This window comes from Ranitomeya variabilis, chromosome 5 (genome assembly GCF_051348905.1).
Source record: "Ranitomeya variabilis isolate aRanVar5 chromosome 5, aRanVar5.hap1, whole genome shotgun sequence".
NCBI lineage: Eukaryota > Metazoa > Chordata > Amphibia > Anura > Dendrobatidae > Ranitomeya > Ranitomeya variabilis.
Window position 1 is genome coordinate 665,700,331 of NC_135236.1, and position 144,179 is coordinate 665,844,509.

At 41.2% G+C, this 144,179-nt stretch overlaps 2 long non-coding RNA genes across 4 annotated transcripts in view; one reads left to right on the forward strand and one right to left on the reverse strand.

Annotated features, from left to right (window-relative positions):
• Positions 1-33,624: 33,624 nt before the first annotated feature.
• On the reverse strand, positions 33,625-100,658 carry LOC143776849 (uncharacterized). The gene is made up of 3 exons (XR_013215928.1): positions 100,282-100,658; positions 45,090-45,139; positions 33,625-33,823 (listed from the first exon to the last, which is right to left on the reverse strand). It is a non-coding gene; the product is annotated as an uncharacterized LOC143776849 (long non-coding RNA).
• Positions 100,659-142,224: 41,566 nt separating this feature from the next.
• LOC143776850 (uncharacterized) overlaps positions 142,225-144,179 on the forward strand; it is a 94,553-nt gene continuing 92,598 nt past the window's right edge. For 2 of the 3 annotated variants that reach the window (XR_013215929.1, XR_013215930.1), the window contains exons 1-2: positions 142,225-143,561; positions 143,648-143,740. This is a non-coding gene — a long non-coding RNA (uncharacterized LOC143776850). The remainder of the gene's footprint in view (positions 143,562-143,647; positions 143,741-144,179) is intronic. The other variant, XR_013215931.1, reaches the window with a different exon arrangement.

Genomic DNA, 144,179 nt, shown 5'->3' on the forward strand with positions numbered 1-144,179 from the left:
CAAACGGCAGGTCTTGTGGGGTGTTTCCGGTATACGGCAGGTCTTGTGGGGTGTTCCTGGTATACGGCAGATTTTGTGAGACGTTCTATGGATATGGGAGGTCTTGTGTGGTGTTCCCGATATATTTGGCAAGTCATGTGGGGTGTCCCCAGTATATGGTAGGTCTTGTTGGATGGTCCCTGTACACAGCTGGTCTTATGTGATCTTCCTCTTATACGGCAGCTCTTATGAGGTGTTCCCACTAAATGGCATGCCTGGTGGAGTATTCTCCGTATATACTATGTCTTGTGGGGTGTCCCTGGTTTACGGCAGGTCTTGTGACGTGTTTACGGTATATGAAGGTCTTTGTGGGGTGTTCTCTGTATAAGGGAGGTCTTGTGGGTTGTTCCTGGTATATTGTAGGTCTTTTTGGGGTGTTGCCAGTTTATAGAAGGTCTTGTGGGGTGTTCCCGGTTTATAGCAGGTCTTTGTGGAGTGTTCCCAGTTTATAGCAGGTCTTTGTGGAGTGTTCCCAGTTTATAGCAGGTCTTTGTGGAGTGTTCCCAGTTTATAGCAGGTCTTTGTGGAGTGTTCCCAGTTTACAGCAGGTCTTGTGGGGTGTTCCCAGTTTACAGCAGGTCTTGTGGGGTATTCTCAGTGTATAGTCGATGGCATCTACCAATAGTGTTTCATAGACGGTCAGTGAACCCTTCATGAGTACCCCAGGCCCATTAACACTTCAAAGCTGAAGAGCTACTGTAGGATAAACTGCTGAAGAAGTTCCTACTGGCCATGGTGGGAAGGTGCCAGAACCGGCCGTGTACTGCGGCTCGATATGTGAAGAGATGGCACAGGACACAATATTACCCAGGTGGCTTTAATGCTTTGCCTAGTTGATTGTCTGTGTTGGTTTATATTGAAAATGTTCTTGGTGTCTTCTTCACATTTTTTTTTCTGCTTTTAACACAAATATATCAAAAATAAAATGCCACATATGAACACATCACCATTAAAAAAACATAGAGGCAGATGATGAACAATTACACCATAAGCGGGTTATCCCCTCCCCTCCATGCACACTTTACAGAGCCCACAACACTCCCCCATCCAAGCGCTGGGACCCACCATTCCTTTAGAGAAGATGGTGTATATCTCCTTACTCAGAGCTTATTGTTATTGTTGTTGTTGTTTCATTGTGCTGCCGTCCCTTTAAATGCTGTGAATCCATTTTTCTGCTAGGAGTAAAAGTGTTGCACGATGTAATGGTGTCACTCGGGGTCTCAAATGCTGTGGTTTGTATTCCTTACAGGGGGGAATGTGTCATAACCACAGTAATTAGAAAACATCCCCTGGTTTTGTTCTAATGGTTAAGTGCAACAATTTGCACAAAGTGGATCTGCAGATTGTCGACGAGGAATAATGGCAAAGTAATAAGGTCGTCGACTGCGGGTAATGTGAGCTACACGGTGATACTGCTTCTTAAGACATCCTTCTAAAAACCGTTGTATGTATGCAGCTCTTTATGTGTTTCCATGGTAACAGACTACAAAGAAACATAGTGTAGTCTGATCTCATAGTGATTTGTTACTCCATTTGCCTGTCTATAGACGTGTTATCTGTAATAGTACAGGAGGAGGAGGTGAGCTGTGACATCACCTATTGTGAATGGTGGATCCTGTGTTATCTACTGTATATAGAGGTGTTATCAGTCATTGTACAGGAGGAGGAGGTGAGCTGTGACATCACCTATTGTGAATGGTGGATCCTGTGTTATCTACTGTATATAGAGGTGTTATCAGTCATTGTACAGGAGGGGGAGGTGAGCTGTGACATCACCTATTGTGAATGGTTGAATCCTGTGTGATCGCCTGTATATAGAGGTGTTGTCAGTCATTGTACAGGAGGAGGAGGTGATCTGTGACATCACCTATTGTGAATGGTGGAATCCTGTGTGATCGCCTGTATATAAAGGTGTTATCAGTCATTGTACAGGAGGGGGAGGTGAGCTGTGTCATCACCTATTGTGAATGGTGGATCCTGTGTTATCTACTGTATATAGAGGTGCTATCAGTCATTGTACAGGAGGAGGAGGTGAGCTGTGACATCAGCTATTGTGAATGGTGGATCCTGTGTTATCTACTGTATATAGAGGTGTTATCAGTCATTGTACAGGAGGAGGAGGTGAGCTGTGACATCACCTATTGTGAATGGTGGATCCTGTGTTATCTACTGTATATAGAGGTGTTATCAGTCATTGTACAGGAGGGGGAGGTGAGCTGTGACATCACCTATTGTGAATTGTGGATCCTGTGTTATCTACTGTATATAGAGGTGTTATCAGTCATTGTACAGGAGGGGGAGGTGAGCTGTGACATCACCTATTGTGAATGGTGGATCCTGTGTTATCTACTGTATATAGAGGTGTTATCAGTCATTGTACAGGAGGAGGTGAGCTGTGATATCACCTATTGTGAATGGTGGAATCCTGTGTGATCGCCTGTATATAGAGGTGTTATCAGTCATTGTACAGGAGGGGGAGGGGAGCTGTGACATCACCTATTGTGAATGGTGGATCCTGTGTTATCTACTGTATATAGAGGTGTGTTGTGAATTTGGATTCTGGGCTCCCCCGGTGGCCGCTTGTGGAATTGGACTTGTCATCCTCTTTCCTGTTTCACCTGGTTCCATCAGTAGTGGGTGTCGCTATTTAAGCTCATTTCTCTGGTGGTTTCTTGCCGGTCAACAATGTTATCTGATGCCTCTCAGTGCTTGTTCCTGCTTCTAGACTACTACTAGATAAGTTGGACTTTTGTCCATGTTTTGTTTTGCCTATTTGTTCCAGTTCACAGCTGAAGTTTTGTTACTGTGTCTGGAAAGCTCTCGTTGATCAGGGATTGCTACTCTGGCGTTATGAGTTAATGCCAGAGTTTAAGGTAATCTCTGGATGGTGTTTTGTTAGTGTTTTTCTGCTGACCATGAAAGTATACTATCTGTCTTCTGCTATCTAGTAAGCGGACCTCAAATTTGCTAAGACTATTTTCCTGCTGCGTTTGTTGTTTCATCTGAACTCACCGTCATTATATGTGGGGGGCTACTGTCTTCTTTGGAATATTTCTCTAGAGGTGAGCCAGGTCTTATATTTCCCTCTGCTAGCTATTTAGGTCTTAGGCCAGAGCTGGGCATCTAGCGATAAATAGGAAATGCTACCTGGCTATTTCTAGTTGCGCGGCAGGCTTAGTTCATGGTCAGTATAGTTCCATCTTCCGAGAGCTTGTCCCTCTATAGGCTTGCTATGATCTCTGCCTGCAGAGATCATGACAGTAGCGATAAATAGGAAATGCTACCTGGCTATTTCTAGTTGCGCGGCAGGCTTAGTTCATGGTCAGTATAGTTCCATCTTCCGAGAGCTTGTCCCTCTATAGGCTTGCTATGATCTCTGCCTGCAGAGATCATGACAGTTTGACCGGCCAATAAAGTGTTAAAGACCCAGGTTGAGAAAGGAGAGTTATAAGAAGTCTGCTGGAATTTTTTTTTTTTTTTTTTTTTCCTCCAGTCTGCCTTGCTGCAGTCTTTTTTCTCTCTCTCCTCCTAATCTCTGTATGGCTCTGTGTGCACCTGACAATAATGGATCTCCAGAGTGTAACTGCGGGTTTGAATAATCTCATCACGAAAGTACAAAATTTACAAGATTTTGTGGTACATGCTCCGGTATCTGAGCTGAGAATATTGTTTCTGACAGAGGTACCCAATTTGTGTCTAGATTTTGGCGGGCATTCTGTGCTAGGATGGGCATAGATTTGTCTTTTTCATCTGCTTTTCACCCTCAGACTAATGGCCAGACCGAGCGGACTAATCAGACCCTGGAGACATATCTGAGGTGTTTTGTCTCTGCTGACCAGGATGATTGGGTTGCTTTTTTGCCATTGGCAGAGTTCGCCCTCAATAATCGGGCCAGCTCTTCCACCTTGGTGTCCCCGTTTTTCTGTAATTCGGGGTTTCACCCTCGATTTTCCTCCGGTCAGGTGGAATCCTCGGATTGTCCTGGAGTGGATGCGGTGGTGGAGAGATTGCATCACATCTGGGGGCAGGTTATGGACAATTTGAAGTTGTCCCAGGAGAAGACTCAGCGTTTTGCCAACCGTCATCGTCGTGTTGGTTCTCGGCTTTGTGTTGGAGATTTGGTGTGGTTGTCTTCTCGTTTTGTCCCTATGAGGGTTTCTTCTCCTAAGTTTAAGCCTCGGTTCATCGGCCCTTATAGAATATTGGAGATTCTTAATCCTGTTTCTTTCCGTTTGGACCTCCCTGCGTCCTTTTCCATTCATAACGTTTTTCATCGGTCGTTATTGCGCAGGTATGAGGTACCTGTGGTACCTTCAGTTGAGCCTCCTGCTCCGGTGTTGGTTGAGGGTGAGTTGGAGTACGTTGTGGAGAAAATTTTGGACTCTCGTGTTTCCAGACGGAGACTCCAGTATCTGGTCAACTGGAAGGGTTACGGCCAGGAGGATAATTCTTGGGTCAATGCATCTGATGTTCATGCTTCTGATCTTGTTCGTGCCTTCCATAGGGCTCATCCTGGTCGCCCTGGTGGATCTGGTGAGGGTTCGGTGCCCCCTCCTTGAGGGGGGGGTACTGTTGTGAATTTGGATTCTGGGCTCCCCCGGTGGCCGCTTGTGGAATTGGACTTGTCATCCTCTTTCCTGTTTCACCTGGTTCCATCAGTAGTGGGTGTCGCTATTTAAGCTCATTTCTCTGGTGGTTTCTTGCCGGTCAACAATGTTATCTGATGCCTCTCAGTGCTTGTTCCTGCTTCTAGACTACTACTAGATAAGTTGGACTTTTGTCCATGTTTTGTTTTGCCTATTTGTTCCAGTTCACAGCTGAAGTTTTGTTACTGTGTCTGGAAAGCTCTCGTTGATCAGGGATTGCTACTCTGGCGTTATGAGTTAATGCCAGAGTTTAAGGTAATCTCTGGATGGTGTTTTGTTAGTGTTTTTCTGCTGACCATGAAAGTATACTATCTGTCTTCTGCTATCTAGTAAGCGGACCTCAAATTTGCTAAGACTATTTTCCTGCTGCGTTTGTTGTTTCATCTGAACTCACCGTCATTATATGTGGGGGGCTACTGTCTTCTTTGGAATATTTCTCTAGAGGTGAGCCAGGTCTTATATTTCCCTCTGCTAGCTATTTAGGTCTTAGGCCAGAGCTGGGCATCTAGCGATAAATAGGAAATGCTACCTGGCTATTTCTAGTTGCGCGGCAGGCTTAGTTCATGGTCAGTATAGTTCCATCTTCCGAGAGCTTGTCCCTCTATAGGCTTGCTATGATCTCTGCCTGCAGAGATCATGACAGAGGTGCTATCAGTCATTGTACAGGAGGGGGAGGTGAGCTGTGACATCAGCTATTGTGAATGGTGGATCCTGTGTTATCTACTGTATATAGAGGTGTTATCAGTCATTGTACAGGAGGAGGAGGTGAGCTGTGACATCACCTATTGTGAATGGTGGATCCTGTGTTATCTACTGTATATAGAGGTGTTATCAGTCATTGTACAGGAGGGGGAGGTGAGCTGTGACATCACCTATTGTGAATTGTGGATCCTGTGTTATCTACTGTATATAGAGGTGTTATCAGTCATTGTACAGGAGGAGGAGGTGAGCTGTGACATCAGCTATTGTGAATGGTGGATCCCGTGTTATCTACTGTATATAGAGGTGTTATCAATCATTGTACAGGAGGAGGAGGTGAGCTGTGACATCACCTATTGTGAACAGTGGATCCTGCGTTATCTACTGTATATAGAGGTGTTATCAGTCATTGTACAGGAGGAGGTGAGCTGTGACATCACCTATTGTGAATGGTGGATCCTGCGTTATCTACTGTATATAGAGATGTTATCAGTCATTGTACAAGAGGAGGAGGTGAGCTGTGATATCATCTATTGTGAATGGTGGATCCTATGTTATCTACTGTACATAGCGGTGTTATCAGTCATTGTACAGGAGGAGGTGAGCTGTGACATCATCTATTGTGAATGGTGGATCCTGTGCTATCTACTGTATATAGGGGTGTTAGCAGTCATTGTACAGGAGGAGGAGGTGAGCTGTGACATCACCTAATGTGAATGGTGGATCCTGTGTTATCTACTGTATATAGAGGTGTTATCAGTCATTGTACAGGAGGAGGTGAGCTGTGACAGCACCTATTGTGAATGGTGGATCCTGCGTTATCTACTGTATATAGAGATGTTATCAGTCATTGTACAGGAAGAGGAGGTGAGCTGTGACATCACCTATTGTGAATGGTGGATCCTGTGTTATCTACTGTATATAGAGGTGTTATCAGTCATTGTACAGGAGGAGGAGGTGAGCTGTGACATCAGCTATTGTGAATGGTGGATCCTGTGTTATCTACTGTATATAGAGGTGTTATCAGTCATTGTACAGGAGGAGGAGGTGAGCTGTGACATCACCTATTGTGAATGGTGGATCCTGTGCTATCTACTGTATATAGAGGTGTTATCAGTCATTGTACAGGAGGAGGAGGTGAGCTGTGACATCACCTATTGTGAATGGTGGATCCTGTGCTATCTACTGTATATAGAGGTGTTATCAGTCATTGTACAGGAGGAGGAGGTGAGCTGTGATAACAAGTTGTCATGAGCAGGACAATCCCTTTCTGTAATACTTGTTCAAAAATTTCCCTAAAAGTAAGCTGGTTACATGTTGTCATTGTTGGACCCTTAGCAATCACCTAAGAGGAACCTCATGAAAAGTATTCATTTTCCCTGCGGTCCCTCTAGAGGAGAGCCGAAGTATTGCATGCCGCGTTTATGAACTACATGGTTATGGTGAGTCCTCCAGCCCTCTCTGAGCACAGTGGCCTCCATGTTGACTTAGTATCCTCTTCCAGGGTATTTGGAAATGGATTTGTTTTAGCTCTTAACAATGTCCACCTCCAATTATCTTAAGAATCTCTGAATGGGTTAATTTCTCTATATTTAGAGGACTAATTAAAAGTTCCCTTTGGCAAGTGAATTAAGGATATTACCACTTAAAGAATCAATCCGAATATCGAAATACCAATTATGAGCTAATAGGTGTCAGGAGGAGGGAAAAAAATGTGATATTTTCATCCAGGATATGTTGTCACTGCCGTGGTTGTAAATTAATATGGCCTTATGGACATACAGTGCCGGCGCTGGCATAGCCCCGCGGGAAATTACATCACAACCACTGGCCTCATGGCTACCTGCCAAATGCCTGGTTTTTCTCCTAGAACCCATATAGTGACTAAAGAATATTCCTCAAAGTTCTGGAATATATGTCTTCTTCAGCTCCGCTTCTGTAGATCCAACTTCTCGGAGACAAGAGCCATGTTGTGTGAGCTTTACGGCTGCAAGGTGATGCCTGATTTTTCCATGCGGCTTGCAGAAAACACGAACTGACATGGTTATTACATGTTCATGAATGGACCCTCTTTATTTAAGATGTTTCCACACCGGCACTCGCGGAAGAAAAAAAAAAAGGAGAAGGAAAACAACTTCAGAAGTCGTGTCTGCTGTGTAGTGTTTCCAATTGATGTGTCAGCAGGTCCTTTTATTTAACGCCAACCTAATTGGTTAAATTAAGACACAGAAGACTCACATGCAACCAGCAAATTACGATATTCGTCAGGAGGGCTTAGGTTTTTTTTTTGTTCCCCGGGTTTTGTTTATATAGACATCACATCGTTCATTAAAATTTTACCAAAATATCAAGTTTCGGAAAAGAACAGGATTGGAACTGGGGAGTATCTGACAATGTTAGCAGAATTGCGATCAGTAAAACTTAGTAAAGTGGGAGACGACGGCTTGAGAAAGAAAATTTTTGTAAAATTTTGGTAAAATTTTGTAAACGATTCAAATTGTTTAAAGGTCCACAAAAGAGATTGGCAAATTTCGACATAATGGTCAAAAAGAGCATCAAAATGCCTGGAACCTAAACTGTCCACAAAAGCCTTTGAGTAGACATCCATTCATGTGCCTCTAGATTGGGGTGTTGATGGGCCACAGGAAAGTTTTTGTTTCCCTTCGTTGTGTCTTGTTTTAGAGATTTGTGAGGAAGAGAATTGTACATTGTAAAATCAAAGACCATTGCAATTTGATGATTCAATTTTCACGACTTTCTGCCGACGCTCATAGAAGAAGGCCTTTTGAGGAACCCCTTGTTTTGATGTCTTAAACCTTTAGTTTCTTACAAGCTTACTAACATATGGAGTGCAAAATTGAGGACACTAAAAGGCAACCTGTTAAAAGTTTTTACCCAAACCATTAATATGATTCTGTAGCCCTTAAAAAGATGAGACATTCGATCCCTTTATGACCCCAAAGCACTAGTCCAAAAGTGAATAATTTTGTGTCTGGAAATGTGTTAGGGAGTGACGGTGCACTTACATCTTCTCAGCCTAATCCTGTGTCTTACCTAGCAGCACCATACACTGACTGATCGAGAGGTCAGTGGCTGTTTTTCAGAGCAAACAACCCATCAATCAGCCAGTGGAGAGTGCTACTAGCCAGGAAATACGGTGTGACGCTGAGAAGCTGTAAGTGCACCGTCACTCCACAATGCACTTTTAGGCACAACTTCAGAACGTGATTTATCGCTTCTGGAACAGCCCATTGAATTCATAAAGAAATCTTTTAAAGGGCTGCATTGTAATATAAATTGATTCTTTTGGGAACGAGAGGGGGTGTAAAGTTTCTAACAGTTTCCATTTTAAGCCCTTCTGAAACTTCCCTCAAAAAGGCAACATGGTTTGGCTAATTCGTTTTGTCATCCAGATTCTGGGACTGTCTAGGCAAAATTGGAACTGTTGGCAAGTATGGTCTTTAATTTTGGCAATTGAAATAATAAAGATCACTAGCCCAAAGTATTTTTTGCAACTGACCCCTTTTGCCAAATTTTGGTACCTTTCCGACAAACTTTTTCAGTACCTAGGCATCATTCCACACCTTGTTTGGGTGGAGTGCTGGCCATAAACATGAGATAGCTGTTGGCCAAATTTATGCTTGATCGATGGACCACTATCTCTCTTGAGTCTTGTCTGAAATTTCATTTTTCTTGCCAGAGGTGTCTTTCCTTTCTCCCCTGAAAACAAAAGGATTGAGCATTGAAAGTCCAACTTCCCGATCATTCTTTCCTACGACATCATCTGTCGGGGAACGTTGGGAAGCCTCCAATCCTGTTAAAATCGGCAGTTTTGGCCAACTTTTTCCTACTGTGTATGGGAGCTTACACTTGGTAATAGACCAGCATTGGAGGGATACACCGGGCATAGGCACTTATTGGCCACCATAGGCAGGTAATGGTCACCATCATTGATGGCTGGGTAAGAGGAATGCAAAGTACACGGACAGTAGCAAGTGGCCAGTTTATTTTTTTTATATATTTTTTTAGTTTTTCTCATTTATGAACATAATGGCTCAGTCCTGACTTAACTGCAGATCAATGGAACAATATTTTCCAACATGGCATGATGCTTTAACACTGGTTCGGAGAAATTGCTATCTGTTAAGGGGGTCATCGTTCAGCCATCCTGACTGTAGCATTTGCAGTTATTTTTGGCCAGTTGTACAATGTAAGAAATAGAAGTTTTGGGTGTGTGCGGTACAAAGAAAACTAACTAGGGAAAGGGTGTTACAGAGAAAATGTGATATTGCATCATCATAGTGTGAAAAATGACTGTATTTATGAGTAGGCTTTATTGGTTATGTCTCAGCTGCTCGTTAAATGTGTAGGTTTTAACAAGTTAATGTCCGTGAACCATTGATATTTTCCATGTGGTTTTGGGCTTCACTTTAAATAGGCATCTGAGATAAGATGACGATCAAGCAGGAACAGGTTATAGGCCCGTCGAAAAGCATCAGTGCCGATATCTCAACTGGACGTGGACCAATAACGTGAAAAGCAAAGGAAGGGAAAGGAAAGGAATCAAAGGGAAGAAAGGCAAAGAAGGGAAAGGAAGGGAAAGGAAAGGGAAAGAAAGGAAGGGAAAGGAATCGAAGGGAAAGGAAAGGGAAAGAAAGGAAGGGAAGGGAAAGGAATCAAAAGGAAATGAAGGGAAAGGCAAGGGAGAGAAAGGAAAGGAAGGGAAGGAAACAGGAAGGGGAAGGAAAATAAGGAAACAGAAAGGAAAATAAAGGAAAGGAAAGAGGAAAGGAATCGAAGGGAAGGGAAAGAAGGGAAAGGAAGGGAAGGGAAATGAATTGAAAGGAAATGAAGGGAAAGGCAAGGGAGAGAAAGGAAAGGAAGAAAAGGAAACAGGAAGGGGAAGGAAAATAAGGAAACAGAAAGGAAAATAAAGGAAAGGAAAGAGGAAAGGAATCGAAGGGAAGGGAAAGAAGGGAAAGGAAGGGAAGGGAAATGAATTGAAAGGAAATGAAGGGAAAGGCAAGGGAGAGAAAGGAAAGGAAGAAAAGAAAACATAAAGGAAGGAAAAGGAAAATAAGAAAACAGAAATGAAAATAAAGGAAAAGAAAAAAAAGGAAGTGAAAGGAAAGAGGAAAGGAAAGGATGGGAAGGGCAAGGAAGGGAAGGGAAAGGAGATGAAGGGAAAGGAATCGCAGGGGAAGAAAAGGAAAGGGAGAAACGGGAAGGGAAAGGGAGGGAAAGGAAAGAAATGAAGGGAAGGGAAGGGAAAGGAAGAGATAGGAAAGGAAAGGAAGGGAACATAAAGGAAAATAAGGGAAAGGAAAATAAAGGAAAGGAAAGAAGAGAAAGGAAAGGTAGGGATGGGATGGGAAAGAAAGAGAAGGAAAAGGAGAAGGGAAAGGAAGGGAAAAGGAGAAGAAAAGAGAGGAGAGGAAAGACGAGGAAAGGTTCACATTGGCACTGCCAACCCATTTTCCTCCTTAGGCACCCAAATCTGTATATATGCAAAACTGACAAAAAAAACAACACTTTATTTTATTTACTTTATTGTATTCACTTTATTTTAGTTTGCCAAAAAATAAGAATTTAATTTTTGTTTTACTTATTCTCAATTTTTAATGAAATAAAATTTACAATAAAATGTATCTAGCTGTTAGAAAATTTCACAATACAAAACTGCATGCATTATTTAAAAAAAGATCTCTTGGACCTGATAAAACTAGTTTAGTTACTTTGAAAATCCATGTCAGAAGGGCTGTATAATCCTCAAATTAAAATGAGCTAAGTCCAGTTAGGGCAAAAGCTGGACTAAAAAAATGCTAATTTTAATACCAGGCAGGGAAAACAACCAAAAATCAGTTTATTAGGCCAACAATGTAAAAGAAAGATTTTATAACTTGATTTGAAAATTAACATTTCTTTTTTTTAATTTTTTAGCACAATTTATTCTTAAAGAAAGTATTAAATAAAATACTTTAAAAATTATATAAAACTAAAAATCATTTTCCAGCACAAAAATGAAGAAAAAGGAGGCCATTAGTTGACAATTAAAAAAAAACCTTTTAATGCTGTTTTTATTATTATTTTATGCACAATTTATTTTTTAAAAATACCCCAAAAATTATAAAAAATAAAATAATAGTCCTAAACGTCCAGATATAAAGAATTTTTTTTTTCTAAACCCCAAAAATAGAAGGGCCTTTGACTGTTGCTTAAAAGTGTTTGTCCTTTGAGAACTAAGATGTTCTTGTTGTTAAGAGGTTAAAAAAAATGGCTTCTCTTGAGGCCGAGCTGCACCTTGAATTGCTATCTGCCGACACATCGGGTCACTTGAGGACAGAGCTAATATGAAGGCGTTTTTTTTTTTTTTTTTCCCCAGCAAGGTCAATAATGTTGCCTGGCACTGTGTTAATTGATTTTCTTTGAATATGTGAGTGAAGACATAAGTTTGTTACAGACTTCGAGCCTCCGCTCACTGCTGTCCTGTAGGACTGAAGACATACACCCGAGAACATGATTAAGTCGGCCCTACGCCAAGACTTATACAATCGGGCGTTATCGTTCACTGAATTGTCATTATTTTATACCCATCCGAAATTTAACTGTACAAAATCTTAAAGTAGACTCATCAAAGCCAAAAGATTGCATCAAAAATGAGAAAAAAAAATCAAAAAGAGCCGAAAAATTATCCAAAATCTTTATTAAATTAAAGGGACTTTGTCACCAGATTTTTGCCAACTAATCTGAGAGCAACATTATGTAGAGGCAGAAACGCTGAATCCAGTGATGTATCACTTACTGGGCTGCCTGCTGTAGTTTTTGATCAAATTACTGTTTTATCAGCAGGAAATTATCATTAGTAGACCTGCTGTATGAAGTCAAGCCACGCCCCCCACCACTGATAGGCTGCTTTCTGTCTATGCAAAGGGTAAACCGCAAGCTGCCAATCGGTGGTGTGGGGGGCGGAGTTATAATGAGCTCAGCATTCAGATAACTGCTACATCTGCAGCCGATAAAAGTGTGATCTTATCAAAACTACAGCAAGCAACCCAGTAAGTGACATATCGCTGGAATCAGGGTCTCTGCCCCTACATTATGCAGTTGTCAGATTGCATAGCAAAAAAATATTGACAGATTCCCTTTAAATGAACAGTTCGGCCAAAGAAGAGGGCACTATCTATTTTTACTAAGACTTCAACATCCCATCCAAAAAATCAGGTGGGTACTTGTTCTTATTGAGGAGATCCAGCTGGTTTATGCAGATTTACATACAGGCAATGCTCTGTGGGTAAAAAAATCCAGTAGAAGACAACCCGATAGGGAGGGGAATGCGAAGCCAATCACTTGCGTCAAGGGTCTATTTCTCATAGGTTATTGTTGATAAGTTTTGTATGTGTGGAAAAAGTGGAACCCTAAGAATTATTTTCTCTGGTGGACCCAAGGAATCCCAAATTTTACACCTTAGTAAAAGCATAATAGCCCCTGGCATCTTTCTTGATGTGCATACCATTTTTTTTTTGCTAAGTAACTTGTTTCACTCTTTTTGAGCTTATGGAATGGACAGTTCCTCCTCTTCACCATTCAGCCAGCACTATAGGTGCTGGACTGTTCTTCCCCTCACTTCTCAGCATCTTTTGTTTTATGGCTTACTTGCACCAAACTGAAAACTCGCCTCTCTCTTTTGTTGCTAAATGTTTGATCGCATGAGTGACCAACTGCAGCAAAGTCTTAAAAGGAGTCGTAAGGCAAATGATCACTGCCCCCATAGGGAGTGAATGAAATAACGGTCGAATATGCTCCCAATGGGCCCCTAAGATTTTATCAACTGTCTTGATGCACATACCAGTCTAAACGATTTTACGATTTTCTTACTCTGTAATTTTCCATCCATTCTTTTTGAGTGAACAATGCCTTCTCAGCATCCTGCCAGCACTATAGGTGCTGGAACTTCCTTTTCCCTCAGTTCTCAGCATCCATTATGTACGTCGTTGTCCTGTGCATTGATGCACTAAACTAAAAGCTCACCTGTCTCTTTGGTTGATGAACGTTTGATGTGGGGAGTCTGTCTTACCGCTCATGAGAAGGAAGGGGGCTGCTTTCATTGACAGGGAGTGGTCACAAATGCCCATCTACATAGGAGCCTCCATTTTTGGGATCGATGAGGTTCCCTCTGGACCGATCTCCAACAATCCTACGTTTATTACTTAAATGTCATCTGTGGGATAAACCCTGTAATGTAACTCATGACTTATGTGGATTAATCTATTCCTTGTGTTACTCAAGGATCATTATCTTCTGGCCGCCCCTTTGAGGAAATTGAAATCGTTCAGCTCCTTATCTAATGGGTCGTCACTCACCATATAGAAATAAAAACATAAACAACTTTATACGTCCTTGAACAAAAACAATAAATCTCCCTACGAGCTGCCAATTTAGAATTGTTAGAATAATTAGCGCTTTCTTATAATTTCACGCGTAACCTGTGAAATGCGCGTATGATTAGTGTGCGGTGATTTCGCCATTGTTTTTCGGCATCATTTTTTTTGTGAATGTGTCCTTATCTGGTGTATGCACATTGCGGTAGTGGAGCAGCAGTAATTAAACGCTATCAATGGCTGCAGGCATGCCTGACTTCCCAGTGAACCATACAGACACACTATGTACATTGAGTAAATATACAGTACCCTACCCAACTCTGTACATTGAATTTGCTCAGATTCACAGCCAGCTACTTTTTTTTTCACCTTGCATGTCGTCGATCGGTGCTAATTTAATCAGATATTGATGACCTTCATGGCCTTATTTTGCTTCCTACTCTCCTAAAAATCCACAAATGATATGCTGTGGTGCTGTTTCAATGTCTAGTTCATGCTCCTTTAGAAGCTGCTTTTAACTGCTGCTCATAAAAAAAATCTGTACTCTATATTGACTACTGAGTCTTTTTCTGTCTGAACCTCGCTACCCCTAATTATCGCCAGTGTTCAGACTGGGAAATACTGAACACAGGTTGTTTTAATATATGCAGAACAGCAGTTGAAAGCAGCTTTTAAAGGAGCATGGACTGGATATTGAAACATCACTGTGGCATAGAATTAGGAAGAAAAAGAAGCAAAATAATGTAATGAACAGATTGAACGTGACGCCATTACCGACCTGGAAAATAACAAGTACCAGAGATATACGACGTCTCCTTAGCTCTTTTACCCTAGTGAAAAAACAAGGCTGTTCAGTATGTAATTTATTCAAGAGGGCTCTGTAGTCCAAGTGTTTGTTCTTGAGAGAAGGATGTAAAGGAGGTCTGGAAGAGTTCAGGTCTTCCTGTGTGCGGATAGTGTCTTCTAGGGCAGATGGAGCAGCGAAAGAAGTGATATTGGTGCCAGCTGGGCGCCATTACACAGAAGACTGAACTCGTGGATGAGATGAAAGAACTAATGTTCCTCCGAGCAGGCTAAAGTTCTAAAACCAATGTAAGCCAATACAATGCAAGGATGTAAAAGTTCCAACCCATGGGGGTCCTGGCCTGGAGTGCCCAAAAACGGAATGAATTTGGTGTAAACTCCAACTCCATTTTTGGCACGGTAACTGTCTTTAAAGGAGTTTTTTCAAATTTGGAAGTTATCTCAAATGCATTGGATAGACGATAATTTCCCGATTTCTGAGGATCCCACCACCAGGACCCCCACTGATCGCTGAAGAGCTCCATGAGAATAGAGTGGGGGTCAATCATATGCACTGCCTCTCCGTTCATCAGTATCGAAGTGCTGAAGACTAGCGCTCACCAATCTCTGGTGGTCTCAATAAGCATGAAAAGAAAGGTAGTGCTCATGATCGACCGGAGCAGAAGCCTCTTCAGAGCCCCAGATCTTCATTCATACAGGCGTCTTCAGAGCCCCGGATCTTCAATCATACAGGCGTCTTCAGAGCCCCGGATCTTTATTCATACAGGTCACACAGGTGTCTTCAGAGCCCCAGATCTTCATTCATACAGATATCTTCAGAGGCCTAGATCGTCATTCATACAGGCGTCTTCGGAACCTCGGATCTTTATTAATACAGGTGTCTTCAGATTCCCAGATCTTCATTCATACGGGTCACACAGGCATCTTCAGAGCCCCAGATCTTCATTCATACAGATATCTTCAGAGGCCTAGATCGTCATTCATACAGGCGTCTTCGGAACCTCGGATCTTCATTCATACAGGTGTCTTCAGAGCCCCAGATCTTCATTCATACGGGTCACACAGGCATCTTCAGAGCCCCAGATCTTCATTCATACAGATATCTTCAGAGGCCTAGATCGTCATTCATACAGGCGTCTTCGGAACCTCGGATCTTCATTCATACAGGTGTCTTCAGAGCCCCAGATCTTCATTCATACGGGTCACACAGGCATCTTCAGAGCCCCAGATCTTCATTCATACAGATATCTTCAGAGGCCTAGATCGTCATTCATACAGGTGTCTTCAGAGCCCCAGATCTTCATTCATACAGGTCACACAGGCGTCTTCAGAGCCCCAGATCTTCATTCATATAGGCTTCTTCAGAGCCACAGTTCTCAGGATTTTTGAGAGTCCCATCGATCGTGAAGTTATCCCATCCCATGTGATTTCTTAATTTTTTTACCAAAAAGTCAAGACAGATCTATTAGATTCATCAGAAGAGAGAGAAAAGCTATATGATGCATCTACAAAATTGAATGAATTATCATAACTACTACTACAAAAATATAAAAACGTTTAAAACCATAGAAAAAGGTCTTACATAGTCTGTATAACAACCAACCAGAAAGTAACAAACACCCAAAAATGTGGTCACTAAAATAATAGACGCACCTATGGATGGAAATGATAAAAAGTGCAAATTTATGCCATATTTTATAACAAAATAAACAGTGCATAAATTGATACAAGGTGCAAGTACACCACCAAAAAGCTATATAAAAAGACAATACTATTACTTTGTGAACCGATTATTGAATGCCCACAAATGAGTGGAAAAAGATAATTTTTTAGGAATAATTTTCAATCGTTTCGCTGTGTATTGACAGCTTCCTCAGGGGTTATTTTACGCAGTTTGTGTATTATTATATAACTATACAATCAAAACCAATAATAAATATAAGGAAAAAGGGCACTTACAAGTAATTGATGATTGGCGTGTATAAGTGGCGCCATTCGATACGGCTACGTGAACACTAAGCCTTTGACAATCTAAGAAGTTACTCAAAACAGTGGTGAAACCATAGTGAAAACATCCAATGTCTAAAATCAGAAAACTAAAAAAAAATAATAATTGCAAAATACAAAAAAAAACAAACAGTTTTTATTACAAAGTTTTAAATTGTCTATTCAATGACAGCTTTATGTATGAGAAGAGGTTCTCAGCCACTTCAAAGCCGGCCCATGTCTCCAGATGTAGCAAACCAATCTATTTTTCCATTGTTGGCTCCATAGAGTATATGTAATACTCATATTCAGCGTTTCCCATAATGGTTCCAAAGGAAACTCTTTAAAAAAAAACAAAAAAAAACGAAGGGCAGATGTTATTTTTTCCATGTGCAATAAGTGATACAGATGGACTTGGTAATTTGGTTTTCTTCTCACGGTTCCCTGCTAGGAGGCACATTTCCTACTGATCATCATGTTTAACCCAAGAATGGAGGTTTTGGTTTTCTTTAACGTAGGACAAAAAAATGTAATTGTGACAATTTTGATGAAATGCTGAAAGAAATGGGATATCTCCAAGAAAAAGGGGAGACGCTTGAGACTCCCGAAGGAGGTTTCAAGTCTCCCAACACCTCTCAGTTCTGGCAATGTGGCAAATGGTCTCTTCAGAGAGGAAGAGGACTTGAACTCTAGTGCCGCCTATTGGAAGTAGTAATCCTAAAAGTCAAAATCAACCCTTTAACGAGCCTCGTCACATGTCTTTGAATAAAAGCCAAGAAAGATACTAGATCTAGTTGCAGACACGTGTTTCGGGGTGTTTGCCCCTCAGCAGTGCAAAGCAAAAGATCTGATTTGGCTGAATGAGAGGCTTCTGGAAGGCATGAAAAAGGCTCCAAATTTGGACAAAGACTCCAAACATCCAACCAATGTCATTAAGAACGATCTTCAGCCTAAAGAAGAACGAGGAGCCCTGGAAGTAACGATCTGGCCCCCGATGATCCCTGATCTCACCTCATCGAGTCTATCTGGGATCGCATGAAGGGGCGGAAGGATTTGCTCAAGTGAAAGATCTGGGGTTGGTTCTCCAAGATGTTAGGAACATCTTCCTGAAAAGTTCCTTCAAAAACTTTGTACAAGTCACAAGTAGTTAGAAGAAGTGATGAAGGCAAAGGGCGGTCACCAAATACTGATGTGGTGTATTTTTATTTTTCTTCATTCACTTTCCATTTTGTTAATTGAAAAAAAAAAAAAAAACAATTAACACTTCTATTTTTGAATTTGCATTTTGGACAATTTTTTCACTGTACTTGAATATACCATCGAAACTTGATTAAAACAATAGGTCACTTTCTGGTTAAAAATACCTAACCCCTACGGGTTTACATAGAAATCGTGGGGCCCCATACTTAGAACTTTTTTTGAATTTTTTATTTTTTTTTCATCACTTAAATAAAAAACAAACAAACTATACATTGTATGGTATCTGCGTACTCGTACTGACCTGGGGAATGATATTGTCACATAAGTTTAACCATATAGTGGAAATGGTAAGTAAAAAAAACTCAAAACAATATTGTGGAACTGGTCTTTTCTTTACAATTGCAATGTACTTGTATTTTTTTTATACTGTTTTAAAGTACGCTATGTGGTAAAATGAATGTGGTCATTCAAAAGTACAACTCGTCCCGCCAAAAAAAATAAGTCCTCATACGACTATAAGGATGGGAAAATAAAAGAGTTAGAAAATAAAAAAGCAAAAAAAAAAAAAAAAGGAAAATTGCCCTGGGGTGAAGGGGTTAAAATCCTTGAAAAAGTGAAACTCATATATTATACAGAGTCATTGCACACAGAGTGATCTATTTCCAGTGTTTATTTCTGTTAATGTTGATGATTATGGCTTACAGCCAATGGAAACTCAAAAGTCATTATCTCAGTAAATTAGAATAATTAACAAAAATCCCCTGTAAAGGCTTCCTAAGTGTTTAAAAAGGTCACCTAGTCTGTTTCAGTAGCTCCACAATCATGGGGAAGACTCCTGACTTGACAGATGTCCAGAAGGCGTCACTGACACACTCCACAAGGAGGGTAAGCCACAAAGGTCATTGCTAAAGAAGCCGGCTGTTCACAGAGTGCTGTATCCAAGCATATTAATGGAAAGTTGAGTGGAAAGAAAAAGTGTGGTAGAAAAAGGTGCACAAGCAACCGGGGTAAACGCAGCCTTAAAAGGATTATTAAGAAAAGGCCATTCAACAATTTTGGGGAGATTCACAAGGAGTGGACTGCTGCTGGAGTCATTGCTTCAAGAGCCACCACGCACAGACGTATCTAGGACATGGGCTACAAGTGTCACATTCCTTGAATCCAGCCACTCATGACCGATGGTCAACACCAGAAGCGTCTTACCTGGGGCAAGGAGAAAAAGAACTGGACTGTTGTCAGTGGTCCAAGGGGTTTTCAGATGAAAGTACATTTTGCATTTCCTTTGGAAATCAAGGTCCCAGAGTCTGGAGGAAGTGGAGAGGCCACAATCCAAGCTGTTGGAGGTCTAGTGTGAAGTTTCCACAATCAGTGATGGTTTTTGGGGAGCCATGTCATCTGCTGGTGTAGGTCCACTGTGTTTTATCAAGACCAAAGTCAATGCAGCCATCTGCCAGGAAATTTTAGAGCACTTCATGTTTCCCTCTGCCGACAAGCTTTTTGGAGATGGAAATGTCATTCTCCAGCAGGACTTGGCCCCTGTCCACACTGCCAAAAGTACCAATACCTGGTGTACAAACAACAGTATCACTGGGCTTGATTGGCAGCAAACTCGCCTGACCTTAACCCATAGAGAATCTATGGAGTATTGTCAAGAGGAAGATGAGAGACACCAGACCCAACAATGCAGACGAGCTGAAGGCTGCTATCAAAGCAACCTGGGCTTCCATAGCCCCTCAGCAGTGCCACAGGCTGATCGCCTCCATGTCACGCCGCATTGATGCAAAAGGAACCTCGACCATGTATTGAGTGCATTTACTGAACATACATTTCAGTAGGCCAACATTTTCGATTTTAAAATCATTTTTCAAGTGGTATTGAAGAACGGAAATAAATTAACTTTTTGATGATATTGTAATTTTGTAGCACTTGTAGCACTACAAACAATATAATGCCCCCAACATAGTCCTCCAAATAGTATAATGGCCCCCACATAGCCCTCCAAACAGTATAATGAACTCCACATAGCCCTACAAATAGTATAATGTCCCCCACATATCCATCCAAACAGTATACTGACCCCCACATAGCCCACAACACAGTATGATGGCCCTCTACATGGTATAATCGCCCCCACAAAGTATAATGGGCCCCCAAACAGTATTATGGCTCTCACATAACCCTCTAAACTTTATAATTTATAATGGACCCCACATGGTCCTTCGAACAATATAATGCACCCCACATAGTATAATGGGTCCCACAAACCCCTCCAAACAGTATAATGGCCCCCACATAGCCTTTCAAACAGTGTAATGCCCCCCACATAGCCCTCCAAACAGTATAGTGTTCCCCTCATAGCCCTCCAAAGAATATAATGCCCCCCACATAGCCCTCCAAACAGTTTAATGGCCCCTCCAAACAGTATAATGGCCCGCACATAGCTTTCCAAACAATATAGTGGCCCCCACATAGCTCTCCAAACCGTATAATGGCCCCCACAAACCACTCCAAATAGTATAATGGCCCCCACATAGCCCTCCAAACAGTATAATGCCCCCACATAGCCCTCCAAACATTATAATGGCCCCCACATAGCCCTCCAAACAATATAATGGCTCACACATAGCCCTTCAGACAGTATAATGGCCTCCACATAGCCCTTCAAACAGTATAATAGCCCCCACATAGCCCTACAAACAGTATAATGGCCCCCACATAGCCCTCCAAACAATATAATGGCCCCCACATAGCCCTTTAAATAGTATAATGGCCCCCTACATAGCCTTTCAAACAACACGATCACTCCAATGAGGATAATGAATTATCGATTTAAAAAAAAAAACAACTCACCACTCCCCATTCCCCCGCTTATTTGGTCACCGCTGCACGTGTTCTGAACCCCCGCACAGTGGGGTAATGTAATAACATCATCGCACCCGCTGCACTGAGACATCAGATCTCAGACGCACAGGTAGAATGATGGAGGAGGGAGCTGATGGCTCCTGATCTTTAATTGCTTTTAACTGTATGAAAGCGTAATGATGGGCCCCCGACTAACGAGTCCCATAGCGGTTGTGTGGTCTGCCGCCATTAGCAGTACGCCACTGCTAATCCCAATATTTAGACCTGAAAGAGTCCTTGTGGATGACGTCTTTGAAAAAGAGTCCACAATGTGAAATACTAAAGTCATACATAAAACATTTTTTTTGATGGTAACTGACAGCTGCTCCACCGCCAGTTCATCAGGTTTTGTGTCAGTGTCAGAGTCCTGCTTGCTCGGCCACTTCCTTTATATAAGTGCTTCCTTCCTGCTCTTCCTCAGTCAATTTTAAGAGACCAGTGTGCAGGCCGAGAATGCTGAATATTCTGGATTATTATGAGTCTTTCTAGTAAAGTGGTTTAGTGGTCTTAGGACTTGTGTGACATTGCAAAAAAAAATCTGTGCACAGAATCCAATCATAAATTCTATGTCATCTCCCAAGTTCACAGGGGGGTATAAAAAATTTCAGCTCGAAAACTCCGGCGATTTTTTTTTTCTCATTTGTCATATGTATGTCATTGGCAGTTATTAAAAATTTTACGAGAACAGATACAGATTCCTACGTTAAGGAAATAGAAAATGGACAATCAGCCTCCTCCAATCATGTGTCACGCTCACGACCGCTGTAGCCGATAACAAGCTGCAGCGGTCACATGTGAGAAGAAGTCATAGCTGTAGGCCAAGACTTCTCCATGCTCAATTACCATGAACATGTGCTCTCAATGATGAGAAGAGCATAACCTGCTGCAAGACAAGGATTGGACATGTTGAAATCCAACAACCCAATCCTTCATATTTACCAACATTAGTTTCGGCAGAAAAATGTTTATGTCCAGCCCATGCTAGCTCCATCCAGAATTTCTTTTTTTTTTCATTTTTTTCCCTTCCCTTCTTTCAAGAGCCATAACTTTATTCTCGATTCGCTTATGACGCTCAGTCTGTGGCTGGGCTTCACAGAAGACCGAACAGGGCAGTTACAGGGGCCTTCAGGAGATCCCTGATGGCCATGTATACCCATCAGAGACGATGGAAGCTGGTGACCACTCGAGCCGGCACTGATGTAATTTTGATAGCGACTGACAACCACAGTTAGGGCTTCTAGGTATTAAGACAGACCCCAATGGTGTCGAACACAGACTTAAAAGGTACAAATTGAGGTCAAGGAGAGAGGCAATAATGTCATGTTTGGACTCTGTTTGCCTCATCGAAGTCATCTTTCAAATGGAGGCCCCAGACTGGGGGCACAGACGTGGCCTAATTCCGTTGGATCCAATTCCCTTGACATTAGAGCTCTAGATTTGGCATGTGTGGTGTGAAAAGTTCCCAGAATATTTGCCAAACATTGAGCTAAAAGAGTCTTATTGGCCTAATTTTTGTTTTGGTACCTTTGGTTACACTGTTCTGTGCAGTGGCACCCCGCAAAAGACCTTTTTTCTTGGCATAGAAGTAGGTCACTTACCACCTTACCGCTAAGGCTCACATTCAGAAGGATATGATGGGAGTATCGCCCGATGTTGACTGACGCTTTCAACGATGGGTACACAGATTAGATATATGATTATTAGTTCTGAGCGAGTGTGCTTGTTACTCGAGTTTCTCCGAGCATGCTCGGGTGGTCTCCGAGTATTTCGGCGTGCTTGGAGATTTAGTTTATGTCGACGCAGCTGCATGATTTGCGGCTGCTAGACAGCTTGAATACATGTGGGGATTCCGTAACAAACAGACAGTCCCTGCATGTGTTCAGGTTGTCTGACAGCCGCAAATCACGCAGCTGCTTCGACATAAACTAAATCTGGGAGCACGCCGAAATACTCGGAGACCACCCGAGCATGTTCGGGAAATCTCAAGTAACGAGTATACTTGCTCATCACTAATGGTCATCTTTCATGCCAAATATTGAAAGACAATCGGTAGAAAATCTAATCTGTAACGTTTATGAGCAATATTTTAGTCTCGGCGTTTCGTATAAAGTTTTAGTTGCAGCCAATGGTGTGCTGTAATAATGTGTTCTTATTACCCTTCCAAGGTAGTATTTTTGTAAAAAAACAATAAAAAATAGTTTGTATTTGGATTATTGGTATCTTTTTTTATCTCAAGTGATATTCTTTATTGGCCAATAATGGCTAAAGACGATAACTTTCTGTGGTTTACAAGGTGGTTTGCCAACCCTGACTTGTCCTCATTTTCCCTCTCTCGAAGGTCCTTGGTGGTTCTTTGACTAACAAAAGTGTCAAGTGTTGACAGCTGAGTTCTTTACACAAACCCCCCCCAAAATTGGTGTGACTGAAACAATCGGCCCCTTCTGCTTGTGCCTGACCCTCAGTCTTGCCACTCTTTGTCCGCTCCTCCATGCTCCCAATGCCCAGCCGTTAAACTTATTTGCTCAGGAATTCTTGTGGGTCTCTGTCTGCCAGGGCTTTTTTCTTTGTCTCCTGTACATGTATAAACTATAAAAGCAGGTTTACAATGCCAGAGCGAGCTCTTTCAATATCATGTAATGAATAGATCGTCGCCTTTTACCTTCTCCATGAATTCATTCCAAGCACACACTTCAGCCCCCTTTCTGCTAATGAAAACGCAATGCTTTTCAGTCAGTGCTATTTTAATATTTTAATACACCAGCGGCTGAAGATATTTTGTCAGCTTCTCGAAACCTGAGCCTCTTTCAGAAAACATGATTAGCCGGGCTCCTCTAATGCAAGCTTATCATCTGAGGTCCACTGTCGTTCAGCTGGCTGTTGTTGGCCTCCCTCCAAACCATGAACACAGCTGTGGCCGAGGCTCGGAAAATGAAAATGCTAAATTTTGCTTGACACGTATGGAACTATCAACGCCCACCAACGGCAGCCATTACCTCCGGAAATCTGGTCTTCCTTGCACTCATTTAACCCTTTAAAAATTGTACATCCTTAGATATTTGCCCCTTTCAGTTCTTATTTATTGACTATGGTGGCATGAACAGTTGACCAACGTTTGTAGTTGGGTGTCAGCTTATGACTATGACTCCCAAGTTGAGTTCAATGGAAAGTTGGAAGATAGCACCGGCCACTTGACCAACCCATGGCTTTTCCTTGCTTCTTCTCATTCTGGACAGTTCCAGCGTATGCTCAGTTACAGGAGAACCTAAAGTTAGTATATGGCAATGGCTGGGCTTGCGCAGAACAGAAAAAAAAGCAAAGGGAGACCAGGGATGTGGTCATATAGGTAAATAATGTGATAAACGCTATTGTACTTCCTATGAGCTCAAGGATCTTCACTGTTCCTTGCTTTTGTGCCACAATAGTGGGCAGCATAGGGTCTTCCAGTGAAGACCTGGAATAAAGACCACCCCATACCCGTTAGGTAAAAAATTGGCCAAAACCATAGATATAGGCTGGATATCCTTTCAATCTAAACTGAGTGGCAACCATTCAACTATCCCTTGACAGATAATACTAGAAGAGAGAAGGATTGGCATGTTGGCTCAGTGGTGCCAAGGGTTCCTGTGTATGGAGGAGAAGGAAGACTTGGGAAACTTGGGATAATGAGAAAGACAATGGGGTCCTCAGGCAATAGGTGAAGTAACACACTTTACACCACAACATGTTCAAGATACCAGCTGAATGGTGGCTAATCTGGGCCGTAAATATGCTCCCTTGACTGGGTGCACATATTTTTTCAATGAGGAAAGGGACAGTGTCCTTCAGGAGTAAAGAATCTACCACGCTGGTTTCAACACCCAACTGCATGACCCTTTTTATCTCTACAATAAGGTGTGGTAACGGGAGACCACAATCACATTGGATAGTTTCTTAATCTCACCGAATTTGATGTGTTTGACAGATGTCGGTCAAATGTGCATGGCCTGTTTTACTCTACATAAGGCCTCATGCGCATGGCAGAAACATTCAAAGGAAGACTGTATGAAGACATATGCAGTCCCTGTGGATTTTTATTATGGAGCTGTGGGAATATGGCCATATGGTCACCCATGTACATCACTTCTCGGAGACTCAAAGAAGCATGCAAGGATACAGCGTCTTGCATAGTCTCCTACTAGTTTTTCTCTTCTTTTTGACTAAAAAGACCAAACGACAACACGATAAGACATCCATGTTCATGCTTCTCATCTGTCATAAAAGAGGGAAACTAGGTAAACCTTGGCACTGGGAACAAAGTTTCTCTTGAGGCTAAGTCTTTAAAAAACGATCATAGAACATGAAAAAGAGTGAAAGTCGTAGGTTGTGTTGGGGGAGTATAAACGACCACGTTCTTGTCTTCCAGACATCTTTTCCTTGTTCTTGGTACAATGAGTACATTGCGGTATGAGAATTTGATCAAATCAAGTGTAAAGAAATAGGTTGTTGAGGCACAAAAATCACAATTGACGACTGTGGATTTGCTATTATTTCACATTGTCGACGCATCTTTAAGACATGACTGATCATAATGCATGTAGTATAAAGTATATAACGGACCACAGTATGTGTATAGTCGAAAGGCGTTTTTTATATTTCAGATTTCCATAAGTAATAATCTATGGGATCTATGGCAGCCTTCATTGTTTGTTTTCGTTCTCAAACCGTTTCCTGTCTGTGTGGAATGGGAAAAAATTGTCTCCAAATACTAATCAGACACTGACAAAATAAATAGCAGCTGTACTCAAAGAAGTCCTGGGTGAAATCATCGGTAGGAGCCAGAAATCTGCGCTGAGCTTGGACAGTTTGCCATGGGACAAAATCATAGAATCATATCTGTCTGACGGCTTTGGTTGGACTTTGATCCAGCAGAGAGCAGCTGCCCAGTCACAATAGGGAAGATGGGCCAAAAGCTGACTTCATCGACTCCTCGACAATACTGTAATTTTGCATAAACATTCAGGTACATTTCTATGTAACTAGAAAAGAGAATATTAACCCAGACCCATCATAGTTTTCACACACATCATAATAATTTCTCCGAACAAAAAAGACAGTATATCTAGAACCAATCATTCATACGTGAGAGTTGTTGACTGAACCCTTTTTGGCCCATACTATTTTATCGAAATCCACCATAATTATTCGCTCATGGCTTGGTCAAACATGACTATTTATTTCAAGAGGAGAAGGAAATAATCTTCTGCCAGACCCTTCTTCTATGGAAGAAAAAGAATTGAGTATGTTGAAATACAGTATGCCTGAGCCTTCATTTGCCATCCGAACACAATTGAGGGACCAAAAAACATGACATTGTTGACCATACCCACCAAAATTAGTGTCTTATCTGACTTAAAACTTAAATGTGGCCAGCTTTAGTCTTCAATGTCTTGGTGTTGATGGCCTATACTTGGGAATATCAGATCGGTGGAGATCTGACTCATAGTACTGCAACTCATTGAATGATTGATGGGACCATGGCACTTGGGCAACTACCGCTTCTCCTTCATTGTGTACCAGGCACAGCTCCATACTTGAAATATTGCAGCTTAGTCCCACTAACTTGAAATATGGCCATCTACAGAGATAAGCATTGGGTGAAACCTTGTTGGCCACAGTTATTATTTCCAACTCCTACGCAGGTATACATGCTCAGCTTTGGCCGAATATGAAAAGAGGAGAATAAGAGAGTGTTTTGGCTTTATCTAATATTTTTAGGAAAAAAGAATTAAGCATGTTGAACTTCAATATGCCTGATTCTTCTCAACATCTACCATCAGGAGATGGGACCTAAGACGCATGGGGTTATTGACCATTCCCATCAAAATTAATGGCTAAGGATGACTTGTTAGTTGACTATGATATTGATGGCCTATCCTGGAAATATTCCAACAATCTTAGGTCAGTGGAGGACCTTAACTCAACAAATGTTTGGTGGTGCCATGGCAATAGGGCTTTTACTTTTACCAAGCTCAGCTCCATTGACTTCAAATACAGCCGTTCACATGAGATAAGTATTGGCCGAAACTTGTTGGCCAACAGTTATTTCTCACCATACGTATTCTCAAATATGAAAAGAGGAGAATAAAAAAGACTGTTCTAGTGGTACCTTATCTTCTTCAGTAACAAATAATTGGGCATGCTAGAATTCATTATGCCTAATTCTTTTTAACCTCTAAATCTGCCATCAGGAGATAATTGGAGGCCTACTACATATGAGATTATTGAAAGTGCCAAACAAAATTAATGGCTAAGGATGACTTACTTATCAGCTATGATATTGGTGGCCTTTCCTTGAAATAGGACAACTATCTCAGATCAGTGGAGGTCCAACTCCCAGTACCTGAGATGATTGATGAGGCCATAGCACTTGGGCTTCTCCTTTACTGTTTACCAGGCAAAGCTCCGTTTACTTGAAACTTGGCCATTTACATGAGATACGTATTGGCTAAAACCTTGTTGGCCAACAGTTATGTCATCCAACTCCTCCATAGGTATGCATGCTCGATTTTGGCCCAACTTGAAGAGAGGGGAATAAGAAAGATCAATCTGGCAGTATCTTATCTTCTTCGGGAACAAATACGGTAATTGGGCATGTTGAAATTCAATATACCTACCGTATTTTTCGGAATATAAGACGCACTTTTTTCCCCCCCAAAAAAGGGGGGAAAATGGGGGGTGCGTCTTATATTCGCAATGCAGGCTTACCGTGGCGGCAGAGGTGCGGTGGCAGAGGTGCGGCGGCAGAGATGTGGCGGCAGAGGTGTGGAGATGAGGAGGCGCAGTGAGCGGGGTCCCTTTCCCCGGTGAGGTGATGCAGCAGCCCGGTAATGCAGCAGAGCCGGGTGAATCCTGTTGTTATCGGTGCGCGCGGCCATCTTCCTGAGGCCGCGCGTGCGCAGATGGAGGTCTCTGCTGCCCGGGGCTTCAGGAAAATGGCCCCGGGATGCCGCGCGTGCGCAGATGGGGATCGCAGCGGCCATTTTCCTGAAGCCGAGTTCGCATCTCGGCTTCAGGAAAATGGCCGCCGCGATCCCCATCGCGGCTATTTTCCTGAAGCCCCGGGCAGCAGAGACCTCCATCTGCGCACGCGCGGCCTCAGGAAGATGGCCGCGCGCACCGATAACAACAGGATTCACCCGGCTCTGCTGCATTACCGGGCTGCTGCATCACCTCACCGGGGAAAGGGACCCCGCTCACTGCGCCTCCATCTCCACACCTCTGCTGCCACACCTCTACCGCCGCACCTCTGCCACCGCACCTCTGCCGCCACGGTAACAACAGGATTCACCCGGCTCTGCTGCATTACCGGGCTGCTGCATCACCTCACCGGGGAAAGGGACCCCTCTCACGCCATACCTCTCACTGTGCCTCCTCATCCCAGCACCTCTGTCGGTAACCACGCTGCCACCCTCCCATGGACACCAGGCCGTGGCGTCGCCCACCTAAGCAGGAAGGGACCCTGCTCAGGTGCACGCCGTACCGCCTCACCCCACCTCTGCCGACACCATGCCTCCTGTGACCCTGCTCTGCCACCGCCAGCCCTCAGGTAAGATACTGTAAATTCGGACAATAAGACGGACCCCCATCTTATGAAAAATCTTTTTTTCTGCAATTTTCACCCCAAATTTGGGGTGCGTCTTATGGTCCGGTGCGTCTTATAGTCCGAAAAATACGGTAATCCTTCTCTTACCCCAACATCTCCCATCAGGGGATAGTTTGAAGTCTAATACACATGAGGTTGTTGATGATGACTTGTTTATCTACTATGATATTGGTGGCCTATCCCTGAAACAGGACAACAATCTCGGATCAGTGAAGGTCCGACTCCCAGAACCTCAACTCATCAGATGATTGATGAGGCCATAGCACTTAGGCTTCTCCTTTATTCTTTACTAGGCACAGCTCCATTCACTTAAAGACGGACGTTCACACAAGATAAGTATTTGCCAAAACTGGTTGGCCAACAGTTATTTTTTCCAACACGCATGCCCAAACATGTAAAAAGGTGAATAAGAATGACCATTCTGTCAGTAACTTATCTTCTTCTGGGAACAAATAAATGGGTATATTGAAGTTCAATATGCCTGATCCTTCTTTTACTCCAAAAACTACTATCAGATGATTGGGGATGGAATACACATGAGGTTGTTGATAGTGCCAAACAAAATTAATGACCAAGGATGACTTCGCGTAAGAGATTGGTGGCCTATTCTTCGGATAACGTTTTGGAAGAAGCATGACTCCAGTCCATATTGGTTGTATTGATTTCGCATCTCGGCAACACGAAAATGTTTTACGACCCATAGACAAAGCATGGGACATCTTATGGAGGCACTGTGCCGAATCAGACTTTTACTAACAAAATGTAAAGATGGAGTTGTCTCCATGAGAGTACCTCTCTACATGATTGCTATTTATTATCTTTGCTAGTCATTTGCAATAATATTTTTACAAGGAAGGTGGCAGGACAGGTCTTTTTGACCCACATAATTTATTATAAAAATTGTCGGTAATCATCGGCACTCACCGGAAATCACCGGCACTCACTGATAATCATTGCGAGTATCAATCAATGTTTTGTTCATTCTATCTACATTTTTTTACCCTTTCACCACAGATTCTGGGGGCTAGATTTTATAATTCTTTGTGTGGCGGCCAGCTGGAATAGCTCACTTACGTCAGTAGGACATAGTTGTTAGAAAAGACAATGTTTGGTAGAAGGATGTCAGATCACTGTGGATGTATGGCCAGCAGCCAGATTTCGGCTGAATGTTTTATTAACGTGAGTTTAACAATCATATCTGAAAAGAGAAGGGCACTTACAGGACATGCAAGCAAAAACAATTGCACAGGCTTCCCTGTGTGTAAAATCCGACACCGTTGATATTAACACTGCGCAAAATAGGAGAATAAAAATTTCTGACAGAGATTAATCATTGGCAGAAATAAGTATTACAAAATGTCTAGCGAGATGAGGCTGAAAACAGCAGTTAGCTTCTATTACTTTTCTAAAGCAATATAACTAACAATAAAGTGAAAGTTCACCTTCCCACATCATATAATTAATCCACCTACAAAGGATAGTAAGTATTTTGTGCTAATCCTGAGTTATAGGTGGAATTATACCCCAGAGCTGCGCTCACTATTCTGCTGGTGCAGTCACTGTGTACATACATTACATTACTGATCCTGAGTTACATCCTGTATTATACCCCAGAGCTGCACTCACTATTCTGCTGGTGCAGTCACTGTGTACATACATTACATTACTGATCCTGAGTTACATCCTGTATTATACCCCAGAGCTGCACTCACTATTCTGCTGGTGCAGTCACTGTGTACATACATTACATTACTGATCCTGAGTTACATCCTGTATTATACTCCAGAGCTGCACTCACTATTCTGCTGGTGTAGTCACTGTGTACATACATTACATTACTGATCCTGAGTTACATCCTGTATTATACTCCAGAGCTGCACTCACTATTCTGCTGGTGCAGTCACTGTGTACATACATTACATTACTGATCCTGAGTTACATCCTGTATTATACTCCAGAGCTGCACTCACTATTCTGCTGGCTGGTGTAGTCACTGTGTACATACATTACATTACTGATCCTGAGTTACATGTATTATTCTCCAGAGCTGCACTCACTATTCTGCTGGTGCAGTCACTGTGTACATACATTACATTACTGATCCTGAGTTACATCCTGTATTATACCCCAGAGCTGCACTCACTATTCTGCTGGTGCAGTCACTGTGTACATACATTACATTACTGATCCTGAGTTACATCCTGTATTATACCCCAGAGCTGCACTCACTATTCTGCTGGTGCAGTCACTGCGTACATACATTACATTACTGATCCTGAGTTACCTCCTGTATTATACCCCAGAGCTGCACTCACTATTCTGCTGGTGCAGTCACTGCGTACATACATTACATTATTGATCCTGAGTTACATCCTGTATTATACTCCAGAGCTGCACTCGCTATTCTGCTGGTGAAGTCACTGCGTACATACATTACTGTGACAGTAAAATTTTGGAACTGTGACCCCTGAATGATTGTCCTCGGGACCTCAGACTTTTTAATAGGGTACTATGGCTTAAAGGGATCATAAAGCATTTTTGGGGGCAGGAGATGCCTCCTATTCCGCTCTCGGCAGAGGCTCCTGATGGTAATTTACTTTTTTCGGGAAGGATATTTTGACAGCTGCAAGTTCCATCTACTCGCCAAGAAAACGACAAATGCAAAGGTCAGGTGAGCTGTGAGCACAGAGCGGCACAGCCACGTTCTGCGGCTCGTTATGCAGCGTCTGCGGAGCCGTGGAATGATGGCGACATGTATGTACCGTATAGTCCTACGGTGTCATCCGGAAATGATCTATTCTTTAAATCAAGGATTTTATGTTCAACTTTAATTGTTTCCAAATTTTTACTAATGTGTTATTTTATTTTATTTTCTACCTTCTATTAAAAAATCTTTAAAAAATGTGTTTAAAGGGAATTGTATTGGGAAATGATCCATTGTTTAATTCAGGTACTTTTTTATGATGTGTTTTTTTAACTATCTTTAAAAAAAAATTAGATTTTCACACTGGAACGCAGGACTAATATTAGCCTCCCGCTTTCTGTTCTTTCCATGAACCACGTGGACATTATCAGCCATAGACCGACTAAGACCCTATTTGTTTGTGTAGAAGTATAATCTGAGCATGCTCTAATCTGGGCAAAGGTCCTTGTGAAATGTTACAACACCTATTGTGAATGGTGGGACCTTTGTTATCTACTGTGTATAGAGGTGTTATCAGTCATTGTACAGGGGGAGGAGGTGAGCTGTGACATCACCTATTGTGAATGGTGGATCCTGTGTTATCTACTGTATATAGAGGTGTTATCAGTCATTGTACAGGAGGAGGAGGTGAGCTGTGACATCACCTATTGTGAATGGTGGATCCTGTGTTATCTACTGTATATAGAGGTGTTATCAGTCATTGTACAGGAGGAGGAGGTGAGCTGTGACATCACCTATTGTGAATGGTGGATCCTGTGTTATCTACTGTATATAGAGGTGTTATCAGTCATTGTACAGGAGGAGAAGGTGAGCTGTGACATCACCTATTGTGAATGGTGGATCCTGGGTTATCTACTGTATATAGAGGTGTTATCAGTCATTGTACAGGAGGAGGTGAGCTGTGACATCACCTATTGTGAATGGTGGATCCTGTGTTATCTACTGTATATAGAGGTGTTATCAGTCATTGTACAGGAGGAGAAGGTGAGCTGTGACATCACCTATTGTGAATGGTGGATCCTGGGTTATCTACTGTATATAGAGGTGTTATCAGTCATTGTACAGGAGGAGGTGAGCTGTGACATCACCTATTGTGAATGGTGGATCCTGTGTTATCTACTGTATATAGAGGTGTTATCAGTCATTGTACAGGAGGAGAAGGTGAGCTGTGACATCACCTATTGTGAATGGTGGATCCTGGGTTATCTACTGTATATATAGGTGTTATCAGTCATTGTACAGGAGGAGGAGGTGAGCTGTGACATCACCTATTGTGAATGGTGGATCCTGTGTTATCTACTGTATATAGAGATGTTATCAGTCATTGTACAGGAGGAGGTGAGCTGTGACATCACCTATTGTGAATAGTGGATCCTGTGTTATCTACTGTATATAGAGGTGTTATCAGTCATTGTACAGCAGGAGGAGGTGAGCTGTGACATCACCTATTGTGAATGGTGGGTCCTGTGTTATCTACTGTATATATAGGTGTTATCAGTCATTGTACAGGAGGAGGAGGTGAGCTGTGATATCATCTATTGTGAATGGTGGATCCTGTGTTATCTACTGTATATAGAGGTGTTATCAGTCATTGTACAGGAGGAGGAGGTGAGCTGTGACATCACCTATTGTGAATGGTGGGTCCTGTGTTATCTACTGTATATAGAGATGTTATCAGTCATTGTACAGGAGGAGGAGGTGAGCTGTGACATCACCTATTGTGAATGGTGGATTCTCTGTTATCTACTGTATATAGAGGTGTTATCAGTCATTGTACAGGAGGAGGAGGAGGTGAGCTGTGACATCACCTATTGTGAATGGTGGATCCTGTGTTATCTACTGTATATAGAGGTGTTATCAGTCATTGTACAGGAGGAGGAGGTGAGCTGTGACATCACCTATTGTGAATGGTGGATCCTGTGTTATCTACTGTATATAGAGGTGTTATCAGTCATTGTACAGGAGGAGGAGGTGAGCTGTGACATCACCTATTGTGAAAAGTGGATCCTGTGTTATCTACTGTATATAGAGGTGTTATCAGTCTTTGTACAGGAGGAGGAGGTGAGCTGTGACATCACCTATTGTGAATGCTGGATCCTGTGTTATTTTCTGTATATTGAGGTGGTATCAGTAGAGAGGGGCGAACCCAAATTCAAAAGATGTTAAATGCCTAACACTGACTTTCCTCGGAAGTCCGTTTCAATGTTCAGAGTTTCGGTGAAAGTTCGTGAGAGAGAGAAAGATTTCCAGCAAAGTCCAGATCCCCATTGTTTTCAATGGGGTTCAGATTCTGGTTCAGGTTTGGGTACAGTTCCGGTACCCACACCGAACTTTGGAATAAAGTTCGGGTCGGGTACCAGAACCCAAACTTCCACGAGTGTGCTCATTTATATTTACCAGTCATTGAACGGGAGGAGGAAAAGGTGAGCTGTGACATCCATTACCTAATGTGAATGGTGTTATACTGTCTGTGATGATAATGAGACTGCTGAAAAGTCATTTGTAGAAAAAATGAAATGTGAGTATGATATAAAGCATGGTGGTCAGTATGGAAATTGTAATAGTTTTTAATTTCTTTTTACATAGAAAATAGATTTGGAGATATCAGAAATGTTGTGAATTATTATTAGTCTTATTTATACACATTCTAATATGGTTTTATACATTAGATATGTATTACAAAGTCTTTCTTTGGGTAAAAAGCGTTCTTGATCCCAACCTTGGCTCCCATTATACCGCCATTATCACAATATTTTCTTGCCTTTTTCGATTCTCTCCGAGATTCTTCTCCTCCTGTATCCACATCCTCGGCTCCTGTATTGTCCTCAAGGTTGAAAAACAAAAAAATAGATAATGCTTTGTTCTAGAGGATAAAATACAAAGAATAAGAGCTTTGGGCTTTTTGGTCACACAAACCGATAAAAAAAAATATTGTAAATATTGTATGTATCACCGAGATTAAAACTGTAAAGATAAAAGAAATTTTTCAAAATTTTTCACATTTTTGGGGACTGATATATTACAAGGACAGATCAGTGACTTCGATGCATAACATGTAATACCTCCTCTTGCCTGCTGGAGTGCTGTAGGAAAAATGAACACTTCTTTCTCAGTTTCCCCATATTGATTACATCTGATCATTGACGATCAAAGAACGAAAATTGGTAGTCTAATGAGAAGAACGTCTAAGGAACCAAACTCTGATCAAAGGACTTGATACAAAATGTACGTCATCAACCTTCAGTGATGGAGATGATCTCCAGCAATAGTGGTCTGATGCATGGGCAATCAATGCCTGAATAAAGCGGGCGGGGGCGCTTCAGATCCCTATTCATGTGATCAGTGGAGGTCAAAGCAGTGGACCTGTAATAACTTGATCAGTTAGGACAACCTCTTTAAAAGAAATCTGTCAAGAGATTGGTTTTTTTTTGTTTTGGAATGTTAGGGGCAGAGACCCTGATTCCAATGATATGTCAGTTACTAGGCTGTGTGTTACTGTTACAACACAATCAGTGTTTTAACAACTGGAGATTATCACTACAGGACAAGGTGTCTCGTGCATCCTAGTCAACTGCTCTGTGTAACCCCGCCCCCTACCATTGATTGGTAGCTTTCTGCCTATGCAGAGTATACACAGAAGGCTGCCAATCAGTGATGTGGGCGGAGTTATACATAGCTCAGCATTCTAAGATTTGCAGCAGAGAAAACAGTGATTGTATCAAAATGACGGCAGGCAGCCCAGTAGGTGTTACATCGCTGGAATCAGGGTATCTGTCCCTACATCATGCTGCTCTCAGCTTACATACACGATAAAACCTGCTGACAGATTCCCTTTAAAGGACTGTAATTATGGCCGTATTATGCCAAGGGGACTTGTCGAAACCAACCTTCTCGACGTGTCAGTCTTCATCTGGAGCGGTCTCTCAGATTTAGGAGATTCCTGTACCAACATGTTTTGTTTTTGTTTTTGCAGAATACAAGGTATTGTGTGATTTTTCTCGCCCTCCCCCATTCGTATCCTTTGATGGACACATTTTCCAAGTTTTCCAAGACAGATCAGATACAGACTTTGCCTGTCGAGTGCGGCTCATTTTTTATTTCTTCCTCTCTTGATATTGCCCCTTTGGGATCTTAACCAATTTGTGCCATCCTACTCCGGGAGGCTTTTGTCAATTGTATTTTCAGCGTAAAGCCGAGGTTCCTCGTCTCACGCGCCGTCTTATTATTACACTGGGGACACGCGGAGTGTCATCTAGACATGGTTAGCCCAAGGTCCTTCCGTGAGGCTCATGGATCCCCTTCATTAACAAGTGCCGGTGTCTTATCAACTGTGTCACATTTTCATTTTATCTGATGGCCCCTGAACTGAAGCATTTCACAAGACAAACGTCTGACTTATTACCACGTTCTTCAAAATGAATCTCTATTTGGGATGTAGGAGGAAGTCTACTACAGCTTTCCTCCAAATACAGCACCACACCCGTCCTCAGGATCTGCCTGGTACTGCAGCTCAGTGCTTTCAAAGAAAAACAGCCATGCTTGTTCTAAATCTGGACAATCCCTTTACAAACAAAAGTTTATGATCAGTACAGGATCAGTAATGTAATGTATGTACACAGTGACTGCACCAGCAGAATAGTGAGTGCAGCTCTGGGGTATAATACAGGATGTAACTCAGGATCAGTAATGTAATGTATGTACACAGTGACTGCACCAGCAGAATAGTGAGTGCAGCTCTGGGGTATAATACAGGATGTAACTCAGGATCAGTAATGTAATGTATGTACACAGTGATTGCACCAGCAGAATAGTGAGTGCAGCTCTGGAAAATAGTACAGGATGTAACTCAGGATCAGTAATGTAATGTATGTACACAGTGACTGCACCAGCAGAATAGTGAGTGCAGCTCTGGGGTATAATACAGGATGTAACTCAGGATCAGTAATGTATGTACACAGTGACTGCACAAGCAGAATAGTGAGTGCAGCTCTGGGGTATAATACAGGATGTAACTCAGGATCAGTAATGTATGTACACAGTGACTGCACAAGCAGAATAGTGAGCGCAGCTCTGGGGTATAATACAGGATGTAACTCAGGATCAGTAATGTAATGTATGTACACAGTGACTGCACCAGCAGAATAGTGAGTGCAGCTCTGGAAAATAGTACAGGATGTAACTCAGGATCAGTAATGTAATGTATGCACACAGTGACTGCACCAGCAGAATAGTGAGTGCAGGTCGGGGGTATAATACAGGATATAACTCAGGATCAGTAATATAATGTATGTACGCAGTGACTGCACCAGCAGAATAGTGAGTGCAGCTCTGGAGTATAATACAGGAGGTAACTCAGGATCAGCAATGTAATGTATGTACACAGTGACTGCACCAGCAGAATAGTGAGTGCAGCTCTGGAGTATAATACAGGAGGGAACTCAGGATCAGCAATGTAATGTATGTACACAGTGACTGCACCAGCAGAATAGTGAGTGCAGCTCTGGGGTATAATACAGGATGTAACTCAGGATCAGTGATGTATTTACAATATACTCAGCCTTTTAAGTACATTTATTTTAATATTTTTACTGTCAAATTATATTAAATCGTGGATGAACACTGTAATTACTCTTTCTTTAATATTGCAGGGAGTATTCGTTAGGAAACTGGCCTAGATAGGAACATCTACATAAAAAGGTAAATGGAATATTTAGTTTTATTCTATTAGTAGTTGTGAAGCAGTAAGATGAAGGCGCCCTGTCCTGGGTAATAGAAATGATATCGGACATTATGGATGGAGCCTTATTATGGTATATTAGCGTCCATTCTATCAGGGTGTGACCCACCTGTGGGATGAGCCTCTGGTACGGTTAGGAGGTCCTGAATCTCTGATTTGGGGATGCATTGGAGCAATCGCTTGCTACTAGATCTATTCGTTATGAGTTGATTCACAATTATCTGTTATTTTCTTTTGGCGATATGTCCTGTGGGTACAATGATAATTTATGAATGTTCGGTATATATGAAGAGCTGGACCTTAAAGCCATGAAGATCCATGAGACCTAAGTCCGAGCCTGCAGTCATTAGCCGATGACCTCGCCCCAATGCGCTAACTATACTTACATAATGATCAACTCTCCCGGAGTCTTCCGGGAAAAGGTGGGACCTCCTGGACTCCAAGGAGAGATGACGAACCTAACAGACATGCTGAGGCCTTCAATAAACGACTGGAAACCAGCACTTGCTGAGGGCTTCTTGTGTGTGGTGCTGGGATGCCGAGATGGAGCAGCCTACAGTTTCCCGTTTATGGGCATGAAAATGGGGCTTAGAGGGGGTCTGGCAAGTTAAAAAAAGGCATGGCTATGGGTAGAGACTACCGAATGACCAGTGTTTTCCGGGTCATACTGTCATGGTGGGTTCACCCATGGCTAAGGGTGCATCTGGGTACCACCAGAGCTCTTCCTGGTGGTATGTGAATATGGCCTCACAAAATTTTTGTAAGATGACCAAGCCTTGTCAGTAGACATGAGCAAATGTTTAGAAACTCCAATTTGCAAGCTTCTCAATTTTTTTTCAACTCATTGCAAATCGAAACCACTGTGAAGTCTCCAATCGCCCAGTAAAGATGTGTAGAATACAGGTCTCTTAGGAATGTATCCAACCCCTTCCACATTCTTTAACATAAACACAAAGTGACCTAAATGTATATGGCTCTGGTTAAACCGAGGGCAAAAGGTCTTCACTGCTATGTATTTTATGGCATTATCTACCTATCTGTATGGCTATGCTGTGATTTGAAATGCCCTCTCACTATCCAGATTCACCACAAAATGACTGCTGCATTCCCTGCTTGGTCTTTTACACTGGCTACAGTATTTCTTCTTGATTGGCTGTGCTATACCATGTGATGCGATTGCTGTTAGGCATTATGGGGAAGACTGTCTTAACATGTTCAAGATCAAGTGATCCTTTTTTAGCTGATACAATATTTTAGCTGATATAATGCTGCTGCATTCCCTGCATGGGCTTTTATTCTGGTTGCGCTATTTTTTTCTTGATTGGTTGTGCTATTCCATGTGATGTGATTGCTGTAAGGCATTTTGGGGAAGCCTGTCTGACCATGTTTGAGATCCCATGATCCTTTTTAAGCTCATACAATATTTTAGTTGATGTAATGCTGCTCCATTCCCTGCCTGGGCTTTTATACTGGCTATGATATTTCTCCTTGATTGGCTGTGCTATTCCATGTGATGTGATAGCGGTAAAACATTAGGGGGAAGCCTGCCTGACCATGTTTGAGATCCCATGATCCTTTTTTAGCTCATACAATATTTTAGTTGATGTAATGCTGCTCCATTCCCTGCCTGGGCTTTTATGCTGGCTATGATATTTCTCCTTGATTGGCTGTGCTATTCCATGTGATGTGATAGCGGTAAAACATTAGGGGGAAGCCTGCCTGACCATGTTTGAGATCCCATGATCTTTTTTAGCTCATACAATATTTTAGTTGATGTAATGCTGCTCCATTCCCTACCTGGGCTTTTATACTGGCTATGATATTTCTCCTTGATTGGCTGTGCTATTCCATGTCATGTGATAGCCGTAAAACATTAAAGGGAAGCCTGCCTGACCATGTTTGAGATCCCATGATCCTTTTTTAGCTGATACAATATTTTAGTTGATGTTTTGCTGCTCCATTCCCTGCCTGGGCTTTTATACTGGCTATGATATTTCTCCTTGATTGGCTGTGCTATTCCATGTGATGTGATAGCGGTAAAACATTAGGGGGAAGCCTGCCTGACCATGTTTGATATCACGCAATCTTTTTTTAGCTGATACAGTATTTTAGCTGATACATTGCTGCTACATTTCCAGCCTGGGCTTTTATACTGGCTACAATATTTCTTCTTGATTAGCTGTGCTATACCATGTGTTGTGATCGCTGTAAAGCATTTTGGGGACACCTGCCTGGCCTTGTTTAAGACCACATGATCCTTTTTTTTTTTTACTGATACAATATGTAAAATAGTGGTGGTCACTTTAGACGATTCTCACAAACCAAAAAAAAAGTAAATTTCTAAAACTTCTGCACAAATTCTGTTTGCATCAGATCAATTTCGCTCATCTCTACTTGTAACCTGTTCATGAATAATTACAATTTAGAACAAAAAACGCCATGGTCCCCGGACCCTGTTCCTAACCCTACGGAAGCAGCAGCATATGGCCCCACCGCGCACTTCTGCCGGTCCCCACCATCCTAAAGCCGATTTCCGTGCCAGTGTTCTCTTCCAAAGCTACATTTTTAATACCGCTCTCGGTGGCGTCTCTCAGAAAGGAAATATCAAATCAACCTCATTAATGCGCCCATTCTAGCGTGATCCAGTGTGCACTGGCGGCATTGTGTTTGCCAGTTTCATTAATTAAGCAAATGCCAGCGTCATTTGCATATGCAAATGAGAGACCCGTTCTATTACTTTTCTAAATATTCCATTCACCGACGACACCTCTCGAATATCTCCTCGGACTCGGTGTGACTATGTTAGCCTGACACTGTCTTCGAGGTGACGAGTATAATAGTTCTTTTGTGTCAAGTGATCCTCTCTTCTTCTTTTTTTTTCCCAGGCTGCGTGCATGGCATGGGTGGGACAGTGGCTTATTGTCTCTCCGCTAGACACAACTTGGTCTGAATACCACTTAGTGGTATGTGAAGCAAGTCAGGATCATTTGCATTTATTTCAGTCGCATCGGGTTTATAGGTCAAGGGAGGCAGTCTGCAGAAACTCCGTGTGCCGCTGCCCCCATTATTGAGGCTGTCAACAATTCCGCCATGAATACATGCAAGCGGTGGAGCCTGCCGTCCGGGTCTTCGTGCAATTACATACGTAACGATGTATCAGTGCAAACTTGGGTTTTTTTTTTAGCTCATTGTGCAAATATTCAACATGAAGGTGAATTCAAGGTCAAAGATTTTGTTCAAGGATCAATGGTCTCCGGCATGGGGTCTTCTAAGGGAACAATAGCCGGGAAGCAGTAGGGTTCTCAACGGGTTAAGTCGTGAATGACGGATGGTCGATGTTAATGGAGCTGAGCTGGATTACCCTCTGTGCCACGAGGAATCTGGTACCAGCTGGGATTAAAATGGAGGGTATGATAGCATGCCAACTCATGTCCCTCCGGTCCCCTGCTACCTCTACCCCATCATCTCGGCTCTGCGTCCCTCCAGAGAGCTTTGCCTGCTTTGTTTTATTTTCGCTAAATTCCCTATAATAAATGGCTCCGATTTATCAAATTAGCTACGTAGGTTTCCTAGTGTAAGCATATTAAAAAAAAAAAAAAAAAAAAAATGGAGTCACGGTTTAATATCATATTTACAAAGCACCTGTCTCTCCTGTTCCGACACGTGTTCCGGTTCTTCCAATCTGCCTTTGTTTCTCAGCCATAAAAAATCTAACGAAGGAAAGACTGGTGCATCCCTTGTACGCTGTTGTTTGTATAATAATACAGTAGAGAATTTTGCATAAACCTTGTGCTCCGCGTTTGCTGCCGCCTAATTAATAAAAATAGAGTTTTATTGCGGCGTCCTGCTTCTGCAAGTCCTTTTTGTGCGGTCCTCGGATCTCTGCATTTATAGGATTGATTTACTCATCAAATATATTATTAATGGCCTATACACATGTGTGATCGGTGGTCGAGACGAGAGTGGGGATCCCCAAAATCCTTGCTTGAATGGAACAGTAGTGGGCATGCGAAACCACCTCTCCCATGGTGATCACACATGTACAATCCATCCCTCCATTGACACAGAGAACTTTGTGACTTCTGCTCTTGTTGATCAGTAAAGGTCCCAGTGGTCTGATCCCAACCGATCGTACATTTATATCTTGGGTATAGTGGATAGGCCATAAATATATTTAGGGTATTGAGGCTTGTCTGTACAATATATTTAGATGGCATGCGAAAACGCCTCTCCCACGGTGGTCGCACGTGGACAATCCACCCCTCCATAGACACAGAGAACTTTGTGATCCTTGTTCTTGTTGATCGGTAAAGGTCCCAGTGGTCGGATCTCCACCGATCCCTTATTTATCGTGGATAGGTCAGAAATATATTTAGGGCATTGAGGCTTGTCTGTACAGTATATTTAGATGGCATGCGAAATCGCTGCTCCCACGGTGGTCGCACGTGCACAATCCACCCCTCCATAGACACAGAGAACTTTGTGATCCTTGTTCTTGTTGATCGGTAAAGGTCCCAGTGGTCGGATCTCCACCGATCCCTTAATTATCGTGGATAGGTCAGAAATATGTTTAGGGTATTGAGGCTTGTCTGTACAATACATTTAGAGGTCATGCGAAGCCACCACTCTCACAATAGTCACACATGCACAATCCACCCCTCCACAGACACAGACAACTTTGTGACCCCTGTTCTTGTTGATCGGTAAAGGTCCCAGTGGTTGGACCACCACTGATCATACATTTATCACTTATTTATCATAGATAGGATATAAATATATTTAGGGCATTGACACTTGTCTGCACAATACATTTATAGGGCATGCGAAATCGCTGCTCCCACGACGGTCACACATGCACAATCCACCCCTCCATTAACATAGAGAAGTTTGTGACACTTGTTCTCATTGATCAATGAAGATCCCAGTGGTCGCACCTCCACCGATCATACATTTATCACCTATCTATTGTTGATTGGCCATATATTTATGTAGGCTTGTCTGGGCAATACATAGGCTGCACAGTGGGCATAGTGGTAATTAAGACATTTTAGCTCTTATCCTTTGTAAAAACAGATGAATGTTGTGTTCCTGGAAGTGTGATCCTCTTGGTCTAGGACATCGGATATGAAAAGGGGTTGTACAAACCAGAAACCCCCCTTAACTAACAGAATAATGGTACATTACCATCTAGTCTTCTTTTGCATCAAATGTATATTTCACTACCTTATTTTGCTGCCTTCTTTCCTTGCTGTTTTAATTGTCTACTTCATATTCCTTTAGAAGATACTTTAAACTGCTGCTCTTGCAAAAATCCATACTATATATATATATACATATATATATATATATATATATATATATATATATATATATATATATAAACACTCTCTCTGTTTGAGCGTCTCTGCACCCATCCCCCATGTTTTACAGACAGTGAGATTGTTTGTAAATACTGTTGGAGTATGGATTCTGGCTTAGAGCAGCAGTTCAAAGCAGCTTCTAAAGGAACATGCATTGGTGAGCCTAAACAGCAAATTTCAGCATGTTGTTTGGGAGGAGGATGCTAACAAAGCTACATATTGTGTTTATACATTAAAAAAGCTTGTTAGTTCCATCTATTGGTGACTGCAGCCAGTTAGAAATCATTTATCGGCACGTGATTTGGAGCTCAGTAAGATAAATGTAATCCTATTTGCAATGAAGATTTTCACTGAGTATTACTGGAGATCATAGGGTAAGGATGGCGTTAAAGTATAGATGACATTTGTATAGGATATCAGCTTGGTCTCTCCTTGTGCCCCTGCTGCTTTCACCCCTTTGTGAAGCCCACCCATCACAGCATATAGTATGCAGATTGTGCAGTAAGTGCATCCAAGTGTTCACTATGAACGTTTCCTGAGATAATGGAGGCCTGCTGCTTTGCATATATGTCTGCCGAATGTTCCCCCTTAATGCTCATGCCTACTGCCAAAGTGTTTCTCATAGCACGGGAGCGATCTTGTATGCAGACCACGTTGGGATGCGCTTACACGTACACAAATGTGCTATATACAACAGGAGCCTTACAGACATTAGTATCCACATTGTAGAGCATAAGTGGACATTCCATACAGAGATGTTTAATGATCCGAAAGGAAATGGATTCTGCAATGTCCTAAAGATGATGGGCGTACTGGCAAAACATGTATGGAGGTGAGGGGTGCAAAGGTGATGGGTGCGATGGTTAGGGATGCAATGGTGAGGGGTGCAAAAGGGAGGTGTGCGAAGGTGAGGGGTGCGATGGTTAAGGGTGCGAAGGTGAGGGGTACGATGGTTAGGGGTGCGATGGTTAGGGGTGCAAAGGTGAGGAGTGCGAAGGTGAGGGGTGAGAAGGTAATGGGTGCGAAGGTAAGGGGTGTGATTGTGAGGGGTGTGATGGTGAAGGGTGCGATGGTTAGGGATGCAAAGGTGAGGGGTGCGAAGGTTAGGGGTGCGATGGTTAGGGGTGCAAAGGTGATGGGTGTGATGGTTAGGGATGCAATGGTGAGGGGTGCAAAAGGGAGGTGTGCGAAGGTGAGGGGTGCGATGGTTAAGGGTGCGAAGGTGAGGGGTACGATGGTTAGGGGTGCGATGGTTAGGGGTGCAAAGGTGAGGAGTGCGAAGGTGAGGGGTGAGAAGGTAAGGGGTGCGAAGGTAAGGGGTGTGATTGTGAGGGGTGTGATGGTGAAGGGTGCGATGGTTAGGGATGCAAAGGTGAGGGGTGCGAAGGTTAGGGGTGCGATGGTTAGGGGTGCAAAGGTGAGGAGTGCAAAGGTGAGGGGTGAGAAGGTAAGGGGTGCGAAGGTAAGGGGTGTGATTGTGAGGGGTGTGATGGTGAAGGGTGCGATGGTTAGGGATGCAAAGGTGAGGGGTGCGAAGGTTAGGGGTGCGATGGTTAGGGGTGCAAAGGTGATGGGTGTGATGGTTAGGGATGCAATGGTGAGGGGTGCAAAAGGGAGGTGTGCGAAGGTGAGGGGTGCGATGGTTAAGGGTGCGAAGGTGAGGGGTACGATGGTTAGGGGTGCGATGGTTAGGGGTGCAAAGGTGAGGAGTGCGAAGGTGAGGGGTGAGAAGGTAAGGGGTGCGAAGGTAAGGGGTGTGATTGTGAGGGGTGTGATGGTGAAGGGTGCGATGGTTAGGGATGCAAAGGTGAGGGGTGCGAAGGTTAGGGGTGCGATGGTTAGGGGTGCAAAGGTGAGGAGTGCGAAGGTGAGGGGTGAGAAGGTAAGGGGTGCGAAGGTAAGGGGTGTGATTGTGAGGGGTGTGATGGTGAAGGGTGCGATGGTTAGGGATGCAAAGGTGAGGGGTGCGAAGGTTAGGGGTGCGATGGTTAGGGGTGCAAAGGTGAGGAGTGTGAAGGTAAGGGGTGCAATTGTGAGGGGTGTGATGCTGAAGGGTGCGATGGTTAGGGATGCAAAGGTGATGGGTGCAAAGGTGAGGGGTGAGAAGGTAAGGGGTGTGAAGGTAAGGGGTGTGATTGTGAGGGGTGTGATGGTGAAGGGTGCGATGGTTAGGGATGCAAAGGTGAGGGGTGCGAAGGTTAGGGGTGCGATGGTGAAGGATGCGATGGTGAGGGGTGCGAAGATGAGGGGTGTGATGGTGAAAGATGCGTTGGTGAGGGATGTGATGGAGAGGGGTGTGAAGGTGAGGGGTGCGAAGGTGATGGGCACTATGGTGAGGGATGCGATGATGAGGGGTGCAAAGGATAGGGGTGCAATGGTTAGGGATGCAAAGGTGAGGGGTCCGAAGGTAAGGGGTGCGATACTGATGGGTGTGATGGTGAGGAGTGCGATGGTTTGGGATGCAAAGGCGAGGGGTGCGAAGGTTAGGGGTGCTTTGGTGAAGGATGTGATGTTGAGGGGTGCGAAGGTTAGGAGTGCGGTGGTGAGGGGCGCAATGGTGAAGGATGCGAAGGTATGGGGTGCGATTGTGAGGGGTACGATTGTAGTTCTGTATCAGATCAGGATATAAATGGTTATAAGCTGGAATAATATGCAGAGCTTTATGGAAGAAAAACTAATATCTATCAATACTATATTTTTATCTATTATCTATTTATTTATCTATATTTATTTATTAATCTATCTATTATCTATTTATCTATCTATTAGCTGTCTATCTGTCTAATATGTATCTATTTATTTTCTATCTACCATCTATCTATCAATAATCTATGTATTATCTATCTGTCATAGAGAAAAATAAAAATCTATAATACATCCCCGGAGAGGGGACATATCCCCTCACATTGAACATATGGGATTAATTGTGGCTGGGAAAAAAGAAAGTAATTACAACTAGAGAAGTGAGAAAGAGAGTTAACACTTTAACTTACATTGAAGTAGGCAGCTCTTGCAGTGGACGGGTAATTACAGCAGAGAAATGCTATGAGAAAAAGACAACAAGTCTGAGATTAGTTTACACAGAGGCATGGGAAAACACTTCCCCAGGAAAGAGCTTCCTCTGATCAAATAACTATTCTGAAACTTTTTGCATCCAGTGTTCAGATATGAATATTAGGATTCTGCATTGATCTGATATTTATGGGAGATATATTTTCGACATAGTAGTGAAGGATCAAAAATCATGCATTCACTCAAATCACTAGAGGGCCATCAAAAGCCCTTCAAATTAATACTCGTCTATCCATGTAATGTTTCATCTCTATAAAAAGATAAAATCATGATAGGAAACATGACAACAATATCTACTGCCTGGGACCTCCAGGGCCGAAGTTGGGGATCTCATGGAAATTTGAAGGACCTAGCACATCCCACAACTAGCTCTCATGCGAGCTCATCAAGGGCAGTTATGTGGGCGTAATATTGAGCTAATAAAAATGAAAGTGGAAGACATAAGTTCACTGTCATAGTGTTCCATTTTACAAATCAGAGTGCTTCCTTCCGCTAAGCTCTGAGCCATTCCCGTGACTTCAGGTTTAGCAATTTCTTTCGTTATTCCTTTTTATTTCATGTCACATTGAATATACCGAATTGTTTTATTCCCATTTTGTATCATCTTGTATATTTTTTTGTATAAACAATGCCTATCTTTCTGGATTAAATATATCAAATTTAATAGCTCTGTTCTTTTTGTTCTGTAAACCGCACCTCTGAAAGCCTTACGCTACTTGTCCAGTCGGCTTGTATAAACGATTGGTGGTGGCAGCTATTATTGGTTCCTTTTATTTGTTAATGTGCAGTTGGTGGTGACCATATCTGAGTACATATATATACATCCCACGTGTTGGAATCGGAGGTGTATATACCATACGCTCACTGTGAGTCCCGCAATAACCAACTCAGTAGTGGAAACAGCCGCAACCTCATCAATCACTCGTCAGTCAATTGCATAATTGTCCTGATGACTGGAGGCAGTGGAGTTACATCCCTTGATAAATTGGTAACAGTGGTGGGATCTGTGGGACCTCTCCGTTGGTAACAGTGGTGGGATTTGCGTGAACTCTCCGGTGGTAACAGTGGTGGGATCTGCATAATCTCTCCGTTGGTAACAGTGGTGGGATCTGCGTGATCTCTGTATTGGTAACAGTGGTGGGATTTGCGTGATCTCTCCGGTGGTAACAGTGGCGGGATCTGCGGGATCTCTCCATTGGTAACAGTGGTGGGATTTGCGTGAACTCTCCGGTGGTAACAGTGGTGGGATCTGCATAATCTCTCCGTTGGTAACAGTGGTGGGATCTGCGTGATCTCTGTATTGGTAACAGTGGTGGGATTTGTGTGACTTCTCCGGTGGTAACAGTGGTGGATCTGCATGATCTCTCCGGTGGTAACAGTGGTGGGATCTGCATGACCTATCCGGTGGTAACAGTGGTGGGATCTGCGTGATCTCTCTGGTGGTAACAGTGGTGGGATTTGCGTGAACCCAACCCCTTCTCCAGCTGTTATCCTTGACATCTATCTATCGATTGATTGATCGATCGATCGTCGATCTATCTACCTGTCTGTCTAGCTCTCTTATCCACCTTTTTGTGTGTTTTTCATCACCCCACCATTCGTCCTTCTTTACCCTGTATATTTTGAGCAGTAAGTCTGATCACATCGGGTCTGTACATCATGTTATGGGTTAAATTTCCGGCCCAGTGTTATTCTCAGGCCTTTTACCGAGTTGTCACAAGCAGCCTGTGCATTCTGCGAAATGAGCACTAATTTGAGAGGATCATTTGGAAGTCAGAGTCATGCCCTGAATTTCAATGTATAAACATGGAGAGCCGTGCCAACCTGGCACCGGGCCACGTATTCAAGAGTAAACATGAGTCTCCCGGGCGGCTTCAGATGGAGGCATCAATACGAAATCTAGTCACCGTCTGACTGGCTCACAACAGCAGCGTCCCCCCACCGCACCGCACAGACACCGCCGCAGCCGACTTAACTCTTCAAACCCCTGAGACGGGGGCACAAATTACCAAATAAATTAATAGTGATGTCGACGTACAGACAGACCCGACACCAAAGTTTCACAAAGAGCAGGAAAGCGTGGCACGGTGCCCGCGCTCTGCACTGCCATCTATCTCACTGAGCGCCGCTCGCTGGTGGAGGCCGGCGGTTACCTAGGGACTGACGTGCCAGCGTTGCCAAGGAAACCATGGCTGGACCTGAGCAGTCCCACTGACTAATGCCATACATATGGCACGGCGAACGACGTGATTGCACAGGATGACGACATTACACATTTACAATTAGCACAAGTTGCATTAAAAGTTATATATCTTTTGTTATTATTTTATATATAAAACTCTATATATATAATTAATATATATAATTCTATATAAAAACCTATTAAGATATACAATTCCATCTATATATAGTATATATAACATTTTTTATTTTAAAAAAATCTAAAATTATATATATATTATATAGATATACATACTTTTATAAATAGATATGTGCGTAGATAAATAGATGTGTATGTATATATATATATATATATATATATATATACTGTATATGTGTATGTATATTAGATATGTTGTATATTATTATTTATTATTGTAGCGCCATTTATTCCATGGCGCTTTACAATAATCTTAAACAATACAAGTCACGACTGGTACAGGAGGAGAGAGGACCCTGCCTGTGAGGGCTCACAGTCTACAAATATATATATATATATATATATATATATATATATATATATATATATAATGATATAGGCAAAAAGAACACAGCAGCACATGTGCATGAATCTAAGCCATGTGGAAACACAGAAAAACATTTAAACCGTTCAATGTAGGTTATACTACTCAAAAACATTTAAAAAAAAAATGTTTCAGAAAATTGGTTCTTTTCAAAAAAAAAAATTTTTTCACAAAACTTACAGTAATAGATGAAATTGAAGGTTGTTAGCGCATAAATTGGCCAATTCATGTATGCCCATCAACCACGGCAAGGTGATGGGTCCTACTCTACCGTACATGCCACTATATAATGATATACTGTATATGCAATAATATAATACCATATTTTTGGACTATAAGACGCACCTTACTATAAGATGCACTTCAAGTTTAGATAGCAGGAAAAAAAAGGAAAAACATAATTCCCACAAATTAAAACTTTCCTATGAGTATAAAGAAGCGGAGGGATCAATATCATTAATTGCTGCAGGTACAACTGGGAGGTAATAGATTTTTTGTTTGTGTTTCTCTACAGCATGAGTATTACACACTTACAGCTTTACTGCACACACATTATTAACACTCTCTGCAGCGCACACCTGTACACAACACTGCTACATGCACAATACATACACACTCAGCTCTCATGCAGACACAGCTCTGCTACTCACACAGTGAGTTACAGCAGCACACACACTCAGCTCAGCTATATCATCAAAAACAAGCACACAAACTATACATTACTGCACACACATTATTAACACTCTCTGCAGCGCACACCTGTACACAACACTGCTACATGCACAGTACATACACACTCAACTCTCATGCAGACACAGCTCTGCTACTCACACACAATTCTGTTACAGCAGCACACACACTCAGCTCAGCTACATCATCAAAAACAAGCACACAAACTATACATTACAGCATTTTGACATTCCTTCCAGGTATGTGATTGATCTCATGACCTGAAAGGTTCTTCCGCTGGCCAAGACCTGCAGTACTCATGCAGCTTTAGTGGTGTGCAGGTGCTGGTAGCTTCCTCTCCTGCCCTGCACTAATCAGACTGATCAGCTTCGGGCTGGAGGAGAGGGAGCTGTGCGGCTACATAGTTCTTTCAGTGATTGGGAAAAACACTGTGTCAGCATTCTTCTCAGTCACTGGAAGACGCACACACTTTCTAGCAAGATGTTTCTTGCTAAAAAGTGTGTCTTATAGTCAGATAGATATGGGGTATGTGTTTGTTTGTTTTTTTCAATGATATTATATTTTTCATTATATGGGGACACAAAGCAACCTCCGATCTAACCTAAGATGGAAATCCAGGGAGGTTCTTGAAGGTCCAGTAACTCACAATATCTCTACCTCCAAAGATTAGACTCCCAGGCCCAGATTATTCAACCGGCATTTTTGTTTGTTTTATTTTTTTTTGTCGGGGTTGGCCAATTCATCTGAGCTCCATCCTTTTTTCAAAATGGTGTCAGTCATAAAACGTTGCCGCATTTTAATTAGTTTTATGACATAAAACTGGCTAGGGCCTTTGTTCTTCTTTTCAGGAAGGTTAGGACTTGCTCCTTTGGTGTCGAAGGCAGTAGAAAATGTTGTATCGCCCTTGGATGTTGACCTTGAGCTGCGCTCTTGTATATAAAAAATGTAAAACTTAATTTCAAACTTTTTGGAAACGACCTCCTCGAACCTTCTGGAAATCTGCATTTTGTGAAGGTTTCCTGTGCGTGGCCCCGGGTTGAAAATACTTATCAATAGTTCTGATTTTTCTAGGGTCTTAACCACAATGGGGACTGAGCTTATGCTTATCCTACCTCAGAGTGGGAATTGTGGGGGCATTTCTAGCTATTTTTGGGATGTTCCTGGGCAGTCACAGAGCAGGGCTTAGATTTTCCATTTTTGGGGTATTAAAATGTTGATAAGCACATATGTTTTAGCTTCAAACAGAACCTCCGGATCCAAACAAATGCAAGGAAGGGCCCTTCACACCTGGGAAAAGGGGAGGGCAATAACAAATATTCACCAGTTCACAGTAAGCTGTAAAGGCACATAACTGTTTGGGGGGAGGGGGCTAGAATTGTGAATTGTCCCTTGCTCCTCACTGGCGCCCTAGGCAGCTGCCTATACTGCCAGTCCCCTTTCCATGGTAATACAGCTAAAAAGTCTCATACATACAAAACCTGTAAAAAGAGCTGTACCCACTGCTGGATGTTGCCATATGATGCCACTATACAACACCGTATCTATGACTCTAGGGAAGAATATTTCTGAAATATACTATCCGGCGGAGTTTGCCGTAATCTTTTTTTATGTACGGATTCCATATGGCTCCATTATGGGTCCCACAGACTGATATGGCTACTACATTACAAATCGTGCCAGTATAGAACCTATATGGAGCCCTATACATCAGACAGTGGCGTACCATCAATGGCATACCACCATATGACCGCTGGGGCCTGAAAGATGGGGGCCTGAACAAATCCCACCACCATGACTGCCTGGCATCTGTAGAAGTTAGGGGTAATTTTTAGGAGCAGGCTCACGCTCTGAGCCTGCTCTATACCTGACAGGAGCTAATCGCAGTAATGTACCGCCTTAGATGCCTTGGTCAACAGTGACTATAGCATCTAAGTGGTTAGTCAGAGTGTTTGTTACTCAAATTGGGTGCCAACAACATGATCGTGGGAACCCAGTGGGTTATTTTATGGCAGCCGAGGGGCCATGGTTTTATGTACTGCCCCTGACTTGAAGCCTAAGATTTTGATATTTCTACTTAAGGGGCAGGGATTTGTTTTGCACGACTTGTGTATTGCTGATCTGTTTCTCGAATTATACTTATGATGCAGGACAGGGACGTTGCACCTCATTACACTCCGAGTGTCTAGAAATATATTGAAAAGCTGATTTATTTGAGATTCGAGTCGACGTTAGCAGCGTCTCTGTGCAGCCTCAGCTGGCGTTGAGGGGCATAATGCCTTTTATGAGGTGGGCATCTTTCCAGGTCTGCCTAATACTCTAGGGCCATTCTAAATAGAAAAGTGCTGAGAAAAAAAAAATGGAAGAGATGTAGATGAGGCTTGTGTCACCTAGAGCGAGAATGAAATTCATCTTCATGTCATGACACGAACAAAACAAAACTGCTGGGGTTTGAAATGATAAATCCACTAATAGGGTGTAGATGGTATTGTTCCGATGCCCAATGGCATCATATTTACTATCCTCCAGGACTGGGACCGGTGCCACAATTGTACAAAGCCTGCATGTGCATGCGTACCCCGGGTGGAAATGCCAGGGTCCCGCTGGTCAGACATGCAGGGCGGATTATCTCTCCACGTGACATAGCCCATCAACTATATTTTTAAAGGGGTATTTCCATCTCAAGACATTGAGGGCAAATCATTATGGAAGTCATAGTGGGAAGTGACGGCCATTCCTTTGTTCTTTCTCCACTTGGAGCCGCAACCAGCGTCCAATTCATCAGGCATGACTGTGATCGGGCATCCGCTATTCTTAACATAACCTAAGTTAGCTCTTTACAATGAGACCTTACAATGTCAGGGGGTGACAGCCGATGAACAGAGTTCTAGAATTTGATATATGAAACCACAAAAAATGAGCAAAAAAAAGCATCTCCAAAATGGCATTTCTTGTTGGGAATCCTGGTATGTCGCAGATCTTGTGCCATGTTCCCAGTGTACAGCAGGTCTTGTGGGATGTTCCCAGAATGCAGCAGGTCTTGTGGGGTGTTCCCAGTATACAAAAGATCTTGTGGGGTGTTCCCCAATATGCAGCACGTCTACTGGTATTTTCCCAGTATACAGCAGATCTTGTGGGGTGCTCCTTGTATTTGATGGGTCTTTTGGTGTGTTTCCAGTGTTCGGCAGGTCTTATGGGATGGTCACAGTATTCAGCAGATTTTGTAAAGTATTCCTGGTATAAGACAGGTGTTGTGGGGTGTCCTTTCTATAGGGCTGTTGTTGTCGGGTGTTCCCAGTAAACGGCAGGTCTTGAGAGGTGTTCCCATTATACAGCAGGTCTTGTGGGGTGGTTCCCAGTATATGGCAGGTAATGTGTGGTTTTCCTGGTGTACGGCAGGCCTTTGGGGTGGTTCCCAGTATATGGTAGGTCTTGTAGGGTGCTTCCCAGAATATGGCAGGTATTGTGAGGTGGTGGAGTCTTTCCAGTACACTGCAGGTCTTGTGGGGCGTTTTCGGCATACGGCAGGTCTTGTGGGGTGTTCCCGGTATATGGCAGGTCTTGTGGGGTGTTCCCGGTATATGGTAGGTCTTGTGGGGTGTTCCCGGTATATGGCAGGTCTTGTGGGGTGGTTCCCAGAATAGGGCAGGAATTGTGAGGGTGTTTTCGGCATACAGCAGGTCTTGCGGGGTGTTCCTGATATACAGCAGGTCTTGTGGGGTGTTCCCAGTATACAGCAAATCTTGTGGGGTTTTCCCAGTATATGGTAGGTCTTCTAGGGTGGTTCCAGAATAGGGCAGGTATTGTGAGGTGGTGGAGTCTTCCCAGTACACTGCAGGTCTTTTTGGCATACGGCAGGTTTTGTGGAGTGTTCCCAGTATACAGAAGATCTTGTGGGGTGTTCCCGAAAAACAACAAGTCTTGTGGGGTGTTCCCAGTATATGGCAGGTCATGTGGGCAGGTTCACAGTATCTTGCAGGTCTTGTGGGGTGTCCCTGCTATACAGCAGGACATGTGTATTCCCGGTATACAGCAGTCCTTGTGCAGTGTTCCTGGTATACGGCAGGTGTTGTAGGGTGTTCTTGGAATTCAATTGGTCTTTAGTTATGTTACCAGTATACAGCACGCCTTGTGGAGTGTTCCTGGTTTGCAAAGTTTAGTACTTCCCAAAGGACAGAGCGATCAGAGTTTATTCATTTATTACACTTTGCTTATATAGCGCTCTCATATTCTGCTACACTTTACACATATTATTATTGTTGCCGTCCCCAATGTGGCTCACAATCTAGATTCCCTATCAGTATGTCTTGGAGTGTGGGAGGAATCCGGAGAACCCAGAGGAAACCCATGAAAATACAGGGAGAACATACAAACTCCTTGCAGATGTTGTCCTTGGTGGGACAGAGTGCTTTTACTGATCACGGTCTACCTCTGAAGATACCTACAATGTGCCCATGAGAATGAGATCACGACTTTAGAGACAATGGAAGAATGCAGTCTGGTCTTATGAATAATCTTTGACATTACGTGAACGTTTGGTTCTAGGAAGAGATGGCACCAGACTGTAAAATGAGGTGAAGACAAACCGTGGGGGCAGTGTGATGGGGAAATGTGCTGGAAATCCTTGGCTCCTCCACACCACAACTTTCTAGACTTGAAGGATCTTCAATTTTGGTTCCAGATGTTACAGGTCACATTCAGAGGTCTTGCGAAGTCCATAGGACTTTACGATTTGGCGGCATAAAAACACTATATTAGGCTGAGATCAAATTCTGAATTCTTCTCTCTTCTTAATACTAAAGAGCAATGCTTTACAGATCACACTATGAAGAGTTACAGAGCTCATACAGGATTAGAAAATCATGGCTTCTTCCTTCTAGAAACAGCCTCTCATCCTTGTCCATATGAGTACTAAGGATCGAGAACCGATCTTCACGAAAAATGTGTCATACTCGAGAGTCAACAAACGTGGAGAAGCCAAATCAAGGCTTCAATATAACTGTGGTGTTACATTGTGTTTTGTTGGGTCCCTTTTGTTTTTGTGTTTTATGTTTTTTTAGTCTCGATCCCATCTAATGTTTTGGTATCTATGACAAACAAGAGCTCCACATGTGCTTAATTACTAAAAGCTTCTGCGATGGAGTAGTCTCCTGGGTTTTTCAGATGTTGTTTTAGCTGCATCATCCTCAGAAGGCCAGTTCCTTTTTTCGAAAGGCATTTTCTGTTAAGCATGATCTCTTCACATCCTTTTCACTTCAGGCCTCCAACTTTTTAATTCTACAAAGTTCAGCTACAGAAAATAAGCTACAACACAATTTATGACTTGTTTACTCAAGGTCGTCTGGAAGGTCATCCGTGTGTTGTGTTACAAGCACATGCAATATTCTTCTTCCTCTTGGTCTGTATTTTTTGTCCACATTTGTGGTTGTTTTTATACAGTTTGGAATCACATACTGATGAATCTAAAGTTTTCTTGGTCCTTTCCATAGGTTTCTGACCCATGAACATGGCCTTGAAAAAGTGCAATCATCATATGCATTATTGATGTACCAATCCATCTACTTAAAGGTTTTGCCCATATTTTGGGGACATTTTTTTCCCTTAATTAAGTGAATGGATTTGGAGCTAAAAAAAATTTTTTTGCTATTGGGTTTCATTCGGACTTGCTCAATGGTCTTCTGCAGCCACTCACAAAGCTAGGCTAGGAAAAATGTAAAAAGTAGTAGAATCACAGGTTAGTGTTGGAAGGGACCTCCAGGGTCATCGTGTCCAACCCCCTGCTCAATGCAGGATTCACTAAACCATCTCAGACAGATGTCTGTCCAGCCTCTGTTTGAAGACTTCCATTGAAGGAGAACTCACCACCTCATGGCACCCTGTTCCACTCATTGATCACTGTCACTGTACTACATTGCGAACTTTTAGCAAAGACAGCATAAGTCTGTTGTGGTTCCAAAAGGGGTTCCTGAGTGGAGGACCTTCTCTGGTAGCTATAAAGGAGTAATGATATGCACCTGGGTCCTTGGTACACTTCACTTTTGAAAGACGGAATCTTTTTCAAAAAATCATGCGTGCCCTGCAGGATTTTAATCCATGAGGTCCCAGATCTTTTCAGGTCATTGACCAGGTCCTCCCATGTAGTTCTGGACTGATTCCTGACCTTTCTCAGAGTCTACCTCACCCGACAGGGTGAGATGCTGCATGGGGCCCCAGGCCGAGGAAGACTGACAGTCATCTTGTGTTTCTTACATTTTCTAATAATTGTGCCAACAGTTGTTGTCTTCTCGCCAAGCTGCTTGCCTATTGTCCTGTAATCCATCCCAGCCTTGTGCAGGTCTACAATGTTGTCCCCGGTGTCCTTAGACAGCTCTTTGGTCTTGGCCATGGTGGAGAGGTTGGAGTGTGATTGAGTGTGTGGACAGGTGTCTTTTATACATGTAACGAGGTCAAAAAGATGCAATTAATACAGGTAATGAGTGCAGAGTAGGAGGCTTCTTACAGAAAAACTAACAGGTCTGTGAGAGACAGAATTCTTGCTGGTTGGTCGGTGATCAAATACTTATTTCATGCAATAAAATGCAATTTAACTATTTAAAAATCATACAGAGTGATTTTCTGGATTTTATCTTTGAATTCTGTCTCTCACAGGTGAAGTGTACCTACGATAAAAATTACAGACCTCGCCGTTCTTTGTAGGAGAGATGTATAGTTAAACTGGTATGTTGCTAGCAGAAGTGCAGTTACACACAGGTATAGCAGAGACGTAGGGGCAAACTGGTATTGTGCAGGTGTACGATTACATAAAGGAATTGCAGAGTTGTACTTGTGTGATAGCACCAGAATGGCAGAAACTGATAAATTATCAGGTACCTTGACAGTAGAGTAGACTTTGGAAACTTGTAACCTGACAAAACACAGCGGAAAATGCATTAGACTGAGCTTGGAAGTAGTTGCAGTCAGCAGTAGTTGAAGCAGAGTCAGCTGGAAGATGAGGCAAACTCCTGGAAAAGCATGTGTTTGCAACATATTCTACTTCCTGAATACTCTGGCGGTGAAAGCCACAAGAGCCAACCCTATAAAGGCCCCGTCTCACATAGCGAGATCGCTAGCGAGATCGCTGCTGAGTCACAAGTTTTGTGACGCAACAGCGACCTCCATAGCGATCTCGCTATGTGTGACACGTACCAGCGATCAGGCCCCTGCTGCGAGATCGCTGGTCGTGTCGGAATGGCCTGGACCTTTTTTTGGTCGTTGAGGCCCCGCTGACATTGCTGAATCGGTGTGTGTGACACCGATCCAGCGATGTCTTCACTGGTAACCAGGGTAAACATCGGGTTACTAAGCGCAGGGCCGCGCTTAGTAACCCGATGTTTACCCTGGTTACCAGCGTAAATGTGAAAAAAAACAAACAATACATACTCGCCTTCTGATGTCCGTCAGGTCCCTTGCCGTCTGCTTCCTGCTCTCACTGACTCCCGGCCGTACAGTGAGAAGTGAGAGCACAGCAGTGACGTCACCGCTGCGCTCTGCTCTCAGTGTACGGCCGGATCTCAGTCAGAGCAGGAAGCAGACGGCGAGGGACCTGGACACCGAAAGGCGAGTATGTACTGTTTGTTTTTTTTGGTAACCAGGGTAAACATCGGGTTACTAAGCGCGGCCCTGCGCTTAGTAACCCGATGTTTACCCTGGTTACCCGGGTGCTGCAGGGGGACTTCGGCATCGTTGAAGACAGTTTCAACGATGCCGAAGTCGTTCCCCTGATCGTTGGTCGCTGGAGAGAGCTGTCTGTGTGACAGCTCCCCAGCGACCACACAGCGACTTACCAACGATCACGGCCAGGTCGTATCGCTGGTCGTGATCGTTGGTAAATCGCTTAGTGAGACGGGGCCTTTAGACCTTGGTTGATGATGGTAGCAACCCAATGCGTACTAGCACAGAGGGAGTCAGACATAGAGGAAGAAAACAATGTCTGACATAGGGAGTCGGACATAGGGGAAAAAAACAATGTCTGACATAGGGAGTCGGACATAGGGGAAGAAAACAATGTCTGACATAGGGAGTCAGATATAGGGGAAGAAAGCAATGTCTGACATAGGGAGTCAGACATAGGGGAAGAAAATAATGCCTGACATAGGGAGTCAGACATAGGGGAAGAAAACAATGTCTGACATAGGGAGTCAGACATAGGGGAAGAAAATAATGCCTGACATAGGGAGTCAGACATAGGGGAAGAAAACAATGTCTGACATAGGGAGTCAGACATAGGGGAAGAAAACAATGTCTGACAGGGAGTCAGACATAGAGGAAGAGAACAATGTCTGACATAGGGAGTCAGACAAAAGGGAAGAAAACAATGTCTGACATAGGGAGTCAGACATAGGGGAAGAAAACAATGTCTGACATAGGGAGTCAGACATAGGGGAAGAAAACAATGTCTGACAGGGAGTCAGACATAGAGGAAGAAAACAATGTCTGACATAGGGAGTCAGACAAAAGGGAAGAAAACAATGCCTGACATAGGGAGTCAGACATAGGGGAAGAAAGCAATGTCTGACATAGGGACTCAGACATAGGGGAAGAAAACAATGTCTGACAGGGAGTCAGACATAGAGGAAGAAAACAATGTCTGACATAGGGAGTCAGACAAAAGGGAAGAAAACAATGTCTGACATAGGGAGTCAAACATAGGGGAAGAAAACAATGTCTGACATAGGGAGTCAGACATAGGGGAAGAAAACAATGTCTGACATAGGGAGTCAGACATAGGGGAAGAAAACAATGTCTGACATAGGGAGTCAAACATAGGGGAAGAAAACAATGTCTGACATAGGGAGTCAGACATAGGGGAAGAAAACAATGTCTGACATAGGGAGTCAGACATAGGGGAAGAAAATAATGCCTGACATAGGGAGTCAGACATAGGGGAAGAAAACAATGTCTGACAGAGAGTCAGACATAGGGGAAGAAAACAATGTCTAACATAGGGAGTCAGACATAGGGGAAGAAAACAATGTCTGACATAGGGAGTCAGACATAGGGGAAGAAAATAATGCCTGACATAGGGAGTCAGACAAAAGGGAAGAAAACAATGTCTGACATAGGGAGTCAAACATAGGGGAAGAAAACAATGTCTGACATAGGGAGTCAGACATAGGGGAAGAAAACAATGTCTGACATAGGGAGTCAGACAAAAGGGAAGAAAACAATGTCTGACATAGGGAGTCAGACATAGGGGAAGAAAACAATGTCTGACATAGGGAGTCAGACATAGGGGAAGAAAACAATGTCTGACATAGGGAGTCAGACATAGGGGAAGAAAACAATGTCTGACATAGGGAGTCAGACATAGGGGAAGAAAACAATGTCTGACATAGGGAGTCAGACATAGGGGAAGAAAACAATGTCTGACATAGGGAGTCAGACATAGGGGAAGAAAACAATGTCTGACAGGGAGTCCGACATAGGGGAAGAAAACAATGTCTGACATAGGGAGTCAGACATAGGGGAAGAAAACAATGTCTGACATAGGGAGTCAGACATAGGGGAAGAAAACAATGTCTGACAGGGAGTCCGACATAGGGGAAGAAAACAATGTATGACATAGGGAGTCAGACATAGGGGAAGAAAACAATGTCTGACATAGGGAGTCAGACATAGGGGAAGAAAACAATGTCTGACATAGGGAGTCAGACATAGGGGAAGAAAACAATGTCTGACATAGGGAGTCAGACATAGGGGAAGAAAACAATGTCTGACATAGGGAGTCAGGCATAAGGAAAGAAAACAATGTCTGACAGAGAGTCAGACATAGGGGAAGAAAACAATGTCTGACATAGGGAGTCAGACATAGGGGAAGAAAACAATGTCTGACATAGGGAGTCAGACATAGGGGAAGAAAACAATGTCTGACAGAGAGTCAGACATAGGGGAAGAAATCAATGTCTGACATAGAGAGTCAAACATAGGGGAAGAAAACAATGTCTGACATAGGGAGTCAGACATAGGGGAAGAAAACAATGTCTGACAGAGAGTCAGACATAGGGGAAGAAATCAATGTCTGACATAGAGAGTCAAACATAGGGGAAGAAAACAATGTCTGACATAGGGAGTCAGACATAGGGGAAGAAAATAATGTCTGACATAGGGAGTCAGACATAGGGGAAGAAAACAATGTCTGACAGAGAGTCAGACATAGGGGAAGAAAACAATGTCTGACATAGGGAGTCAGACAAAAGGGAAGAAAACAATGTCTGACATAGAGAGTCAAACATAGGGGAAGAAAACAATGTCTGACATAGGGAGTCAGACATAGGGGAAGAAAACAATGTCTGACATAGGGAGTCAGACATAGGGGAAGAAAACAATGTCTGACATAGGGAGTCAGACATAGGGGAAGAAAACAATGTCTGACAGGGAGTCTGACATAGGGGAAGAAAACAATGTATGACATAGGGAGTCAGACATAGGGGAAGAAAACAATGTCTGACATAGGGAGTCAGACATAGGGGAAGAAAACAATGTCTGACATAGGGAGTCAGACAAAAGGGAAGAAAACAATGTCTGACATAGGGAGTCAAACATAGGGGAAGAAAACAATGTCTGACATAGGGAGTCAGACATAGGGGAAGAAAACAATGTCTGACATAGGGAGTCAGACATAGGGGAAGAAAACAATGTCTGACATAGGGAGTCAGACATAGGGGAAGAAAACAATGTCTGACATAGGGAGTCAGACATAGGGGAAGAAAACAATGTCTGACAGGGAGTCCGACATAGGGGAAGAAAACAATGTATGACATAGGGAGTCAGACATAGGGGAAGAAAACAATGTCTGACATAGGGAGTCAGACATAGGGGAAGAAAACAATGTCTGACATAGGGAGTCAGACATAGGGGAAGAAAACAATGTCTGACATAGGGAGTCGGACATAGGGGGAAAAAACAATGTCTGACATAGGGAGTCGGACATAGGGGAAGAAAACAATGTCTGACATAGGGAGTCAGATATAGGGGAAGAAAGCAATGTCTGACATAGGGAGTCAGACATAGGGGAAGAAAACAATGTCTGACATAGGGAGTCAGACATAGGGGAAGAAAACAATGTCTGACATAGGGAGTCAGACATAGGGGAAGAAAACAATGTCTGACATAGGGAGTCAGACATAGGGGAAGAAAACAATGTCTGACATAGGGAGTCAGACATAGGGGAAGAAAACAATGTCTGACATAGGGAGTCAGGCATAAGGAAAGAAAACAATGTCTGACAGAGAGTCAGACATAGGGGAAGAAAACAATGTCTGACATAGGGAGTCAGACATAGGGGAAGAAAACAATGTCTGACATAGGGAGTCAGACATAGGGGAAGAAAACAATGTCTGACAGAGAGTCAGACATAGGGGAAGAAATCAATGTCTGATATAGAGAGTCAAACATAGGGGAAGAAAACAATGTCTGACATAGGGAGTCAGACATAGGGGAAGAAAACAATGTCTGACAGAGAGTCAGACATAGGGGAAGAAATCAATGTCTGACATAGAGAGTCAAACATAGGGGAAGAAAACAATGTCTGACATAGGGAGTCAGACATAGGGGAAGAAAATAATGTCTGACATAGGGAGTCAGACATAGGGGAAGAAAACAATGTCTGACAGAGAGTCAGACATAGGGGAAGAAATCAATGTCTGACATAGAGAGTCAAACATAGGGGAAGAAAACAATGTCTGACATAGGGAGTCAGACATAGGGGAAGAAAACAATGTCTGACAGAGAGTCAGACATAGGGGAAGAAAACAATGTCTGACATAGGGAGTCAGACAAAAGGGAAGAAAACAATGTCTGACATAGAGAGTCAAACATAGGGGAAGAAAACAATGTCTGACATAGGGAGTCAGACATAGGGGAAGAAAACAATGTCTGACATAGGGAGTCAGACATAGGGGAAGAAAACAATGTCTGACATAGGGAGTCAGACATAGGGGAAGAAAACAATGTCTGACAGGGAGTCTGACATAGGGGAAGAAAACAATGTATGACATAGGGAGTCAGACATAGGGGAAGAAAACAATGTCTGACATAGGGAGTCAGACATAGGGGAAGAAAACAATGTCTGACATAGGGAGTCAGACAAAAGGGAAGAAAACAATGTCTGACATAGGGAGTCAAACATAGGGGAAGAAAACAATGTCTGACATAGGGAGTCAGACATAGGGGAAGAAAACAATGTCTGACATAGGGAGTCAGACATAGGGGAAGAAAACAATGTCTGACATAGGGAGTCAGACATAGGGGAAGAAAACAATGTCTGACATAGGGAGTCAGACATAGGGGAAGAAAACAATGTCTGACAGGGAGTCCGACATAGGGGAAGAAAACAATGTATGACATAGGGAGTCAGACATAGGGGAAGAAAACAATGTCTGACATAGGGAGTCAGACATAGGGGAAGAAAACAATGTCTGACATAGGGAGTCAGACATAGGGGAAGAAAACAATGTCTGACATAGGGAGTCAGACATAGGGGAAGAAAACAATGTCTGACATAGGGAGTCAGGCATAAGGAAAGAAAACAATGTCTGACAGAGAGTCAGACATAGGGGAAGAAAACAATGTCTGACATAGGGAGTCAGACATAGGGGAAGAAAACAATGTCTGACATAGGGAGTCAGACATAGGGGAAGAAAACAATGTCTGACAGAGAGTCAGACATAGGGGAAGAAATCAATGTCTGACATAGAGAGTCAAACATAGGGGAATAAAACAATGTCTGACATAGGGAGTCAGACATAGGGGAAGAAAATAATGTCTGACATAGGGAGTCAGACATAGGGGAAGAAAACAATGTCTGACAGAGAGTCAGACATAGGGGAAGAAAACAATGTCTGACATAGGGAGTCAGACAAAAGGGAAGAAAACAATGTCTGACATAGGGAGTCAAACATAGGGGAAGAAAACAATGTCTGACATAGGGAGTCAGACATAGGGGAAGAAAACAATGTCTGACATAGGGAGTCAGACATAGGGGAAGAAAACAATGTCTGACATAGGGAGTCAGACATAGGGGAAGAAAACAATGTCTGACAGGGAGTCAGACATAGAGGAAGAAAACAATGTCTGACATAGGGAGTCAGACATAGGGGAAGAAAACAATGTCTGACAGGGAGTACGATATAGGGGAAGAAAATAATGTCTGACATAGGGAGTCAGACATAGGGGAAGAAAACAATGTCTGACATAGGGAGTCAGGCATAAGGGAAGAAAACAATGTCTGACAGAGAGTCAGACATAGGGGAAGAAATCAATGTCTGACATAGAGAGTCAGACATAGAGGAAGAAAACAATGTCTGACATAGGGAGTCAGACATAGGGGAAGAAAACAAAGTCTGACATAGGAAGTCAGACATAGGGGAAGAAAACAATGTCTGACATAGGGAGTCGGACATAGGGGAAGAAAACAATGTCTGACATAGGGAGTCAGGCATAAGGGAAGAAAACAATGTCTGACAGAGAGTCAGACATAGGGGAAGAAATCAATGTCTGACATAGAGAGTCAGACATAGAGGAAGAAAACAATGTCTGACATAGGGAGTCAGACATAGGGGAAGAAAACAATGTCTGACATAGGGAGTCAGACATAGGGGAAGAAAACAATGTCTGACATAGGGAGTCAGAAATGGGGGAAGAAAAATGCCCAGTAATCCTTAGAGCAGAAATCTGCAACCAAAACCCGATTGTAATTCATTGGGGCTAGTCCACAACTTTTTACCTTGCGTAATTGAAATTATTAAAAATCATGTTGTGGATTTTAATTCTCGGCACAGATTTTTTTTCAGGAGCCTATGAAATCTAACTAAAGTCAGTGGATTTTGTCAGAGTTTAGGTCCAGACTCTTCACGACTTTACAAATTCTGTTATGTAAAGTTGGTGAAAATGGAAAAAAAAAACATGACCTATTTCGTCTATGTAGCGTCAACTGTAGAACAAGAAATGTTATTTTCTGGATTGACTTCTCCTGGGGATGGTAAATCCCTGGTGAGAGATGAATTCAGCGTAACGCATCAGCCTTGCGCTTTCCTTGACATAATTCTTGAAAAATAAAGGCAAATTCGAAAAACATTGTTAATGGCTTCCTGTTCTGGTGATTTCTAATGTATAGCAACATTTCTTCAGTGACAGGGCTACGCATGTCCTGCGACACTTACCTAAGCCAATAAATTACGGCAGATTTCATCAATATTTAGTTAACACTTTTGGGGCAATGTATCACGCTCTAAATAATGTGTCTAGACGCACAGATGAACTCCCGTCTCGGGGCTTGCATCTGTGTCTGCTATACAAGCCGTATTTGCCTTTCCTGTCACTTATGCATGGAGGTTTACATGCTTTACGTTACAAGTTTTCCAAAACTTTACAGCAGTGCCCCGACTAAAAAACGGCATTAGTACTAAAGACGTAAAAAGTTATGTTCTAAACAGGAGTTTCAGAATGACCCCTTCATACTCGATCCTTAAATTCTGGCATGACCGCTGATGATTGGACACTGATTAATTAACGGGGTCTCCAGGTTTGGATAAACATGGTGGCATTTGTCTAGAAACAGATTCAGAATTGCATTACTAGAACACTTTCTGTAGAGAGAGGCGGACAACCCATCTTCTATATTCCTTCAAAAGATGGACACCTTGGCACAATCCAACTCAACCCATTGTTTGTCAAATGGGTCCATCGCTACGAGTATCCATAATATGACCATTCCGGAAACAGTTAACAGACGCTTATAATGTACATACTCGCCATTTTCCTCCAACCCTATCTGCTCCAGCACGTACAGTTCTCAATGATGGCCACTGTACCAAATATCTGTATTAGTGCCCATTTTTCTTATGGTTTTTTGGGCGTATTGCCACCACAGACCAGAACACTAGGTAACCGGCCAGTAGGCCCATAATCTAGAGTACTACTTAGTTATTGGTTTATATATATCCCAGTAGACCACATTTTCTCCAATTTTTGGTCATGAACCCACTTTAAGGCATTGATCCTGTTATTTCTTTACCGGTTTTGCAAGGTCAGAAGAACTCTTGTAGCCTGGTGCCCAATTCAGTTCAGTTGACCAAAAAAATAGAACCCAATGGAACCATTAGAAGGGATCTACTAAATCCACTACTACGTCTGTAAAGATGAGGTCTATGGGGTAACGTTTATCCTTGTGGAGAATGACAATCCAAGCCTGGCATGTCAGAGTGAAGAGACTTGTAGGCCATGCAATGCTCCTCTGGGAAATTAAATATGCAAATTGTCTCTTAAGAAATGTCTGTGAAGATGAAAACCATAATAACAGAGGGAACGGAGACTAATCTAAATCAGCTCTCATGGCTACCAGGTGGAAAAGATTTTCATTTGGGTGGACAGATCAGTGTACACCGAGTTTTTGTACTACGAAGTCATAGGCACATTGAATGCCACCACAGGGTGTTCTTTACGGGGGTCATATTACAGAATTATTTCCCCCTAAAAGAAATGCTATGGTAAAATGACATCCAAAAAAGCATGCCCAGATAAAATCAGGAGCATCCAGAGGTATATTGGGCTCCTCTTAAAGTCTGTGGGTGTCATATTTACAAAACATCCCTTTAATTAATTTGCAATTTTTGTAAATGGTAAAGAGCATAAAAATAAAATTTAAAACACACCATTCAAAAATATACAATGAAAATGTATCTTATATGCACCTCAAAAATGTACTACTCGTCCTACAACGACATAAAACCACAAGTAAATGTAATAGACATAAACAACAGCATAAATGAGCGTAAACAATAAAAATAAAAATTCAAAAATGTATAAATCTCTTTTATATGTTCCCTAAAAAACTGCCTAAAAATCTCAAACTCGTGGCACAAAAACATAAAACCACAAAAAGAGAAGTAAACGTTAAAAAGATAAAAAGAAAACAGATGAGCTTAAACAATAAAAATAAATATTCAAAAATGTATAAATCTATCTTTTAAGTTTACCAAAATTCTCCTAAAAAATATCCAACTCATCCTTCAAAAAACATAAAACTACCAATAGGAAAGTAAATGTAAAAAAGCATAAAAAGAACAATAAAGAGCAGAAACAATAAAAATCAAAGGCAAAAGTATAATTCTACCCTCCCCAAAATTTGACCTAAAAATCTCCAACTCGTCCTGCAAAAAAAACAGAAAACCACTAAGGGTATGTGCACACGTTGCGGATTTGCCCTTGTAAAAATCTGCGCGGATTCTTCCTCTCTTGGCAGAAAAGGCAGTTGAAAACACACGTGTCTTTGATGCGGATTTTCGTGCAGATTTCTATGCGTATTTGTCTGCGTTTTTTTAAGCCTAATAAATAAATATTATTTAACAAAAAATTAAATAATTGTGTTGTCATTTCCTAGTCCAACCCCTTCTTTTACATTCTCCATTGAAGACTATAATTTTATTACATACCATGTTCAAATATAATGTTTACACACACAAAACAAATATAAGTGAATATAATATATATGTAATACCAAGCCCGAGGTTTAGTAATGACCAGGTATCAGCCAAATACCATCATTAATAAAATGGTAAATAAAGAGTTAAATAAAAGACACACACACAAGAAATCTGCATGAAACGCAATCTGTTTAATTTTCAAAAACTTTATAAGGGTATGTTCCCCCGGTCAGTAAACATTGTGGGTTGGATACTGTGTACATCCACAGCGTCCAACCCGCAGCCGCCAGATGTTACAGCATAGTGGATGGGATTTGAAGAAATCCCATCTCCACTATGTGTGCATCGGCACCCGCCGCTTCCCTGCGGAGACGGACATGCTGCACGTCTTTCCAGACTGCAGCATTTCAATTTATCTTGTGGAGACGCAGTCTCCGCAAGATAAATGTCCCTGTACAATGTATTGGGAGCGGTGATTCCGCACGGTTCAATTCTGGCACTTAGCCTCGCTCTTCCCACTTGCCCTGTTGCGGTGGCAAGTGGGGTAATATTTATGTGGTTGATGTCACCTTTTTATTGACAGGTGACATCAAGCCCACGGCTTAGTAATGGAGAAGCGTCTATAAGACACCAATCCATTGCTAATCCTATAGTAAGATGGTCAATAAACACACAGCCAAAATAAAATCCTTTATTAATCTTAATTTACCATACTTACAACATCACCTAATCCCTGAATCCCTCGATCACCTGCAACAAAAATAAAATAATAAACCAACACAAATACTCCCTGTCCGATGTAATCCATTTAATAACGAGTGTACCATGATGATCTCCCGTGTAGAACAGCCACATCAGGAGATGTGACTGCTCTACAAGGCATCCAGTGATACACTGAGAGTTCACCGAAGTTCGTGCTCTCACTTTATGGCTCCGCGGCGTAGGAATTTTTAGTGCTGCAAGTGACAGCATGAACTCCAGTGAACTCTCCCACGGCAGTGCAGTGATACACTGCGGAAGGATCACCTCCTGTCAGTGTATCTCCGGAGCCGTGTAGAGCGGTCACATCTACCGATGTGACTGTTCTACACATGAGATCGTCGTGGGACACTCGATATTAAATGGACTACGTCCGACCAGGGAGTATTTATGGTGGTTTATTATTTTATTTTTATTGCAGGAGATCGAGGGCATCGGGGAATTAGGTGTTTGGTGAGTATGAATGTGTATGTGAATATGTACATGTTTTGGTTTTTTTTACAATTGAACACAGGCGCCGGATGACGGGACTACTGCCCCATAATCAGCTGATGCTGTCACTGTTATATGTGACAGCAGACATAGCCGGATGTAAACAGTAGACCCATCAGATGATGTCTGGCTACACACACACAGACACCCGCACACACATATACATACCCGCACACAGACCTGCACACACACACACAGACAACAGCAGACACCAGCACACACACAGAGAGACACACACAGACACCCACACACAGACACACGCAGACACCCACACACAGCCGCGCAAACACCTGCAGACACTCGCACATACACACAGACACCCGCAGACAGACCCGCACATATTCTCTGCTCACACATAGTCTCCGCTCACACACATATTCTCTGCCCGCACACTCTTCCTCCTCCCTATCTGCAGCGTTTTTGGCATGCAACTCCGCAGCAAATCCGCAGACCTTTTTACACCTGCAGATTTGCTGCAGATTTGACTGACTCAATGGAAGTCAATGGGTGCAGAAACGCTACAGATCCGCAAAAAGAATTGACATGCTGCGGAAAATAAAACGCTGAGAATCAGTGCAGCATTTTCCACACCATGTGCACAACAATTCTGGATTCCCACTGATTAACATTGCCTGAGCACTCTTTGCGGATTTGGTGCAAATCTGCATGGAAAAAACGCTGCGGAGCCGCAACAAAATCCACAATGTGTGCACATAGCTGAACAAGCAAATAAACATAAAAAGAGCGTAAGAAAGCATAAACAATAAAAATCAAAGTCAGATTTTGTAATGCATTTTGCCTTTGTAAAAATATTCAAAAATATGTAAATCTACCTTATAAGTGCCCAAAATTGTGGCTAAAATTCTCAGACTTATTCTACAAATAAATAAAATTACTAATAGGGAAATAAACGTAAAAAAAGCATAAAAAGAACATAAAAGAGTGTAAACTATAGAAATCAAAGACATTATTTTTTATTTTTTTTAGGCATTTTACCATTGGAAAAATGTTAAAAATTAATGTAAAAATCTACCCTAAACGTTCACCAACATTCTGCCTAAAAATCTCCAACTCATCCTACAAAAATATAAAACCACAAATATATGCAATAGGTAAAAAAAAAAAAAGTTGTTCTTAGGCCCAAATTGGCTACAAGGGTTGTATTTTCTTTTCACCATCAAAGAGTTAAAGCAATCAGAAGCGACCCATTGTAGTGATACAGTGATACAGTCGAATCTCCACAGCTGCGCGTTGCTTGGACACACCAAGTGTTTGAAGCCTTTCCAAAAAAAAAAACGTCTGATGACCTTTAGGGAAAAAAAAAAATCGTTATAACAAGGAGATCCTGTACTCAGGGCCGGGACTTAGCGCATTTCACACGACTGGGTTTTATGATATTGTTGCAGGTCTCTCGGTATGACGTGTCGGCCTTATACTTCAGAAATGCCTCGAAGGAGAAATATGTAGTATATCAAGAAAGTAAATGAATGTTTCAGGCCAAATGTTTGGCTTCCTGTGTAATTAGCGCACGAGATGTGGTGTTAGCTGGCATGCTTTGCGGCAGCCCTTGTGGTGGAAGGGTTTTTGGGTTACAAACCTCAGAATTTGCTAAATCTTCTGAAAGTGTTGATTGTTATGTTCTTATATGTACGGAGCTTTGTTTGCAATTATCTGTTGAGAAGAGCTAAGTTTTTGAAAAGAAGAAAAAAGCTAAATCTTTAAAACAACAAAAAAAAAATATATATATATAATTGATTATCTTGTTACAATGGCTCCTGCCTGTGGTGGGAGTTATTGAGCGAAGAGTCAGTTCTTGAAGTATGTTGGAACGGCAGGAAAAATGGACAAACGGAAAAATCTGAGCGACTCTAATAAAGACCAAATTGTGATGTCTGAATAGGAGCATCTGAAAACCGACAGGTCTTGTGTTGTGTTCTTGGTATATGACAGGTCTTGGCGTGTGTTCTCAGTATGCCATGGGTCTTGTGCGGTGTTACCAATGTATGGCAGGTCCTTTGGAGTGTTTCTTTTATATTGCAGGTCTTGTGGGCTGTTCCTGGTATATGGTAGATCTTCTGTAGAGTTCCTGGTATATGGCAGGTTTTGTGGGGTTTTTCAGTATACAACAGGTCTTATGGGTTTTTTGGTATATGGTAGGTCTTGTGGAGTGTTTCCAGTATGCGGCAGGTCTTGTGAGGTGCTTCTGATATACAGCAGGTCTTGTGGGGTGTTCCTGGTATATGGCAGGTCTTGTGGAATGTTTCTGATATACAGCAGTTCTTGTGGGATGTTCCCGGAATACAGCGGGTCTTGTGTTGTGTTCCGGTATATGACCGGTCTTGTGTTGTGTTTCCAGTATATGACAAGTCTTGGGGTGTATTCTCAGTATGCGACGGGTCTTGCGTGGTGTTCCCAGTATATGGCAGTTCTTTTAAGGTGCTCCTGGTATGCGGCAGGTCTTGAGGGGTGTTCCTGGTATATGGCTGGTCTTGTAGGATGTTCCTGGTATACGGCAGGTCTTGTGGGATGTTCCTGGTATACAGCAGGTCTTGTGGGGTGTTCCCGGTATGCAGCAGGTCTTGTGGGGTGTTCCCGGTATGCAGCAGGTCTTGTGGGGTGTTTCTGATATACAGCAGGTCTTTTGGGATGTTCCCATCATACGACAGGTCTTGTGGGATGTTTCTGATATACAGCAGGTCTTGTGGGATGTTCCTGGTATACGGCAGGTCTTGTGGGATATTCCTGGTATACGGCAGGTCTTGTGGGATGTTCCTGGTATACGGCAGGTCTTGTGGGATGTTCCTGGCATACAGCAGGTCTTGTGGGATGTTCCTGGTATACGGCAGGTCTTGTGGGATGTTCCTGGTATACGGCAGGCCTTGTGGGATGTTCCTGGTATACAGCAGGTCTTGTGGGATGTTCCTGGTATATGGCAGGTCTTGTGGGATGTTCCTGGTATACGGCAGGTCTTGTAGGGTGTTCCTGGTATGCAGCAGGTCTTGTGGGGTGTTTCTGATATACAGCAGGTCTTTTGGGATGTTCCCCTTACACGACAGGTCTTGTGGGATGTTTCTGATATACAGCAGGTCTTGTGGGATGTTCCCGGAATACAGCGGGTTTTGTGTTGTGTTCCCGGTATATGACCGGTCTTGTTTTGTGTTCCCAGTATATGACAAGTCTTGGGGTGTGTTCTCAGTATGTGATGAGGTGCTCCTGGTATACAACAGGTCTTGCGGGGTGTTCTTGGTATATGGCTAGTCTTGTAGGATGTTCCTGAAAAACGGCAGGTTTTGTGGGGTGTTCCTGGTATACGGCAGGTCTTGTGTGGTGTTCCTGGTATATGGCAGGTCTTGTGGGGTGTTCCTGGTATACGGCAGGTCTTGTGTGGTGTTCCTGGTATATGGCAGGTCTTGTGGGGTGTTCCTGGTATACGGCAGGTCTTGTGGGGTGTTCCTGGTATATGGCTGGTCTTTGGGGTGTTCCTGGTATACATCAGGTCTTGTCGAGTGTTCCTGGTATACGGCAGGTCTTGTGTTGTGTTCCCGGTATACAGCAGGTCTTTCTGTGGTGTTCCAGGTAATTGGCAGGTCTTGTGTTGTGTTCCCGGTATACAGCAGGTCTTGTGTTATGTTCCAGGTAAATGACAGGTCTTGTGGGATGTTCTCAGTATATGATGGGTCTTGTGGGGTGGTCCTGGTATACGGCTGGTCTTGTAGGATGTTCCTGATAAACGGCAGGTTTTGTGGGGTGTTCCTGGTATACGGCAGGTCTTGTGGGGTGTTCCTGGTATATGGCAGGTCTTGTGGGGTGTTCCTGGTATATGGCTGGTCTTGTGGGGTGTTCCTGTCTGGTATACAGCAGTTCTTGTGGGGTATTCCTGGTATATTGCTGGTCTTATGGGGTGTTTCTGGTATACATCAGGTTTTGTGGAGTGTTCCTGTATATACAGCAGGTCTTATGGGGTATTCCTGGTATATTAATGGTCTTATGGAGTGTTCCTGTATATACAGCAGGTCTTGTGTTGTGTTCCCGGTATACAGCAGGTCTTCTGTGGTGTTCCAGGTAATTGGCAGGTCTTGTGTTGTGTTCCCTGTATACAGCAGGTCTCGTGTTGTGTTCCAGGTAAATGACAGGTCTTGTGGGGTGTTCTCAGTATATGATGGGTCTTGTGGGGTGGTCCTGGTATATGGCACGTCTTGTGGGGTGTTTCAGTATTCGACCGGTCTTGTGGGGTGTTATGATTATATGACAGGTCTTGTGTAATTTAAATTTATACAACAGGTATTTGGGGTGTTCCTGATATGTAGTGGTTAGTACCTACCAAAAGTGGTCCCAGGAAGGGCACCCTATGAACAGAAAATAGAGTCATTGACAGTCAAAACCGATTGATGCACATGGGCAATAAAGGCTGACCCGTCTTGTCTGAAAACCTACTTTATGAAATTGCTGAAAAAGTGACTAACGGACACGATTGAAGGGCTCAGAACAGGACAGAACTTTTTTTGACTGGAAATTTTAATTTGATCATGGATCCAATTTGAGACCATCCCACAAATACGAGTCCTCCTAAACCACTGTTACTCAACCGGGCCTCAATCTACCTACTCCAAGAATCGGATGTATGAAGACTAAAAACTGGTGGGTTCGCCAGACTATTATCTAATATACAGTACTTTAGATAATCTGATATATGATATCAGGACAAAAAGAAATTGGTCTTTCTCAAGAGACACAAACCACCTCCAAAACTGTTTCTTTCTCACCTCTACCTATTGAAAACACATGAACACCCATTTGGGCCAAATATTCATGTGTATGCAGATCAGGACAGATGTCCAAAGGGGATGTCCAGGAGTGGAAAATTTGGTTGTTTTTGTTCAGAAACAGCGCCACCCTTGACTATGGGTGGGGTCTGGTATTGCGACTCATCCCCAATTAAGTGAACTTCAGTACCACATACAACCCTAAGTTGGGGATGGCCCAGTTTCTGAAAGTAAGCAACCAAGTTTTTCGAATCTTGGACAACCCCTTTAGGTCACCCAATACACTGACCATTGGATGGGGTGATGCTTGCTGGTGTAGTCACATGGGAGGATATGTACAACTTATAATATTCTCACATAGAAGATTGTTAAGCCGATGACATTTCTCCAAGGCAGGCTGTAATGTGAGGCCCTTTTCTCGGCATCAGACGGGTTAACGTGCCCGTCGGCAAGGCCCGTGATTCTTCAGACAAGCCGTGTCAGCCTGCTCTCAGCATGGCTTCTTTTTTTCTGATGTGTGTGAAATTATGAGCACAAAGGCTCCTCCTTATCGGTGCGAGAACTAAATAAACACAGAAAGCCTTTTGTATTCTTGACGACTCGCTCGTGACTGTTTTGACTAACGCCCTCTATTTTGTTTATGCTTTTTCGAGAGTTTCGGGCTAATGATAATTGGGAATGTAAAAGAAAATTCATCAGTCGTATCACCCTGCTTTGGCAGCCCACGGTCAGGAAAACTTTTCTACTTTCCATTTTACCCGCATCATTATCGCTTGTCTTAAGTATTGCATGTGGGCAGAATTGTGGGTAATAAACACTTTTATTACATGAGACAATCGTTTGCATCATTCTCAATCGCTGGATATCTTTGGGTTGTGAAGGTACCAGGTGAAGGGCGCTCCCACGGTAGCAGATAAAATGAAATTACCAAAACAGTACCAAAAGAATAAAATATAATAATATAAAAAATGTATTTAAAAACACAACGTGTTTCGAGTGTTACCAGCCTTCTTCAGGAGATATTCCATGAGACAATCGTTTGTGTCATTCTCAATCGCTTGATATCTTTGGGTTGTGAAGGTACCAGGTGAAGGGCGCTCCCACAGTAGCAGATGAAATTAAATGACCAAAACAGTACCAAATGAATAAAATAAAATAATATAAAAAATGTATTTAAAAACACAACGCGTTTCGAGTGTTACCAGCCTTCTTCAGGGGCTATTCCATGAGACAATCGTTTGTGTCATTCTCAGTCATTTGATATCTTTGGGTTGTAAAGGTTCCAGGTGAAGGGCGCTCCCACAGTAGCAGATGACATGAAATGACCAAAACAGTACCAAAAGAACAAAATATAATAATACAAAAAATGTATTTAAAAACACAACGCGTTTCGAGTGTTACCAGCCTTCTTCAGAGGTCTATTCCATGAGACAATCGTTTGCATCATTCTCAATCGCTGGATCTCTTTGGTGTTATGATCCTAGTGGCAAGGATCGCAAGTCGGACTAGCTAAGTAACTAAACAGACTACAAACTCTGGGGAAGTGGTAACTGAATTGACCGCAACCTGATCCTATCCGCACACAACTACAGGTAGCCGTGGAACGTTACCTGAAAATCCTAGACGTCTCTTCACGGCCTGAGAAACTGACTATTCCTAGAGGGAACGAAAGTCCTCACTTGCCTCAGTGAAATGACCCCAAAGATATAGAATAGCCCCCCACAAATATTAACGGTGAGTTAAGGGGAAAGCACAAACGCAGAGATGAAATTAGATTTAGCAAATGAGGCCCGATAACACTAGATAGCAGAAAATAGAAAGGGAACTGTGCGGTCAATTAAAAACCCTATTCAAAATATCCACGCAGAGATTGCTCGAGCCCCCGCACCAACTAACGGTGCGGGGGAAGCAACTCTGTACCCCAGAGCTTACCAGCAGCAAGAAATCACATATTAGCAAGCTGGACTAAACTCATCATACACAGAAATCATATTGCAGACTGATGAGCAAAAAATAATTAAACAGAACTTAGCTTCTCCTGAAGAGACTGAAACCGAAGATAATCAGGAGTAATCAGAATAGCACTGAATACATTGACAGCCAGCAACAAGTAGAAGTGAAACAGAGCTAAATAGGAAACTCCCAAGTGAATAACGAGGCAGCTGATCCAGCCACAGACCCGCAGGATAACAAACAAAGCCACCAGGGGGAGCCCAAAACAAAAGTCACACAATACCACCTGTGACCACAAGAGGGAGCCTGAAAACAGAGTTCACAACAGTACCCCCCCTTGAGGAGGGGTCACCGAACCCTCATCAAAAACCCCAGGGCGATCAGGGTGAGCCACATGGAAGGCACGAACCAAATCGGCCGCATGAACATCAGAGGCGACAACCCAGGAATTATCCTCCTGACCATAGCCCTTCCACTTAACCAAATACTGAAGCCTCCGTCTAGAAATACGAGAAACCAAGATCTTCTCCACCACATATTCCAGTTCTCCCTCAACCAGCACAGGGGCAGGAGGCTCAACCGGAGGAACCACAGGCACCACATACCTCCGCAACAACGACCGATGGAACACATTATGAATAGCAAACGATGCTGGGAGGTCCAAACGAAATGACACAGGGTTAAGGACTTCCAAAATCTTATAAGGACCGATAAACCGAGGCTTGAACTTAGGAGAGGAGACCTTCATAGGAACAAAGCGAGAAGACAACCACACCAAGTCCCCAACGCGAAGTCGGGGACCCACACAGCGACGGCGGTTGGCAAAGCGCTGAGCCTTCTCTTGTGACAGCTTCAAATTGTCCACCACATGATTCCAAATCTGATGCAACCTATCCACCACAACATCCACTCCAGGACAGTCAGAAGGCTCCACCTGACCCGAGGAAAAACGAGGATGAAACCCCGAATTACAAAAAAAAGGAGAAACCAAAGTAGCAGAACTAGCCCGATTATTAAGGGCAAACTCGGCCAATGGCAAAAAAGTCACCCAGTCGTCCTGATCAGCAGAAACAAAACATCTTAAATAGGTTTCCAAGCTCTGATTAGTTCGCTCGGTTTGGCCATTCGTCTGACGATGGAAGGCCGACGAAAAAGACAAATCAATGCCCATCTTAGCACAAAAAGTCCACCAAAATCTAGACACAAACTGGGATCCTCTGTCGGAAACAATATTTTCAGGGATCCCGTGCAAACGAACCACATTTTGAAAAAACAGCGGAACCAACTCGGAGGAGGAAGGCAACTTAGGCAAGGGCACCAAATGGACCATCTTAGAAAAACGATCACACACCACCCAGATGACAGACATTCTCTGAGAGACAGGGAGATCTGAAATAAAATCCATGGAAATGTGCGTCCAAGGCCTCTTCGGGACAGGCAAAGGTAACAGCAAACCACTGGCACGAGAACAGCAAGGCTTAGCCCGAGCACAAATTCCACAAGACTGCACAAAGGAACGCACATCCCGCGACAAGGAAGGCCACCAAAAGGACCTGGCCACCAAATCTCTGGTACCAAATATTCCAGGATGGCCCGCCAACACCGAAGAATTAACCTCGGAAATAACTCTACTGGTCCATCTATCCGGGACAAACAGTCTCTCCGGTGGACAACGGTCAGGTCTATCCGCCTGAAACTCCTGCAGCACTCGTCGCAAATCTGGGGAGATGGCAGACAAAATCACCCCTTCTCTGAGGATACCAGCCGGCTCTGAATCTCCAGGAGAGTCAGGCACAAAACTCCTAGAAAGAGCATCAGCCTTTACATTCTTCGAACCAGGCAGGTACGAGACCACGAAATCAAAACAAGAGAAAAACAACGACCAACGAGCCTGTCTAGGATTCAGCCGCTTGGCCGGCTCGAGATAAATCAGATTCTTGTGATCAGTCAAGACCACCACACGATGCTTAGCTCCCTCGAGCCAATGTCGCCACTCCTCAAATGCCCACTTCATAGCCAACAACTCCCGATTACTGACATCATAATTCCGCTCGGCAGGCGAAAACTTTCTTGAAAAGAAAGCACATGGCTTCATCACAGAGCCATCGGAGCTTCTCTGCGACAAAACAGCCCCCGCTCCAATCTCGGAAGCATCAACCTCGACCTGGAAAGGAAGAGAGACATCTGGCTGACATAAGACCGGAGCCGAAGAAAAACGGCGCTTCAGCTCCCGAAAGGCCTCCACAGCCGCAGGAGACCAATTAGTAACATCAGAACCTTTCTTGGTCAAATCCGTCAAAGGCTTAACAACACCAGAAAAATTAGCGATGAAGCGACGGTAAAAATTAGCAAAACCCAAAAACTTCTGAAGACTCTTAACAGATGTAGGCTGCGTCCAGTCATGAATAGCCTGAACCTTGACTGGGTCCATCTCAATAGTAGAAGGAGAAAAAATGAAACCCAAAAAATAAACCTTCTGGACTCCAAAAAGACATTTTGAGCCCTTCACAAATAAAGCATTGGCACGCAGGACCTGAAACACCATCCTGACCTGCTTAACATGGGACTCCCAATCATCAGAAAAAAACAGAATATCATCCAGATACACAATCATAAATTTATCCAGATATTCGCGGAAGATGTCGTGCATAAAGGACTGAAAGACAGAAGGAACGTTAGAAAGTCCAAAAGGCATCACCAAGTACTCAAAATGGCCTTCGGGCGTATTAAATGCAGTTTTCCATTCATCACCCTGCTTAATACGCACAAGGTTATACGCACCACGAGGATCTATCTTGGTGAACCAACTAGACCCCTTAATGCGAGCAAACAGATCAGATAACAATGGCAAAGGATACTGAAATTTGACCGTGATTTTATTTAGAAGGCGATAATCAATACAAGGTCTCAGGGAACCATCCTTCTTAGCCACAAAAAAAGAACCCCGCACCAAGAGGGGAGGAGGAGGGGCGAATAAGTCCTTTCTCCAAAGACTCCTTTATATAACTCCGCATGGCAGCATGCTCCGGCACTGACAAATTGAAAAGTCGTCCCTTAGGAAACTTACTACCAGGAATCAAATTTATAGCACAATCACAATCCCTATGAGGAGGTAGAGAACTGAGTTTGGGCTCATCAAATACATCCTGGTAGTCTGACAAAAACACAGGGACTTCAGTAGGAGTGGATGAAGCAATTGACACCACAGGAGCGTCGCCATGAATTCCCTGACAACCCCAACTTGACACAGACATTGCTTTCCAATCCAGGACTGGATTATGAGTCTGCAACCATGGCAGACCCAACACGACAACATCATGCAAATTATGCAGTACAAGAAAGCGAATCACCTCCTGATGAACAGGAGTCATGCACATGGTCACTTGTGTCCAGTACTGAGGTTTATTCGTAGCCAATGGTGTAGCATCAATTCCCCTTAGTGGAATAGGGAATTTTAAAGGCTCCAAAACAAAACCACAGCGCCTGGCAAATGACAAATCCATCAGACTCAGGGCAGCACCTGAATCTACAAAAGCCATAACCGGGTAAGATGACAGGGAACAAATCAGGGTAACAGACAAAATGAACTTAGGCTGTAAAGTACCGATGGTGACAGATTTATCAACCTTTTTTTTGCACTTAGAGCATGCTGAGATAACATGAGCTGAGTCACCACAGTAAAAGCACAACCCATTTTGCCGTCTATAATTTTGCCGTTCACTTCTGGTCAGAATTCTATCACATTGCATAGACTCAGGTGTCTGTTCAGAAGACACCGCCAAATGGTGCGCAGGTTTGCGCTCCCGCAAACGCCGATCAATCTGAATGGCCAGAGTCATTGACTCATTCAGACCTGCAGGCGTAGGGAACCCCACCATGACATTCTTAATGGCTTCAGAATGACCTTTTCTGAAATTTGCAGCCAGGGCACACTCATTCCACTGATTAAGCACCGACCATTTCCGAAATTTCTGGCAGTACACCTCTGCTTCATCTTGCCCCTGAGAGAGGGCCAACAATGCTTTTTCAGCCTGGTTCTCAAGATTAGGTTCCTCATAGAGCAATCCAAGGGCCAGAAAAAACGCATCCACACTAAGCAATGCAGGATCCCCTGGCGCCAATGCGAAGGCCCAATCTTGAGGGTCACCACGCAAGAAAGAAATAATAATTTTAACTTGCTGAACGGAATCACCAGAGGAACGAGGTTTCAAAGAAAGAAACAATTTACAATTGTTCCTAAAATTCAGGAACCTAGATCTATCTCCAGAAAACAACTCCGGAATAGGTATTCTAGGCTCTGACATAGGACTGTGAACAACAAAATCCTGAATACTTTGTACCCTTGCAGCAAGATGATCTACACTGGAGGCCAAACTCTGAATATCCATATCAGCAGCTGAATTCAGAGCCACACCAAGATTAAGAGGAGGAGAGAAGCTAGACACACAGCAGCTAGACACACGGCAGCAAAAAAAAAAAAAATTTCTCAAGGCTTCTTTTCTCCTGCTTCTGCCATGCAATTAACACTTTACTGGCCGGCTGTACTGTTATGATCCTAGTGGCAAGGATCGCAAGTCGGACTAGCTAAGTAACTAAACAGACTACAAACTCTGGGGAAGTGGTAACTGAATTGACCGCAACCTGATCCTATCCGCACACAACTATAGGTAGCCGTGGAACGTTACCTGAAAATCCTAGACGTCTCTTCACGGCCTGAGAAACTGACTATTCCTAGAGGGAACGAAAGTCCTCACTTGCCTCAGTGAAATGACCCCAAAGATATAGAATAGCCCCCCACAAATATTAACGGTGAGTTAAGGGGAAAGCACAAACGCAGAGATGAAATTAGATTTAGCAAATGAGGCCCACTAACACTAGATAGCAGAAAATAGAAAGGGAACTGTGCAGTCAATTAAAAACCCTATTCAAAATATCCACGCAGAGATTGCTCGAGCCCCCGCACCAACTAACGGTGCGGGGGAAGCAACTCTGTACCCCAGAGCTTACCAGCAGCAAGAAATCACATATTAGCAAGCTGGACTAAACTCATCATACACAGAAATCATATTGCAGACTGATGAGCAAAAAATAATTAAAGAGAACTTAGCTTCTCCTGAAGAGACTGAAACCGAAGATAATCAGGAGTAATCAGAATAGCACTGAATACATTGACAGCCAGCAACAAGTAGAAGTGAAACAGAGCTAAATAGGAAACTCCCAAGTGAATAACGAGGCAGCTGATCCAGCCACAGACCCGCAGGATAACAAACAAAGCCACCAGGGGGAGCCCAAAACAAAAGTCACACAATACCACCTGTGACCACAAGAGGGAGCCTGAAAACAGAGTTCTCAACACTTTGGGCTGTGAAGGTACAAGGTGAAGGGAGCTCCCACAGTAGCAGTTGAAATGACATTACCAAAAGGAGTACCAAAAGAATAAACTAAAAATGTATATAAAAACACAACGCATTTCAAGTGTATCCAGCCTTCTTCAGGGGTCTAATCCATGATGCAATTGTTTGTATCGTTCCCAATTGTTGGATATCTTTGGGTTATAGATACCAGGTGAAGGGCGCTCCCACTGTAGCAGATGAAATTACCAAAAAACCTAAGTAATAAAATTAAAAAGAAAAATGTATTTAAAAACAACGCATTCCGGCTCTATCCAGCATTCCACGAGGCAATTGTTTCTATCATTATCAATCACTGCATTTCTTTGAGTTGTGGATGTTTTAAAATTGGACCTGTCACAAACCCGCCATTGCTCCAAACTTTGAGGACGGAAGATGGGTTGCTGTTGTGATCCTAATGGCAGAGGATCTCAGGGTCTTCAGCAAAGTCTGCAAACATAAAAACTAGCTCTTAGGGACGTGGTAACTGAGCTGACCACATACCTGATCCTAGCCCACAAATAATAGCAGCCGGGGAACGTGCCTACGTTGGTTCTAGACGTCTCGCGCCAGCCGGAGATCTAACTAACCCTTTCAGAGAAAATACAGACCTCACTTGCTTCCAGAGAAAGATACCCCAAAGTAGATACAGGCCCCCAACAAATAATAACGGTGAGGTAAGAGGAAAGGACAAACGTAAGTATGAACTAGATTCAGCAAAGAGAGGCCCACTAAATAATAGCAGAAATATAGAAAGCGGACTTATGTGGTCAGCGAAAAACCCTACCAAAATATCCACGCTGAATATCCAAGAACCCCCGTACCGACTAACTGTATGGGGGGAGAATATCAGCCCCCTAAGAGCTTCCAGCAAAATCAGGAATCACATTATGAACAAGCTGGACAAAAACAGAATAATACAAATAAACAAAAAAACAAGAAAGCAGGACTTAGCTTATGTTGCAAAAATCAGGACCAGTAGACAAGAGCAACCAGACAAGGACTGATTACATGGATGCCAGGCAATGGACTAAGACTCCAGGAAGTTTAAATAGAAACACCCAGAGTCTTAACGAAGCAGGTGACTACCAACCTGGGGAAAGAGTATCCAAGAGCCATACTGCGAGTGACCACAAGAGGGAGCCCAAAAGTATAGTTCATAACAGGTTGCCTTAGCCTAGTGCACATTATGTATTAAGCCAATAACTTAACATGTGACCTTCTTAAAGGAGGAATTGGCATATTTCTTGTAGTCAATTATTTTATTCCCGTAGAATATATCAATTCCAGGGCATATTTTTCTGTAACTCTGTGTTGTGCCATTCTCCTGATATTCCTGCTGAAAAATATTGACATCTAGGTGTTACTAGTTGTGGGTGTGCCCTTATAGGCAACACTGATTGGATAGTTTCATAATGGGTGTGTCCTTATAGTCAGCATTGATTGGACAGTGTTAGAGTGGGCAGAGACACACCCCTGCGCAACTTATGGGTGTGTAACTGCCAACTCTGACACAGTCCAATCAGTGTTGACTATAGGGATACATACTTTGGACACGGGTAGCACCCAATTGTCCCAGACACATTTTTAAGAGGAATATCAGAGAAATGGCACAACACAGAGTTACAAGAAAAGATGTTACAGAATTGTTATTTCATGGGGGATTTCAGAGCTTCTTTTCCTGTAACTCTGTGTTGTGCCACTCTCTTGATATTCCTCCTGTTCCTCCTAGGTGTTACTAGTGGGGGCGTGTCCCTCTAGTAAACAGCGATTGGACAGTTTCATAGTGGGAGGCTTGTTTTAGTCAATTTTGATTGGACAGTGTTAGAGTGGGCAGAGACACACCCCTGCAGACCTTGGGGGTGGGTCGCTGCCCACTCTGACGGTGTCCAATCAGTGCTCACTATAGGGACACAAACATTCTTGAACCTAACCATCCAGCTTTACAATTTTGACCCCATTTGCCTTCTTTTCCAGAGCTCGATTCCATCTTTTGTTACTACATTTCTGCTTGTTTTTCTTCGGTCTCATGATTTCACTTCCCCATATTGCTGACCTTGACTATGACCATGTCTATGACTTGTGTTAGTCCCCATGATGTTTACTAAGTCTTACCACGAGTTGACGACTCACCCTGACCAACGTATTACTTCCGTAGTCCCACAAGTATGTTCTTCAAGAAAAGAAGCCTTGAAAGAACTGCCTCACACTCAAGTCACAGTGCCAGCAGAGCACTGGTTATCTACAGTGAAATATATGGGAAATGGGGGTCTTATTGATGCCAGGGTCAGAATCGTCACGTATGGAACAGCAGAGTCAGGAGAATGGCAAGACCACCTCTCTCCCCACAGTAGCATTTAGAAGGGCAACTCACAGGAAGGGGTTGGACTAGAAGGCACAAGACATCTAGTCCTCTAGTGATAATCTCCTGCTGATAAAACACAAATTTTATTGAAACAGCTACACACAGCAGTAAGTGACACATCGATGAAATCAGGGTATCTGCCCCTACATCATGCTGCTGACAGATTCCCTTTAATAAAGAATATGACAGTGGTGACCATTGTAATCATTGGACTTTGACCATACTTTGCTTGGAACATCCATAGGTACCTCCAATTCCTTTAAATCTAATTTGAAGGGCCACTCTATCCTAGGAATGAACAATAAAAGAAGACTGAAAATAACCTTGTTCAATCTGTTTTTTCTTTGCTGCTTGGACTTGAGGCTAAGAGTATTGTAGAAATCCTGCAGAAAACACATGGGTCAGTTCACCGCTGATCTGTTCCATGTCTGCCTGGAGAACGGCTGAGGGGAGGAGTTAAGACGAAGAGGAGGGAAAGGGGGGAGGCTCCTGCTGCTGACAGTTGTTAGATACAGGATAACGAGGAAGTATAGTCGAACACGACTGCGCTCTTGTGACACAAAGACAATTGCTTTTTAGATTTCTCCGTTTTTATTGTAAAATTAGACAAAACAAGATCAAAGGATTCACTGTCATGGGTGCCGCGATCTTCAAAAAAATAAAAAAAACGTCCAAACTTCATGGAGAAATTACTTTGCCTTCTTTTCTTCTTCTCTAGGGCACGCCAGGTCAGTATGTGCACGAAAATTTTAACAGGGCAACCACAATGAAAAAACAGCAAGTACAAGTAATGGAGCAACCCAAACATGGAACAGTAGAGTCTCAATACCAAGACATAGGTGTGTGCGTCTAAATGGGCCTTAAATAAGTCTTGGAACATGATGTCATTGATCCACTCTGGGCAACCTGCAAATACTGCCATGGAGCACAGCAAAGGGCAGGGGACTTGTGGGAAGGAAGCGGAACCCGGGATTCCCAGAACAGACGTGTGAATAATGGTGAATAATGTTCTCAGCTGGATATTATATATCCATATATTTGACGTGATATTCAATTTATTATTCGAGACTGTCACCTAATTAGGCCTAGGGAGATGATGTCATAGATCCACTCTGGGCAACCAGCAAAACTTGAAGTGGAGAACAACAGAGGGCAGCGGACCCAGGGGAAGGAAGCAGAGCCCGGGATTCCAGGGAAAGCTGTGTAATACAAGCATTCATTATAGTAAGGTGAATAATATTCTCAGCCGGATATTTGGAATCGATATTAAATGTTTTAGTGGAGAATGCCACCTCCTTCAAAAACAACAAAACTGGGCCAACTTTTTCTAGCGTCTTCTCTAGTACCCGACAGTTTAGTGTCCATGGGAAAATAAAACAAGGAAGAAACAATATTTGTAGTGTGAGAACCAGTGAAAAATTGTCATAGGAAGGAATTTTGATTGAAAAAATAGTATTTTTTGGCATTGATCTGGAGTTGTAGAGAAAGTGCTTTACCTTCTCAGCTTCTTCTCTAGTACACTCCATGTCAAAAAAATAGCACTTGGCAGTAGAGAGGAGCCAATGGATTTGCAGGATCCTTGTCCAGCTGCCAGGTTAGTAGTCCGCGGCTGCTAGACGGGAACCCTGTGAATTGCCTCCAGTTTTCCCCTTTTGATTAGCCAGCCTGGCACAAGGTACACACGACATAGTGCAAGGCCGGCTAATCAAGAGTGGAGTGATGAGCGGACATGCTCGGTTAAGGCGTTATTCGAGTATGCTCGAGTGCTAACCGAGGGTTTTCGGCATGCTCGAAAAATATGTTCGAGCCTACGTGGTTGCACGTCTCGCGGCTGTTTCGACAGGGATTGCCTAACAAACCGGTCATCCATGCATGTGTTGCGACTGTTAAACAGCCGCGAGGACTCGAACATAGTTTTCGAGCACCATGAAGACACTCGGTTGGCACACGACTATGGTTGTACAATGCCTTATCTGAGCACACTCGCTCATCACTAGTCCCTTCCAGTGGTCTGGGTCTTGCGAATGGTTCTGCTCATCTCTATTCGGCAGCCATAGCCTTGTTGTAGGGGTTCATAGGAAAGTTTACACAGAGAGGAGGGGCGACAAAGAGTCCCACTTGTCTATACAAAAATACAACGACTCGTCCTTGATATTTTGAGATAATATAAATGACGACGTTTCTTAAGACGCCGAGTTCTCTCCATACGCAATTCAGAAGGATGACAATGCAAGATCAAAAAAGAAAATCACCCTCGCACCGAGAAAAATGTATTTATTTCCCTGCTTACCATTCTAAAAAGAATGGCGATGACGAAGACGGGGGGGAAATGTTTCAATAGCTTCGCATTGTGTGAGCGGAGGAGGTATGTGTTAATACACTTACCCATTTCCTACAAGGGAACCAATAATTGTCAGCCGCTCGCTTTCATCTTCATATACAACATCCAGTTTGACCAAGGCTACAATTTTTTATTTTTCTTTTATTTCGATAAAATAGTCTTTATTTTTTAACCTTCATTCATTCATCTCCGGTCCATGTTTTCCCATGTAGACAAAAGGAAATATGCTTAAATGTGTTTGTGCTACTTTTTTTTATTATTATTATTTGTATGCGCTAGCGCTTTGTCAAAAATGTAAAAAAATAAATAAATGTTTTTCTATTTGTCTTCGGTGAGTTAGGAGCCACCGAAAAATCAGATCGAAGATGTGCCGGGATATAAAAAAAGTTCTATAAAATTGATGACTTGCCTTCAGGGTAGGTCATCATTATCAGATCTGTTGGAGTCCAACACCCAACAGCCATGGAATCAACTGTTGGCAGGTCTGAAAGTACGCAGTGTACAGAGCCGAAACAACACTGCTCACTACACCTTGTAGTGGACGTTATTGGTACTGCAGCTCAGCTCCTATTGAAGTGAACGTGATCTCAGTACAGTAACTAAGAATGGCGTAGTGTACAGATCTGTGGTCTCCTGCCTCTGTACGCTGGGTACTTCTAGCCACCGAGGGACCTTCTTACTGCTGACTGTGGGGGTGCTGAGAGACAGACACCCACCGACCTGATATGGATAACCCATGCTAACGATAGGTCATTAATATTGTAGACCGTGATAACCACTGCAATTCTCTCTAGCCTGATTAGGCTATGGATACGCTGCCTGACAACTACATCCTTTTCTATGGTGGTGGTGTACAATCCAAAGTGTCCTTGTTTCCCACCCAAAGGAAGACCCCATAATCTCATTAAAACCTGATCCTGATCTAAGTATTGGAGCCAGATATATCTAGATATTTAGAAGTTATCCCCTACTCATGGGAGTCTCCTGCCGATTCAGATAATCAGGGCTCTGAAGTGCCCCGTGCTAATGGGGCGGTGGTCGATCATGCGGACTGCTGCTCCATTCGTCCTTCATGGGAGGGTCAGAGATAGCCAAGCGAAACACTCAACTGGTCTTCAGCTTTGCCATAAGAATGAATAGGGCGGCAGCAGTACGCATGATCGACCACCGCGCCATTAACATGGGGCACATCAGAGCCCTGATTATCCATGTCGGCAGAGGAATCCCATGGAAAACAAGGACCGGTCATGTTGGATTTCTGCCCCATTTACAGCCCCAGGTATCAGGATTGGTGGAGGTCCCAGTGGTCGGAACCCAGGTGATTTGGAAGTTGTTACCTATTCTAGGCAGTCACCTGTTGATCCCGAAAACCGGGTCTCTGAAAAGTCTCGCCTTAATGGAGTGAAGGTCTTTATCCACACAGCACTCGGCTGTACCTGGAACTCCCGTTAGGAATGAATAGAGCGGCAATGCATATAATTGACCTCCGCTCCATTCATAGTCCCAGTTGTCAAGATCACTGGGGGTCGCAATGGGTGGACCCCCAGCGTACAGGAAGTGGATAATTTCCATCTTGTGAATACCCCTTTAAATTTTAGACATTCTTTTTAATAGAATTGTTCCCTTATGATCAGCCGGTCACAAACCAAAGGGTACCTCCAGACATCAGCTGCAATCTTCGGCAGCACCTAGAAGCATGTGTTTAGTTTCCCACAGATTCCATGCTAAAAACCCTGCAGCAAAAGTTTGGGTGGGTCAGTGTTGGTTTGCAAGCTGCAGAGCAGGTGGCTCTGCAACATCTGGCTTATGTGTGCAGTTAACACAGAGCCAAGGGAAGCGAACACCTGGTGCCCCCTCAGCGTGACACGGTGGCGCAGGCGCAGTCGCCCACGGCAACTGGTCTCGGATACGGACTGTCTTGACACCCAGGCTGCGATCTGGAGGATCCCGTTTTGCTCTCTCATTTGTGAGTTTTTGGGCATTAAAAGACATTTTGCTTTGAGCTTTAGTGGGTCACTGCCTCATTACTGCACGGTGTGAACACTGCTGCACTACAACATGTGTGCATATATGTGTGCACTGTATATAAATATGTGTGTAATGTATATATGTATGCCTATTGAGTGCAGATTTATGCTTTATGGTAATATTTTTGTATGTGTGTGCGCAATGTGTATACATGTATGGGTAATGTGTGCATATACTGTATGTGCATACTGTTTATAAATGTATAAGTAGTGTGAAATGTGTATGTAATATATACATGTGTATTAAGTGCATATTTATGCTTAGTGTTAAATAAATATGTGTGTAATGTGTGCATATATATGGATACTGTTTATAAATGTATGTGTGTATGTAATGTGTATTTACTTTTGTGCTCAAAAGTTTACATACCCTGGCAGAATCTTTGCTTTCTTTACCTTTTTTCAGAGAATATGAATGATAACACCCAAACTTTTTCTCCACTCATGGTTCGTGGTTGGGTGAAGCCATTTATTGTCAAACTACTGTGTTTTCTCTTTTAAATCATAATGACAACACAAAACATCCAAAAGACCCTGATCAAAAGTTCACATCCCCTGGTGATTTTGGCCTGATAACATGCACAGAAGCTGACAAGATGTCTTTGTGGTAATGCTCCTGATGAAGGGGTCAGATAGACCTTGAAACGCGTTCAATAAACCACCAGAGTTCATTATTATATCTGAATCTGTATCATTGTGGCAGCGCGGATTTAATCCACAAATTATCCTTTACAACGTCTAAGAAGGCAGTATTAAGAGTAGGCGGTATTATGAGAAGGCGGTATTTTAAGAAGGCGGTATTATAAGAAGACGGTATTAGGTATTATAAGAAGGCAGTATTAAGAGAAGGAGGTAATATGAGAAGGCGGTATTATAAGAAGACGGTATTATAAGAAGATGGTATTAGGTATTATAAGAAGTCGGTATTATGAGAAGGCGGTATTATAAGGCTGTATTATGGGAAGGCGGTATTATAAGAAGGCAGCATTAGGTATTATAAGAAGGAAATATTATGAGAAGGCGGTATTAGGTATTATAAGAAGGCGGTATTATGAGAAGGCGGTATTATAAGAAAGCGGTATTAGGTATTATAAGAAGGTGGTATTATGAGAAGGCGGTATTATAAGAAGGCTGTATTATGAGAATGCAGTATTATAAGAAGGCGGTATTAGGTATTATAAGAAGGCGGTATTATGAGAAGGCGGTATTATAAGAAGGCTGTATTATGAGAATGCAGTATTATAAGAAGGCGGTATTAGGTATTATGAGAATGCAGTATTATAAGAAGGTTGCATTATGAGAGCACGGTATTATAAGAAGGCGGTATTAGGTATTATAAGAAGGCGGTATTATGAGAAGGCGGTATTATAAGAAGGCTGTATTATGAGAATGCAGTATTATAAGAAGGCGGTATTAGGTATTATAAGAAGGCGGTATTATAAGAAGGTTGCATTATGAGAGCACGGTATTATAAGAAGGCGGTATTAGGTATTATAAGAAGGCGGTATTATGAGAAGGCGGTATTATAAGAAGGCTGTATTATGAGAATGCAGTATTATAAGAAGGCGGTATTAGGTATTATGAGAATGCAGTATTATAAGAAGGCGGTATTAGGTATTATAAGAAGGCGGTATTATGAGAAGGCGGTATTATGAGAAGGCGGTATTATAAGAAGGCGGTATTAGGTATTATAAGAAGGCGGTATTATGAGAAGGCGGTATTATGAGAAGGCGGTATTATGAGAAGGCGGTATTATAAGAAGGCGGTATTATGAGAAGGCGTTATTATAAGAAGGCGGTATTAGGTATTATAAGAAGGCGGTATTATGAGAAGGCGGTATTATAAGATGGCTGTATTATGAGAATGCAGTATTATAAGAAGGCGGTATTAAGTATTATGAGAATGCAGTATTATAAGAAGGTTGCATTATGAGAGCACGGTATTATAAGAAGGCGGTATTAGGTATTATAAGAAGGCGGTATTATGAGAAGGCGGTATTATAAGAAGGCTGTATTATGAGAATGCAGTATTATAAGAAGGCGGTATTAGGTATTATGAGAATGCAGTATTATAAGAAGGCGGTATTAGGTATTATAAGAAGGCGGTATTATGAGAAGGCGGTATTATGAGAAGGCGGTATTATAAGAAGGCGGTATTAGGTATTATAAGAAGGCGGTATTATGAGAAGGCGGTATTATGAGAAGGCGGTATTATAAGAAGGCGGTATTATGAGAAGGCGTTATTATAAGAAGGCGGTATTAGGTATTATAAGAAGGCGGTATTATGAGAAGGCGGTATTATAAGATGGCTGTATTATGAGAATGCAGTATTATAAGAAGGCGGTATTAGGTATTATGAGAATGCAGTATTATAAGAAGGCGGTATTAGGTATTATAAGAAGGCGGTATTATGAGAAGGCGGTATTATGAGAAGGCGGTATTATAAGAAGGCGGTATTAGGTATTATAAGAAGGCGGTATTATGAGAAGGCGGTATTATGAGAAGGCGGTATTATAAGAAGGCGGTATTATGAGAAGGCGGTATTATAAGAAGGCGGTATTAGGTATTATAAGAAGGCGGTATTATAAGAAGGTTGCATTATGAGAGCGCGGTATTATAAGAAGGCGGTATTAGGTATTATGAGAAGGCGGTATTATAAGAAGGCTGTATTATGGGAAGGCGGTATTATAAGAAAGCTGTATTATGAGAAGGCGGTATTATAAGAAGGCGGTATTAGGTATTATAAGAAGGCGGTATTATAAGAAGGCGGTATTATAAGAAGGCTGTATTAGGTATTATAAGAAGGCGGTATTATAAGAAGGCGGTATTATGAGAAGGCGGTATTATAAGAAGGTAGTACTAGCGCAGTAAGGATACATGTAGTTCCATCACTATACAGGTATATAAATTCAATATTGTCTGGTAATGTTAGATAAAATGGTCACACACTTGTCAAAAGTTACACTGCAAAATTTATCAGGACATTTATGCTCTGCCCCCAGAAATGCCAGGTATGCCCCACAACACCCATTTTTCTCTGTGGTTATACTAATCCTGCCCCCACCTGTCTCAAGACATGCAGGACTGTTGGTAAGTATGAGCATCATGCACGGCATTGGGAGCACCGCTGCCACATAGGAGCCCAGTATATCCCAGCACCACCTTCTATATAAAACCATTGAGTTTTATGAGAAGAATCTTCCATGTGTCACAGTATGGCCCATAGATCGCACTGGGTGCGGTATTATAGATCAGTGATACGTCTATGTGCATGATGCCTTAATGCTTAATAATAAATCGGTGTGACGGCTCAGTATTTGCTGCCTCCTTCTATGTGAATCTTGTGATCTTCATCGTATGTTCTTCTACCACGTGAGGTTTCTTTTGCCGCGTGTGTGCCAGCTGCCGACACCTGAGAGGTTAAATATTAGACGTGGCAAGGTGCAGGCTCCACATGAATATTCATGCGTATGTCTGAGAGGTTCTGGGCTCACCCTGCCAGTATAAACACCAGCGTGCCTCGCAGAAGGCACAGGACGGGTCCGATGTGTGCAGGCTCTTACACTTTTGCCGTATACTGTCCTTATGGTGCAGTGTGGACCTCCCGTGACATATTGGTTTATCTATTTTACTGCAAACTTTTTATTTCTATTTTGTTGTTTTCTATCTTCTCTTATAGCGTTGAGCTGTGCCTCTGTTATTCCTCCTGGAAATGTATTGAAGAATTGGTGACTGTCACCTTATCCTTTTTAATAGGGGTGAGAGTCTGCATAATCTGATAAGGTCAGCACTGATTAAACACTGTGAGTGTTGTATAGACACAGCCCCTATTGGTAACGCCCAGGGGTCAATTTATTCATTTTACTCCCCTTAACACATAGAGTGCCACATTATTAACATCCAGATCCTTCCCTACAAGTGACTCTCCCAGTTTTACTTCATTATTAGTATCCAGCTCCTTCTCTACAAGTGACTCTCCTAGTTTTACTCCTCCTATAATATATGGTGCCCACAGCTTATTAGTGCCCAGATCTTTCTCTACAAGTGACTCTACTAATTTTACTTTATTATTAGTATCCAGATCCTTCTCTACAAGTGACTCTCCCAGTTTTACTTTATTAGTAGTATCCAGATCTTTCTCTACAAGTGACTCTCCTAGGTGTTCTTGATTATTAGTGCCCAGTTCCTTCTCTAAAAGTGACTTTCCCAGCTTTACTTGATAATTAGCATCCAGATCCTTCTCTACTAGTGACTCTCCCAGTTTTACTTAATTATTAGTGCCCAGATCCTTCTGTACAAGTGACTCTACCAGTTTTACTTGATTATTAGTACTCAGATCCTTCTCTACAAGTGACTCTCCCAGTTTTACTTGATTATTAGTACTCAGATCCTTCTCTACAAGTGACTCTCCCAGTTTACTTGATTATTATTGCCCAGATCCTTCTCTACAAGTGACTCTCCCAGTTTTACTTGATTATTAATACTCAGATCCTTCTCTACAAGTGACTCTCCCAGTTTTACTTGATTATTATTGCCCAGATCCTTCTCTACAAGTGACCCTCCCAGTTTTACTTGATTATTAGTGCCCAGCTCCTTCTCTACAAGTGACTCTCCCAGTTTTACTTGATTATTAGTGCCCAGCTCCTTCCCTACAAGTGACCCTCCCAGTTTTACTTGATTATTAGTGCCCAGATCCTTCTCTACAAGTGACTATCCCAGTTTTACTTGATTATTAGTACCTAGATCCTTCTCTACAAGTGACTCTCCCAGTTTTACTTGATTATTAGTGCCCAGCTCCTTCTCTACAACTGTCTATCCCAGTTTTACTTGATTATTAGTACCTAGATCCTTCTCTGCAAGTGACTCTTAGTTTTACTTGATTATTATTGCCCAGATCCTTCTGTACAAGTGACTCTCCCAGTTTTACTTAATTATTAGTGCCCAGATCCTTCTCTACAAGTCTCTCCTAGTTTTACTTGATTATTAGTGCCCAGCTCCTTCTCTACAAGTGACTCTCCCAGTTTTACTTGATTATTATTGACCAGATCCTTCTGTACAAGTCACTTTCCTAGTTTTACTTGACAATTAGCATCCAGATCCTTCTCTACTAGTGACTCTCCCAGTTTTACTTGATTATTAGTACCTAGATCCTTCTCTGCAACTGACTCTCCCAGTTTTACTTGATTATTAGTGCCCAGCTCCTTCTCTACAAGTTACTATCCCTGTTTTACTTGATTATTAGTACCTAGATCCTTCTCTACAAGTGACTCTCCCAGTTTTACTTGATTATTATTGCTCAGATCCTTCTGTACAAGTGACTCTCCCAGTTTTACTTAATTATTAGTGCCCAGATCCTTTTTTACAAGTGACTCTCCCAGTTTTACTTAATTATTAGTGCCCAGATCCTTCTCTACAAGTGACTCTCCCAGTTTTACTTAATTATTATTGCCCAGATCCTTCTATACAAGTGACTCTCCCAGATTTACTTAATTATTAGTGCCCAGTTCCTTCTCTACAAGTGACTCTCCCAGTTTTACTTGATTATTATTGCCCAGATCCTTCTGTACAAGTGACTATCCTAGTTCTACTTGATTATTATTGCCCAGATCCTTCTGTACAAGTGACTCTCCCAGTTTTACTCGATTATTTGTGCCCAGCTCCTTCTCTACAAGTAACTATCCCAGTTTTACTTGATTATTAGTACCTAGATCCTGCTCTACAAGTGACTCTCTCAGTTTTACTTGATTATTATTGCCCAGATCCTTCTGTACAAGTGACTCTCCCAGTTTTACTTGATTAGTGCCCATATCCTTCTCTACAAGTGACTCTCCTAGTTTTACTTGATTATTAGTGCCAAGCTCCTTCTCTACAAGTGACTATCCCAGTTTTACTTGATTATTAGTACCTAGATCCTTCTCTACAAGTGACTCTCCCAGTTTTACTTGATTATTAGTGCCCAGTTCCTTCTCTAAAAGTGACTTTCCCAGTTTTACTTGATAAATAGCATCCAGATCCTTCTCTACTAGTGACTCTCCCAGTTTTACTTAATTATTAGTACCCAGATCCTTCTGTACAAGTGACTCTCCCAGTTTTACTTGATTATTAATGCCCAGCTCCTTCTCTACAAGTGACTCTCCCAGTTTTACTTGATTATTAATACCTAGATCCTTCTCTACAAGTGACTCTCCCAGTTTTACTTGATTATTAATAACTAGATCCTTCTCTACAAGTGACTCTCCCAGTTTTACTTATTAGTGCCCAGATCTTTCTCTACAAGTGACTATCCTAGTTTTACTTGATTATTAGTGCCCAGATCCTTCTCTACAAGTGACTCTCCCAGTTTTACTTGATTATTAGTACCTAGATCCTTCTCTACAAGTGACTCTCCCAGTTTTACTTCATTATTATTGCCCAGATCCTTCTGTACAAGTGACTCTCCCAGTTTTACTTGATTATTAGTGCCCAGTTCCTTCTCTAAAAGTGACTTTCCCAGTTTTACTTGATTATTAGCATCCAGATCCTTCTCTACTAGTGACTCTCCCAGTTTTACTTGATTATTAGTACCTAGATCCTTCTCTACAAACGACTCTCCCAGTTTTACTTGATTATTAGTACTCAGATCCTTCTCTACAAGTGACTCTCCCAGTTTTACTTGAATATAATAACTCAGATTGTTCTCTACAAGTGACTCACAGTTTTACTTGATTCTTAGTACCTAGATCCTTCTCTACAAGTGACTCTCCCAGTTTTACTTGATTATTAGTACCTAGATCTTTCTCTACAAGTGACTCTCCCAGTTTTACTAAATTATTAGTGCCCAGATCCTTCTCTACAAGTGACTATCCTAGTTTTACTTGATTATTAGTGCCCAGCTCCTTCTCTACAAGTGACTCTCCCAGTTTTACTTGATTATTAGTATCTAGATCCTTCTCTACAAGTGACTCTCCCAGTTTTACTTGATTATTAGTATCTAGATCCTTCTCTACAAGTGACTCTCCCAGTTTTATTTTATTATTTGTACCCAGGTCCTTTTCTACAAGTGACTCTCCCAGTTTTACTTGAATATAATAACTCAGATCGTTCTCTACAAGTGACTCTCACAGTTTTACTTGATAATTAGTATCCAGATCCTTCCCTACAAGTGACTCTCCTTGTTTTACTCTCTGTATAACATATTGTGCCTACAGTTTATTAGTACCTAGATCCTTCTCTACAAGTTACTCCCATTTTTACTTGATTATTAGTACTCAGATCATTTTCTACAAGTGACTCTCCTAGTTTTACTCTCTGTATAATCTTTTTATTCTTTTATCTTTTTTTTATGTATAACATATTGTGCCTACAGTTTATTAGTACCTAGGTCTTTTTCTATAAGTGACTCTCCTAGTTTTATTCCCTCTAGAACATATGGTGCCTGAATATTATTAGTACCCATGTGCATAACTTGACATTTCTTAACATTAAACCTCTTCCCCCAAATGGATGCTCACACATTCAGCTTGTCCAAGTCAGCTTGTAAACTTAGGAACATTCTCCATAGACTATTCTGCATTGTTTGGTGTCATCTGCATAAATAGAACCAACACTATTTAGCTGGTCTTCTCTATCATTCATAAATAAGTTGAATGATGGGGACCCTGCATTGAACGATGGGGTCACTACTTATAATCGGGGACCATTTAGAGTAGCAGTCATTCGCCACAAGTCTCTCAACCAATTACAAACCTTGTTTTCTAATGCTATAGATAGGACAGTGTCCTTAAAGGGATAAATGACACAGTCAGCTCTGCTACATCTGCACAGAAATACGCACTCACAAGCTGATATAAAGCACTTTGTCTTTCTCATGTCTATGTGGCAAAACCGGAAGCAACAGCAGGAATATTTTCAGCCAAAGTCTTGCTGGACTATGAGCCCGGGATCATGTGAAGAAAACGCACGGCGGCACTTAGTCCTTTACAGCAACGATCCAGCTGCTGATGTCACCCTGGAGAAGTCATGGAGGTACAGGGGGGGATGGAACCCATCGTGAGATACATTAACGCTGCTGTGTAGATCACAGCAGATTAGGGAGTGCGCAGTTGGGGTGGGGTTTGGTGCCTTCAAGTGAAAAAAAAAAAATTCTGTGAAACTGCTGCTCTCAGCACATTTTTCTCCTCGTTTGGAAGGAGGAAGCTTCCACTTGAGACTGCTGAAAATGAAGCAGATTTTTTTTTCTTACTAGTTTGTAAGTTGCTTTATGGCCGCTCAGTCACAGAGCTGAGGAGGACGAGAACTTCTGTGCTAGTCGGTAACATGCTCACACCTACACCCTGCCCTAGTCATGCCATTAATGCAAATAGTAATAACCATATATATGGCTGGAAGTAGGTGTAATATTTAAAGGGGAACACACACCGTAAACCAAAATTATCATATCGATCATCTCTTTAACTCTATTTTTCGACCGATGCCAGTAGTGTCTTGACAAACATATATATGGTGTGTAGAACTGGCGAGTAGGAATATATACATGTATTAGTATTGACAGTAGGGATGCATAATCAGTATTGTTAATTATACATACCATAAGTATGATCATATCTGTCACCTAAGGAACGGTATTTTTTGTGCTACACTACTAAAGTATGTATTGATAAAAAAAATTATACATATACGGCCCGATTACCTCTATTTCTATCTACCACTTATGAGCTATATCTATATGTATTTCTTTCCTTCCTTTCTTTTCTTCTTTCTCCGATCTACCTACCTATAGCCCTTTCTTTCCTTTTTCATTCTTTTTCTCTTTTTCTCTTTCTTTCCTTCTTACTTTTTCTTTCTTTCTGTATTTTTTTTTCTTTGTCTCTCCTATCTACTTATAGTCCTTTCTTTCTTTTTTTTCTCTTTCTTCCTTTTTCTCTTATCTACCTTCCTATAATCCTTTTTCTTTCTTTCTTTCTTTCTTTCTTTCTTTCTTTCTCTTTCTTTCTTTCTTTCTTTCTTTCTTTCTCATATCTACCTATAGTCATTACTTTATTTCTCCTATCTACCTACCTATAGTCCTATCTTTCTTTCTTTTTCTTTCTTTCTTACTTTCTTTCTTTCTCTTTCTTTCTCTCTTTCTTTTTCTTTCTCTCTTTCTTTCTGTATTTCTTTCTCTCTTTCTTTCTACCTACCTATAGTCCTTCCTTTCTTTGTCTCTTTCTTTCTCTCTCCTATCCTCCTATCTATAGTCCTTCCTTTCTTTTTCTCTTTCTTTGTCTCTTTCTTTCTTTCTCTTATCTACCTACCTATAGTCCTTCCTTTTTTTCTCTTTCTTTATCTCTTTGTTTCTCTCTTTGTCTCTTTCTTTCTCTTATCTACCTACCTATACTCCTTCCTTTCTTTTTTCTTTCTTTCTTTGTCTCTTTCTTTTTCTCTCTTATCTTCCTACCTATAGTCCTTCCTTTCTCTTTCTTTATTATTATTATTATTTATTGTTATAGCGCCATTTATTCCATGGCGCTTTACAAGTGAGGAGGGGTATACATAATAACAAGTACAATAATCTTGAACAATACAAGTCATAACTGGTACAGTAGGAGAGAGGACCCTGCCCGCGAAGGCTCACTCTTTCTTTCTTTCTTTCTTTCTTTCTTTCTTTCTTTCTTTCTTTCTTTCTTTCTTTCTTTCTTCCTTCCTTCCTTTCTTTCTCACTTTCTTTCTCCTATCTACCTACCTATAATCCTTTCTTTTTTTCTTTCATTTTCTTTATTTTTTTCTTTCTTTTTCTTTTCTAAGTAAATCATGGAATTATATAATGTTAGAGTTGGAAGGGACCTCATGGGTCATCGTGCTCAATGCAGGGCCGGATTCTTCCTTTTCTTTTCTTTATTCTCTCCCAATTACCATGCCATGAGCCTTTTTCCAGTACAAAACATCTATCTATCTATCCCGGATATAAATGTATAAATATATATACAAGTTCATATTTTTATTATATATAATAAAAGTCTCAGTTGTGATGATTTTTAGAGGGAAAGTTCACTAAGGGCCTGTATACAGTATAACTGTAATAATAATAATAATAATAATAATAATAGTAATAATAATGTATAATAATGATAGTTATAATAAATTACATACACAAAAGCTCCACAGAAATATTATTTTTATTTTCACATTTTTACAGCTGCCTTAGTATTGATAAAAAAAATCCCCATTTATTGTATATGATTTTTAAACCCCCTTTTCTCTGAAATAATATCTACAATTGTCTTTTAACTTCTGTTTTCCGACAATTAAATCTTTGACATTGACAGAATATTAATTAATATTAAGGTATAAATTAATTAATATTGCTTTGTACATTTTTTAAAATATTTTTAAGTAGATATCAAGTAAAGGAAAAAAAAAATAGAATTTTAACCCATTTTCCTGTAGGAAGTGAGGAAAAAATGTTTTAACATTGAAAAAAAAGTCAAACACAAGACTCTGAAGTTGCCGTCCTGTTTTCCTGTCCATATTGCAGTGCGTTGTTAGCTGGGACCCCACGAGACGTAACGACGATTCGTCCAGTGTTGCCATGCTTTGTATGGCGGTATAATGAGTGTCAGGAGCTGTATAATGAGCTCGTTACACACAGTTCGGATGGTCGGCCGGGAGAAAACACTGGACTAAGTTTTCCAGGGATAGAAGAGGTAAAATGAAAAACCAAGTTCACTAGTGACGCTGCGGACGGCGCTGACCATTGTTTCACACTTTAACCCTTTCTGTTTTATGTATTAAAAGTTTCTGACGTTGTAAAATCTGCGCCGGACGGAGCCGCTCCGAGACACGGGTCACTCTCGGGGCCGCACTGAGCCGAAATATCACAGACCCTCCGAAAATGTAAATCTGGGGAATTATATATTATCGTTTGTAAAGTGAGCAAATATCCAGATGAACGGAAATGTGACCGGATCACCAAGATATATAATGGCGTGTGGGATTGTAGTTTAATCTATGTTTTATCTATTTTCTATCTATTATCTATCTATCTATTATCTATCTATTATCTATTATATATCTATTATCTATGTATCTATTTATCTATTATCTATCCCATATCTTCTCTTCCTTCCTTTCTTTCTTCATTTCCTTTTTCTTTCTATCTTTCTTTTTATCTCACATTTTATTTTTCTTTCTTTTTTCTCTCTATCTTTTTTCTTCTTTCTTTCTTTTCTTTCTTTCAATCTCCTTCCTGTCGGTCTGTTATCTATCTTTCATCTTTTCTATCTATTATCTATCTATCTATCTATCTATCTATCTATCTATCTATCTATCTATCTATCATCTATCTATCTATCTATCATCTATCTATCATCTATCTATCTATTATCTATCTATCTATTATCTATCTATCATCTATCTATCTATCATCTATCTATCATCTATCTATCATCTATCTATCTATTATCTATCTATCTATCATCTATCTATTATCTATCATCTATCTATCTATTATCTATCTATCATCTATCTATTATCTATCTATCTATTATCTATCTATCTTTCTATTATCTATCTATTATCTATCATCTATCTATCTATTATCTATCTATTATCTATCTATCTATCTATCTATCTATCTATCTATCTAAAACGAGTAGAAAAAACAGTACAGTTAAGGGTAGGGTGCAAAACGCCTCACAGGTACATACCAGTCCTTGTAAATAATATCAAAAAAGTTGAGGCAGCAAACCAAGTCCAACTATCTTTTTTTATTCCTTCTTTCTTTCTTTCTTTCTTTCTTTCTTTCTTTCTTTCTTTCTTTCTTTCTTTCTTTCTTTTTCTTTCTTTCCTTTCTTTCTATCACTCTCCCCTATTTCTACCTGATTTCTACCTATATTTCTTATTATTGTCAGTGCCTCGTTCTGTCTCGGTGTATATTCGCCTCCTCTTGTTCTACCACCTAAAGCTCTTGAAAATCTCTCAATATTCACCTTTTATTCTTTTTTCCTGCACTTTGTGCCCCAAAGACACAGAAATGAACATATTCACACCTAATGCACAAAAAAATCTTAAACGTGTAGATATAGATGCAGCCATCAATTATGAAACAACTACTAAGCTGTGTAAGATTAGTGCGGATACTAATACACTGCGGGTTCATAAGATAATATGAATAGTTTTACATCGTAACATCAAAATATTTTATATCTATTCCTTTCTTATATTCAATAATACATTAATTAATATATTATTTAATTTTCAACCAATTTGACCATTATATTTTGCATTTTTAGTTTTTTTTTATAATTTTATATATTCATATGTTTTTCATTTATTTATATATATATTGTTATTTTTATAATTATTATTTATATTTTTATTATTACGGTAGTTTTACACATTATGACATGCTTATTTATTAGTTAGAAATATTAATCAGAGCAAATCTGAAGTCTTCATTTTGACTCTTTAGGTACCTGTTGCATTGATTTTTTAGTAACTGCAAAATGTAAAAATTTGGGGTTAAAATATTAAAAACAATATAATAAATTTTACATTTAAGTAGTAAATATTTATTAATGCTTATTTAAAGGGATTTTTCACAAGAAAGAATGATTTTTAGTGCAAATGATTTTATGAATGCCGTCGGACCATCACACATATTTTACCATCATCAGCCATTTATAGTTTTTATTTATTTTATTTCATTACTCTATTGAGAATTATTTTAAAAAAATATGATATCAGTTTGTAAAATTGTAAAAAAAAAATTCAGTTTTAGGAGAAAAATATTTTATTACCCCTAATTTTGGATTTCTTATCTAGATAATTTTTTGATTGTTTTTATTAATAGCAATATTTATCAAATTATTTTTTTTCTTACGTTTTCAAAAAACTATGAATATAAATTTGTCACCTATAAGAATTGGTGTAAAAAAAAAACAAAACGGACTTTGTGAATAATTTACAAAAATTAGTCAAGTGGACTTGGTATGAAAAATAGGTAGTAATGGTATAAATGGTAATTTCTTATTTATGATACAATCGGAATAAAAAAATTATTAAAATATACAAAATGATAAATTCTGCTACTATAGTGAGACCAAAAAGATAAAAAATATCAGTGGTTGATACAGTTTAATGGCTAATTGATAAGGTGATAATTTATTTATTATTTTTAGTCTTATCAATTTTTATTATATTTTTCCCAATTTTTTTCATATTATTTTACGATTTATTTTTTTTTACTGATTTTTTTTCAGTTTTACTAGAATAAAATACTAATTACTTTTATTTACAGATTTTTTTCAGTTTTACGAGAATAAAATACTACCTTTTTACTGATTTTTTTTCAGTTTTCCTAAAATAAAATACTAAATACTTTTTTACTGATTTTTTTTCAGTTTTACTAGAATAAAATACTAAATATTTTTTTTTACTGATTTTTTGCAGTTTTACTAGAATAAAATACTAAATACTTTTTTTTAACCAATTTTTTTGCAGTTTTACTAAAACAAAACACTAAATACTTTTTTTTTTTACATATTTTTTCAGTTTTACTAGAACAAAATACTTTTTTACAGATTTTTTTTCCATTTTACTAGAATAAAATACAAAATATTTTTTTTCAGTTTTACTATAATAAAATACTAAATACTTTTTTTCTGATTTTTTTCACTTTTACTAAAATAAAACACTAAATACTTTTTTTTTCAGTTTTACTAGAATAAAATACTACAAAAAATACTAAACAAAATGTAAAAAAAAATCAATGTAATAAACATGGAGCACAACTTGGCCTTACAGATATCAATATATTTATTTTTTTATTCTTTCTTGGTCAGTCACTATTGAGCCATTGATATTTCATGGTAGTAATAGACCCATTCGAACATTATTAGATATTTGTACAACTCTTAAGGTTAAGTCTGTGTTCTGTCTCCATCCTTTCATTTTATTTTTGACAATATTTTTTTTTATAGACTTAGCAGTATCATTGTAAATGTACATCAGAATATATTGGCACCGATAGTTTAATTATTAATTTTTATAATCAGATTTTTTATTTTATTTTTTGATTATTTTTTTTTATAAAATAGAGAAATTGTAATCGTTCCTCAATTTTCCTGGTAGTAAATGTTTTTGGAAATTCTTTACATTTTCTAAATGTCTATAAAATAACCTGCCAGAGAAAGTTCTGTAAATGTGACTGATTTATGCTATATATATGTGTGTGTTTAATATGTGTGCATATATATATATATATATATATATATATATATATATATATATATATGTATGTGCATGATATATGTGCGTGTGTGTATATATATATATATATATATATATATATATATATATATAATATATATACTGTATATATGTGCGTGTGTGTACTATATCGGTGTTATATATATATATATATATATATATATATATATATTCAAAGAAGCTTTATTTACAGGACCAAATAATGTGTACAGTAGGGAATTGGGGCAGGGATTGTGGGATAATATTATTGTTATTATTATTATTATTATTATTATTATTATTATTAAAAATGCATTCATACCAACATAACTATGTATCTATCTGTGTGTTTTTATACCTATACCATATATACATATGTGTATGTGTTTTCATTTATACATATGTGTGTGAAATATATATATATACAAATATACTGTATATATAGTAAAAATGCCACTATAGTAAAAGTACATATATATATATATATATATATATATATATCCACACACACACACATACAGGTATATATATAATACATATGTGTGTACATATATACATATACACGTGTGTGTGAAATATATATGTGTGTGTGTGGATATGCACATATAATATGGTGATATATATATATATATATATATATATTTATTACACACAGACATATATAACATATATATTTGCATATATATACATTTTTTTTGTTATTGGTAGTAAAATTTGACTTTTTGCGATGTTTGCGTTGATTTTTCTGTCTCTCTCTGCGTCTCCAATATTTCGGGAAATTTAACAAGCAAACACAAGGCACGTCGCCAAGTTTTATTTTTGTTTTTTTATTGCAACTTGGGGCAAATGACCGCGGCAGTGTGCGGGTCTTGTAGGGATTATACGAGCGCTCGGGTATACCGTGATATTTATTTTGGCAATTACTCACCTTTTAAAAGAACACGCTGCCACATTTTATTGTTCATATTGCGCTCAGTATCAGGAGCCGCGCACGGATAGGAATGGTGCTGGAAAGTTACCTTTTTTTTTTTTTTTACGGGAAGAAGAAAAATAATATGAGCCCTTAATAAATAATGGAAACTTTTAAACTTGGAAACACGGCAAATATTTGGAAAATAGTTTCAATATTGATCTAAGTTCTGCGCAAATCTGCAAAGATAGATGGTGCTGATGGTGGTGGGTGTGCGAAAGAGACTGTGCGCAGATATTCCGGGTATGAGGCCGTGTATGGACTCAGGTTATGTCCTGCCGGGTCCTCCATGTGCTCTCTGGGTATTACACTGTAAGAGATCAAAAACAGTCCGACCATCGATCAAAGCGTCACAAAAATGATACAGTGCGAGGTAGAAGGTGTATATGTGTATGTATGTATGTATGTGTATATGTGTGTATATATGTGTATGTATATGTATGCATGTGTATGTCTATGTATATATGTGTATGTATCTATATGTATGTGTATATATGTGTATGCATGTGTATATGTCTATGTATATGTGTATGTATCTGTATATATGTGTATGTGTATACAGTACAGACCAAAAGTTTGGACACACCTTCTCATTTAAAGATTTTTCTGTATTTTCATGACTATGAAAATTGTACATTCACACTGAAGGCATCAAAACTATGAATTAACACGTGGAATTATATACTTAACAAAAAAGTGTGAAACAACTGAAATTATGTCTTATATTCTAGGTTCTTCAGAGTAGCCACCTTTTGCTTTGATGACTGCTTTGCACACTCTTGGCATTCTCTTGATGAGCTTCAAGAGGTAGTTACCAGGAATGGTCTTCCAACAATCTTGAAGGAGTTCCCAGAGATGCTTAGCACTTGTTGGCCCTTTTGCCTTCACTCTGCGGTCCAGCTCACCCCAAACCATCTTGATTGGGTTCAGGTCTGGTGACTGGAGGCCAGGTCATCTGGCATAGCAACCCATCACTCTCCTTCTTGGTCAAATAGCCCTTACACAGCCTGGAGGTGTGTTTGGGGTCATTGTCCTGTTGAAAAATAAATGATGGTCCAACTAAACACAAACCGGATGGAATAGCATGCCGCTGCAAGATGCTGTGGTAGCCATGCTGGTTCAGTATGCCTTCAATTTTGAATAAATCCCCAACAGTGTCACCAGCAAAACCCCCCCACACCATCACACCTCCTCCTCCATGCTTCACGGTGGGAACCAGGCATGTAGGGTCTATCCGTTCACCTTTTCTGCGTCGCACAAAGACACGGTGGTTGGAACCAAAGATCTCAAATTTGGACTCATCAGACCAAAGCACAGATTTCCACTGGTGTAATGTCCATTCCTTGTGTTCTTTAGCCCAAAGAAGTCTCTTCTGCTTGCTGCCTGTCCTTAGCAGTGGTTTCCTATTATATAGCTATTTTACCATGAAGGCCTGCTGCACAAAGTCTCCTCTTAACAGTTGTTGTAGAGATGTGTCTGCTGCTAGAACTCTGTGTGGCATTGACCTGGTCTCTAATCTGAGCTGCTGTTAACCTGCGATTTCTGAGGCTGGTGACTCGGATAAACATCCTCAGAAGCAGAGGTGACTCTTGGTCTTCCTTTCCCGGGGCGATCCTCATGTGAGTCAGTTTCTTTGTAGCGCTTGATGGTTTTTGCCACTGCACTTGGGGACACTTTCAAAGTTTTCCCAATTTTTCAGACTGACCTTCATTTCTTAAAGTAATGATGGCCACTCATTTTTCTTTACTTAGCTGCTTTTTTCTTGCCATAATACAAATTCTAACAGTCTATTCAGTAGGACTATCAGCTGTGTATCCACCAGACTTCTGCACAACACAACTGATGGTCCCAACCCCATTTATAAGGCAAGAAATCCCACTTATTGCACCTGACAGGGCACATCTGTGAAGTGAAAACCATTCCCGGTGACTACCTCTTGGAGCTCCTCAAGAGAATGCCAAAAGTGTGCAAAGCAGTCAACAAAGCAAAAGGTGGCTACTTTGAAGAACCTAGAATATAAGACATAATTTCAGTTGTTTCACACTTTTTTGGTAAGTATATAATTCCACATGTGTTAATTCATAGTTTTGATGCCTTCAGTGTGAATGTACAATTTTCATAGTCATGAAAATACAGAAAAATCTTTAAATGAGAAGGTGTGTCCCAACTTTTGGTCTGTACTGTATATGTGTATGTATCTGTATGTATGTGTATATATGTATGCATGTTTATATGTCTATGTATGTGTATATATGTGTATGTGTATACTGTATATATATATGTGTATGTATGTGTATATATGTATGTGTTTGTACCTGCATGTATGTGTATATGTCTATGTACATGTATATATGGGTATGTATGTGTATATATGTGTATATATGGGTATGTATGTGTATATATGTGTATGTATCTGTATGTATGTGTATATATGTGTATATATGGGTATGTATGTGTATATATGTGTATATATGTGTATGTATGTGTATATATGTGTATATATGTGTATATATGGGTATGTATGTGTATATATGTGTATATATGTGTATATATGGGTATGTATGTGTATATATGTGTATGCATCTGTATGTATGTGTATATATGTGTATATATGGGTATGTATGTGTATATATGTGTATGTATCTGTATGTATGTGTATATTTGTGTATGTTTATGTATGTGTACGTACAGTTGTGCTCAAAAGTTTACATACCCCAGCAGAATTTTTGCTTTCTTGCCCTTTTTTCAGAGAATATGAATGATAACACCAAAACTTTTTCTCCACTCATGGTTAGTGGTTGGGTGAAGCCATTTATTGTCTACTGTGTTTTCTCTTTTTAAATCATAATGACAACCCAAAACATCCAAATGACCCCGATCAAAAGTTCACATACCCCATTTCTTAATACCGTGTATTACCCCCTCTAACATCAATGACAGCTTGAAGTCTTTTGTGGTAGTTGTGGATGAGGTTCTTTATTCTCTCAGATGGTAAAGCTGTCCACTCTTCTTGGCAAAAAGCCTCCAGTTCCTGTAAATTCCTGGGCTGTCTAGCATGAACTGCGCGCTTGAGATCTCCACAGAGTGGCTCAATGATATTGAGGTCAGTAGACTGAGATGGCCAATCCAGAACCTTCACTTTGTTCTGCTGTAGCCAATGATAGGTCGACTTGGCCTTGTGTTTTGGATCGTTGTCATGTTGGAACGTCCAAGTACATCCCAAGCACAGCTTCCGGTCTGATAAGTGCAAATTTGCCTCCAGTATTTGCTGATAGCGTGCTGCATTCATCTTTCCTTCAACTTTCACCAAGTTTCCTGTACCTTTGTAGCTCACACATCCCCAAAACATCAGCGATCCACCTCCATGCTTTACAGTAGGAATGGTGTTCCTTTTCTCATAGGCCTTGCTGACCTCTCTCCAAATGTAACATTTATGGTTGTGGCCAAAAAGTTCAATTTTGGTCTCATCACTCCAAATTACCTTGTTCCAGAGGTTTTGAGACTTGTCTCTGTGCTGTTTTGCGTATTGTAGGTGAGATACTTTGTGGCTTTCTTCTGCCTTCTCGACCATGCAGCCCATTTTTCTTCAAGTGCCTCCTTATTGTGCATCTATAAACTGCCACTCCACTAGTTTTCAGAGAGTCCAGTATTTCAGCTGATGTTATTTGTGGGTTTTTCTTTGCACCCAGAACAATTTTCCTGGCAGTTGTGGACGACATTTTTGTTGGTCTCCCTGACCGTGGTTTTGTTTTTACAGAGCCGCTGATTTTCCCTTTGTTAATCACAGTGTGAACGCTGCTGACTGGCATTATCAATTCCTTGGATATCTTTTTGTATCCCTTTCCTGTTTTATACAGTTCAACTCCCTTTTCCCGTAGATCCACTGACAATTCTTTTGCTTTCCCCATGACTCACAATCCAGAAACGTCAGTGGCTGGATGAAAGATGCAAGAGTCTGTCTGGATCCCAGAAACTCCCTCAACTTTTATGCACACACACTGATTACAAGCAAACAGGTCACAGGTGAGGATGTTACCTTTAGTAGCCATTCAAACCCATTCGTGTCAACTTCTGTACATGTTAAAGGCCAAAATCACCAGGGTGTGTGAACTTTTGATCAGGGTCATTTGGATGTTATGATTTAAAAAGAGGCAACACAGTAGTTTGACAATAAATGGCTTCATCCAACCACTATCCATGAGTGGAGAAAAAGTTTTGGTGTTATCATTCATATTCTATGAAAAAAGGCCAAGAAAGCAAAAAATCTGCCGGGGTATGTAAACTTTTCAGCACAACTGTATCTCTATGTGTATGTTTTTGTATATATTCGTATATGTTGTATGTATGTGTAAATGTGTATGTTTTTGTATGTATGTGTATATATTATCTATCTATCCATCTTTTGCGGCTTACTATTGGAAAGTGATTCTGCCGCCTCCGGACCCCATGTGACCGCATTACTGGTGAAAGTGACTCTCTCTCCACTACTAAAGCAAAGTGTAAAGTGTCCTTAGAGCTGGATTTTGCCACTTGCCTGAATCAGATCCCTAGGGGTATAACCTTTTTAATCCTCTTTAGTTAATGTATTGGTGATCTTTACTTAGGCAAAATAAACAGAGCAGCTCTCAACAAAGGGGGGTCAGACTTCCTCAGTTACTCTCTGACCTCCGGGTCATGGCCTTTGTTCATTTCTCAATGGGAGCCGCTCTCAAAGGGGCATCACAAAATAGAGAACTAATTTAGGCACGTGCATTCAAAGAGTCACTGGGTATCGGGTTTAATGAAGCTGAACTTTTTTTTCTTTCTATAGGAGTAAAAAAAATATCTTGTTTGTTATTTATAGGAGTTGAGTATCGCTAATTATACCGCCATCTGGATGGTAATTGTACCGCAATAGCAACAGTTACCCCATACACACCCCTGCCTTATATATACTAGGCCTCATTCACACCAGAGTTCTTTTTTTCACTTAGTTTTATTTCTATATCATAAAGTAGATGCTAATTTTGCCATCAATTGCAATTCAGAAGGGTCTAGAAAACAGTCCGAGAAATAAAAATAAAAAAAATTTACAAAAATTTTGTAAAAATTGTTTTTGAAAATTATTGTCAGTTGACGATAAAAATGAATCATTTTTCACAAATTGTTTAAAATAGAAGAGAAATAGATCCATCGAGACAGATTTTTATATCTACTGTATTTATATAATAAATTTTTTTTTTTAAAAATAATTGTGTTTAGAGCCCTCAAAAATCACATTTTTTCCCCCAAAACACAAAACTCTTAGATCCCCTGAGACATGAAAGCAGAAGTCGCACTGATTCGTAAAACTTTTGTATGACTATTTGATAATCAAGATGTTAGATAAATCATTTATTCTATATATCCTCCATATTTTTTACAACATATGTTGTACATCGGTATTAATAATTATAACCCTTATTCGGAATAATTGAGCACATACTTTAAAAAACTCTATATAGCATCCATATTCGTACACTATATGTTAGCGGTATTAATAATTATAACCCTTGTTTTGTGTAATTAAGCATAAACTTTTATAAACACTACCAATATATGTTATCGGTATTATTAATTATAACCCTTTGTCATTATCATGAAGTATAAACTTTTATATACGCTGTATATCATCTATATTTATACAATGTATGTTATCAGCATTAATAATTATAACCCTTATACGTAAACTTTTAGAAATGCTATGTATTATCCATGTCCATACAATATATGTTATCGGTATTAATAATTCTAACCTTCTTTCGGTATATTTGAGCATTTAATAAACTATGGAAATCATCCATATGCATACAATATATGTTAACGGTATTAATAATTCTAACCATTGTTTGGTATTATTAGACATAAACTCTTATAAACTCTATGTTTCATCCACATTCATACAATATATGTTAGCGGTATTAATAATTATAATCTTCGTTTGGTATATTTGAGCATTTACGAACCAAGGTATACCACCCATTTTTATACAAGATATGTCAGTAGTATTAATCTTTGGTATAATTGAACATAAACTTGAATACATCCTGTATGTCACCGATACAGTATAATTTATACTTATTCATTTGGTATCATTGAACATAAACTTTTATAAAAGTCTAGGTATCATCAGTATATACTGTATGCAATATATGTTAGCGGTATTAATATTTTTAACCACTGTTCAGTATAATCGATCACATATTTAAATAAACGGAATAACCAATGCATATTAATACAATATATGTTAGCGGTATTAATGACTATGACCCTTGTTCAGTATACTTGATCACATACTTTAATAAACTGTATGAATAAACATCAATATTTATACAATATATGTTAGCGGTATTAATAATTATAGCCCTTGTTCGGTATAATTGATGACATACTTAAATAAACTGTATGACACATCCATATTTATACAATGTATATTAGCGGTATTAATTATTATAACCCTTGTTTCGGCATAATTGATCACATACATGTATAAACCATAGAATGTATGTTAGTGGTATTAAAATTATAACCCTTGTTTGGTTTAATTAAACCTACACGTTAAGAAATTCTATGTATCATCAACATTCACGTAATATATGTTATCGGTATCAATAATTATAACCATTGTTCAGTATTATATATACTTTAATAAATTCTATATATGATCCATATTCATACAATATATGTTATCGGTATTATTAATTCTAACACTTATTCGGTATAATTCAGCATGTACTTTTACGGAGGTTTTAAGGGTTAAAAAAGAACTTTGTACCTTTCACAAAATCCTCTTTCTTTTCTCTACCGTTTCCCGAATACTGATGAGAATAAAAATCCTGTATTTTAAAAAAGGAAAGAGTCGTGAAAAGCTCGGATTTATTTTGTTTTTGTTTTTTTTTAAGTATATTTTCCTCTTTTCCAAAGTTTTATAAGATATAAAACTGACTTATTATCAGCGTGAGATACAGAATACATTTTTAGATGATAGAATTTGCATGCTAGAAAATGCTGCTTACACGGTGAGGCCGGCTTCATGTGGCCAAAGTATGTCCACATTTAACATTCTCTATTAGGCCAGTTTAACTCAAGTGAAGTACGGCACATTTTTACAACTTCGGGTCTATTAATCCAAACTTGGATCTATAATTCAGTTAGTTTGGGTCATTGAGCCGGGACTTGAAATTGTAATACCGGCACAAACAATGTGCCCTTATTATACTTGTGTGAAACTTGTCTTACAGTTGCAACGTCAGGCCCCTCTGTGGGGATTTTGAACCTAACTTAGATCTCCATAAGACCCCATGGTGATCTCTGGAGGTGAGGACAGGTGTATAGAAAACCAATAACTTTTATGCCATATTATTGTTTTACTTGTAATTATACGAGCACAACTGCAAAAGCAATAAGAGGAATTTGTAGGCAAATTCCCAAAATTTCAGATTCAAAAATTTCCAACCAGTCATATTCTGGACGATTTATTTCTATTTTTGGTACGTGAGACAAATCTTTTAAGCCATAAAAAATAACACTCTTTGTAAGTAAATGTTATGAGCATCGACAAACCGTAATGACCCCCCCCATACACATTAGTCTAATGTCGAACGAATCTGTCGATATCGAAGATTCTGGCCAACAGATTTGGAGGCCCCAGATAGATGGCTATCAGGGAAGATAAGAATCGGCATGTCTGATTTTGAACTGCCCATTTTTTTGTTCTCCCTGAAAAAAGCCATGTCAGAGATGTCTGGCAGAGGCTTTCTCATAGAGAACGCAGGAGCACTCGGTGTATTTGAGAGATAGCTGAAATAGCTGTCAGGGGAATGGTCGGCCGAACCAGTGTTTGGTCAACAGCCATCTAAGGAGGACTTAAGACTACTTACTTGGCCATCTGCAAGAAGACAGAATGTGTTTTTAATGTCCATGTCAACCCTAAACCACCTCTAGCATTTTGCTTCACATTTCTTCATGACCCTGGAGATGAGGTATCAGCAGGAATAGCGGCATAGAAAAAAGAAATAAAGAATCTCGCCACGCCATTATTGTTCGAGATTCGCCGGAAAGTTGATGGTTGCCAATTCCTGCTGTTGAAGCTTAGCTATTGTATAACCAACTAAGAAAATAGGATTATCCAGCACTTCCATCCATAAAATTAAGGAGGACGAATCATGAGGATAAAACTTTGGCCGGTTTTGGCGTACGAGAACCTGCCAGCTGATTCAAGCTTTCCGGACCAAGTGCAGCCTGGGTCAGAGATCGGCTTTGGTATTTAAGTCATAAATGTTTACTGTGAAACGTGGTGGAATTTCAGAGAGAACATGTTTTGAAATGTTGTTCAGGAACCATGAATTTCAGATGACTAGTCCAGGAGGCTGGTATCTGGAGGCTTCTCTCCACCTTATTCCTCTAGATTGACAGGTCTCTCCATATGTGTGAGCATAGAGAGAGACATGTCTGTGTAAGGGAGTGGGGATAGGAAGACTTGCCTCTTGGACTAGTCCTTCGAGATGTATGGTCCCCGACCGGCTCTTCAAAGCATGTTCTCTCTGAAATGCCACCACATTTCAGAGTAAGTCATACATGGTTGCAATACCACATCCATATTCTGGTGCATACTTTCTGTGGTTTGGGCAGCATGAATCAGCTGTCAGGGTGGCAATAAAGACTCAAGGTGATTCTTCGTACATATCCAAAAGACATTTTGCCAAAATCTATCAAAGAATATTTCAATTTTATAGTATGTTTTTTTTTGTTTTTTTTTCAGAGGGTATTATATATTTTTACTTTTTTTTTACCCCATATATAAAATTTATTGGGGGAGAAATACTATTTTCTTTAATTCACCCTTGCTTTTTGCAAACAGGTACTAGTTATAATTATCAATTTTTCAAGAATTATGTTTTTTTTTAATACTTATTAACCAGATTTCTGGGGGCGATTTTGTATCCCTTTGTTATATAGTGTTGAGGGTTAATAATGAACGAGATTGGTCAGGGTATGTTTTTGACATGGACCAGGACCTCTACAAAGAGATCCAGCATTATTCATTAATGCTCACCCTTATTTCACTCTTACTCAGCACATTGATATGTAAGTGCCCTTTATGCTTATTTTTTCCGTTCTGAATGTCGGTATGAAAGCTCCTTTTGAAGTGGTCTAGACCAGTTTCCTGAGAAACTCTATCAGAATTTCATGTTCCTACCCAAAAATAATGGTTTTTATCCTTCACGTGGGAACAGTAATATCAACCTCTGGCCGAACCTTTTCAGATAGACATAATCTCTAAAAAATTTACTAGAAAAAATTCTACTAGTCCAAGAAACTCTGAAGACTTCTCATGAAATTATTCTCCAATTCCCCCTGTACATTTATGATTATGACGTTACCTGAAAAAAGCAAGACTTTCTTGATTTCCAGAAGATTCACAAATCTCCCAGGTGTCACAGAAGCTCCCCTCGTTTTCTTTGTCATGTAGCAGATCACCTGCATCCATTTGGGCGGGTACATTAAGGATCAGGAACGGGGACATAATATTTGGTGGAAATAGCCATTTTTGAGATTGTAGGGCGGGAACATTAAGGGTCAGAAACAGGGACATATTCAGACGTTGAAATGGCCATTTATGAGATTGGCCCATCCATAAGAGATCAAGTTAAAAAAATCTACATTTTGAAAAACTGGGGCGTATGTTATTAACCTTTGATTTTATAAAAAGTTTGTAAGCTTTTTTTTAAAATTTTGTGCCTTTGAAGTAGACACTTGGCGAAACATTATAGTGTGGACATAAAACCATAGCTATCCAGTTCTGAAAAATGTTCATCCTTAAATGGGTTAAGGTGGAAACCATCCTGACGATGGATAATCATCATAGATGTACCGGAGAGTCGGAGACTAATCAGTGAAATAAATATAATTTCCAATTTCTAGCGAAACACAAACATCATCAGATGCAAAAGTGAAAAACCTACTTAGCTGACAATTTTTGTAATATCAGACTGGCCAAAAATTTGGCCTTTCATAAAGTAAAGTTCATATTCAAAAACATCCAGCACGGAGGAAAATGTTTTACATAGATTTTTGGCCATTGATCTAAAAGATGGCAACAGGTTAAGAAAAATATTCGGAAGCTCGCGAAACGTATTTAATATGTGACTGCAGAAATCATGAAGAAAGTTTCTGCAACCGCACTGAGCCATAATCCATGAGATTTTCTCACACACGAGGTCACATGGCCAGCTCTAATTCTGATATTCGGCAGATGACCTGCATGTACTGGATGCCATCTGTCCCTACTTTACAGATACGGTGACAAGGTTTTTCGTAGAGATAGCATCCTTTCCAGCATTGGTAAAACATCCATATTTTGAACTGTATTGTAGTCACGGATTCCAATAATGTGATATGTTGCAAAACAAATGTCAATGACATAAAATGAAATAAAAGAGCAAAATAAAATCCAATAAACTCATCCAATTAAAAAATGAGACTAAAAGATCTGTGAAAAGCCAAAAATGTGTGATAAGTATTAATTTTGTACAATATTCGATCACCGTGACAAGAAATCTAAGAAACACAACCCACATCCTACCTTCTTTATATTTGCTGTCCAATTATTATTAATATTGTCAGGAACCATGTGATTCGGGTTGGCAAGCGGCGGCCTTTAGCATAGCCGGTAGATCCAAAAACAAATTTCATTCAGGAGCTCTACTTTATCTTGAGATGATATCAATCCTGTCCCTACTAAATCAGTACTGGATAGGGAATAACATCATGATGTCTGGGACACCCAATAATCCCAAGAGATCAATCTGAATGGCGTGACCATCGAGCACAAACTCATCCTGTCCAATTCACTCTCTACGGGACCCATTTGTAGAGGTTCGGTGGTGGTACTAGAGGTTGGATCTTCAGCATTCAGGAAGTTATCCCCTATCATATGGGTACACTTGCTAACTTCTAAACTTGGTACATACCCTAAAAATTGGATAGTGAATAACATCCTGATGGCCGGGACACCCATTGATCCCAAGAGGTCCAATTGAATGGGGTGCCAATCAAGTATGAACTCCTCCGATCCAATACATTCTATACGAGACTACTGGAGATAGCAGAGCATTGTATTTGGCTATCTTCAATAGTCCCATAGAAAAGGAATGGAGTGGTGACGCGGATGCGTGACCTCCTCATTCAAAAGGGGCTTTGCAGAGCCCCAACTCTCCAGTCTGGTGGTGGTGCTAGCGGTTGAACCCTTAGCATTCAGGAAGTGATCCCCTATCCTATGGGTACACGATATCTTCTAAACTTTGTCAAAAACCTTTCACATCATCGATCAGACCCAAGTAATACTTATTTTCTCCAGAGGACAATTAAACACTTGATGTCCTCATAAATAACAGATGATTGGAGGTCCTTTCAAGATATAAGGGGCCCTTCTGTGATAGCAGAGAAGCCTACTACACTCTTTTTAGTATCTAATGAAGGAACAACTTTTACTATACAACCCGTATGAATAGATATAAGGAGTCTAACTATTAGGACTTCCTCCAATTACCAGAACAAGGCACATTTCTACTCCTTTTTTCCCCAGATCATGGCCAAGTTTAAAGGTGCATAGGTTGGACATGCACCGTACTGCTCAATCGAAATCTACGGCAGTAAGACAAATAAGTCAGTCTAGGACTTTGTGTATTCCAATTTTTTCCATGGTGAGTCAAATTCTACTATTTTTAATGACTACCTGATAGATATGAGCAAAAATATTTGCACTACTCTGGTCTGGTGTCTACTTCAGTTCTCCATGATAGCTGAACAAGGGCAGGATGAACTTCGTTGACTGGCACTTAATTGACAACATCTCGGACTCCTCTTGAGCTTACTTGACCCCCATGATTGTGCCGTGACGTTACTGGGAGCCTGGTAATTGTAAGAGGTGCCAAAGATGAATGGCATTCAAGTGGTGACCAAGGAAGTTCCACTGCCTTGGCCAACTGGTTTGGAGTACCGAAGTGGACGCCAGACCAGGGTAGTGCATATCTTTTTTCTCATCTCTACTACCTAAGAGTCACTGACATGACAATGGTCTTCCGACTCCAATACCCTTTATACTGTTTACTCCAAACTTAAAATAATTTGGGAAAAATTCCAAAATCTCTAAAAAATGTTTCCATGGTATCACCAAATAAGACATTTGGATTGCGTAAAGAACAAAAAATTGTTACATTTGTAGAAATGGTCAACCGTGACACACTGGTATATGTAAATTGTAAATTTTGGTGTACCTTTAGAGTAAGACTGATCTGAGCTGTCGTAAATCCTACCGGTCAAAAAGTATTACAAATTCCGTAATAGTATCAGCCATTTTGTAGAACACAGTTTTACCGAAAAAGGTCAAATTCTAAAAATTAAAAAAATATTTCAAATAATTTATCTTCCAAAATTTCATGTTTCACTTTGTAGCATTGTTTTATTTTTTTGTTTTGTTTTTTTTTTTAGGGGTGAGATTGTCTATAAAATCGGATCACTGATATCTTAAAGTCGTCTGTACAATTACGGAATTTTCCAGGCAAATAAACGATGCATTATTTAGGAGGTTGTGTATCCAAATTGTAATTCCATCGATGCAAATGAACGAGCTGGCCGCCATCAGAGCCCTTCTTTATACAAGGATGAGAAAACAACAACAAAAAAAGGAATCTTTGTCAAAGAGAAGGGAAAAAAAACATCCTTACATCTCGTAGGGCTGAGAAAAGCTGCTAAAGTAGGTCAGCAAGAATTTCTTTTGAAACCCAACCATGAAATTTTAAAATTGGCAAAGTCTTTGCCGGTTTGAATGTGCTTCACCCTTTCGAAAGCAGCTGATAAAACTACAGCTCCGGGGCAAACAGACAAAGGAGGGTCCCCATAAAACGTTGTGGATACCCCAGTAAAAAATTTGGCAGTGTGCACCCATCTGCGGAGACCTCGTAAATCTCCGCGTGTCTGTTGTGCCGTGTGTGAGAACGACTCTTAGAAATGACAGCACAGTGTCTGTAAGCTGGTGTAAGCGTTTTTTTTTTATTTTTATTTTATTTTTTTTACTTTTTTGAGTGCCTTATTGTGACATATGGGGCTTTAACGAGACATTTTATCCTCTGCAGTTAAGATTCCCAATAAAGGAAAGGGCCACGTAATCTGATGACCTTATCTCCAATAAATAAAATATATAGTTAGAATTTTTCAGGGTTCTTTTCAGAATTTTTTATTTTCTAAGGAAATGTTCAAAAGTTTTAGTTTTCCTTTTCTGAATGGTGAGGGGGGATTCAGCAGAAAGTACTTGGCTTTCTGCTCGACTTATGCAGATAACTGGACAGTTGTAGAAATTTTTGCCCTTAGGCACCTTACACATGGCAATTAGTTCTCACTTGCAAGCAACACTTACGCTTTTTATTTTTTTATTTTTTTATTTGGGCTCTTTAGTTTTCTATGTCACAGGGCAAAGGCCACACTAACATAATTATTTTTTTCTTACTTCCTTAGGCTACTTTCACACTAGCGTCGGGAACAACCCGTCGCTGCGCGTCGGGCCGACGTTCCCGACGCTAGTGTGGTCTCCGCCGCACAACGGGGGCAGCGGATGCATATTTTCCACGCATCCGCTGCCCCATTGTGAGGTGCGGGGATGTGCGGGGAGGTGGGGGCGGAGTTCCGACTGCGCATGCGCAGTCGGAAAAAGCGGACCGTCGGGAGCAAAAAACGTTACATGTAGCGTTTTGTTTTCCCGACGGACCGCTACCATACGCCCAAACGCCGCCAAACGCATTCACCGTTTGGAAATGCGTCGCAAATGCGTCGCAAATGCGTCGCTAATGTTACTCTATGACGAAACAACGTATCCAGCAAAAACTTTTGCTGGATGCGGCGTTTCGCAAAAACGACGCATTTGCGACGTATTGCAGTTAACGCTAGTGTGAAAGTAGCCTTAGGCTCATTAGTTCTTAACTGCATATGACAGTAGAGCCTCTTAACATAAAATTTCCTTTTCTTTTTCTATTTTTCTTTATTTTCATTTTTTTGGCTACTTTTAGACTCAATTGCTTACTGTCACTTGTTCCATATTTATTTTTTACATTTTTATGCATTTTTTGCTGTGATTTCTTGACGACAGGTCGTAGTTTTTGAAATGGGTTGTTTTTTTTTTGTACTTATCTTTTTCATTATTTTTTATTTCATATTTTATTTTTTTAATTGTTTTTTTTTTTCTAAAACTGTCATGAGTTTTCGACAACAGGCCACACTTTTTGAAATATGTTGATTTTTTTGTACTTAATTTTTTCTTTCATTATTGTTTATTTTATTTTTTATGTCATTAATTTTTTTATTTTTTATTTAATTGGGTTTTTTCTTAGAACTGTCACGAGTTTTCGACAACAGGCTACACTTTTTGAAATGTGTTGATTTTTTTTTACTTTTTTTTCCTTATTTTTAATATTATATTTATGTAATTATCCTTATTTTTTTTATTTTTTAAAAATGTTCTTGTTTTTTGAGAACTATCATGAATTTTAGACAACAGGCCAAACTCTTTGAAATGTTTCTTTTTTTTATTGTACTTTCTTATGCTTTTTTTGGACTGCCGCTAATTTTTGACCACAGGCCACACTTTTTTTTAATCTATTTTATGCTCTTTTTGCATTGGAATCTTTTGCCTATTTTTTTTATACTGTCTTAACCTCTTTTTTTGGACTGACAAAATGGCACAATTTTTTTTTTCTTTTTTCCTTTTTTTCTCTTATTGCATTTACATGAGATCTTGACTTTTGTTTTACATTTTCTTATGCTTTTTTTTAGACTGCTATGAATTCTCAACAACAGGCCATGCTTAAACTTTTTATTTTTTTTCTATACGGCTCTGTTCATAACATTATTTTTACCATATTTTTTGTACCGACTCTGTGGACAGAAAAAAAAATAGAAAAACATTTCAACAATTTGATGCGGCCATTATGTCTTCTTCCCCAAGCAGAGGCCTACCGGCTATAAATCAGGCCCGTGTGCTGTTATTTGGAGCATTATTGAACCTGCCGATCAGTGATTAGCTGAGGAATGGTGTCACTGTATCCAGTAATTATCCGCCGTCCTGCCTCATTACAAGTCAGGAATTGATCACGTAGAAAGAATAACAGCGGAAGCTTATGTCACCTGCAGGTGGCTGCGGAGGGGAGCACCTGAGAGCCGCGCAGACGCAGCACAAACACTTTCACATCGTGTCTTGTAATGTTTTTATAGATTTTCTCGTATATTCTTGTCATCTTGTTATATATCCGGCACAGACCAGGAAAAAAAAATGCGACGAGAGAGAACGAAAAAGAAGTCGAGATCTGTAATACTGTAGGCAGCAAATATATCCTCTGCTAATGAATCAGTGGAGTTCTATATATGACGTAGATATACTGAGGTCTAGATATATCTATATGCACATCTGTCTATTATATATCTATCTATCTGATATATGTTATCTATGCTCTTTCTATTACTATTTTTTATCTTCCTACTCATACCTTTCTAAGTAATATCTATTAGGGATAGCCCATATTTCCTGTCATTCTATCTATTATCTATTTATTATCATCTATCTATCTATTATCATCTATCTATTATCTATCTATTACTATTAACTATCTATTATCTATCTATTATCTATCTATTATCATCTATCTATTATCTACCTATCTATTATCTATCTATTACTATTAACTATCTATTATCTATCTATCATCTATCTATCATCTATCTATTATCTATCTATTATCATCTATCTATCTATCTATCTATCTATCTATCCATTATCTATCCATTATCTATCTATTATCATCTATCTATTATCTACCTATCTATTATCTATCTATTACTATTAACTATCTATTATCTATCTATCATCTATCTATTATCTATCTATTATCATCTATCTATCTATCCATTATCTATCTATTCATCTACAAAAAGGAAAAAAGCAGTGTATATATATATATATATATATATATATATATATACTGTATGTATGTAATATGTAAAAGAGCAAATGGGGCTGCAAATCTTCCCAGGCCTAAGCCTGACCTGAATAGTAGGACTCCAAAAATAGTGCAAATTATAGGACTTTATTGGTCCAGGTGGCGACGTTTCGGTTCATAATGTGAACCCTAGCTTGTGAAAGGTTCACACTATGAACCGAAACTCTGCCACATGGGCCTTTAAAGTATCTATTCATCTATTAATCTATCTATCTATCTATCTATCTATCTATCTATCTATCTATCTATTATCTATCTATTATCTACCTATTATCTATCTATCTAACTTGAATTTATCTATCCATCCCAAATCTATATATATATAGACACAACTGTTAGATGTCAGTAGAACAATCTATGCTCTCATCCTTCTTCTGCTGTCATTGCTGAGTTCTGCCGTAAACACAACCCTTCCAAACATGGTTACTCAATTCTTGAGCGATCCAAGTCACCGCACTCCAGCAAAAAATGGGTTGATCATTAACCGCTGTCACATGTTCTGTTTAGTTCTGTTCTGTATCGGCTATTGTTTTAAACAACCTTTCCTGTTTAGTCACTTGATCATTGGTAGAAGATTTCAATTGAAATTAGAAGCTCCTGGGATTTTTTTTTGCCTTACATTAGGACACCACTACTGACACAGAGACATAAAAAAAGCTAGACTACAATGTGCCGAAATGTACGTGAAAGCGTCTTGTGGACAGATGAGACCAAGATAGAGCTTTTTAGTACATAAAGCACCAAATTCTACTGTTTACTGAAAGTGGATTGAGGCCTACAAAGAAAAGAACACAGAGCCTACAGTCAAATATGGTGGAGGTTCAAAGATGTTTAGGGGTTGTTTTGCTGCTTCTGGCATTGGGTTGCTTGACTGTGTGCAATGCATCAGGAAAACTGAGGATTATTAAAGGATTTTGGGTGGCAATGTAGTGTCTGGGGTCAGAAAGCTGAGTTTGTGTCTTACGTCTGGGTCTTCTAGCAGCACAATGACCCCAAACATAGTCCAAGAAGCATCCAGAAATGGATGGAAACAAAGTGCTGGGCTTTTGGGGTTTTAATTGAAATTATGTCCAATTTGCCCTTTTTTCACAGTTTTTTTGTGTTGTTCCAATATACACAAAGGAAATAAACATGTGTATAACAAAACATGTAACTGTAATAATTTTCTTGGAGAAAGACTTCATTTTCTGGAACAATTTCAAGGGTGCCAACACTTTCGGCCATGACTGTAGATAGATAAATGATGAATGGATGGATGGATGGATGGATAGATAGATAGATAGATAGATAGATAGATAGATAGATAGATAGATAGAAAGAAAGAAAGAGAGATAAGGGCCACTTGTGTGTTAGTCCTGTTGTGTAGGTCCTATGTTCACATTGTCCTGTATTCTTATATTTTTATGATGCTTTTACATTTTGCAGCATGTTGTAGAGGTAACTAGTAATCACTATATACATCACCTCCTGGTATATATCAGGACGGCACAGATACGTTGCACATGTAGAAGCTTTCGTAGTTTGGGTGTTTTGGGGCTCTTGGATAGTGAATGGGTTAACACGTTGCTTATTAGCTTGTTTGCATGGTGTTTTAGGTTTTATACTGTGAAATCAAATACCCGCGGCTTCCGCAGCTTTATAGGTTTCCTTGGGTTTTAACCCTGTGTACTCTGCACATTACCGTATTTGTCCTTTTGTTTTTATTAAGACGGCATCTTCTTTTACCACTCGTGGCAAGATGGCAGCCCCGACGGGCACATGCCAATACAGAACGGGAAGGGAGGCAGAAAACCAGAAAGATGAAGCAGGAAGGGTAATATACAGGGGCAGTGCAGGTGGCCATAATACGGGGTCCGCAGCTTTTACAGCCTTTCACTTGGTGCACTGTCTCACGTGTCTGTGGCTTTAAATACGGAGGTCCAGATATTATATAAAAAAAGACTGAACCGGGGCACGAAGCCAGGAGCCGAGTCTGCTGCTAGAAAGTGAAAGCGGGCTCGGAAGTTTCCAGCACGGCAGCAAACGAGGCGTTAAACTGATGTATACATATATATATCGAGAGAGACCCCCGCTGTGTACTGGTGGGTGTGGGATATTATTGGGGAGTTAGTATAGAACAAACATCAGAGAAAATGTATCCATGGTGTATTCTGGGTGTCATAAAGAAAGAGTGAAAATTGCTAAATATAATCATCTATCTATCTATCTATCAATCAATCTACCATCTATCTATTATCTATCTATTATCTATCTATTATCTATCTATTATCTATCTATCTATCTATTATCTATCTATCTATCTATCTATCATCTATCTAGCTATTATCAAACTATTATCTATCTATTATCTATCTATCTATTATCTATCTATCTATCTATCTATCTATCTATCTATCTATCTATAATCTATCTAGCTATTATCAAACTATTATCTATCTATTATCTATTATCAATCTATTTTCTATCTATCTATCTATTATCTATCTATTCATCTAACTATTATCTACCTATCTATTATCTATATATTATCCATCTATCTATCTATCTTTTATGTATCTATCTATTATCTATCTATCATCTATCTATTATCTATCATCTATTATCTGTCTATTATCTATCTATCATCTATCTATCTATCTATCTATTATCTATCTATCATCTATCTATTTACCATCTATCTATCTATCTATATCTATCTATCTATTATCTATCTATCTATTATCTATCTATCTATTATCTATCTATTATCTATCTATCTATTATCTATCTATTATCTATCTATCTATTATCTATCTATCTATCTATCTATTATCTATCTATCTATCATCTATCTATCTATCTATCTCTGTACATCTAGTTATCTATAACCTTTATGAGCCCGTTTCCCTTTTTTGTATTTGAGAACTGATCAATATATAACAAGCCCTCGTGCTCACCGGCTCCTGATTTTCACCCGGCCATCATACACATATATTAATATTTCACTATATAGTATATTACATATGGACTGATCACCGCACTAAGACGCTGTTCACATCCACATTATGGCCTCCATCTCTCGGAGGCCTCGGGCGTCTAATAACTGCGGAGACTGACCTATTTGTCTTATATTGGGGTCCACCATCTTCATTGTTTTGATAGAACATGTTTGTTTTTTTCTGTCAAATTTGAGGCTCCCCAGAAACATGTGAACTGAGATAAATACGTGTTATGCTGCTTAGGCCTCAAACCAGCGTCTATTTCCTATCTGAGGTATTAGGGTGCTGTGAGCACGGGCTATTGGGCGGTAACATAGAAATAAATGGGAACCTGCTAATAAGACATAAAACGTCTCTTTATATTATCATGAGTTACACATCACAAAAACTACCAGATAAATAGGAAAAACAATAGTCGAAAAATACTAAACTAAAGGCCTCGGGTGTAAGGGTACTGTCACACAGTACCATTTTGATCGCTACGACGGTACGATTCGTGACGTTCTAGCGATATCGTTACGATATTGCAGTGTCTGACACGCAGCAGCGATCAGGGATCCTGCTGAGAATCGTACGTCGTAGCAGATCGTATGGAACTTTCTTTCGTCGCTTGATCACCCGCTGACATCGCTGGATCGTTGTGTGTGACAGCGATCCAGCGATGTGTTCGCTTGTAACCAGGGTAAACATCGGGTAACTAAGCGCAGGGCCGCGCTTAGTAACCCGATGTTTACCGTGGTTACCAGCGTAAACGTAAAAAAAACAAACAGTACATACTTACATTCCGGTGTCTGTCCTCCAGCGTCTCAGCTTCTCTCCACTGTGTGAGCGCCTGCCAGCCGGAAAGCGAGCACAGCGGTGACGTCTGACGTCACCGCTCTGCTTTCCGGCCATGGCGCTTACACAGTGGAGAGAAGCTGAGACGCTGGAGGACAGACACCGGAATGTAAGTATGTACTGTTTGTTTTTTTTACGTTTACGCTGGTAACCAGGGTAAACATCGGGTTACTAAGCGCGGCCCTGCGCTTAGTTACCCGATGTTTACCCTGGTTACCGGGGACTTCGGCATCGCTCCAGCGCCGTGATTGCAACGTGTGACCGCAGTCTACGACGCTGGAGCGATAATCATACGATCGCTGCGACGTCACGGTCGCGAACCACAAGAAATAATAATAGTATTATATACCTGCTACCTTGTAAGTCTGGCCTAAGGAGACCAGTTTTAATGATCACGACCCACAGGTAATAATAGAATTATATACCTGCTGCTTTCTAGGTCCGGCCTAGACAGATCGTTGTAAATTATCATGAACCACACGTAATAATAGTATTATATACCTGCTACCTTGTAGGCCCGGCCTAGAGGGATCAGTATAAGTTATCACAACCCACATGTAATAATTATAGTATTATATACCTGCTAGTTTCTAGGCCAGGCCTAGAGGGATCAGTATAAATTATCACAACCCACATGTAATAATTATAGTATTATATACCTGCTAGTTTCTAGGCCTGGCCTAGAGGGATCAGTATAAATTATCACAACCCACATGTAATAATTATAGTATTATATACCTGCTAGTTTCTAGGCCTGGCCTAGAGGGATCAGTATAAGTTATCACAACCCACATGTAATAATTATAGTATTATATACCTGCTAGTTTCTAGGCCTGGCCTAGAGGGATCAGTATAAATTATCACAACCCACATGTAATAATTATAGTATTATATGCCTTCTAGTTTCTAGGCCTGGCCTAGAGGGATCAGTATAAATTATCACAACCCACATGTAATAATTATAGTATTATATACCTGCTAGTTTCTAGGTCCGGCCTAGAGAGATCGGTGTAAATTATCACAACCCACACATAATAATAGTATTATATACCTGCTACCTTGTAGGTCCGGCCTAGAGGGATCAGTATAAGTTATCACAACCCACATGTAATAATTATAGTATTATATACCTGCTAGTTTCTAGGCCTGGCCTAGAGGGATCAGTATAAATTATCACAACCCACATGTAATAATTATAGTATTATATACCTGCTACTTTCTACGCCTGGCCTAGAGGGATCGGTATAAGTTATCACAACCCACATGTAATAATTATAGTATTATATACCTGCTAGTTTCTAGGCCTGGCCTAGAGGGATCAGTATAAATTATCACAACCGACATGTAATAATTATAGTATTATATACCTGCTAGTTTCTAGGTCCGGCCTAGAGAGATCGGTGTAAATTATCACAACCCACACAAAATAATAGTATTATATACCTGCTACCTTGTAGGTCCGGCCTAGAGGGATCAGTATAAGTTATCACAACCCACATGTAATAATTATAGTATTATATACCTGCTAGTTTCTAGGCCTGGCCTAGAGGGATCAGTATAAATTATCACAACCCACATGTAATAATTATAGTATTATATACCTGCTACTTTCTAGGCCTGGCCTAGAGGGATCAGTATAAATTATCACAACCGACATGTAATAATTATAGTATTATATACCTGCTAGTTTCTAGGTCCGGCCTAGAGAGATCGGTGTAAATGATCACAACCCACACGTAATAATAGTATTATATACCTGCTACCTTGTAGGTCCGGCCTAGAGGGATCAGTATAAGTTATCACAACCCACATGTAATAATTATAGTATTATATACCTGCTAGTTTCTAGGCCTGGCCTAGAGGGATCAGTATAAGTTATCACAACCCACATGTAATAATTATAGAATAATATTCCTTCTACTTTCTAGGTCCGGCCTAGAGGGATCAGTATAAGTTATCACAACCCACACAAGTTAGTAATGGTATAAAATACCTGCTTCCTTCTAGGCCTGGCTTAGAGAGACCGGAGCAAATTATCACGACCCACATGTAATAATAATACTAAGTACCGGCCCAGGACATGGGGAAGAAACTGTAATCAATACACATCGGTTTATATTGAAGTGATTCCTTGCAGTGCCCCCCACATCCTCCGAGCGTCCCCCACATCCTGTCCACAAGGGGCTATTTTTATGCCATTACACTTGTTGTATTATATTGTTTTTGCCTTTTCGTTGTCATAAATATACAAGTCTGTGGCTACGTATACAACCGAACCTATGTGATGTAGAGTAATAGAGCACGTCCAAGCAGTAATACACACATATATGTTATATATATACTAATATCACTGTACATGTGTTTGTACATGAATATGTATTTTTTTATACATACATATAAATATGTGCATTTATTAGGATATTTATATGTATGTTTTATATAAAATTATATACATATATATAATTACGAAGATATTCTCTTCATACGGAATTTACGAGTCTCACGTATCGGTTAATAAACGGCAATAAAACACTAAGGAAACAAATACATGACTCCCCCCCCCCCCCCCACCAGAACCTGTTCCTCTTTTTTTTCAGTACACAGATACAGAACCAGTAAAGTTTAGTCAAGCCGATACACGTACGATAATAGTCCCTTTCTCACTAACTCTGGTCCTTCCTTCCTATTTTTTTTTCTTTTAATCCTCCCTCCTTCAAATTTACCAATGAAGTTAAAAGTATATATTTTTCGATTACGGCGAGAGAGAATTCGATTGGTTGAGAGAAATGGCGAGAGATGACGCAACGGGACACTTGGCCGGGTAGAAACGCTGATGTATGCCAAAGCAGACGTACCAAGAACTACTGTTGCTATGAGAGAATTAGCTGGTAGAGGTCTGATTGTCCGCCCCCCTCCTTCCCTTCTCTCTCGCTCTCTCTCTCTGCTTTTTTGGCTTCTACCATCGAGACTGCAAACAGCTCACTGTAAAGAAGAGAGAGGAAGAGTCCGGCGGATGTTTTCATTAGAATGAATAGGAAAAAAATGGGGATACAGGTTAGTGAGAGCATTAAAGGCAAATGCGTCTATACAGAGGGCGGGGGGGAGGCCTTGGGCAAGAGGTACAGTTAGTACGGTGTTAACCAGGCATGACGAAAGATTGCCGCACGTCAGGCAGTCCTAATCAATTACTACCGCCCCCGATTTTTATTTTTTTTTAATTAACCGCCACCCCACACTCCTTTTTTTTTTTTTTCTTTTTGACAAAAGGATAATAAAAGACCCCACCTTGGTTTTCTTTAAGTCAGTTTTCCTTTTTTTTTTCCGACAGATCTCGATTAAGATTTAAGCTTTAATTCCTTGAGGTTTAGGAAAAAAAAAAAGAAAAATAATATATATATTATATTATATATATATATAAAAGAAAAGATGACGAAAAGTTAGAAAAGAAAAAAAGGAACTGAGAAAAAAAAAAAGCTTGCAGGATATTTTTTTTTTGTCTTGCTTCTTCGGCAGAGAGAGGGAGAGGAAAAAAAAAAAGTTTGTTCTGCTGAACTTAGTTGAGCTGCCTTTGGAACCGATGCCAAAAGAGGCAGGATGTTCTCCTTACAATAGCCGTACAGTGATCTGCCACAAATGGAAAAAGCCAAATGTTGGTCTTTGGGAAAGAAGGGGAAAAAAAAAAAAAATTCATACACTCGCGCTCCTTCGTTCTTCGTCTCTCAGGCGGGTCGTCCGGCTCTGAGAAAGTGTAACATCTTTTTTTTTTTTTTTTTGCTGCAGGAAGAGACAATGTTGGCACCAGCGAAGGGTTAAGGAGGTGCTGTGTATTTTTGTATTTTGTTTTTTTATATATATCTTGTAGGTTTTTTTTCTCACTGTCTATTTCTGATTTATTATTTTTCTTTTTTGTTGCTGTTTTTTTCTTTTTTATGTCGTTGCTGTTTTATTAGCTTTTTTTTTTATAAAACGAGTGACGTTCATTTAAAATAAATAGAAAAAAATTAAAAATGTTTCTGTGTAACCGACAACGTGACATTTGGCATGGTTTCTGCAGCTCGCTTGAGGTTATACAGGGGGAAGGGAGGGCAGGCCAGGCTGCATTATGAGTTCAGAGAGAAAATGGAGGGCAGACACTTCTCTCTCCTCCAGCATGGTGGATCTTCTGCACAATCCTCTGGCATTTTCTAGTCTTTCTCTTGCAGTCTGATTTTTTTTTTTCTCCTCCTGTAAGCACACTCAATCAAACTGCAATCATGGCAGCTGGGGCTTTTTTTTTTTCCAGCCCAGCAGTTGAGCTCTGTCGCCCAAGTGCTTATCAGCTTTTGACTCTGTGCCAAGATCATAGCTCGAAAAGAGCCAAGCAGCTTCGGCTCAGTTTTTGCAGATGGTTTTAAAGTGAAGGCAGGGGAGTTACTGTGGGAGAGGAGAAAGAAAGAAGCCTGGGTGGGTGGGGGAAGGCGGGCACCCACTCCTAGAGAACAGGGGAAATCTGCGTGTCACCCAAAGGAATTGGGGCGCCATTGTATAGTCATCGTCAAATCCATATACATGTATGTGTGTGTATAATGTACATACATATAAATCACTATATGTATGTGTGTGTATATGTTGTATATATCACTGTACGTATGTGTGTATATAATGTGTGTGTATGTAATGTACATATATATCACTGTATGTTTTTATATAATGTACATATATATCATTGTATGCATGTGTGTGTATAATGCCCATATACAGTACAGACCAAAAGTTTGGACACCTTCTCATTTAAAGATTTTTCTGTATTTTCATGACTATGAAAGTTGTACATTCACACTGAAGGCATCAAAACTATGAATTAACACATGTGGAATTATATACTTAACAAAAAAGTGTGAAACAACTGAAATTGTGTCTTATATTCTAGGTTCTTCAAAGTAGCCACCTTTTGCTTTGATGACTGCTTTGCACACTCTTGGCATTCTCTTGATGAGCTTCAAGAGGTAGTCACAGGGAATGGTTTTCCAACAATCTTGAAGGAGTTCCCAGAGATGCTTAGCACTTGTTGGCCCTTTTGCCTTCACTCTGCCGTCCAGCTCACCCCAAACCATCTCGATTGGGTTCAGGTCTGGTGACCGTGGAGGCCAGGTCATCTAGCGTAGCAACCTATCACTCTCCCGCTTGGTCAAATAGCCCTTACACAGCCTGAAGGTGTGTTTGGGGTCATTGTCCTGTTGAAAAATAAATGATGGTCCAACTAAACGCAAACCGGATGGAATAGCATGCCGCTGCAAGATGCTGTGGTAGCCATGCTGGTTCAGTATGCCTTCAATTTTGAATAAATCCCCAACAGTGTCACCAGCAAAGCACCCCCACACCATCACACCTCCTCCTCCATGCTTCACGGTGGGAACCAGGAATGTAGAGTCCATCCGTTCACCTTTTCTGCGTCGCACAAAGACACGGTGGTTGGAACCAAAGATCTCAAATTTGGACTCATCAGACCAAAGCACAGATTTCCACTGGTCTAATTTCCATTCCTTGTGTTCTTTAACCCAAACAAGTCTCTTCTGCTTGTTGCCTGTCCTTAGCAGTGGTTTCCTAGCAGCTATTTTACCATGAAGGCCTAACGCACAAAGTCTCCTCTTAACAGTTGTTGTAGAGATGTGTCTGCTGCTAGAACTCTGTGTGGGATTGACCTGGTCTCTAATCTGAGCTGCTGTTAACCTGCGATTTCTGAGGCTGGTGACTCAGATAAACTTATCCTCAGAAGCAGAGGTGACTCTTGGTCTTCCTTTCCTGGGGCGGTCCTCATGTGAGCCAGTTTCTTTGTAGCGCTTGATGGTTTTTGCCACTGCACTTGGGGACACTTTCAAAGTTTGCCCAATTTTTCGGACTGACTGACCTTCATTTCTTAAAGTAATGATGGCCACTCGTTTTTCTTTACTTAGCTGCTTTTTTCTTGCCATAATACAAATTCTAACAGTCTATTCAGTAAGACTATCAGCTGTGTATCCACCAGACTTCTGCACAACACAACTGATGGTCCCAACCCCATTTATAAGGCAAGAAATCCCACTTAATAAACCTGACAGGGCACACCTGTGAAGTGAAGACCATTCCCGGTGACTACCTCTTGAAGCTCATCAAGAGAATGCCAAGAGTGTGCAAAGCAGTCATCAAATGAAAAGGTGGCTACTTTGAAGAACGTAGAATATAAGACATAATTTCAGTTGTTTCACACTTTTTTGTTAAGTATATAATTCCACATGTGTTAATTCATAGTTTTGATGCCTTCAGTGTGAATGTACAATTTTCATAGTCATGAAAATACAGAAAAATCTTTAAATGAGAAAGTGTGTCCAAACTTTTGGTGTGTACTGTATATATATATCACTGTTATGCATGTGTGTATATAATGTGTGTGTATAATGTACATATATATCACTATATGCATGTGTGTATATAATGTGTGTGAATATAATGTACATATTAATCATTGCAGTGGCAAGTAAAAGTTTGGGCACCCCTGGTCAGAATTACTGTTATTGTGAACAGTTAAAGGGAACCTGTCACCCCCAAAATCGATGGTGAGGTAAGCTCACCGTCATCAGGGGCTTATCTAGAGCATTCTGTAATGTTGCACATAAGCCCCCGATGTTACCTGAAAGAGGAGAAAAAGAGGTTAGATTATACTCACCCAGGGGCGGTCCCGCTGCGTTCCGGGTCCAATGGGTGTCTCAGGTCCGGTCCGGGGCCTCCCATCTTCATGCCATGACATCCTCTTCTGGCCTTCACGCCGCGGCTCCGGCGCAGTCGTACTTTGCCCTGTTGAGGGCAGAGCAAAGTACTGCAGTGCATAGGTGCCGGGAAAGGTCAGAGAGGCCCGGCGCCTGCGCACTGCAGTACTTTGCTCTGCCCTCAACAGGGCAGACAAAGTATGCCTGCATCGCAGTAGCGGTAACAGGTAACATCGGGGGCTTATCTACAGCATTACAGAATGCTGTAGATAAGCCCCTGATGACGGTGGGCTTACCTCATCATCGATTTTGGGGGTGACAGGTTCCCTTTAAGCAAGCTGAAGATGAAATGATCTCTAAAAGGCCTAAAGTTAAAGATAATACATATCCTTTGTATTTTAGGCAATATATATATATATATATTCATCTTTTAAATTTTAAAAATTACAAAAAGGAAAGTGGGCCGATGCAAAAAGTTTGGGCACCCTGCATGATTAACACCTAGTAGCAGCCCCTTTTGCAAGAATCACAGCCTATAAATGCTTGTTGTAGCCAGACTAGAGTCCTTCAATTCTTGTTTGAGGGATTTTCATACATTCTTCCTTGGAAAGTCCTGTGAGATTCCTGGGTCATCTTCCATCCTCTGCTATTCTCAGGTCTAGTCACATATTTTCAATGATGCTTAGATCAGGGGACTGTGAGGGCCATTGTAAAACCTTCACCTAGTGTCTTTTGAGGTTGTCTATTGTGGATTTTGACACGTGTTTAGGATCATTATCCATTTGTAGAAGCCATCCTCTTATCAACCTCAGCTTTTTTACAGATGGTGTTATGTTTGCACCAAGAATTTGTTGAAATTTCATTGAATCCATTCTTCCCTCTACCCGTGAAATATTCCCCGTGCCACTGGCTGCAACACAACCCAAATGCATGAATGATCCACCCCCATGCTTAATGGTTGGCGAGATGTTCTTTTCCTCAAATTTTGTGCCATTTTTTATCAATGCCACCACAACCATACCGCACGCTGCACTTTCACACCAGGAACATCACTCCACATGCCCTCTTGGAGACCATACCTTGAATTCCATACCTCTCTTCATAAGCGCCCCAGGTAGCAACCCTACTTTCTCTATACTACAGAATCTAGCAATGTTTGAAAAAGACCCAGGCTGGGTCGAAATGTAACCTTTATATTGCTCTACCGATAATCTACTATTTTGAGCACTGTGGTGTATGACTACCTTTTGTACAATGAAAGACACTTCTTGAAAAATCTCTGTGAGTGCACTGACTACCCTCAATCCCATTTTTCTCCACACATACCTTTGATCATTGTGGCCAAAGAGTTCTATTATAACCTCATCGGTACACAGGACTTGTTTCCAAAATGTACCAGGCTTGTTTAGATGTACTTTTGCATACTTCTGACACTGAATTTTATGGTGAGGATTCAGAGGAGGTTTTCTTCTGATGACTCTTCCATGAAGGCCATATTTGTGCAGGTGTCTCTGAACAGTAGAACAATGTACCACACCTCCATAGTCTGCTAAATCTTTCTCAAGGTCTTCTGCAGTCAAGCGGGGGTTCTGATTTGCCTCTCTAGCAATCCTACCAACAGTTCTTACTGAATTTTTTCTTGGGCTTCCAGACCTTATCTTGACCTCCACTGTCCTGTTAACTGCCATTTCTTAATTACATTTCGAACTGAGGAAAGGGCAATGGCTTTGCTATCTTCTTATAGCCTTATCCTGCTTTGTGGGCTTCAGAGTGATAGGCAGCTACTTAGAAGAACCCACTGCTGCTATTTTTTGGCACAAGGTTAGAGGAAATTTGCATAATCTGGCCTTTCCTATCGATGATAATGAATTAGCCTCAAAGTAGCCCCTTTCACTCTGAAGACAGATTTACACCCCTTAGCATTCTCTCCAAAAGTTTCCTCAGGTTGTCACCTTGGATAGTTTCCAATGGGCAGGTAAGTCTCATCAAGAGTTCATTTATGGAATTGCCAGCCCTCAGAAAGTGTTTGCGACTGTTAGGTGTGTTTTGCCAAGGCAGTTTTGGTTCACAGCTCTGTACAGTGCTGAGCCCTATTCTACAGTACAACTGTTATAATCCAGAATATGGCAAGACCTGCTCAACTAACTAAAGAAAAATGTCAGTCCTCCATTAGTTTAATACATGGTGGTCAGTCAATCCAGAAAATTGCTGGAGCATTGAAGGTATCCTCAAGTGCAGTCATGAAAACCATCAATTGCTATAATGAAACTGGTTCTCATGAGGTCAGCCCCAGTAAGAGAAAACCAAGAATGACCACTGCTGCAGAGGATAAGTTCATCAGAGTTACTGATTGCTAACTGACAGAACCTCAGGTAACAGCTCTCAGAAATGATGCACAGACATCAAGTAGAAGACTCATGTCAACATCAACTGTCCAGAAGAGACTGCGAGAATCAGTCCTTTGTGGTTGAATTGCTACAAAGGAGCCATTACTGGGGCCCGGAAACAAGAAGAAGGTACTTGCTCGGTCCAAGCATCACAGGGACTAGACATTAGATTAGTGTAAATCTGTACTGTGGTCTGATGAGTCAAAATTGTAGATTTTGGTACCAGCCACCATATCTTTGTGAGTTGGAGAAAAGGCGAGCTGATGGTTTCTACATGTGTGGTGCCGACAGTGAAGCATGGAATTGGAGGTGTGAGGGTGCTTTGGTGATGACACCGTTGGTCATTTATTCCAAATTCAAGGCACACTTGCCCAGGTTAGCTACCACAGCATTCTGCAACAACGTGTCATCCGATCTGGTTTGAATTTAGTGGGACCATCTTTTGTGTTGCAACAGGACAATTAACTAAAACACACTTTCAGGTTATGTAAGGGCTATGTGACCAAAAAGGAGAGGGATAAAGGTTGCGCTAGATGTCATGGCCTCCACAATCACCCATCCTCAACCCATTGTGATGGTTTGGGATGAGTCGGATGCAGAGTGAAGGCAAAATAGACAAAAAGTGCGGCAGAACCTCTGGGAACTCCTTCAAAATTGTTGGAAGACATCCAGGATGACCACCTGATCAAGCTGCTGGAAAGAATACCAAGAAGGTGTAAAGCTGCCAACAGAAGAAACAAAGAGAATTTGAGATATCTAAAGTTTAACACATATTCTGGTTTGAGGATGTGCAGGAAAAATGAAGCATGGGGGAGGGTCCTGACAAGTTTGGGGCTGTGTTTCTGCAAATGTAAGAGTGGATTTGGTCACGATTATGGGTGTCATCAATACTTTGAAATACAGGCAGATAATACTTCTCCATCATACAACACCATCAGGAAGGCGTCTGATTGGTTCCAAATTTATTCTACAGCATGACAACGACCCCAAACATCCATCCAATGTCATTAAGAATCAGGAGTCCTGGAATTGATGATCCGGCCCCCGAAGAGCCACAATTTAACATCATCCAGTCTGTCTGGGATCACATGAAAAGACAGAAGGATTTGCACAAGTAACATCCACAGAATATCTGGGGTCAAGTCTCCAAGATGTTTGGAACAACCTCCTGCCAAGTTCTTTCAAAAACTGTGTAGAAGTACAAGTACCTAGAAGATGTGGTGAAAGTGGGGTCACCAAATATTGATGGGATTTAGATTTCTCTTTTGTTCATACATTTTGCATTTTACAAATTGATAATAATGAACTATTTATACTTCTATTTTTTAAAGCTTCTTACTTGGCAGCATTTTTCCACACTTTTGCTCAGTACTGTATATCCACATGCCTATATACTCTCCATATATGTGTGTATATATCTATAGTTATAGCAGCACGGAGGCTCAGTGGTTAGAACTGCAGGCTTGCAGCGATGGAGTCCTGGGTTCAAATCCCACCAAGTATAACATCTGCAGGAAGTTTGTATGTTCTCTCCGTGTTTGCGTGGGTTTCCTCCGGGCACTCTGGTTTCCTCCCACATTCCAAAGACTTACTGATAGGGAATTTACATTGTGAGCCCCATCGGGGACAGCGATGATAATGTGTGCAAGCTGTAAAGCGCTGTGGAATATGTTTGCGCTATATAAAAATAAAGATTATTATTATTATAGCCGCCACCATGCTTCTTACAGACGCTTAATACAATCACCCCTTTAATTATCACTAAATTAATAACAACTCATATATACAGGCTGTATATAACAGTACGGGCCTGAGGGCATTTTAATTTTTTTTCCCTGCAGGAGGTAGTTAGTATATGAGGAAGGAGCGGAACAATGCCGAGTTAATATTTACTAGGAAACCTGGCAGTCATTGGAGTGAATAATAATGGTACTATAGAGGCTGGGTTCCAGCAAATAGATCCTGGTGAGGGTGCGGTTGTACCAGTGTGTATGGTGTATGTGTGCGTATATTTATATGTTTGTGTGTATGTATATGTGTGTGTATATGTGTGTATATATTATATTTGTGTGTATACAGTCATGGCCGAAAGTGTTGGCACCCTTGAAATTGTTCCAGAAAATGAAGTATTTCTCCCAGAAAATTATTGCAATTACACACGTTTTGTTACACACATATTTATTTCCTTTGTGTGTATTGGAATAGCACAAAAAAAAACAACTGAAAAAAAGGCAAATTGGACATCATTTCACACTAACCCCCAAAAATGGGCCAAAAATTCCGGGTAAACAACTTTGTTTCAAGCATGTGATGCTCGTTCAAACTCACCTGTGGCAAGTAACAGATGTGGGCAAAATAAAAATAACACCTGAAACCAGATAAAAAGGGGAGAAGTTGACTCAGTCCTTTGCTTTGTGTGTCCCACACTAAGCATGGGGAACAGAAAGACTAGAAGAGAACTGTCTGAGGACTTGAGAACTAAAATTGTTGAAAAATATCAACACTCTCAAGGTTACAAGTCCATCTCCAGAGATCTTAATGTTATTTTGTCCATGGTGCCCAACTTAATCAAGAAGTTTACAACCCAGGCACTGTAGCTAATCCACCTGGTCGTGGACGGCAGAGAAAAATTGATGAAAGGTTGCAACACAGGATAGTCCGGATTATGGATAAATAGCCCCAATCAAGTTCCAAACAAATGCAAGCTGTCCTGCAGGCTCAGGGTGCATCAGTATCAGTGCAAACTATCTGTCGACATTTGAATGAAATGAAACGCTATGGCAGGAGACCCAGGAGGACCCCACTGCTGACACAGAGACAACAAAACCTACACTGCAGTTTGCCAAAATGTACGTAAGCCAACATTATTCTGAGAAAGCATCTTGTGGACAGATAAGACCAAGATAGAGCTTTTTGGTAAAGCACATTTCTACTGTTTACCAAAAACGTAATGAGGACTACAAAGAAAAGAACACAGCACCTACAGTCAAATATGGTGGAGGTTCAAAGATGTTTTGGGGTTGTTTTGCTGTATATGGCACTGGGTAACTTGACTATGTGCAAGGCATCATAAAATCTGAAGATCACCAAAGGATTTGGGGTCACAATGTAGTGCCCAGTGTCAAAAAGCTGGATTTGTGTTCTAGGTCATGGGCCTTTCAGCAGAATAATGACCCCAAACATACTTCAAGATGCACCCAGAAATGGAGGGAAACAAAGCGCTGGAAAGTTCTGAAGTGTCTAGCAATGAGTTTGGATCTAAATCCCATTAATCACCTGTGGAGAGATCTTAAAATTGCTGTTGGGAAAAGACGCCTTCAATTATGAGACCTGGAGCAGTTTGCAAAAGAGGAATGCTCCAAAATTCCAGGTGAGAGATGAAAGAAGCTTGCTGATATTTATAAGAAGCGATTGATTGCAGTAATTTATTCCAAAGGGCGTGCAACCAAATATTAAACTGAGAGTGCCAATAATCAAGTCCGGTCAATTTTGGGGGTTTAGTGTGAAATTATGTCCAATTTGCCTTTTTTTCAGCTTTTTTGTGTTGTTTAAATTCACACAAAAAAAATAAACATGTGTATAACAAAATGTGTAATTGTATTTTGTATATGTATATGTGTATATACAGCTCTGGCAAAAATTAAGAGACCACTGCAAAATGTTCAGTTTGTCTGATTTTTCTCTTTATAGGTATATTTTTGAGTAAAATGTAGATTGTTCTTTTATTCTATAAACTACTGACAACATGTCTCCGAAGTTCCAAGCAATAAATTTTGTATTTATTTTCTGAAAATGAGAAATGGTCAAAATAACAAAAAAATGCATTGCTTGCAGACCTTAAATAATGCAAAAAAAAAAAAAAACAAGTTCACAATCATTTAGAAACAACAATACTCAGAAAGAGTTCAGAAATCAATATTTTGTGGAATAACCATAATTTTTAATCCCAGCTTTCATGCGTCTTGGCAGCTTTCCACCAGTCTTTCACACTGCTTTTGGATGACCTTATGTCACACCTGGTACAATAATGTAAGCAGTTCCTCTTTAATGTCTTGTGACTATCCATCATCCTCTTGATTACACTGCAGAGGTTTTCAATGGGGTTCAGGTCTGGAGATTGGGCTGGGCATGACAGCGATTTGATGTGGTGGTCCTTCATCCACACCTTGATTGACCTAACTGTGTGACATGGTGCATTGTCCTGCTGGAATAACCAGTCCTCAGAGTTGGGGAACATTGAGCAGAAGGAATCAACTGTTTTTCCAGGATAACCTTGATTCATACATCCTTCGCAAAGAACAACCTGCCCAATTCCAGCCTTGCTGAAGCATCACCAGATCATCACCGATCCTCCACCAAATTTCACAGTGGGTGCATGACACTGTGGCTTGTACGACTCTCCAGTTCTCCGTCTAACCATTAGACAACCAGATGTTGGGCAAAGCTGAAAATTAGACTCATCAGAGAAGATTACCTTACTCCAGTCCTCTATGGTCCAATCCTTATGGTCTTTGGCAAACTTCAGCCTGTCTCTCCTTTGCTTCTCATTGATTAAAGGCTCTTTTCTAGCTTTACGTGACTTGAGTCCTGCCTTTAGGAGCCTGTTACGAACTGTTCTTGCCGTGCACTTCACCCCAGCTGCCATTCCTTTTGTAGGTCACTTGATGTCATCCTGCGGTTGCTGAGTGACATTCGAATAAGATGACAGTCATCCCAGTCAATGAAGAGTCGTTTTCACCCTCTGCCGGTCTGTAGCTTTGTTGTCCCCAATATCTGCTGCTTGACCTTGTTGTAATGGACTGCCGTCTTTGAAATTTTAAGGATGGAGGCAACATGACGCTCACTGTATCCCTCTGCTAGTGAAGCCAGAATTGAGCCCTTTCTTTTCCTCACTCAAGACTTCTTTTCAACTCCTTTGGCATGGTTCAAAGTTATTTTTTAATTCCTATTACTTTCGGGATATTACTAGCACTTGTTTTGCCACTTGTTTTGCCACCCAGCTTGTCCTATTGCAGGAGGATTGTGAACACCACAGACGGGTTTTTTATACTTTCCTTTGTTAAGTAAGATTTGGTTCAGGTGATCACCTAATCAGAAGCTCAATAAGTAGAATGAGGTGAACTCTGGTTGGAATTCAACTGACACTGGAATGGAATGGCTGTCAGACATGTAGAGAAGCGGATTTTTATAAAACTGTGCAGTGGGCTCTTAATTTTTGCCAGAGCTGTATATATTATATATGTTTGTGTATATACATTATGATATTATATATGTTTGTGTCAAGAGAAAACACAGTAGTTAGACAATAAATGGCGTCACCCAACCACTAACCATGAGTGGAGAAAAAGTTTTGGTGTTATCATTCATATTCTCTGAAAAAAAGCCAAGAAAGCAAAAATTATGCCGGGGTATGTAAACTTTTGAGCACACCTGTAAGTGTGTCTATGTGTGTGTAAATGTATGTATATATATGCATATGCATGTGTGAGTGTACATGTGTCTGTATGTTTGCGTATATGTGTGCATATGAGTGTATTTGTGTACATTATTCATGTATGGGTGTGTGTATATGTGTGTGTATTGTTTATTATATATATATATATACATATATGTATATATACATATATATATGTGTATGTACATGTGTGAATACAGACAGAAAAGGGCCCCTGTGCAAGAACAATATATGGGCTCTTTTCAGCCAAACAGTTCATCATAATGGACAATTCCACCTTCTTTGGATGTGGTAGGGCCCCCTTACCACTTGGGCCCCTGTGCGGCCGCACAGGTTGCGCCAATGATATGTCCGCCCCTGACATGTGTGTACTTATAGTTGCGTGTGCATATGTACGTATGCGTGTGTAAGTTTATGTGTATATTTTAGTGTATTTGTGTGCATATTTATGTATGTATGTATGTTATTATTATTATTATTTATTGTTATAGCGCCACTTATTCCATGGCGCTTTACACGTGAGGAGGGGTATACATAATAAAAACAAGTACAATAATCTTAAACAATACAAGTCATAACTGGTACAGGAGGAGAGAGGACCCTGCCCGTGAAGGCTCACAATCTACAAGGGATGGGTGAGGATACAGTAGGTGAGGATAGAGCTGGTCATACAGCGGTTTGGTTGATCGGTGGTTACTGCAGGTTGTAGGCTTGTCGGAAGAGGTGGGTCTTCAGGTTCTTTTTGAAGATTTCGATGGTAGGCGAGAGTCTGATGTGTTGTGGTAGAGGGTTCCAGAGTAGGGGTGATACGCGAGAGAAATCTTGTATGCGATTGTGGGAAGAGGAGATGAGAGGGGAGTAGAGAAGGAGATCTTGTGAGGATCGGAGGTTGCGTGTAGGTAAGTACCGGGAAACAAGGTCACAGATGTATGGAGGAGACAGGTTGTGGATGGCTTTGTACGTCATGGTTAGGGTTTTGTACTGGAGTCTCTGGGCAATGGGGAGCCAGTGAAGGGATTGACAGAGGGGAGAGGCAGGGGAATAGCGGGGGGACAGGTGGATTAGTCTGGCAGCAGAGTTTAGAATAGATTGGAGGGGTGCGAGAGTGTTCGAGCAGGAGGTTGCAGTAGTCAAGGCGAGAGATGATGAGGGTATGGACTAGGGTTTTTGCAGATTCTTGGTTGAGGAATTAACGGATTCGTGAAATATTTTTGAGTTGAAGTCGGCAGGAAGTGGAAAGGGCTTGGATATGTGGTTTGAAGGAGAGATCAGTGTCAAGGATTACCCCAAGACAGCGAGCTTGTGGGACTGGGGAGAGTGGGCAGCCATTTACTGTAATGGTTAGGTTCGTTGGGTGGGTCGCGTGACATGGGGGAAAGATGATGAGTTCTGTTTTGTCCATGTTAAGTTTCAGAAATCTAGCGGAGAAGAAGGATGAAATAGCAGACAGACATTGAGGGATTCTGGTTAGTAGGGAGGTGATATCTGGTCCAGAGATGTAGATCTGTGTGTCATCAGCATAGAGGTGATACTGAAAGCTGTGAGATTCTATGAGCTGTCCCAGGCCAAAGGTGTAAATGGAGAAGAGCAGGGGCCCAAGAACTGAACCTTGTGGGACTCTGACAGATAGGGGGCGAGGTGAGGAGGTGGTGTGTGAGTGGGAGACGCTGAATGTCCGGTCTGTTAGGTATGATGAGATCCAGGATAGGGCCAAGTCTGTGATGCCAAGGGATGAGAGGATCTGTAATAATAGGGAATGGTCCACTGTGTCAAAGGCAGCCGACAGGTCGAGGAGGAGGAGAACAGAGTAGTGTCGCTTGCTCTTGGCGGTTAAGAGGTCGTTGGTGACCTTAGTTAGGGCAGTTTCAGTGGAGTGGTGTGACCGGAAGCCAGATTGTAAGCGGTCAAAGAGGGAGCAAGAAGAGAGATGGGAGGACAGTTCAAGGTAGACGTGTTGTTCCAGTAGTTTGGAGGCATAAGGGAGAAGTGATATAGGGCGATAGCTAGATACAGAGGATGGGTCAAGAGAGGGCTTTTTGAGGATAGGTGTGATGGAGGCACAGCTTGAGGGAAAAACACCAGTTGTTAGTGATAGGTTGAAGAGATGGGTTAGGGTTGGGATGAAGACTGTGGTGAGGTTTGGGATGAGGTGGGATGGGAGCGGGTCAATCGCACAGGTGGTGAGATGCGATCTTGAGAGTAGAGTGGAGAGTTGATCTTCTGTAATGGTGGAGAAGTTGGTTTTGGAGGTGGAGGGCAGGGAAGTCGGGAGGAAGGGCTCTGGGGCTTGTTGACCAAAACTGTCTCTGATGCTATCAATCTTCTGCTTGAAGAATGAGGCAAAGTCTTCAGCGGAGATAAGTGGGGAGGGAGGAGGTGCTGGGGGACGGAGGAGAGAATTGAAGGTGTTGAATAACTGTTTAGGGTTGTGAGACAGGGAGGATATGAGAGATGAGAAGTAGGTTTGTTTAGCTGTGGTGAGTGTTATGGACTGGTAATTTAGGAGCGACATGCGACTAGCTCTGAGCAGGTGGTAACTATACAGACCGCAGTTCCTGATCTTAACACAACACTAGCAGTAGCTGTGGGATGTTCCTGTCACTCCCTGGACACCTCGTCACAGCCGGAGAACTAGCTACCCCTAAAGGTAGAAATAGGAAAGCTATCTTGCCTCAGAGAAAATCCCCAAAGGATAGGACAGCCCCCCACAAATAATGACTGTGAGAGGAGAAGGAAATGACATACGTAGTATGAAACAAGATTTAGCAAAGGAGGCCACTTCTAGCTAGATAGATAGTACAGGAAAGAACACTGTGCGGTCAGTAATAAAAACTAGAAAAAGTCCACCGCAGAGATATGCAAAAATCTCCACACCTGACTAAAGGTGTGGAGGGCAAAATCTGCAGCCCAGAGCTTCCAGCTTAGCTGAATAGATCCATACTGATAAGCTGGACAAATGAGCAAAACATAGAATGTGCTGAACAATAAAGTCCACAACAAGTGGACTGCAAAAGGACAAGCAATGACTTATCTTTGCTGAACTGGACAGAGTGTCAGGGAAATCCAAAAGAGCAGTGACTCCAAGCAGGAACAATTGGCAACTGGCATTGATTGAGGGATAAGGCCAGACTAAAATAGCCGAGCCAAAAAGACGATCAGTGGAAGCAGCTGCTGATGCTAAATCCAAGAAGCAGCTATACCACTCAAAACCACAGGAGGGAGCCCAAGAGCAGAATTCACAAAAGTGCTACTTACAACCACCGGAGGGAGCCCAAGAGCGGAATTCACAACAGGCGAGTGTGGTCTTGAAAGTAGTGAGGGACTGTTTGAATGCGACAAAGTGGTCGTTGGAGTGGGATCTTTTCCATCTGCGCTCAGCAGCCCTGGAAGCTCGCCTCAGTTCTTTGGTCTGGCTGGTGTGCCAGGGCTGTCTGTTGATTTTGCGAGCTTTGGTATGTGTAAGTGGGGCAGCAGATTCCAAAGCTACAGCTATTGTGGTGTTATATAGAGCGGCAGCGTCATCCGCATTGTGTATGGAACTTATGTCTGTGAGAGGGAGGAGGGATTCAGAGAATGATTGTAGGTCAAGATGTTTAAGATTTCTGCGAGGGTGTGAAAGTTTGTGGGGTGGGGATTGTAGACATGGAGTGGAGAGAGATGAGAATGTGAGAAGGTTGTGGTCAGAGAGAGGAAGAGGTGAGTTAGAGAGGTTAGATAGGGAGCAGAGGCGGGTGAAGATGAGGTCCAGTGTGTGACCATCTTTGTGAGTGGCTGCAGAAGACCATTGAGTGAGGCCAAAGGAGGAAGTGAGAGATACAAGTTTAGTGGCAGCTGAGAGGGAAGTGTCAATGGGGATGTTGAAATCGCCCATGATGATAGTGGGGATGTCCGCAGAAAGGAAATGAAGTAGCCAGGTGGTGAAGTGGTCAAAGAAGGTGGTGGCTGGCCCTGGGGGGCGGTAAATGGCAGCCAGTTGGAGGGAGAGTAGATGCGCACAGAGTGCACCTCAAGGGAAGGGAGGGTAACAGAGGGTGGCAGTAGGATTGGGGTGAAGGAGCAGTTATCTGACAGGAGAAAACCAACTCCTCCGCCATGCTTGCTGCTGGGGCGGGGTGTGTGAGAAAGGTGGAAGCCACCGTAAGAGAGTGCAGCAGGGGAGGCTGTGTCAGAAGGGGTGAGGCCAGGTTTCGGTGATGGCGAGGAAAGTTTGGTAGTAACAAAAAGATCATGGATGTAGGAAAGCTTGTTGCAGACAGAGCGAGCGTTCCACAGAGCTCCTGTTAGTGGGACTGGGGAAGCGGGGGCTGGGCGAATGGGTATAAGGTTAGAGAGGTTACGGAAGTTTGTGATAGAGCGTGGATGGGAGGTAGAAATGACTGTGGGAATATGGTGAGGAGGACCAAGATTTGGAGAGATATCACCAGCAGTGAGAAGGAGCAGAGAAAGTGTTAGCAGGTGGGAGCAGGAGAGGGCATGAGGGGGCTGTCTGTGCTTGGAGACTGAGGATTGTATGTTGAGGAACAGTTCTGAGGAGGAGGTGAGATGGATGGGGAGGATTGAAGAGGAGATGAACAGTTCCTCACTTGGTGTGGGGATTGGGGAGGTAGCAGAAAGTGAAAGAATATAGGGGTGAAAGTGAAAATTAACAGAAACATTGTTTACAGTGACTGGCCACTTACCTTCAGTTCCCTTCAGGTTCAATTCAGGTTTTAATTCTAATGTAATCCACACTTTTAGAACACACTTCTAGAAATCACACTGCAGACTAAAATCATGCAGACTTGTGCTATACAATATATGGAAAACTAAGTGCGTTCAGGTGTGAAGCAGAGAGGAGTGGTCTCTGCTCATCTTGGTCAGAGAATTAAGGGTGGACCAGATGCATACAATCAAGCCTAAGTAAACAAGGTCATAAATATCACAGGGTAAGTTGGAGTTAGCTGAAAGGCATACCATGTGGATGCTAGGAGCAGAGGAAAGTCTATGTGCAAAGCTGGGTGATGTACTATGTGCACTTCATAGCAGGAGAGCTGGGTGGATGAACATACCATGTGGATGCTAGGAGCAGAGGAAAGTCTATGTGCAAAGCTGGGTGATGTACTATGTGTACTTATAGTTGCGTGTGCATATGTACGTATGCGTGTGTAAGTTTATGTGTATATTTTAGTGTATTTGTGTGCATATTTATGTATGTATGTATGTTTATATGGGTGTGTTTATTTGTGTGTACGTGTATATTTGTTTGCACATGAGAACATATTTATGTATGTAAGTGTTGTGTATATGTGTATGTGTGCATTTGTATATTATTATTATTATAGCGCCATTTATTCCATAGACCTTTACATGTGAGGAGGGGTATACATAATAAAATACAAGCACAATAATCTTAATCAATACAAGTCACGACTGGTACAGGAGGAGAGAGGACCCTGCCCGCGAAGGCTCACAATCTACAAGGGATGGGTGAGAATACAGTAGGTGAGGATAGAGCTGGTCGTGCGGCGGTTTGGTTGATCGGTGGTTACTGCAGGTTGTAGGCTTGTCGGAAGAGGTGGGTCTTCAGGCTCTTTTTGAAGGTTTCCACAGTAGGCGAGAGTCTGATATGTTGTGGTAGAGGGTTCCAGAATAGGGGGGATACGCGAGAGAAATATTGTATACGATTGTGGGAAGAGGAGATAAGAGGGGAGTAGAGAAGGAGATCTTGTGAGGATCGGAGGTTGCGTGCAGGAAAGTACCGGGAGACGAGGTCACAGATGTATGGAGGAGACAGGTTGTGGATGGCTTTGTATGTCATGGTTAGGGTTTTGTACTGGAGTCTCTGGGTAATGGGGAGCCAGTGAAGGGATTGACAGAGGGGAGAGGCTGGGGAATAGCGGGGGACAGGTGGATTAGTCGGGCAGCTGAGTTTAGAATAGATTGGAGGGGTGCGAGTGTGTTAGGGGGGAAGCCACAGAGCAGGAGGTTGCAGTAGTCAAGGTGAGAGATGATGAGGGCATGCACAAGAGTTTTTGCAGATTCTTGGTTTAGGAATGTACGGATCGGGATGTTTTTGAGTTGAAGTCGCCAGGAAGTGGAAAGGGCTTGGATATGTGATTTGAAGGAGAGATTAGAGTCAAGGATTACACTGAGGCAGCGAGCTTGTGGGACTGTGGAGTGTGGACAGCCATTTATTGTAATGGATAGGTTTGTTGGGAAAGTCGAGTGAGATGGAGGAAAGATGATGAATTCTGTTTTGTCCATGTTCAGTTTTAGAAATCTAGCAGAGAAGAAGGATGAAATAGCAGACAGACATTGAGGGATTCTGGTTAGTAGGGAGGTGATATCTGGTCCAGAGATGTAGATCTGTGTGTCATCAGCATAGAGGTGATACTGGAAGCCATGAGATTCTATGAGCTGTCCCAGGCCAAAGGTGTAAATGGAGAAGAGCAGGGGCCCTAGGACTGAACCCCCTACAGAGAGGGGGCGAGGTGAGGAGGTGGTGTGTGAGTGGGAGACGCTGAATGTCCGGTCTGTTAGGTATGACGAGATCCAGGATAGGGCCAAGTCTGTGATGCCAAGGGATGAGAGGGTCTGTAATAATAGGGAATGGTCCACTGTGTCAAAGGCAGGGACAGGTCCAGGAGAAGGAGGACAGAGTAGTGTCGCTTGGATATGTGTATGTATGTGTGTGCATTTGTATATGTGTATGTGTGTGTGCATTTGTATATGTGTGTATGTATATGTATACAGTATGTATGCATTTGTGTATGTGTGCGTATGTCTGTGTGCATTTGTATATGTATATATGTGTGCATTTGTATATGTGTGTACATTTGTATATGTGTATGTACGAGTGCAGTGTCGGACTGGGGTGCCAAGGGCCCACCAGTAACATACAAATATTACTTGACCCTGGTTCACAAATTTACCTATATCTCTATATAATAATGAATTGGGCAGTTTGGTTAATGAATGATGGGATTTTGCTGTACAGAGAGAATCAAGTAAATTAGGACAATACCGCCCATACAGTAAGGTTGGGGGCCTAGATCTCCACTGGGGCCCACCAGGGGATTCCCCTGTGGGCCAGTCCGAGCCTGTATGTGTGTGTGCATTTGTATATGTATGTGTGTGTGCATTTCTTTGTGTATGTATGTGTGTGTGCATATGTATATGTATGTGTGCATATGTATATGTGTATGTATATGTGTGTGTATATGTGTATGTATGTGTGTGTATATGTCTATGTATGTGTGTATATGTATATGTGTATGTATGTATGTATATATGTGTATGTATGAGTGTGTGCTTTTGTATATGTGTATGTATGTGTGTGTATATGTGTATGTATGTGTGTGTATGTGTGTGTGTGTGTGTATGTATGTGTGTGTGCATATGTATGTGTGTGCATATGTATATGTGTATGTAGGCGCATATATATATATATTTACATACATATATATACACACACACACCTGATCCCAGCTCGGTGGCGGTGTGCTCGTGCTTTGTGTCTGCGTGCTTGTACAGTAGTGCGGGCAGTGCTGGCTGTTGTCTGGGTTCATGCGGTATGTGTGTGTGTGAGGGTGCGTGTGTTCACAAGGAGCTTGCTCACGCAGGGCCGTGCCTCTGTTTCATCATCAGCACTAACCCATCTCTTTCGCTAGCTCACGTACTCCTCCTCTTTCTAAGGCAGACTGCTCTAGTCACTTGCAAGGGGGAGATGGAAGTCTGCAAATAGCTACTGCTGCCGGTTGCATTCCTGCTGCAAGGGCCTCCCCTTCAGATGGCTTGTGCCAGGGTACAACTTTTTTTCTGTTGCAACGAATAGGATAATTTTTTCATCGTTTCTTTTATTTTAACCCCCCACTTCATCTACCTTTCTAATTTTTCCTTCTTCTCTTACTTGCAGCCTTACTTTTTCTTTACGCTTTTGTTATTTTTTTTTTATCGAATTTTTTTTTTTGATCAATACGTCGTTCTGTGCCAATTTGTTTCCCTCCCGCCCACGTCCTTTATTTTTCGGGTTTTTTTTATCGCGAATCGTGACGCACTTACCCGTCCAGCAAACAAAACGCCCTTTTTCCGTCTCCCTACCCCCCCCCAACCAAGAAATCAACCACGGACCAACGCCACCTAACTAAAAGGATGGATAGTTCTGGATTCCTCTTCGAATTCGACAGTGGCTACAGAGGGAATATTGCTTTTTCGGGTTTTTTTTTTTTTTTCGGGTGGAGTGGTGTTGGTTGGTTGGACGGCATTTGCGTGTGCGTAGTAATGCACTGCTTGGGACAGGTGCCAGTTTTGAGACAAAAGAGGAACAAAAATAGGCAGCAAGGATGGATGAAAAATGGCAGTAAACAACAACAGCAACGGCAAAATTTGGCATGGCATGGACGACTCCGACGTTTGCCAAGGTGCCCGTATAGATAGTTTTGATATATATAGGTATAAGAGGGATTTTTTTTTACGCAGTTAAAGGCGTGAGTTAGCGTTAAAGTGGGCGGGGGGTCTTTTTTTTTTTTTTTTGCCTGCTGAATAATTCATAATTAAGTAGTGGAGTCAGTCGGACCATTAGCATGCACCAGATATGCTGTTTGTCTGTTTGCTAACATTCTTCATTCAGGACTTGTTAACTGCCAGACGAGCTTAACACGCTTCTCTCCGTCCCTTTCTCCCTCCCTGCTTCTCTGTCTTTCTTCGCCCTTCATGCCAGCCCCTCTCAGCCTTCTGTCGTTGCTGGGCGCTGGTAGCCAAGGGGTAGTGGTGGCAGGAGGAACGCACGCTGCCGAGAATCTGAGGCTAGTTGCTAGGTAAGGACCGCCTTCCAGCTCTTACAGGCCTGCAAGCACTTGCAGAAACTGATCTCTGAGTCTGCTCTTGTCTCTGCTTTCCATAGGAGCAAGGCTGCTGCAAGGTGAACGCATTTCGGGCATCTGCCCCCTATGTTTTTCCGCTCTACGAGCTTCGAGAGAATCCACCGTCAGCTTGGGTAAGAACCTTTCTTTCTTACGCCTTTCGAATTGTCGTGTTGAAAAATTTCCTAATTTTTCTTCTTCTTTTTTTTTGGGCAACTTTTAACCTCAAACTAAAAGCTGCGTCTGGGAAGGAAGGTCTCTCCTTCCCGGGTGAGGAAAAGAAGAGCAGCTTATTTTCTTATTAACCCTTTTTTGTAAATTCTAGAGTTCTCGTTAATTAGGATTTTTCTTCGCCTTTCGGAGAATTATGCCCTATTACATCCTTCTCGTCTGTCGTATCCCAGACTGACACTTTCATTTTCACGGGAAGGGGGGGGGGGGTTAGAAAAAAAATGGTCATAGACGAATTGGAAGGAAGCGTAGATTGATTTTTTGTTGTTTAATGTTGACTATTATTCTTAGGAGGTTGCTGTGATTTTTATTTTATTTTTTTGTCTTTTGTAGTTTGGACAT